Source organism: Mytilus edulis, chromosome 12, assembly GCF_963676685.1.
Source record: "Mytilus edulis chromosome 12, xbMytEdul2.2, whole genome shotgun sequence".
In the NCBI taxonomy this organism is placed as follows: Eukaryota; Metazoa; Mollusca; class Bivalvia; order Mytilida; family Mytilidae; genus Mytilus; species Mytilus edulis.
The window spans coordinates 19,711,801-19,855,979 of record NC_092355.1 but is presented as its reverse complement, the minus strand read 5'-3'; the positions used below and the strand labels follow the sequence as shown (position 1 = coordinate 19,855,979).

At 32.6% G+C, this 144,179-nt stretch overlaps 6 protein-coding genes across 13 annotated transcripts; 1 reads left to right on the top strand and 5 right to left on the bottom strand.

Moving 5' to 3' along the window:
* Positions 1–22,235: 22,235 nt before the first annotated feature.
* Positions 22,236–28,680, bottom strand: LOC139497933 (uncharacterized). The gene is made up of 2 exons (XM_071286183.1): positions 28,352–28,680; positions 22,236–24,530 (listed from the first exon to the last, which is right to left on the bottom strand). The coding sequence occupies exons 1-2, from the start codon at positions 28,677–28,679 to the stop codon at positions 22,546–22,548; spliced, it is 2,313 nt and encodes a 770-aa protein (XP_071142284.1). The 5' UTR covers position 28,680; the 3' UTR covers positions 22,236–22,545.
* Positions 28,681–58,419: 29,739 nt separating this feature from the next.
* LOC139497931 (uncharacterized) lies at positions 58,420–68,299 on the bottom strand. 3 transcript variants are annotated; one of them, XM_071286180.1, is made up of 3 exons: positions 68,149–68,299; positions 64,560–64,893; positions 58,420–60,474 (listed from the first exon to the last, which is right to left on the bottom strand). In XM_071286180.1, the coding sequence occupies exons 2-3, from the start codon at positions 64,885–64,887 to the stop codon at positions 58,490–58,492; spliced, it is 2,313 nt and encodes a 770-aa protein (XP_071142281.1). In that variant the 5' UTR covers positions 64,888–64,893; positions 68,149–68,299; the 3' UTR covers positions 58,420–58,489. The 3 variants fall into 3 exon arrangements, with proteins under 3 accessions (XP_071142281.1, XP_071142279.1, XP_071142282.1); XM_071286178.1 differs by lacking the exon at positions 68,149–68,299 and adding an exon at positions 67,140–67,299; XM_071286181.1 differs by lacking the exon at positions 68,149–68,299 and adding an exon at positions 66,197–66,270.
* A 10,286-nt stretch (positions 68,300–78,585) lies between these two features.
* Positions 78,586–91,486, bottom strand: LOC139497930 (uncharacterized protein PF3D7_1120000-like). 4 transcript variants are annotated; one of them, XM_071286177.1, is made up of 5 exons: positions 89,704–89,740; positions 86,251–86,310; positions 80,954–81,896; positions 80,090–80,185; positions 78,586–79,185 (listed from the first exon to the last, which is right to left on the bottom strand). In XM_071286177.1, the coding sequence occupies exons 3-5, from the start codon at positions 81,884–81,886 to the stop codon at positions 78,859–78,861; spliced, it is 1,356 nt and encodes a 451-aa protein (XP_071142278.1). In that variant the 5' UTR covers positions 81,887–81,896; positions 86,251–86,310; positions 89,704–89,740; the 3' UTR covers positions 78,586–78,858. The 4 variants fall into 4 exon arrangements, with proteins under 4 accessions (XP_071142278.1, XP_071142276.1, XP_071142277.1 ...); XM_071286175.1 differs by lacking the exons at positions 86,251–86,310; positions 89,704–89,740 and adding an exon at positions 91,419–91,486; XM_071286176.1 differs by lacking the exons at positions 86,251–86,310; positions 89,704–89,740 and adding an exon at positions 91,395–91,462.
* An 11,660-nt stretch (positions 91,487–103,146) lies between these two features.
* On the top strand, positions 103,147–106,234 carry LOC139497929 (uncharacterized). The gene is made up of 2 exons (XM_071286173.1): positions 103,147–103,256; positions 104,453–106,234. The coding sequence occupies exon 2, from the start codon at positions 104,456–104,458 to the stop codon at positions 106,121–106,123; it is 1,668 nt and encodes a 555-aa protein (XP_071142274.1). The 5' UTR covers positions 103,147–103,256; positions 104,453–104,455; the 3' UTR covers positions 106,124–106,234.
* A 4,361-nt stretch (positions 106,235–110,595) lies between these two features.
* Positions 110,596–120,335, bottom strand: LOC139497928 (uncharacterized). The gene is made up of 3 exons (XM_071286172.1): positions 120,200–120,335; positions 114,923–115,938; positions 110,596–114,616 (listed from the first exon to the last, which is right to left on the bottom strand). Exons 2-3 carry the CDS (start codon positions 115,870–115,872, stop codon positions 113,782–113,784), a joined length of 1,785 nt encoding a protein of 594 aa, XP_071142273.1. The 5' UTR covers positions 115,873–115,938; positions 120,200–120,335; the 3' UTR covers positions 110,596–113,781.
* Positions 120,336–123,504: 3,169 nt separating this feature from the next.
* Positions 123,505–136,028, bottom strand: LOC139497927 (calmodulin-4-like). 3 transcript variants are annotated; one of them, XM_071286168.1, is made up of 5 exons: positions 132,200–132,370; positions 129,722–129,733; positions 127,325–127,484; positions 126,104–126,198; positions 123,505–123,945 (listed from the first exon to the last, which is right to left on the bottom strand). In XM_071286168.1, exons 1-5 carry the CDS (start codon positions 132,217–132,219, stop codon positions 123,732–123,734), a joined length of 501 nt encoding a protein of 166 aa, XP_071142269.1. In that variant the 5' UTR covers positions 132,220–132,370; the 3' UTR covers positions 123,505–123,731. The 3 variants fall into 3 exon arrangements, with proteins under 3 accessions (XP_071142269.1, XP_071142272.1, XP_071142270.1); XM_071286171.1 differs by lacking the exons at positions 129,722–129,733; positions 132,200–132,370 and adding an exon at positions 135,899–136,028; XM_071286169.1 differs by lacking the exon at positions 129,722–129,733 and having other exon boundaries at positions 132,200–132,369.
* Between the last annotated feature and the right edge of the window lie 8,151 nt (positions 136,029–144,179).

Below are 144,179 nucleotides of genomic sequence, written 5' to 3'. Positions count from 1 at the left end.
AACTAATTAACATATTTGATATAACTATAGCGAAGGTCCAATGATATAAATATGGTGAAGGTCCAAAATTGTAAGGTTTAAAATAACTATGGTGAAGGTCCAACATTGTAAGGTTTTATATCGACATAACTATGGTGAAGGTCCAACATTGTAAGGTTTTATATCGACATAACTATGGTGAAGGTCCAACATTGTAAGGTTTTATATCGACATAACTATGGTGAAGGTCCAACATTGTAAGGTTTTATATCGACATAACTATGGTGAAGGTCCAACATTGTAAGGTTTTATATCGACATAACTATGGTGAAGGTCCAACATTGTAAGGTTTTATATCGACATAACTATGGTGAAGGTCCAACATTGTAAGGTTTTATATCAGTAAATGTGCTTGTGACAGTGGGTCCATTCAGACATTAAGCTGCCATATGTTCACTTAACTATTCATGCGTTTTGATTTTCCCGCTTTTCTATATTATAAATTATTTATGTTGCGACAGAACATGAGAATTGCAGCAGATGATTATTTACGCTGATACAGAACATGAGAAAAGCGGCAGATGATCATTTACACTTATACGTTGATGAAAAAAGTTGCATATCTGAACTGGTCTAGTGTCTTCGTTTATTTATAACATGCTCAGATTATCATAACCAGTTGACCTCAAAAGTACCAGGATTATAATTTAGTACGCCAGACGCGCGTTTCGTCTACATAAGACTCATCAGTGACGCTCAAATCGAAATATTGATAAAGCCAAACATGTACAAAGTTAAAGAGCATTGAGGATCCAAAATTCCAAAAAGTTGTGCCAAATACTGCTAAGGTAATCTATGCCTTGCCTGGAATAAGAAAATCCTTCGTTTTTCGAAAAATTCAAAGTTTTGTAAACAGGAAATTTATAAAAATTACCACATTATTGATATTCATGTCAACACCGAAATGCTGACTACTGGGCTGGTGATACCCTCGCGGACGAAACGTCCAACAGCAGTGGCATCGACCCAGTGGTTTAAATAGTTATCAAAAGTACCAGGATTATAATTTAGTACGCCAGACACGCATTTCGTCTACAGAAGACTCATCAGTGACGCTCAAATCGAAATATTGATAAAGCCAAACATGTACAAAGTTGAAGAGCATTGATGATCCAAAATTCCAAAAAGTTGTGCCAAATACTGATAAGGTAATCTATGCCTTGCCTGGAATAAGAAAATCCTTAGTTTTTTGAAAAATTCAAAGTTTTGTAAACAGGAAATTTATAAAAATGACCACATTATTGATATTCATGTCAACACCGAAATGTTGACTACTGGGCTGGTGATACCATCGGGGACGAAATTTCCACCAGCAATGGCATTCATACTTTCCATTTCAATAAAAAGTAAACGTTTTACCAAGGTATCCCACTATTATATTACACTATTTAAAACATTAACACAATATTGACATGATTAACATTTATTTGATGAAGATTGTTCACAAATGTAGAGATAAGACGTTAGGAAATCATTGTCATTCCATTTAATTGTCTATAAAAGAAAAACTGATCACAATATTTAAAACCATATATATCATTCAGTTCTTTTAGAATCAGTAGATGAGGAACGATTGATCACACTCTTATTTTCAAAACTTCTTCTTTTAGATGTGATTCACTCCATTCAATGGTTATAAACAAATGACAACAATGTGTGATTCGGTTTTAATACCATTATGTCTTATTATATCTAGACTCTACTTCAATAATACATTAGATTTGCCGATAAATAGAACTGACTCTTGTTTTGTTCATTTTATTATTATCATTTCAATAACTGTTTGATTAGGAGTAGGTCCGGTAATGGCTGAATTTGGCCTCAAATTTCATATTTATCGAACGGAAAATTTTGGAAACTTTTTAAACATTTAAGTGTCTATCTAAATTGATTCAATTAGTTTATGTAAAAGGTGTTCACTGATTGAGTCACTAAAAACGCTCCGATTCCAGCTACATTTGAAAAATCTATCAAATATGCCAAAAAACGTCACTTTTTAGGTAGTTTTTTTCAAAAGAGAAAGTGGCCGCATCCGTGTTCATCCTCAACCTTTATATATGTTATGTATTATCATCAAATACAACTTACATTTCAATATTATGAATGAACACGAATGCGTCCACTTTCATTTTAGACGGAAATTTAACTAAAATGCTCAAATTGTGAAGATTTCAGTAATTTAGCATGAGTTAATGATGCTAGTACCCGATATATGTGCATTGTATTGTCAAAAACAGCCCATAATTATGTAGCAGAAGCATTCTACTTTCCAGTAAATAGCTAAAAGATTACATTTTCATACTTTTGTAAAACTGCTATATTTTGGGGCCAAAAAGGGGTCTTACTGAACCTACTCCTTTATTGTACAACGCTATTTATTGATTATCAACCACTCAATATCTATACTATTAAACGAGAAGATCTCATTTTGTGTGTCGCTTCTCTTCCTTCCATTATAAATTAATCTTTATGCCGCTGTGTTCTATATGTACCATGCGAAGTCGCATTTGTCATCCATTCTTATGATTATTCAGTTTGTGTTATTTTGGGAGAAAAATGAGAAAAAGGTCGTCATCAGCCATCAGTCATGGACAAGACTTCCGATTTTAAACTTTTAAACATTATTTTCATAATTACTCGGGGACAGGACAATTATTTTCTCGTTTTTCTACATGTATACTATGATGATAACAAATAGAGACTCTCTATATTATTAAGGATTTATATAGTAAGAAATCCTTGATATAATTTAGCAGTGATCTCCGTGGAGAAGAAACTTGGAACTGATAATCTATAACAATATGCTTTATTTATAATATACGTATGTTCATAGTTTATGAACAGAAACGCAAAAATCATGGAACGTAACAGAACACAAAAGAAATATAACGGACTTTGGAGCATAGGGAGTGGGCTTAAAATAATTGTCCTGTCTCCTTGTACAAGACTTTTGATACCTTTTCTGAATTTCACTAAACATAAAATATTTTAAAAACGTTCATCCTACAACAGTTAACATACTTTCAAACAAGCTCAAAATGCCCGCGATTTAGCGGGTGTGTTATAGTATATTGTATATAAAGGTAACAGTATCATACCGTACAATTCAAGATGATGAAAGATCTACCTCCACTGAAATACTATAAAAATATATTACATCAGCAACAGTTTCGTAAGACACAACAGTCAAAATAGAACAAGCAACTGATCTTCTCCAATTCTACAACTGTTGATAAACCTTACATTCTAGAGTTTCTGTTAATAGTCATAATATATAATTGCGTGCATTAACTTTGCTTTTATCACGATATATGTATGAGGCATAAGTTTATACAAAGTGGCATGTTCTTGCGTCAAAATACAAAAATGCAATTGTCAGTAAGATTACAGGATATAGTAAATTAAAATAAAATTTGTTCTTAAAAAGTACCATAATGATTGTTACAGTAATGATGTAAGCGGCCGAAGTATATTTCAATGTTTCAAACGCATACCCCACAAGAATGAACTTGCTCATATGGTAATGTGCATAAGAATTTTATCTTACTAGGCAAACAGTGTTTTTTTCGAGTAACCCTGAAAATAAACTGACAATGCTCGAAATCTTACATTCACTTCCCCAAAGTTAGCTAGATGCAGAAGGTCAACACAAAACGGATATTTTTTATATCCTTTCAAAACGTTGAATAACAGAAATAACGAACTCCAAAGAAAATTCAAATATCAAAATTTTAAATACATAAACCCAATGTAAAACAAGTGTCATATTCCCGACTTTCGTACAGACTTTTCCTTATATAGAAAATGTTGGATGAAACCTGATTGAATAGCTAGCTGAACCTCTCACAGCAAATAAACCCAACCAAAATATAAAAAAACAACATAAGATTCACTTTCTTTCACGTGGTTATTTTCCAATCTGCATTTTATTTTTGGCAGCAGAAATATTCTTAAAATTGGTATTTATTTGCCGTATGAATGGATAACACTTTAACAAATATACTTTACGGTAGAATAGCGCTGTAGAGCAGTATCAATTACCTTACAATAGACATCTATAAGGTCGCCGAATGTTTTAGAATTTTTTGCTAATAATCAAAATTCCAGATGACATAGCTTGAAAACTAACACGGTGGATAAGACTTTATTTGCACCAATAGATTCATCGTTCATGTGTGAATCGCAATACTTTTTTTATTTAAATTCTCTTGAACATCGATTATGAAAATGATAATAAAGTAGAAATATCTGCCTTTATCATAATTTTCCTTATATATCTTTTGTATTTCTAGCGTACCATTCTGTTGGTTTCAACAATCTGTATCTGAAAAACCAAAACGGTTAACCTCTTTTTTATTTTATTTTGTGATGTTCTTTAACAAGCAGAATGGACATGTTAAATTTAAAATAAAAAAAAAAACCAACACTATTCACTTCACCTTAAATAGCTGTCCGTGTTTACTACCTTCAGTTATAACTATTTTAGTCTAGATGATGAGTGATGTTCATGGTAATGCCTGCACTCACCTTATAAATCCGAATGTTAAATGCTGAAGAAGAAACATAATATATAGGATTACCAGTATCATTATTGACTGATAATAAATAACATGCTCCACTTTCTGTTGATACCGACAAATTATATTAAAATTCTAAAAGTTTTGATTTCCTTGCTTCTACTGCAGGACAAATAACATCGCATTGCAAAGCTTCATCGTAACACTGATAGGCTGCATCCTTATCACCGCATATCTCATAGCATACACCAAGGATTGTTATTGAAATAGATAACGTATTTGAACGAATAACATTAACATCTTTCACTGTTAAGTATAAATCACATGAAGCCTGTTGTCTGTAGGAAATATTACCGATATGTTGATAACATAGAAATCTAAGAAAGTGACACATAACAGTAGGCGGTATGTCCATAGTGTGGTCTTCCACATCAAGCTAAAGTTTCATGGATATAAGTGATGATTGTTTTGAGAAATACACACAACTAACAGTTGCTAGTCTCATCCTCTTATTCAGTGTCATTGTACAGTTTATTTGCTTTCTATAGTTATTCATATCTTTTATATGTCAAACATAGCTTCCACAAAATATATTCTGTAAAAGAGAAAGTCTAGCTTAATAAACGGAGATTCACTATTTTTACTAAAAAAAAGACGACAACTTTCATTGGCGTTCGGAAATAAATATTTTGTTAAACCATCAATTCCATTGCATGTTATGCTATTTAATATATTTAGCAATATTGTATTATTATCTGAATTAACCTTTCCTAGGAACATGTTGTGCTCAGGTATATTTCGAACAGTAAAACTTCTTTACCCATAATTTCAATTTATCTAGGCAGTGAGAAAAACATACAAATAATTTCGATAACTGAAACGTGTCAATATCTACCTCCTCTGAGACCCAAAATATAGCCGTCTTGAGAAAGTAGGAGCACGTTTGTTTGTGTTGACAATATGTTTTAATGTTAGTTTTAGGAGACAGTAACATAACAGTTGAGTGAAATTAAACGAATGCACAAGTTGCTTTTCTGCCACAGAGAAAGATAATCTCCATAATATATTACAATCTGGCATAGTTCGTGGTCCAATAGGTACTAACAAACATCCGTATTGTTTAATCATGTCAATTGCAGAATTAGGTGGCCATTGCTGACGATAACGCGATGGCCATGGTATTACATTGTACGGTAAATATTTACTTCTAAGGCAGAATGCAAAATCCACGTTCTGACCTTGATCTGATAAACACGGGCGGTGAACTGATAACTTCTGCTCTGGAATCATCTCATTTATTATACCACCAAAAAAGTTCACTGTTAAATATGAACCTTGTCTAGTGTTTTCAATGTATGCATATCTTATATTGTCATGTTTGTCGTCCTCTCCTGCTATCCATCGAAGTTTAGAAAATCCAGGATGATCATTATCAGTCTCCATTACAAGTGTTGTATATTTTACTGGGTGTTTGATATTCCTTACATCCTGAATTATGTCTATGGCTTTGATGACGAACATGATGTCTATCTCTCTACCTTCTAAATCAATTCCTTCTGCTAAACTTCAACTCGATATTGTTGTAGAGTCAACCTCACTTATATTAGTGATCAAATCTTTTATGATAAATAGTTGTTGTCTTTTGCGGATGTCTATTGCAGTTCCAACTGTATTTACTAAGAGCTCGTATAAATATCTGTCCTTCGAATCATTTTCAGTCCAGGATAACCAATCTATAAAATACATACTAATTAAGAATTGTTATGATTTTGTGTGTAGGAAATATTTTTTATGTATATAACATCCCTTTTCTGATTCCATCACCAATAGTGTGTTTGATATTACAGAATAGGCGCCTATCAGTGTCGCTATTTAATTAAAAAGTCAGAAGTAGGGCATCGATTGTAAAATCATGAAAATGTATTCCTAAGATACAAATCAAAGGCGTAAACGAAATATCAGGATTTTCACGAACTTCAAACGGAGCAAAATATTGTTAATCGACAGAGTTTAGTCTCCTGCTATGCATGTGTCATCCGCAATGGGAAGCTGTATCAATAAAAGTGTCCAAATCGGAGAAAAAATTCTAAGATTTTTAACCTCGAAAACTCATTCGCTTGTTCATTGCCATGTATATACAGCTTACCTGTCCACCAGTTCAAGAACTTGTATTTATAAGAGGTCATTTTAACTTCCTCGTAAGTTTTCTGAAACAGGTTTTTTGTATATATCGCTAATGAAGATCATAAAGTACTTATCCACAGGAGCGTTACATATCATTTAAAATATGTAAAAGTCATAAGAAGGAGTTGTGAACAAGTGATTTTTGAGCAATGGGAAAGCGACAATAGAAAAGTTGATATCATCATGTTTGTCTTGATTCTGTTACTAAAGTCCTCAATCTTTACAAATATCAATTGAAAGTTAAAAATATGAAGCAAACATTCTTTTTTTTCTGTCCTGTCTTCAAAGCATGTAGTAGGCCTTCATTACTTGATACCAGATATCAGAGGGACAGTCAAACTGATAAATCGAAAATAAACTGACAACGCCTGGCAAAAAATAAAAAAGACAAACTGACAAATAATAGAACACATGACACAACATTGAAAACTAAAGAATAAGCAACACGAACCCCACGAAAACCAAGGGATGATCTCAGGTGCTCTGAAAGGGTAAGCAGATCCTGCTCCACATGTGGCACCCGTCGAAGTGCTTATGCTATAACAAATCCGGTAAATAGTCTAATTTTGTAGGTTACACTCATTGTAACTCATCAATATACCATGTATACTATATTCAAAATGGTTTACACAATTTGCTTATTTTTGACTTTTAATAGTTTTGATAATTTTTTAACATTGTTATAGATCAAATATGAGAATTTGATTAGAATTGGTGATAATGAATTTAAAACAAATGTTAATTCTACCAATTGTTTAGATAGATACTTTGTTCTCGCAAATCTAAATATAATTTTCAAGGCAACAAACAATATCAACATTATATAATAGATGAGGTAAGATACTTTAAAAAGTATAGAAATATAATGAAATACATGTTAAGTAACATGTATAATAAAAAAATGACTTAATAGAAAGAAATCATTCCTATACCTATGCATTTACTTAACATTAAGTGACTTACATTTTAATGAAAACGTTTCAAAAATTATTGCTTTTTACAAGACAGTACAAATGTTACACATACTAAAATGGAAGATTGGTGGTCTTATTCTTAATTTTCGATTTCACATTCAGTACGTATTTTCACGTTTTTAAAGTTGTTGTACAGAACTATTGTTTATATATCAATGTAACAATGTACAATTACCTGTTTTGCTATTTCTAATGTTTTCTAAATATTTCATGTATTCGACTGATGTTTTATCAGGATATCTTAAGTTTAGTATATACTGTTCGTGCGCATTCCTTCTCTCTGAACACGTTTTATACATGCGTTCAAATTGTCTGATTGTCAGCCATAAAACGTCAGTTGAGATAACAATCCCTCCGTCTTCAGATTGGTAAACACAAGGTGAGTATCTGCGTCTTCCTCGGTGAGAGAAACATTTGACGCCATATTTTTCCCAGTACGTTATTGTCCTTAATCCATGAACATTTTGTTCGTTGTCCTTTTCATCGTTTCTCCAGTTTCGGTTCATGGTTGGCTGTAAATCATAAATTAAATCTATAGAGGATGTCTATTGTGCATACAGTAAATGTCTACCATTTACCTTCAGAGTGAAGAACAAACACAGTATAAATATGATATGAATAATGTTTTGAAAGTTCAACATATCTGTTAAACACGTAAGTTATGTCGATTCCTTCAGAAATATTTTATAATAAAACAAACCAACTTACCTATGTACAACTATTGTTTTATTCTTATTAAACAAAAATATGACGCTTCGTTCAAACGAGATAGGAATTTCCTCCTGTGGTATCAACATACACAAAGTCAATATTTAAAGGTAACTGTAAATTTAAATTACCTATTCGTATCGCCACAGTTCACTTCAATATGGAGGTATTAAATTCAAATAGGGAAGTTGACAAATGCATCTAAACCGTTTGAATAAAGAATACTATTTGAAATATTTTCCGATCGTAAAATATGAATTTAGATTTAAAAAAAAAACCTCGTCAATAGTAAAACGTAGAGAGCATATCAAAATATAAACCTGGTGCCTTCTTGATTTGACGATTGTTTCTAGTCTACAGTCTCATGTTTGATTTTGATTTTATATACTTTCCTTTTTCAATTTCCTTATGGTCTCATATTTTTGTGAGACTTTTTTTTTAAATATCGTCTCTGTATAATGCATGGACACAGTCTCATATTTTTGTTATACTTTTTTTTAATATCGTTTCAGTATCATGCATGGAAAATTTAACATGATTCTCTAAAATATGAATTATGTATAAATTGGTAAGGAATTCTTTATGAACCTTACCTTTTAAACCAAATAGTTTAAAGTGTATTAAGACAAATGAATGAAAGCTTTGGTCGAATCTAACAGGTATTTACACGTTCGTTGTCCAAATTGACCCATTTGCTCAATCAGGTATTTGAATGTTCGTGGTAATAAAAAAAGATTCATATCATAATCCTTACACTTCTGCTTTAGTATTGTTTAGTATAGAATCAAAGCGATAAATTAAGATAGAAGAAAAAACAACTATCGAAATGAAATCGTTTATAAATGTTGTCCTGCAAAGTATTTTTTAGACTTTGCATAAATGCATTCGTAAAGATCAAACTCACCACGTTGATTGACAATTAACATAAACAAAATGAATAAATTCGAAAACGGAAACGAACACAATAGCCTTTTTTCATTTATAAACTGCAAATCTCTAAAACAATAGCTTGTATTCCACCAGAATTAGAACTGGATCTGTGTTTCTTATGTGAAGTAGCATTGTGCATCAGTTTCATAACATTTGGTGACAGCAAACTAAAGTCCATTTAAAAAAAATACATTATCTATGCTTTTAAACGAGAAGACCATATTTTGTGTGCCGCTTTTCTCCCTTCCACAATAAATTAATCACCATTGCAATCAGTTCTTAACACGGCGGTCGCTGTAGTGGTCGCTGGTTTATCATATAAAGAGTCTCTATATATAATAAATTATATCAGTGACTGCCATGGAGAGTAGACTAGGATTTGATCATGAACATGATAAATAGCAAATACACTTTTTTATACATGTATAGTATATGTATATTCATAGAATACAGCAAAACAAAAAACAAACAAAAACGGACTTAGGGAAAAAAGGGAGACTTAATCAATATTGTCCTGTCACCACAGCATCCGCAGGATTTTAATACCTTTCCTGAAATTATTCAATCAAATTTGTTTCAACGAAATATCATCCTACACCAGTTTACATACTTTCAACCAAGAACTAAATGCCCGCTGGTATGTTCTAGTAAATTTAGTTTTCAGGAAAATTGATGTTCAATTATGTACCTTAACGTAGTCAAGATTTTAGTTGTAAATATTTTTAAATAAAAGTGATTCTATTTGTACGGTTATACATGATTGATCATGATCTTGGTAATCAATAATCTACACTAGGTGTAAGACGGTAGAAATATCTGCGTATTAACCTCTCAATTAAATTTATAAAAAAATCAATATAAGGCTTGTAAATTTCGAGGATATCGATCTTTAATTCGACACTGGAACAGAACAGATATGCATTAATTATTTAAAACGAGAGTGGATATTTTAAACATTTCGTTCAACATCCTCTGTATCAGTCATATTCACTGGGAATTTCTTTGTTCGGAGTGCAGTATGGTCAAAATGCGGAAATGCGTTTAGTGTTTTTCAAAATTATTTTTCTACGTACCAATGAAGGATTGGGAAGCACTCTAGTAATTGATCTTAGTCTCTGCACTTTTCGTACGGTCAGAATAAATTTGTCACGTGGTAACGTTAAGTGAAAAAAGCGTTCCTCTTTGACGTTAGTTTATGCCATATCTCGACCTATCCTGTGCAGATGTAATTTGTCGATATATGTTTGTTAGTTTCTAAACTGTTAACTTATGCACATTAAATCGGGCCAAGATGTCGGCAACACTCATTCCGGCATCAACCATTCCAAGAGCTTTCTGACGGTCATTTTCAGGGAGAACTAGTTGGCGCCCCATGCATTTTTCTAACGTTGATGTGTGTTTCTTACCAATGGTGTGTCACTGAACGTAAGTGAACAATAAATTTAAATTGTGTTTTAAAAGTTCAGGTTCAGAAGGTAAAACATCATTTACACGTGTCAATGGCGCGAAATCAATCACCCGGAAAAATACGATTGTTTAGGATTACAGGCATATCTTAGGATTTTTCAATGATGCAGAAACAACAAAAAAAGAACGAAGAAAAACTTGTTTGGGAGGTCAATTTATTGGCTTGACCATTGCAAATCTACATAAACCAATACATAATCGATTGGTTGATTGGTTGATTGTTTTTTTTTAATTTCCTTTTTTGAACTGATTTTCTTTTTCGTTGCAGCGAAAAAAAACGGAATGCTCAGAGAGAAGCAACGACCTGCAGTAGGAAAACTCAATATCTTTATCAATTAAAAACAAGGCTTTACCCACCTCCTTTACATTACAATCTCAGCGTTGAAAGGCTTCTTACAATGTATACAGAAATTTGACTACTTAAAACACTCGGCAACAGAGATCCCATTTTCTTCAAAACGTACAAATATACGTTTATAATTTGGGACTTTACGTGTATATAATTGGGTGTAAAGTTTTTGATGTGTGTGAAATCTGACGGTTTTAAAAAATAAGTACCCGCAAGTATTTGACAGGTGAGCATTGAAACCAACTCAGCAATTTTTAATTTAGAATATTCAAAAAGTTTAATGTTCCAATTAAATGTACATCTCAATAACCCAAAGCTTCAAAGCTTTAAATTATCAACTCAAATTATTTCACTCTGTTCTTTTTTGGGCTTAAGCATATCAATTGTTAAATATATTTTACAGCCGCTAGTAGATCTACTATATTTTAAAGAAAATGTGTTCCTTCTTAGCAAATTTACGTAGGTTTTGTTGCTATCGAGCTCTTTATGGTAGTTTCACTTAATTATAAAACAAAAATCCTTCATGTATCACAATTCAAGTTTGAAACCTCCATACAATGTCGGTTTAAATGCGTCAAGTGTTATTTAAATCAGGTTTTCAAACTTTTCCCATTACTTCATGTTTAAATGTATGACTGTGTATCTGGCAAAAAGTATGTGACGAATCTGAATTATCTTTTCTCGATTAAGGTAGTAAAAATGTATACAAACAAATTTGAATTACTCATTAAATAGTCGTGATTGCGAAATGTATCACACTCTCTTCTTCGATAGAGCGAAAAGCCTGGAAATATCTCATAATCTGCTATTTAAGTTAATCATGTTAATGACTTAGGTCGATTTTTTTATGCTATTTTTTTACTGCAAAAAAATGGTTGAACATCTTACATGTATGAAAGTCACAGACAGTTCAATGAACTTCATACAACTTGTGTTGCTACCTGTTTATGATTACCTGTGCATTGATGCGAACGGATTAATCGAGGTAAAATCGATGCTGATTCCTGCATATGCAAGACACTTGAATATAATCTAAAACAATTTTCACTAAACAACATGGTTCTATCTTATTGAATCAAGCACATGTATTGCTTTTCTTATACCTTTTCATAGTGTTAGCAACCAATCATTGTCAACTCACTAAAATTAAAATTTAAAAAAAAAACCAAAATTTCTTAAAAATCTATTACACAAGAAGTCACTGGAAAGTAACATAGCTTATCTAAGTTATCTTGTGAGTATAGTGTATTGCAGTCATGCTACAATATTTGAGATCTAGAGCGTCTTAAAAACACCTTAGACATATCGGAAATGTCCCAAGACCTCGGTATCACTGACGCAGGTACAAATTATGCTAGCTTTTCACTCGCAAACAAAAGGTGTAAATGAAAAGGATCGTGTGGAAGTAAAAGTCACCCAAAGTTTACATGCAAGAATGTAATAAGCAATGAAAACTAACTATGGCATCAATATTTAATTTTTACGTGGTATTTGAATTATAAAAATACATTATCATGTAACCATCATTGTTTTCTTAGAAACAATTTTTGTATTATTGAAACTTTTATAATGTAATTTAAAAAAATATATATATATACTTATATGGTCCAAATACTCATAAGGTAAATACTGTTAATACATGTAATAGTGACACACTATTCTAAATTTCTAAAAGTCTGGATTTTCTCGCTGCTGCAGATTAACATATATAAAAGTCACATTTCAAAGCTTCGTCATAACACTGATAGGCTGCATCCTTATCACCGGATATTTCATAGCATACTCCTAGTACTGTTTTTGAATTAGATAAAGTATTTAATCGGTTATAATCTAAATCTTTCATTGTAAAGTATAAATCAAGTAAAGCCTGTTGTTTTTTGGACATATCACCAAGATGATAACATAGAAATCTCAGACAGTGAGAAATAACAGTAGGCGGTATTTCCATTTCGTACTTTTCCACCTCAAGCTGAAGTTCCTTTGGTATTAATGATGAATGTTTTGAGTACTTAACGTAACTTACAGTTGCTATTCTCATCTTTTCATTCATTGTCATTGTAGAATGTACATGCTTTCTGTAGTTATTCATATGTTCTTCACTATAGTTCTCACAGCATGTTAACACCATATCAACAGAACATCGCGAAAGAACATAATCTGTTAGTTTGAGTGTAACATAGTACTGTCCTGTCACATAATAAAACGACGCATATAACAACCAACCCGACACAACATCTGTCTTGATACCGTCTTGTAAATGTCTATGATAACGTTTGTGTATGTTGTATGTGTCAGTTGTTATGACTAATTTTGGTTGTAATTGAGCGTTATATTGACTTATTGTAGCCAAATGGTGTTTACATACATCAATCATAAATGAAGAATGTTTGGTCTTTAATAAAGATTCAGTAAAATTTAGTGCCTTTAAACATTTGGATATGTCCGATTCAACATGTATATACCATACTCTGTAAAAGAGAAAGTCAAGCTTAATGAATGAATACTCACTATTTGTTCTTAATAAACGACAAATTTCATTGTCGTTCAGAAATAAATATTTTGTTTGCTAATCCGTCAATACCATCGCATGTTATGTCATCCAATACAGTAAGCAGTATTGTATTATTATCTGAATTGACCTTTCCTAGGAACATGTTGTGCTCAGGTATAAAATAGTGTCGGACAGTTACATTTTTGTACCCACAATTTCAATTTATCTACGCAGTAAGAAAAACAAATAATTTCGATATTTGAAACGTGTCAATATCCACCTCCTCAGAGACCCAGAATGAAGCTGTCTTCAGAAAGTAAGAACACAACAAATCTTTAGCACATTTGATTGTGTTTATGATATTTTTTAATGTTAGTTTGAGCAGACAGTAACATAACAGTTGAGTGAAATTAAATGAATATACAAGTTGTTTTTCTGCTACAGAGGAAGATAATCCCATAAAATACCATAATCTGACATAGTTCTAGGTCAAATAGGTACTAACAAACATCCGTATTTTTTTATCTTGTCAATGGTGGAATTAGGTGGCCATTTTTGTCGATGACGCGATGCCCATGGTATTGTACTGTACGGTAAATATTTACTTCGAAAGCAGAAAGCAAAATCAAACATCCTGCGTGGATCTGATCAACACGGGCCGTGCGGTGACAGGTGCTTCCTTTGACTCATTTGAATTATTTTACAAACAAATTCGTTAACTGATAAATACTTACCTTTGCTAGTAGTTTTGAAGCATTTATATGTAATACATTTGTTTTCTCCGTCCTCTCCTGCTATTAATCGGAGTCTACTGAATCCCGGATGATCATTATCAGTCTCCATAAGCAGCGTTGAACATTTTACTGGGTGTTTGATATTTCTTAGATCCCGTATTATATCTACTTCTTTAATGACGAACATTTTATCTACGTCACTTCCTGGTAAATCAAGTCCTTCTGCTAAACTTCCACACGATATTGCTGTAACTTTCAAATCATTTGTATTATCTATTTGATCTTTTATGATAAACAGTTGTTGTCTTTTACACATGTCTATTTCAGTTCCAACTGTCTGCACTAAGTGTTCGTATAAGAATTTGTCCTTCAAATTATTTCTTCTCCATGACAAGTTATCTATAAGATATATATTTATACAATGATTTATGTGAAAACCGTGCTGATTTTTGAATCGACAGCTTTTTTCTTGATTGGTTCACACACATTGCGTTTGATGTGTACATAATAGGCGCCTAGCGTCGTGATTTGTATGAAAGCAACAGCTGTTTATCGATGTCTATATCTCGAAAATGAATTACGATGATACAAGAGAACACACAACAACAAACGACATTGCAGGAACTTCGAAATAAGCGTGAACAGGATGGTCGAAAGGGTAAAATATTTCTGCTATATATGCATACACGACCTGCTTGAAAAAGGTGAAATAAGAAAAATACTGAACTCTCAAGTCTATGACAGTGGCATCAAATTCCTATATAATAACAACGATGCTCGAACAAAACAAACAGACAAATAGGTAAAAAAATAGTTAAAAAATTACCTATTGAAATGTGCGTCCTTTTTTCCCTGTGTACAAGCTTACATAATTATGTATCCTCAAATTTAAAACATGTCATTGAAACACCAAATAAACAAAATGGTGCTTTGGAATAGCTTAGATATATGTTTATGACCTACAATGGGTTACTAAAATTAAGTATAGAACTATTTCCTACAACTGTCAAATTCTAGGGAATAATTTTGTCGATCCTTTTTCATTATGCAACCGGATGTGATGTACTATGATTTGATGATTTAAAAGGTGAAATAACATAAATAGCGAACTCTGAGGAAAAATTCAAAACAAAATATCGTAAAAAATGGCAAAATAAAAGTCTCAAACAGATCGAACGAAAGGATAAAAACAGTCAAATTAATCTTCTTTACTTGGTATAGGCATGTTCATATGTAGAACATGGATGAATTAAACCCGGTTGTATTGCTAGCTGAACATCTAATTTGTTTGACAGCCGCATTACATTTATATATTTGTAACGACGTGTGGACAAAACAAACAGACATAATGGGTGGAAATGTTTAAAATAGGGTTGCATCTGTCAACATTATGTTATAATCGTAATTACTATACAAAAAACAAATATGCATCAAAGAAACTCAAAAAGGCAAATAGACAAAGCATATTTCCAAAATTAAAGACAAACATTTACCATATCACAAAGCACAATGACCCAATGTATAAGTACAGAGCCACGTCATATGTAACAAAGAAACACCAAAAACATATAGACAAAGCACATATTTAAAATGAAAGACAATAAAACAAAACTTTACAACATCACAATAACACAATGACGGACTGTATAAGTACAGCCACGTCACATGTATCAAAGACATACAGACAAATCATCTTGAGCAAAAATACACATTTTGTTTACCATAGAACTATAACACATTGATAGGATTGATAAGTACAGAGTTACATTCAATGCATATCATTCAAAACAGAATGAACTGTAAAATAAGTATGCATAAAGAAAAATATGATAATACTATGCATAACACGTTATTAACACTCTATACTTCAAGACCACCGTGTATTATTTGTAAGTCGATTTCAACAAGATAACGTCCCTTCCCAAAACACTTTTTAGGAAAGGACAAAGCGGTCATTGACATAGCCCTGGTTTGGTAACTTTCTACCTAGACATTGGTGACGTATTACACCTTGCGCGACAATATATCATACTTTATCTAAAATCTGAAATGTGAAATGAAATTAATGACATGTACTCCTATTAATGGTGGTGTTTTTCCTGGTCGTTAGTTTATATGTTGTTTGATATGTTTTTGATATTGTGTACGATGTATACATTAATATGACTTCAAAAGCAAATCGGTAACTAATGGATTGCGTTTTGTACTTTTGAATTTCCGATAGACAAATAGTAAAGTTGAATTCGTTGTAATTTACATATCCGTTGTTTTGAGGAGGAGCTCTGTTAAATATTTAGAATTATGCGATGTAGTCGATCTGTCAAATGTACATAAGTAAAGTATCTTAACACAGACTAAAATCAAAGGACTTGGTTTTATTTCAAATTATAAAGATAGTGATATAAGATCTTCGAGCAGAACCTTGAGCTTAGACTTTGTAGGATTTGACATTTGAATGACATTGTTAGTTCAATATACCTCAACACAATATCGCTGTGGCTAAAAAAAAGGAAAACAGACAAGTAATAGTACACATAACATAGAAAACTAACGACTAAGCAACATGACCCCCTTCCCCCCAAAAAAAAATCCCAAAACAACCAACAAAACAAAAATACAAAAACAAACAAAAACAAACAAAAACAAACAAATTAAAAACAAAACAATCAAGTCGTTTGAAAGGCAATAGTAATTTGATAAAAGCAAAATCAAATTGAGGATTATAAAAACATGTATTACCTATGAGTATAAAATGACTTATCGAAGTAAAGTGAAGAGGCGGCAAAGTTTATAAATATACTTGAATCAAAATTAAAAATTTAAAATATGGTATTTAATAACATTAACACTTTAGTCAGCAAATATTTTAAAACATGAATGTAAATCTCTTGAATGATAAATACCAAATAAAAAAAATAGCTACATGGAGAGTAGTCAAGGATTTGATAATAAATAGCAAATACACTTTTTCATAATATATGTATATTCATAGAATACAGCAAAACAGAAAACAAAAACAATAACGGGAAAAAAGGGGAGGGCTAAATCAATATTGTCCTGTCACCACGGCACCCGCAGGCTTTTAATACCTTTCCTGAAATTGTTCAATCAAATTTGTTTTAACGAAAATTCATCCTGCACCAGTTTACATACTTTCAACCAAGAACTAAATGCCCGCTGGTATGTTCTAGTAAGTTTAGTTTCCAAGAAAATTCATGTTCAATTATGTACCTTAACGTAGTCAAGATTTTAGTTGTAAATATTTTTAAATATAAGTGATTCTATTTGTACGGTTATACATGATTGATCGTGATCTTGGTAATCAATAATCTACACTAGGTGTAAGACGGTAGAAATATCTGCGTATTAACCTCTCAATTAAATTTATAAAAAAACAATATAATATATATTCGACACTAGAACAGAACTGATATGCATTAATTATTTAAAACGAGAGTGGATATTTTAACCATGAAAATGACACAAGACACCCAAAAAAAGCGATTGCAACTCTTTTTCATTAACAATTATCCATTTTACTTAATGGTAATGATAATAAATCTGAAATAGATATCCTGACCATAGAATACATAGTTACAACTTCTTATCTACTATCTTTTGAACATTTCGTTTAACATCCTCTGTGTCAATCACATTCACTAGGAATTTCTTTGTACGGAGTGCAGTATGGTCAAAATGCGGAAATACGTGTATATAATTGAGTGTAAAGTATTTGATGTGTGTGAAATATGACGGTTTTAAAAAAGTACCCGCAAAGCATTAGAGCATTGAAACCAACTCCGCAATTTCCATTTAGAATACTTAAAAAGTTTAATGTTCAAATTAAATGTGCACCTCAATAACCCATAGCTTCAAAGGCTGGTTAAATTATTAAATCAAATTATTTCACACTGTACTTTTTTGGGCTTAAGCATATCAATTGTTCAATATATTTTACAGCCGCTAGTATGTCTACTATATTTTAAAGAAAAGTGTTCCTTCTTAGCAACTTTACGTAGGTTTTGTTGCTATCGAGCTCTTGTGTGTAGTTTCACTTAATCATAAAACAAAAATCCTTCATGCATAACAATTCAACTTTAAAACCTCCATATAATGTCCGTTTGAATGCATTAAGTGTTATTTAAATCAGGTTTTAAGATTTTTCCCATTATTGAATGTTTAAATGTATGACTGTGTATCTGGCAAAAGTATGTGATGAATCTGAATTATCTTTTCTCGATTAAGGTAGTGAAAATTTATACAAACAAATTTGAATTACTAATTAAATAGTCGTGATTGCGAAGTATATCACACTCTCTTCTTCAATAGAACGAAAAGTCTTGAAATATCTCACAATATGCTATTTAGATTAATCATGTTAATGACTTAGGTCGATTGTTTTATGCTTTTGTTTACTGCAAAAGATGGTTGAATGTCTCACATGTATGAAAGTCCCAGACAGTTCAATGAACTTCATACAACTTGTGTTGCTACCTGTTTATGATTACCTGTGCATTGATGCGAACGGATTAATTGACGTAAAATCGATGCTAATTCCTGCATATGCAAGACGCTTGAATGTAATCTAAAACAATTTCCACTAAATAATACGGTTTTATCTTATTGAATCAAGCACATGTATTTTTTTCTAAGACCTTTTCATAGTGTTAGCAACCAATCATTTTCAACTCACTAAAATTAAAATTAAAAAAAAAAAAAAATCCCAAAATTTCTTAATGAACTTTTACACAAGGAGTCACTGGAAAGTAACATAGCTTATCTTGCAGTATTGCTACAATATTTGAGATCTAGAGCGTCTTAAAAACACCGTAGACATTTCGGAAATGGCCCAAGAACTCGGTATCACTGTACGCAGGTACAAATTAGGCTAGCTTTTCATTCGAAAAAAAGGTGTAAATGAAAAGGATCGTGCGGAAGTAAATGTCACCCAAAGTCTACATGCAAGAATGTAATAAGCAATGAAAACTAACTATGGCATCAATATTTAATTTTTACGTAGTATTTGGATTATAAAAAAATACATTATCATGTTACCATCATTGTTTTCTTAGATACAGTTTTTGAATTATTGAAACTTTTATAATGTAATTTAAAAAAATACTCAAACGAGAATTATACTCGATGTTTTCGATGAATGCGTGTTCTTTCCACTAAACTATTACCGGTTTGTCTGATGTAAATTTCTATGCAGCCGCAGCATTCAAGGCACTAAATCAAATTTTCACTTTTACACGTCATGTTGGTATTGGCATATATCTTTTGTCCGCATTTGTCTTAAGTTCGCTTCGAATATATATGAATTCACATGTACCACAACGAGAATCTGTGCATTTCGACACCTTGCATTATGTTTTCCTTTCGGTCGGGTCGATAGACATTTTACGTTTTTAGGTTTCGTTTGCCTTGAACCAACGTTTCTTGGTTTTATAAGGTTACTTTTCTCCTCGCTACAGAAAATATATTCTGGTTACGAGGGTTGTGTGTAAGTACTAGTGAAAATTAAATGATAATAAAATTGAGAATGGAAATGGGGAATGTGTCAAAGAGACAACAACCCGACCAAATAAAAAACAACAGCAGAGGGTCACCAACAGGTCTTCAATTTAGCGAGAAATTCCCGCACCCGGAGGCGTCCCTCAGCTGGCCCCTAAACAGATATATACTAGTCCAGTGATAATGAACGCCATACTAATTTCCCCAAATTGTACACAAGAAACTAAAATTAAAATAATACAAGACTAACAAAGGCCAGAGGCTCCTGACTTGGGACAGGCGCAAAAATGCGGCGGGGTTAAACATGTTTGTGAGATCTCAACCCTCCCCCTATACCTCTAACCAATGTAGAAAAGATGCATGCATTATTTTGCAAAATTGGCCTTTTTTTAATTATATATATAATCAACATTTTTTTTCCAGAAAAGGAGAGGCCAAGGCCCCTGACTCCTTCTAACTCTGCCTCTGTTGTGTATTTTAAAATTTGTAGGTAACGAACTATGATCGGTATATTGTGTGGTGAACTTATTATTAGGAACTAATTATAGGATAATTCATATTTATGTGCCTGTTCCAAGTCAGATTCCTGTTCCCATGCGGTTGCCTTTTTTAATATGTTACATAATTATTTGTGTTTCGTTAAAGTTTTTGTACATAAATTAGGCCGTTAGTTTTCTCGTTATTCATTTGTCTTTTCATTGCTATTATAGCTGACTACGTAGTATTGGCTTTGCTCATTGCTAAAAGCCGCACAATGACCTAAAGTTATTTATTTCTGTGTCATTTTGTCACTTGTGGACAGTTGTCTCATTGGCAATCATACCACATCTTTCTTTATAAGTCTTGGTACGTTCTGTTACATTATATTCGTACATCCATATCATTACACCAGTACAGTTACAGCATATCACTAAACACCAAGCTTTGGAATACTTTACCATACGGCTATAGAATTACATTAAACACAATGCTAAGGCATAACACAGACATTGATGTGTAACGGGAAATCATATAGGACAAACTCATATCTGTTTTAATTTTTTTAAATTCATATGCGGGATCTTCGTTGGGAAGGTCTAAAAAAATGTAAACTAAGTTTATAATGTAATGCTGTAGGTCTTTACAAGTTTACCGTGTGTATACTGCCATTCATATTGGGTCTGTATCTAATGCAAATAGTTATTATATACATTAATACACTATAACAATAAGGAGATGTGGTATGCTTGCAAATGAGACAACTATCTGCAACAGTCAAGGTAGATCGGGTATTTATTGATAAGCTTCCTTTCTTGTCATGTGGCAAAAGTATATTTTGTATAAAAAAACTTCTACCAAGTATCATTCAATATACAATCAAAAAATATTTCAAGAAAGTAAGGCCCGTGACCCCTTATTGTAACTATTAAAAGAAAAAGTAATATTCTCATTGGATATAGCCAAGCATGTCATTTAATGTCTCCTCAATAAGGAAAACTTATGTTTTCCCTATACACACAAACTAAAATAGCTAAATGTCGTTTATTTAAAAATATTTAAATACAAAGTAAAAACACATACACACAGAAAAAAAATATATATTAATGCATCGTTATCAAAGAGGCATACTATTAATTATATTAATCATATTTGAAACCTACCTAGATAGAATATGATAGACAAATTTAAAAATAAGAACATCGGAAATTCACACGTGTTGCAGGTTTCTAATTATCCACTGTAAATAACAAACCGTAATTGGAGAAAACATGTATCCGCAAAATAAATGTAAAATGTTTACCAACAATGAAGAATATACGATTTGCCAAGTCAATCTCCTAGTTTATTTGACGATTAACACACAGGAATCAACCTATATATATTTATATAATTGTTGTACATTATAGGGCAATGTTTAACAACTAGATACTCTACTCGACCAACAGATATTTTTGTATCAATCGATTGCATTTATCATTTGCAATACTCAAGAAAATGTGTTACACACACTCACGATTTGTATTACGATACTAAATGGCAATAGATATCGATTATGTCGCCGAATTTTTTTTTTTTTTTAATTTTCTTCTTAAAATCCAACTTACAGAGGATATAGCTTGAACACTAACACTAACACGATTGCAAAGAACTTTTGCACCAATGGATTCGTCGTAAATCTGCAAATTATATTTCCTTTTTTAAACAATTATGTGGACCAACGAATAAGAAAATCATCATAAAGTAAAAATATCTGCCTTTATTATGATTGTCCAAATATATTCCTTTGTATTTCTGGCGTATCATGCTGTTGATTTCAACAGCTTGTATCTGAAATACGATAACGGTTACTCCCTTTTTAATATTATTTTCTGATGTTTTTTACAAGCAGAATCCACATGTAAAATATACAAAAAAATAGTATATGGAGTAGTTAATCACGTATACTTTGCTTTAAATAGATGTCTCTGTTTACTACCTTCAGTTATACTACTTTTACTACAACTGATGAGTGCAGAGTGTTTATTTAAATGCCTTTAATCACCCTATTAGTCGGAATTTTAAATGAATCGGAATAAACATATTATCTTGGATTACCAGTACCTTTATTTACTCTTGTAGAATAGCATGCTCCAATAACTTTTGAAACTGACAAACTATATTAGATTTCTAAGAGTTTGGTTTTTCTCGCTGCTGCAGAGGAACATGGTACATCATCACATTGTAAAGCATCATCATAACACTGAAAGGCTGTATCCTTGTCACCGAATATCTCAAAGCATACTCCAAGAATTGTTAATGAATTAGATAATGCATCTAAAGAAATAAAATTCTTATTTTTCACTGTTAAGTATAAATCATTTAAAGCTTGTTGCCTGTTTGATATGTTTCCAAGATGATGATAACATAGAAATCTAAGACAGTGAGACATAACAGTCGGTGGTATACTTGTAAAGTGGCCCCCTGTATCCACTTCCAGCTGTAGTTCCCTTGGTATTAATGATGAGTTCCGTAAGTAAGGAACATAATTTACTGTTGCCATTCGCATCCTGTCATTCAGTGTCGTTGTAGAACTTACACTATTTCTGTAATTAAGTGTATACTCTTCACTGTATATTTCAAAGCCCATTATCAACATACCAGGTGAACATCTTGACAAAACATAATCCGTTAGTCTTAGTGTTACATCAAACTGTCCCGTTACATAATAAAACGACGCATATAACAACCAACCAGACACAGCATCTGCCTTGATACCGTCTTGTAAATGTTTGTGATAACGTTTGTGTATGTTGTAAGTTGCACTCGTTATTGTAGGTGGCGGTAGTAGTTGTGCTGCATATTGACTTGAGACAGCATGATGATGTTTACATACATCAATAATAAATGTAGAAGAGTTGGACTTAATTAAAGATTCAATATACATAAGTACCTTTAAACATTGTGATATGTTTGTCATATACGTATAACTACATATCCTATAAAAGAGAAAGTCTAGCTTAATTAGAAAAGATTCACTCTGTGTTCTAAATAAACTACAACTACCATTGTCGTTCGGAAATAAACATTTTGTTAATTCGTCGATTCCATCGCAAGTTATGCCATCCAATACATTTATCAGTATTGTATTATTATCAGAATTTACTTTGCCTAAAAACATGTTGTGCTCAGGTATAAAATAGTTCGGACAGTGACACTTCTTTACCCATGATATCAATTTATTTAGACAGTGAGAAAAACAAACAAATAATTTCGATATTTGAAACGTGTCAATATCTACCTCCTCCGAGACCCAGAATAAAGCCGTCTTCAGAAAGTAAGAACACAATAAACCTTCGACATGTTTGTTTGTGTTAATAATTTGTTTTAACGTTAATTTGAGGAGACAGTAACATAACAGTTGAGTAAAATTAAACGAACGCACAAGTTGTTTTTCTGCTACAGAGAAAGATAATCTCCATAATGTATTACAATCTGGGATAGTTCTTGGTCCAATAGGTACTAGTAAACATCCGTATTTTTTAATTTTGTCAATTGTAGAATTAGGTGGCCATTGATGACGATAACGCGATGCCCATGATATTGTACTGTAAGGTAAATGTCTACTTCGAAGGCAAAATGCAAAATCCACGTTCTGACCTTGGTCTGATAAACACGGGCCGTGTGGTGATAGTGGTGATAGATGCGGCTGCTGAATAACCTCTTCTATATTTCTTACAAATTTTTTCACTGATAAACATAAACCTTTACTAGTATTTTCAAAGTCTTCATATGTTAAAAATATGTTTTCCCCATCCCCTCCGGCTATCAATCGGAGTCTGGTAAATCCAGGATGATCTGTATCTGTCTCCATAACCAATGTTGTACATTGTACTGGGTGTCTTATATTCCTTACATCCTGTATTACGTCTACGTTGTAGATGACGAACATGAGATCAATGTCACTACCTCGTAAATCGAATCCTTCTGCTAAACTGCCACTTGATATCTGCGTTAATGCTTTATCAGGTGATGCATTATATATTATATCTTGTATGATAAAAAGTTGTTGTCTTTTACGAATGTCTATTTCAGTGCCAACTGTTTTCACTAAGTTCTCATATAAGTATCTTACCTTCAAATCATCTGCTGTCCTGGACAAGTAATCTATAAAATACAATATATTTTTTTTAATTTGTTTTTAATTTGTTTTTGTTTTGTTTTGGAAGGAGCAAACCCTTGTTAAAAATATTCGGAGTGTGTGAACATTAACAAGAGTAACGTAATATCTGAGTTAAGTAAATGATAAAAACGCCTTAAGGTTTCATAGTTATACTTAATATGCTACTGATTAGGAATGGGAACTGGCAACCTATATCATTACTTAATGTTGAATGTCGTATGTCCTTACTCACCGTGTATTATCAGTACATCGGATATAGGTACTAACCAAGCGGGTATGATCGATTTTGACCTTGCACGGTAACGAAAATATTTGTTTTTCTTTATCAATATCAAATGTACATTTTTCAACATTTGAAATTCCTGCTCTCAAATACTTTCCGCAGCGATTTTTTCCTATTCATAAAACAACTTTGACATCTAATAAGAACAATTTACATGTACATGGGCAAATAGTTGTGAATGTCAACACCAACTTTTAATTCCGATACAGTTATTTAACCATTTACATGTTTCATTTGAAAAAAAACTAATACAGGGCAAAAGTAATAGTTACCAATCATAAACCTAACTGTAATTACTCATTCCTTTATATTCTTTGGGTAATACACTAGTATAAAAAAAAAGTTTTTGTGTACGGTGTACAACAACTTATCTATGCACCGTACACAACGCTTCTTTCGGGATAAAATATCGAAAAATAACATATGTATGAAAGATTTCAATGCCAATTGTTGAAACAGCTATATTTAATACACAGTGGCCTTCTAGCAGAAAACGAGTTTCAATGAATATAGAATCATATCGGACGAGACGAGGGCCAATTACTTTGACAAGTATTTGAACATGTTTTTAGTAATCGTTCTTGTTTTGGGAAATTTAAAACAGCAATTATGTTTAGATTGAAGTACACATCAATATTATGTGAACAAAACAAAGATTTTCGTTACCGTGTAAGATCAAAATCACTCACGCCCGCTTCGTTAGTACCTGCTGTACGATGATACACGGTGTTGCTGTTTGTTTTGATATCTAGGAAAGATTAAGATATGAAAAAGGATTTCTGCATTGTTGGTTCGTCGTGTCGTTTGGATAACTGATATTTAAGATGTTCAATGATTTTTTTTATTCGAGTCAAATATTATCATTGGGAAGCTTAAGTCATCTTTTTTGTCAAAAAAACGAAAGAGCGAAGATAAACATATTAAAGGGGTCGTCTCAGAAGACCTGTTTTGAATTTCTATTATTATAAAAATGCAATTTTTTAAGTGAAATGAAGCATAATGAAGTAATTTTTCCATTATTTTATCCAATCAAATTGTGTCCTCTTTCTACCAAACCAACGCAAGGTTTCACACTCTGATTTATCAAACATTTAAGTCTGCAAATAGCATGTTCGACATTGAATCGTCACTATTGTATAATGGTAAGCATATGTACTAGTAACATATTACGATATATTGGGTTCAAGCCAAACTCGAACCTCATTTAAGTCTGCAAATAGCATGTTCGACATTGAATCGTCACTATTGTATAATGGTAAGCATATATCTTATCCTCTATGATGTAAAAGTTAAGTCCGTATCATTGAGTTGAATTGTTGTGCATCATTTTGGTGGCACATGAAACCGCTGCGTACAAGTTGTATGTGTTTTTTTAGTTATCATTCGAAACTTGTTTTATATCGATCTGATGATTTAAGCCACTTTCAACTGATTTTTACGGTGTGTTCTTATGTTGTGTTGTTATACCACTGTTAGGACAGGGTTTTATCCTCACAAACACGTAAAACCCCGCAACATTTTTATTTGACTGTCCCAATTCGTGAGCCTGTAGTTCAGTATGTAGGTGTTCTTGTTTATGTCTATCATATTTGTTTTGTGATTTTTTGTTTACAGTTTAGTTATTAACTAGGCCGTTAGTTTTCTCACTTGAATTGTTTCATATTTTTCATGTCAAGCATTATAGACGATTATACGGTATATGTGTTTCTCATTGTTGAGAGCCGTATGGTTGCATATTATGTTTAAATTAAGTTTATTTTGTAAACTTTGGGAGATAGTTGTCTCATTTACAATTAAACCTCATGTCGGTTTTTTTTACTGGGTGTGAATATAGTGGATATGTCTGTGTATGGAATACAATTGTTGCTTTTGACTCATTTTGCGGGCGAAATTTTACGTGAGATGACCCTTATGCAACGGTGATTTCAATGACGAAAATATATTCTACAACAACGGTACTATACCATCAATTGTATGTGACATAGTGAATGGAAAAAAAAACATCTCACAATTAATAAAAAATCAAATAACACCAATTAAATAAATTTCATAGCCACAAAACTACCATCAAAACACAATTACTTTGAAATATCCTAGTATTATTATTCAATTATTTTTGTTAAAACATCGCGATTTCATAACCAAAAAAAATGAATGAATTGACGAGCCTATTCACAATAAGTAGTGAAACGTTGTTCTCTGAACTGCCAAAAAAGGTGGATCTAAAGGCGTGTTCCCCCTTATGTCTTACGTTTTTTTTTCTTTTAATTATGTGAACGTTTCGTGGTATTTCGGGTGTTGGACCCTCAGTCAAAATGACTTGATCCAGGCCTGTTAAGTAATATTAAAAAAATAATATTATACCGATTAAATCAATTATTTATTTTACACTGTTGATATGGTCCTCAATTTCAATGTCCAAATTGAAGACTCGCGACTATCAATAATCATTAATAATGATTTGTCTAACAGGTTTGATAGAACAATGTAGAAGTGGGATATTTAAAGACGTAACGAATCCGTATATAACACGTTGACGTATTTTAATACATATATAACAATCAGTTGATTTTCTTGTCAATCTTTATACTTGTATTTGTTTTAAAACTTGATATTTATATCATGAAAACTACCAAGGCGTGAAGTTATAAAATTAACGATAACAATATTATACAGTCACATACTTTAAATTTGCTAATAAAAGGGAAATGAATCATCCACATCATATGAGTCGAATTAATTACTGATACCGATAATAATAAGTTTAGAAATTTGCAGACAATCCTTTTTTTCAAATATGAAGCAAAGTTCACCTTCTAGGGTGCGCTCAATCTTAGTGAATTGATACGAGTTTTGTTTTTGAGCAGTTGTTAATGACTTTTTGTAAACGATAAACGTTAGGCTAGCACATCAAAGGGAGTAAACTATTTTTTTTAATAAAAATCTTTTATCATCAACTCTATAGATTAAAACTATATTTACCACAAAGTCCCGTTTTTCAGAACGAAGTTTCCCCTATATATATGCAATATATTGCAAATCTCTATTATATCTTTGCTGTTTCGATTTTACTGCACTTCGAAAATTTTGTGATGAACATGACTACAGAAGGACTAATCAATCTTTAATTCACAACTATCCGGTGTTTAAATATAAACGAGTATTCATCACTTAAAAACTATCATGCAAAATTAAACAATGACACATATATATCTTTAGATACGTCAACGTATCAGAATCGGATACGATACGTCTGTAACTGTCCGACTTCTGATAGTAACACAATGTACTAGTAACATATTACGATATATTGATTTCAAACCAAACTCGAACCTCATATAGAATTTACTGACCCCATACATATCGTATAAGTTCATTAGCACACTGTGTGACGAATTTATCTCACTGACATTCTTAACATGTGGCATTTTAACTTTTTTCTTGTTTCTTAATTTGTATGAAACAAAATTATTATAAACAACTACCGTTGTATATAAAGTCACAATTATAATATGTTATTACCTTGGCAATATTTACTGTTCTCTAAGTATTCCATATATTCGTTGGATGTTTTATCAGGATATCTTAGGTTCAGTATGTACTGTTCGTGTGCTTTCTTTCTTTCTAAACTCGCTTGATACCTTCGTTCAAACTGTCTGATTGTCAGCCCAAAAACGTCATTTGAGACCATGATCCCTCCGTCTTCAGATTGGTAAACACATGGTGAGTATCTGCGACTTCCTCGGTAAGGAAAACGTTTGACGCCATATTTTTCCCAGTACGTTATTTTACTCAATTCATGAACATTTTGTTCGTCATCCTTTCCATCTTTTCTCGAATTTCGGTTCATGATTGGCTGAAAAGTAGAAATTAAATCCATAGTACATACAGTGAATGTCTACCTTTTAGCTTCATAATGGAGTATAAATACAGTGTAAATGGGATATATGAATAATTGTGTGAAAGTTCAATATATCTGGTTAAGACGTAAGTTGTGTCCATTCCTTCATAAATGTTAAATGATAAAAAAACTTACCCTTTATACAAGTAATGTTTAACTCTTTTTAAAAACAAATAGATGCTTATATCAAATCAAACAGGAATTTCCATATTTGATATTAACATTGATATAGTCATGTGCCAAGATTACATGACTTAAAGGTCGATGTAGTTTTAATCTAATCTCAACGCTAGATTACACTTCTATTTGTAAATATCATATCAAATCAACTTATTTCGAGATAGTTATGACACATTGGTACAACATGGTCGATCTGACTAATGTTATCAAAATACAGATTAGCTGTTTGAATACAGAATATTATTAAAATATTATCCATTTGTTATCAAACATTTATATACAAAAATTCGGCAATAGGAAAACAGAACACAACATTCTTTCCTCATAATGATTTTCATTATGGTGTACGCTTCGTATGTATCAATAAGAAGGAATATAGAGGAGAGGTTAATGTTACTTTAACTGTTTAGTATTTTTTTTGTAGTATCCATTTGACGTATAAGTTTTTGAATTCTTGTCTTTTATATTTGCTCATGTACTTTGTCTTTATGCCCTTTTGTGTATCTTTGATACACATATACATATGACGTTGCTCTGTATTTATACATGCCGTCATTTTGAAAAAAACACGGTATTCCTGTCTTTCATTTTTGATATTGAGTTTTGTATATTATCCTTTTTGTGTTTCTTTTATACATATGACGTGGTTCTGAACTTATACATCCCGTCATTGTGGTGTGGTATATGTTTGTAATATTGTCTTAAATGTTAGCTGATGTGCTTCATCTATTAGTCTGTTTTCCGGCCGTTATTGAAATTCTTGACAATACCGTCCGGTATGGGCTAATTTTACTATTTGAAATGAACGATCTCGAGCATGCGCAGTTACGCATTGTTGGTCCTCTTTGCCGCTTCGAAGATGGTAGTGGTTACAGAAAGCCACGATACAGGTGAGTGGAGTAATTTCAAGTTGCCCAAATTAAAAGTAAGATAGCCAAAGCTCACCCGATTCGTGTGGTATAATTTTTTTGAACTATTATTAATCGCCCACTAATGGGCAAGCTTTTGAAGTGGCCGCTAGGCCCTTCTTTTTGTGTCAAACTCGCAACTTTAGCCAAAACATTTGTTAAAAACAACTTTGCAAGCTTTTTAAGTAAAATATAAACATGCTGCTCGTTTTTTTGTCGGCATTGACGAAGGAAAATCAGTAATTTCCTCTATTTTCACAAAGAAAGATTTGTACAAGTTGTGTTTTTTATGATGTGAAACCTGGGGCAGGGGGCTCAAAAAGGCGTACACAGAAGCAATTTTAGAAGCAGTGATCACTGGTGAACCTCAAAACATGTCTACAACTCAAAGACTTGGGTTTATAGTGGACTCGGATTCGTTATGTTATGGTAGACCCCCCCCCCTCCAAAAAAAGGGGGTGTCATATTTATATAGAGGCATACACAGCTACATCAAGTGAAATTTTGGAAAGAAGTACAAATATACAAGCCTAAGATAAAAAAAACATATTGATAAATTTCGTAAAGGTTCTCAGGCTGTCTGTATCTGATGACGCTTGTTGTTAGTTCAAATAATTTTGAGGTATTGAAAGGCTTTTATATTTTTTTTTGCTTTGAAGCCTTTCAGCAATGTATCACAAACTTTGTGTGACCCTCAACATGTCAGACAAGAAATCATTTGGTCATACAAACCCTAAAATAGTTGGGCACATATTAATGCTTTCAGCACGGCCACCAGAAATTTCCACATTTTTCCTTCATAAGACCCTCAAAAATTATTTTACCAAATTTGTATCTATTTTTAATTTACATGTACCAGACTCAGACATTGGGCATGTGACTCAAGACAGACTTTTGCAAGGCAAAATATGTATACCTTGCGAACATGTACATTGTTTGTAATTGTTTACATTTTTCTGTGAAGTTAAATTTTTGGCCTTTTTAATTCAATGTAATTTATCTTTGAATAACAACATGTGGTATGACAGCCAATGAGACATATATCATTAAAGGGTACAATCATAGGCGGTTCCAGGGGGGCGGTCCTGAGAAAAAAATTGGTTGATTATATAGGGAATCACTGAAGCATGACTGGAGTGCCCCCCCCCCCCCCCCCCCCTTATGAAAAGTTCTGGATCTGCCACTGACAATAATACATGTATATATACAGAAATAGACCTCAACTTTCACATTAATATGATTTAAAACATAGAAAATATCATGCATTTAAAGCTTGTTAAAATCAGAGGTGGAGTTGGAGGGTTTTTCAGGTGGCCGGGTCATTCCTTATTTCCTTATGCTTGGAAAAATATAGGGAAGCACTGAAGCATGACTTGAACAGTCCCTCTTGGGCAGTCAGTGCCCCCCTCCCCCCTCCTCTTTTCTGGATTTTTTTGGAAATGCCACTGAAAATTATATAAAACAAACACTGAAACAGTATTTAGAAAAATTGTCAGTGTCTGTTTACATGTAGATGTGCACATTGGTTTTCTACCCTAAAAATTAGTTGAAAAGGCTCAACTCATCAGATGATCATCATGTATGTTTCAGTAATATTCATACATCATGTGCATTGTACTTGCAAACTTTTCAAAATTTTTAGTGAGCTTGCATATGTTAATTGTATCAAGAAAATTTCATCTTTTCACTGCTTGACCCGCCATGTAAAAAAAAAAAATCTGTAGTGAGAATCCTGATAATGGTCATCCTCCTCTAACAATGTATATTGTCACACGTGTTTTAATCTAATAATACTAACTATATTGTTTAAGCTAATTAAACATCCTTTTAAATCATTTGAATATCTGTTTTAAATATCATTGTTTATATAATAGAGTATGAAAATTCAGGTCATCAAATCTCATGAGGGAATTTGAAAGAAAGCAGGTCTTGAAATTTGTTTATATTCCATAGATCTAAAACTTGCTTTGATTAAAAGACTATTTATTGATCTCACTTTGAATTTGTGTTATCTGTATTTTTGAAATCAATGTTTATAGTTGAATTGTCTTTCAGAAATGGTCTACCAGTATTTGAGGGCCTAGGTACAGTAGGACTAGCTTTCTTACATGTATGTCAGAGGGATGACCCTAGTAAAAAGGTCTGACATTCCATGCCTGATAATGAAAGAAAACACCAGAAACTATTTACTGAGGTGATTTTAAATAAACTGAATGGGATTTTATATATGAACTTAATTAGTCCCTGGTTCATAAATATTGTACAGTATATCTAAAGTACAATAAAATTAAATCACTTAGTCTAGTGTTCTATTTATACTACTAGTACTTTTAAAATTAGTGATTATTAAAGACAGACAACTCTTACGTCCAACATTTCTGAACAAAATGTTACTTGAATCAGTGATTTAAGATCACCCATTTCAGTCTAACTGATATATATATATATATATATATATATATGTTACAGGCATTTTCTAAATTTAGGCATTTTATAAAATGACTGAATTTTTAGGCAATTTCAAAAATGCCTAAAGTTGTCGGGCAGTTAACAAAATGCCTAAAAAAACCTAGTCATTTTGTAAAATGCCTGAAATTTTTAATGAAAATTTCACAAATTGCCTGGTCTGTTTCAGGCAAATTGTGTAAATATGAAATACATAAAATAGATGATAAAAATATATTGTAAAGCTACACAAAAGGGTTAAGTAAAATAAATTAAAGATTATTCTTTAAAAATGTAGCCATAATTGTCAACCATTTTCCAAAGTGTACAAAACATACACTTTGTCCGACCCCCCTCCCTCAAAATGTGTACATCAACCATTTGCAGATTTCAAGACAAGAATCAATCATTCCCAGGCGCGTAGCTACGTTTACGTCAAAACGCCCGGGCGTACACTTAAATTTTGGTAAAAAAAAATAATCTAAATAAATAAAAAAAAAAATGGTTCTTGTAAATCTTTCTTCAGACAGTTACTGAATCAAATGGTAGCGTGTAATATTTTTGTTCATTTTCTGTCAAGGTCTGAATCTACTGTGCACTTATTTTCCCTTGGTTTAAAGCAGTTCATTATCTGCTGAGGTTCGATATGTGGTTTGCATTTTTATCGCGCCTGCAACATTATTTTGCGAAAGCGAGACATAGCGATCATAGATTTCGTTGGCGTCGTCACCGTATAGGTTTAGCGTGTGTTTCACGATGGTTTTTTTTAAATATCGTTGACTTTGTCAAACATTCATGAAATTCTCCAAAGTTGGACAGGAGCTTTTTGTGATCAAAAGACATAGAATATCCAGAGCATAAGGATGAAATAAAATTTTTAATTTTCCCGTATTTTACTGATAAAAACTAATTTCTTTTGAAGTTAACAAGTAGATACAGTCTATGGTAAAAGTTTGTTACACATCAATTACTTTGTCAAAACTTCACAGAATTTTATGAGTATTTGGAAGAAGCTTTTTTATGATTAATGTTTGAAGTAAAATTTTGAAATTATTTTTTTTTTCATTTTCAGTTGACAGACGGACTTATCTTTTCGCAATTAACAGATGGTCTGGGAATATTATTTTTTACATGATAAATTTGAAAACCTTCAGAGATTTTCATAAAACATGGATAGAAGTCAATATTACGGGTCAGAAAAAAAATATCTAAAGAAAATGTTTGATTTTTGAAAAAAAATAATTTCTGTAATCCTTTTATACACATTTTAAAGTAACTGGTTTGGACATTTTCTTTTAACCCAATGACCATTAGATTCCAAATCAACACACTATGAATAAATTAGACTTAAGAGATAAATAAATTAGACTCTAAATAATGTGGCTATATTGATGAGGTTTTAATGACAGAAATGGTTTTTATTTCTCCATAACTCGTTTGCTTCAGGGGGCTTCACCCCCTCGAACCCGCTACCAGTGGATGCTTTAACCTGGACCCGATTGGGGACTTAGACCCCTCGCTAAGCTTTTAGGCGTACACTTGAAAATAGCCTAGCTACGCCACTGATTCCTAATAAAAAGAAGATCCTGTCTATTATTGTTCAGATTCATATCAAAATTTGCATTGAAAATAGATTGAAAAATATCTGGCTGTTTTACTTTTATTTTTTTTTAAAAGGCGTACGGTAAAATTTTAATTGTTTAACTCCCTCCACCCAAGTGTACGTTTTGTACACTTTGGAAAAGGGTTGACAATTATGGATGACCCCTAACCTTATGGCTGTTGTGACTGGAAAGGAAGAGCATCGTTATCAACTGGGAATTAAAAAAGGAATACTACGTGGACTTTACACCAGGAATCAGTTTGAACTGTCTGACAGTAACTTTATTGCTATTCAATCTGTGAATTATGATAATGAAATATCCTTTAGAAAAGCTGTCAGTAAAGTTTCTTTATGTAATGGTCAGGGTTACATAAAATGTGGCTGTAGTGCTAGTGGTAAGACTAGATGTAACACTAAACGTTGTGTTTGCAAAAAGTCGGGACAAATGTGTAACAGTCGCTGTCATCCAAACCTTACATGTAGCAACAAATAATTGTCAACTTCACTGTTTATGTAAATAATTCAATTAAAATTAAAAATCTGTAACTGTTTAAATTGCATGCTTTATTTAATGATAGAATAAAAGTATCTATTTGATATTTCAAGTCGTTTAATTTTGAGTACATGATATTCAGTTTTAGTCTTTTAGGCATTTTGTAAAATGCCTTACAATTTTTTCAGGCATTTTATAAAATGCCTGAAAAAAATAGTCAATTTGTAAAATGCCTAAATCATGCAGGCATTTTAGAAAATGCCTAAAAATTTCAGTCATTTTACAAAATGTCTAAATTTAGAAAATGCCTGTAACATATATATATATATATATATATATATATATATATATATATATATAAGTACGTCTGAGTCAGTGACAACCCTACAACAGATGTATCCATCGGATCGCCATCAATGATTGTGATACATGGCTGTGTACATAATGTATATACAACTCGTCTAAACATCAACCCAACAATGTTAGATCTGTAAATTTGCTTTCGCAAATTTTTGGTTCTTCCCTCGCCGGGATTCGAACCCATGCTACTGTGATATCGTGACACCAAATCGCCTGCACTGCAGCCGTCCCGCTAGACCACACGACCACCTTGGCTCTCAAAAAAAGAGCTTTCGCTGGCCATGTGTTACCTTTCCACGTCAGTTTTAATCTAGCGGCGTACTACAGTACATGATATATAAGGCATGAAGATGTTATTGTTACAGATCAGCTAAATTATCTATAGTAAAGGATCCTACAAATTAATGTAAGATACAGTCAAATTTGCGAAAGCAAATTTACAGATCTAACATTGTTGGGTTGATGTTTAGACGAGTTGTATATACATTATGTACACAGCCATGTATCACAATCATTGATGGCGATCCGATGGATACATCTGTTGTAGGGTTGTCACTGACTCAGACGTACTTATGAATATAATTATTTTCTGTGACTGTATCTTACATTAATTTGTAGGATCCTTTACTATAGATAATTTAGCTGATCTGTAACAATAACATCTTCATGCCTTATATATCATGTACTGTAGTACGCCGCTAGATTAAAACTGACGTGGAAAGGTAACACATGGCCAGCGAAAGCTCTTTTTTTGAGAGCCCAGGTGGTCGTGTGGTCTAGCGGGACGGCTGCAGTGCAGGCGATTTGGTGTCACGATATCACAGTAGCATGGGTTCGAATCCCGGCGAGGGAAGAACCAAAAATTTGCAAAAGCAAATTTACAGATCTAACATTGTTGGGTTGATGTTTAGACGAGTTGTATATATATATATATATATATATATATATATATATATATATATATATATATATATATATATATATATATATATAATATATATATATATATATACAAGTATGTACAAGTATTTATATACATGTATAAACTTGTAAGGTTAAAAAAATAAGCTAGTTTTCGATTTTACCTGTATAATAAATATTTTTAGCTCACCTGGCCCGAAGGGCCAAGTCAGCTTTTCTCATCACTTGGCGTCCGTCGTCCGTCGTCCGTCGTCGTTAACTTTTACAAAAATCTTCTCCTCTGAAACTACTGCGTCAAATTTAACCAAACTTGGTCACAATCATCATTGGGGTATCTAGTTTAAAAAATGTGTTCGGTGACCCAGCCAACCAACCAAGATGGCCGCCATGGCTAAAAATAGAACATGGGGGTAAAATACAGTTTTTTTTGGCTTATAACTCAAAAACCAAAGCATTTAGAGCAAATCTGACAGGGTGAAATTGTTTATCACGTCAAGATCTATCTGCCCTGAAATTTTCAGATGAATCAGACAACCCGTTGTTAGGTTGCTGCCCCTGAATTGGTAATTTTATGGAAATTTTGCTGTTTTTGGTTATCTTGAATACTATTATAGATAGAGATAAATTGTAAACAGCAATATTGTTCAGCAAAGTAAGATTTACAAATAGGTCAACTTGACCGAAATGGTCAGTTGACCCCTTTAGGAGTTATTGCCCTTTATATTCAATTTTTAACCATTTTTCGTAAATCTTAGTTATCTTTTACAAAAATCTTCTCCTCTGAAACTACTGGGACAAATTAAACCAAACTTGGCCACACTCATCTTTTGGGTATCTAGTTTAAAAAATGTGACCGGTGACCCGGCCATCAAATCAAGATGGCCATCACAGCTAAAAATAGAACATAGAGGTAAAATGCAGTTTTTGGCTTATAACTCAAAAACCAAAGCATTTAGAGCAAATCTGACAAGAGGTAAAATTGTTTATAAGGTCAACATCTATCTGCCCTGAAATTTTCAGATGAATCAGGCAACCTGTTGTTGTGTTGCTGCCTCTGAATCGGTAATTTTGCTTATTTTGGTTATTATCTTGAATATTATTATAGATAGAGATAAACTGTAAACAGCAATAATGTAAGATTTACAAATAAGTCAAATGACCGAAATAGTCAATTTTTAACAATTTTCATAAAATTTGTAAATTTTTATTAACATTTTCCACTGAAACTACTGGGCCAAGTTCATTATAGATACAGATAATTGTAAGCAACAAGACTGTTTAGTAAAGTAAGATGTACAAACACATCACCATTACAAAAACACAATTTTGTCATAAATCCATCTGCTTTCTTTGTTTAATATTCACATAGACCAAGGTGAGCGACACAGGCTCTTTAGAGCCTCTAGTTTTGTGGATCGAATCAGTCAATCTAATGATTTACCTTTATTTCACTTATAATGTTGACATTCTTTTTTAATAACTGATTAAGTGCATAGCACACATCAACCATGCATTTGGAAATGGAAAAATACTAAATACTAAACTTGTTCAAAGGGTATCTACACGTCTCAATCTTCAAAATCGTTTATCTAAAAATACTACCATCGCTAACATTTTTAACAATAAAAATCGTGGTTACCCTTCTATCGATAAGTGTCATGCCAAAAAATGACTTACATGTCCCCGTCTTTCCACCAACAATACGGTTAGGTCCACGTTTAATGGTCGCACATTTTCTTTGAATTTTGAAACTGATATAACTTGAAAAACAAACAGTATTATTTATTTACTCACACGAAACAAACCGGGATGTGGTATTCAATACGTAGGAGAAACTGGACGTTATTTATCTAAACGCACTCAAGAACATCTGTATCGTTTTAAAAGACCCAATAAATTCAAAAGTATCATTTACCAACACCTTAAGAAACACAACCATCCTTTTAAATATTTAGCAGTTCAACCTTTAGAATAAGTAAATAAGCAGCCTGGTGAATCTCATTCAAAGTTTGTACCATCACGGAAAATAATTGAATTAAATTGGATTAAAAAATTAGACAGTCTACCCTCTCGGTCTTAATGATAATATCATGGGAATTGGTAATATATCTAGAACCGATTCCGTTAACATTTTGGATATAGTTTCTAAAACTGTTCGTAAAAACCGTTCTCACGGTCGTAGGACAAATCGCAATCATAGAAAATTTCGGACCAATATTTGGGACTTAATTTCTATTTCAAAAAACAACGGCAGACATTATCTGTTAACAAAACTCATTACCGGTTAATAAGTTAAATAAAATTTTGGAGGATTGCAACACAATTTCATATAGCAGTCCTAAGTATGAAATTGTTCAAATTATTATGGCATATTGTTATTATAAACTATTTCCCAAAATTGATCGCCCTGAAGATCATAAAAAACATTTTATTAAAATAAAGTATGTCAATAAAGGTTTTGATTTTGTAAATATTGCCGGTATATTTAACGACCATTCTGTTAAAGAACAAATTCCTGGATATTTTGACAATACTGAGCTACCTCTTATTTGTTATATTTACAAGAAATCTACACGGAAATTTGTGTTTAATTATAGTCAACTGTGTAAAGATGTTAATATCAGTGAAAATACACCTACTTCATGTAATTGTAGTACCTCCGAATATATTTATGGACCCATTTCCCATGTTATAATAGGAGATCTTAACATCGTTCAAGACCGAGAGTTAAAATCATTCCTCAGTATCGTCCCCCGTCAATTATTAATTGGAATGAGTGTCGTAATATCATCCACGACTCACTCCATACTTACTGTATGAAATGGATAAAACGGGAAAAAGCTGACAAAAAATCTTTGGACTCTTTTTTTAATTCAGTAATGAAGATAGTTGATATACGTATTCAACATTTTAAAGAACATTTTACTATTAACAATAACCACAAAAAACCTATTTCTCGTATCAAACATAAACTAAAAGAACTAGCCAAGAAATTTGTTTTTGTCCCGGCCGATAAAGCTGCTAATAATATTATTATTGTTTGACGTAACTTTTACATTGAGGTTCTGAAAAAAGAAATCACCAATTCACCAACATTCCAACTGACTCCATTTTCAGAACACGACATCTGTAACAAACATAAACTTTTAGCTACCGCTTTACAAGCAGAGCCAAATACAATGAAAGTCCCAACTATGTACTCGCTTCCAAAGCTACACAAAACACCTTACAAATATAGATTTATTTCGTCTTCAAGCCATTGTTCCACTACTAAATTGTCTATTCTTCTTACCAGCACACTTGGTACAATTAAAAACCTGATAATAAATTGTTCAAATAAGGCCTTCGAAAATAGTGGAATTAATTTCTTTTGGAGTGTCAAGAACTCGTTGGAAGTACTTGATAAATTGCATGCTTATATTGGTGATTTTAAATCTGTTCAAAGTTTTGATTTTTCTACCCTGTATACCACATTGCCTCACATTCTCATTAAGAAAAAATTCACACACCTAATTAAATGGGCATTTAAAAAGTCAGAATGTGAATATATATGTTCAAACTCTTTTAGGTCATTTTTTAGTAGCAATAAACAAAAAAACTATGTCAATTGGACATGCTTTGATACTATATATGCCCTTGAATTTTTACTAGATAACATTTTTGTTCGCTTTGGGGATTCCGCATATCGTCAGATTATCGGAATTCCAATGGGGACTAACTGTGCACCACTTATTGCGGATCTGTTTTTGTATTGCTATGAGTTACAATTTATGACAAAAATAAGCAAAGACCCATCGAAACAACATCTGATAAACAAATTTAATAATACTTTTAGATATTTGGATGATATTTTGGCTCTCAATAATGAAGACTTCAGTATGTATATTAAAGAAATTTATCCTGTTGAACTTACTTTAAATAAAGCTAATACTAACAATGACCACTGCCCTTTCCTCGATCTTGATATCTATATCACTAACGGAAAGCTGAATACTGAAATTTATGATAAAAGAGATGATTTTTCATTCCCTATCGTTAATTATCCATTTTTAGATGGTGACGTTCCCTTGTCACCATCTTACGGTGTTTATATATCTCAACTTGTACAATTCGCTCGTGTATGTAACAATGTTTTAGATTTTAACGAGAGAAATTTATGTATTACTGAAAAATTATTACACCAGGGTTTTCGATATTACAAACTAGTCAAAACATTTACTAAATTTTATCATCGGTATAAGGACATCATTCATAAATATAGCTCAACATGCAGACTTCTTATACGTTCAGGTATTTCACATCCAATTTTTTATGGAAATATTCTTTATAAAGCACAAAGGTGTCAGTATTCACCTCAAAAACTAACAAAACCTTTGAATAGACTTATTAAGAAGGGATATAGTTACGATACTGTTGTCAGGTCATTAAAGATTGCATATTTTGGCGTTAATATTGATTCAATTATAGGGTCTTTGCATCGGAACTAAACACATTTATTCAAAAACCAGTTGTTGACATGACACGGGTTATGTTCTTCTCATATATGTTATGATGGTATGATACTAAACCCCTAACGGGAAGGATTGTGCATGATGTTCATATGAAGAAATCATAATCTTTCAGTCAGTTTAATTGAAGTCTGGAGCTGGCATGTCAGTTAACTGCTAGTAGTCTGTTGTTATTTATATATTATTGTCATTTTGTTTATTTTCTTTGGTTACATCTTCTGACATCAGACTCGGACTTCTCTTGAACTGAATTTTAATGTGCGTATTGGTATGCGTTTACTTTTCTACATTGGTTAGAGGTATAGGGGGACGGTTGAGATCTCACAAACATGTTTAACCCCGCCGCATTTTTGCGCCTGTCCCAAGTCAGGAGCCTCTGGCCTTTGTTAGTCTTGTATTATTTTAATTTTAGTTTCTTGTGTACAATTTGGAAATTAGTACGGCGTTTATTATCACTGAACTAGTATATATTTGTTTAGGGGCCAGTTGAAGGACGCCTCCGGGTGCGGGAATTTCTGGCTACATTGAAGACCTGTTGGTGACCTTCTGCTGTTGTTTTTTTCTATGATCGGGTTGTTGTCTCTTTGGCACATTCCCCATTTCCATTCTCAATTTTATAATCCATTTCTAGCTAAGGGTTTTATTGAAGATCACATGAATATGGATTCAATAAGGTTGAATTATTCACTTGCAAGTGTCTCAATTCATCATCAGTGTTTCAGAAATATGAAATTTTACCTCTGCCAAATGATAATTAAATCACAAGTCAGCATTTTTTTTAATTGATGCATTAAAAGAGATATATACAAAATGTATAAAAACTAGAAGGGGATTTTTTTCCATGCCACATTAATGGACATGATGTATGCATATTTTTTTGTTTTACATACATTGTACATTGTACATCAACATTTATTATATACATGTACAATAATATGTACTTTTTTCTTCCAGGAACAATGATAAACAAGTGAACTGATGGTTTAAATCTACCGAGGTGTGAAGTAATGAACACAAGAGTAACGTGAAGTCAGACAATACAACTTGCTTGAGGTGTCAGAATTTGTGCAAAATTTTGTTATTTGCAGATATATAGCTGGATTTTGTCAAAATATGATCTTAAACACTGGGATAAAATTATGTTATTTTTTTCGTAGAAAAGATCCAGTTGTGTTCCATAAATGTATTTCTAAAAAATAATGAATTTAAGAATTAAAATCTATATTTATTTACTGCTGCCCAAAAAGAGGTTATTGTCTCTACTTTTTTTTACAACTTATTATTTCATAAATTGATTGTATATCTTCTATAATGATTGTGTGACAGAAAATATTGATTTATAGTGCCCTGTTGTTGACATTAGTCCAATACAGTAGTCTCTTGTTTGTTTGGGCAAAAGTGGAATGTATTTTAAGAATTAAGCAATTTATACAAACAGTATGGTTTCAATGGGGTATAATTCAAAGTCTTAAAATTGTGGGGTCCTTTTATATGCTGAATCAAACTATATTGCTATTTTGGATTTTTGGGTCCCGTTTTTACATTGGTCAACATTGAGGTCTTAAGGGTCCAAAATAAAAATAAACTTTCTTTGAATTCATTAAAAAAAATATTATTTAGTCTCTTTGATTAGCCAAAACTAACAGTGTACACACTATTTCTAATTTTTATGCCCCACCTACGATAGTAGAGGGGCATTATGTTTTCTGGTCTGTGCGTTCGTTTGTTTGTTCGTCTGTCCAGTTTCATGTTGAAGTTTTTGGTCGAGGTAGTTTTTGATGAAGTTGAAGTCCAATCAACCTGAAACTTAGTATATAAGTTCCATATATAATGATATTTCTAATTTTAATGTCAAATTAAGAGTTCTGACCCCAATTTCACGGTCCACTGAACATGGAAAATGATAGTGCGAGTACTGGGGACACATTCTTGTTTAGTCCTTTTTGGAATTTGGTCCATATTAAGCTAATTTGAGATCCTAATTTTAATTTTGTTTGATTACAACAAATATTGAATTTGTTAGTTTGAGTGATATGCTGGATATAACTGTGTATTATCATATGCTATATATGCCCTTGAATTTTTACTAGATAACATTTTTGTTCGCTTTGGGGATTCCGCATATCGTCAGATTATCGGAATTCCAATGGGGACTAACTGTGCACCACTTATTGCGGATCTGTTTTTGTATTGCTATGAGTTACAATTTATGACAAAAATAAGCAAAGACCCATCGAAACAACATCTGATAAACAAATTTAATAATACTTTTAGATATTTGGATGATATTTTGGCTCTCAATAATGAAGACTTCAGTATGTATATTAAAGAAATTTATCCTGTTGAACTTACTTTAAATAAAGCTAATACTAACAATGACCACTGCCCTTTCCTCGATCTTGATATCTATATCACTAACGGAAAGCTGAATACTGAAATTTATGATAAAAGAGATGATTTTTCATTCCCTATCGTTAATTATCCATTTTTAGATGGTGACGTTCCCTTGTCACCATCTTACGGTGTTTATATATCTCAACTTGTACAATTCGCTCGTGTATGTAACAATGTTTTAGATTTTAACGAGAGAAATTTATGTATTACTGAAAAATTATTACACCAGGGTTTTCGATATTACAAACTAGTCAAAACATTTACTAAATTTTATCATCGGTATAAGGACATCATTCATAAATATAGCTCAACATGCAGACTTCTTATACGTTCAGGTATTTCACATCCAATTTTTTATGGAAATATTCTTTATAAAGCACAAAGGTGTCAGTATTCACCTCAAAAACTAACAAAACCTTTGAATAGACTTATTAAGAAGGGATATAGTTACGATACTGTTGTCAGGTCATTAAAGATTGCATATTTTGGCGTTAATATTGATTCAATTATAGGGTCTTTGCATCGGAACTAAACACATTTATTCAAAAACCAGTTGTTGACATGACACGGGTTATGTTCTTCTCATATATGTTATGATGGTATGATACTAAACCCCTAACGGGAAGGATTGTGCATGATGTTCATATGAAGAAATCATAATCTTTCAGTCAGTTTAATTGAAGTCTGGAGCTGGCATGTCAGTTAACTGCTAGTAGTCTGTTGTTATTTATATATTATTGTCATTTTGTTTATTTTCTTTGGTTACATCTTCTGACATCAGACTCGGACTTCTCTTGAACTGAATTTTAATGTGCGTATTGGTATGCGTTTACTTTTCTACATTGGTTAGAGGTATAGGGGGACGGTTGAGATCTCACAAACATGTTTAACCCCGCCGCATTTTTGCGCCTGTCCCAAGTCAGGAGCCTCTGGCCTTTGTTAGTCTTGTATTATTTTAATTTTAGTTTCTTGTGTACAATTTGGAAATTAGTACGGCGTTTATTATCACTGAACTAGTATATATTTGTTTAGGGGCCAGTTGAAGGACGCCTCCGGGTGCGGGAATTTCTGGCTACATTGAAGACCTGTTGGTGACCTTCTGCTGTTGTTTTTTTCTATGATCGGGTTGTTGTCTCTTTGGCACATTCCCCATTTCCATTCTCAATTTTATAATCCATTTCTAGCTAAGGGTTTTATTGAAGATCACATGAATATGGATTCAATAAGGTTGAATTATTCACTTGCAAGTGTCTCAATTCATCATCAGTGTTTCAGAAATATGAAATTTTACCTCTGCCAAATGATAATTAAATCACAAGTCAGCATTTTTTTTAATTGATGCATTAAAAGAGATATATACAAAATGTATAAAAACTAGAAGGGGATTTTTTTCCATGCCACATTAATGGACATGATGTATGCATATTTTTTTGTTTTACATACATTGTACATTGTACATCAACATTTATTATATACATGTACAATAATATGTACTTTTTTCTTCCAGGAACAATGATAAACAAGTGAACTGATGGTTTAAATCTACCGAGGTGTGAAGTAATGAACACAAGAGTAACGTGAAGTCAGACAATACAACTTGCTTGAGGTGTCAGAATTTGTGCAAAATTTTGTTATTTGCAGATATATAGCTGGATTTTGTCAAAATATGATCTTAAACACTGGGATAAAATTATGTTATTTTTTTCGTAGAAAAGATCCAGTTGTGTTCCATAAATGTATTTCTAAAAAATAATGAATTTAAGAATTAAAATCTATATTTATTTACTGCTGCCCAAAAAGAGGTTATTGTCTCTACTTTTTTTTACAACTTATTATTTCATAAATTGATTGTATATCTTCTATAATGATTGTGTGACAGAAAATATTGATTTATAGTGCCCTGTTGTTGACATTAGTCCAATACAGTAGTCTCTTGTTTGTTTGGGCAAAAGTGGAATGTATTTTAAGAATTAAGCAATTTATACAAACAGTATGGTTTCAATGGGGTATAATTCAAAGTCTTAAAATTGTGGGGTCCTTTTATATGCTGAATCAAACTATATTGCTATTTTGGATTTTTGGGTCCCGTTTTTACATTGGTCAACATTGAGGTCTTAAGGGTCCAAAATAAAAATAAACTTTCTTTGAATTCATTAAAAAAAATATTATTTAGTCTCTTTGATTAGCCAAAACTAACAGTGTACACACTATTTCTAATTTTTATGCCCCACCTACGATAGTAGAGGGGCATTATGTTTTCTGGTCTGTGCGTTCGTTTGTTTGTTCGTCTGTCCAGTTTCATGTTGAAGTTTTTGGTCGAGGTAGTTTTTGATGAAGTTGAAGTCCAATCAACCTGAAACTTAGTATATAAGTTCCATATATAATGATATTTCTAATTTTAATGTCAAATTAAGAGTTCTGACCCCAATTTCACGGTCCACTGAACATGGAAAATGATAGTGCGAGTACTGGGGACACATTCTTGTTTAGTCCTTTTTGGAATTTGGTCCATATTAAGCTAATTTGATATCCTAATTTTAATTTTGTTTGATTACAACAAATATTGAATTTGTTAGTTTGAGTGATATGCTGGATATAACTGTGTATTCAGAATTTTCATTTTGTGTCTAATTTTTAAAATTGGTCCATAAAAGGTTCAAAACGTCCAAAATGAAACTTTTTGAGTCCTTTTGGAATTTTGTCCACATTTAATGTAAAAAAGATGATGTGGTATAATTGCCATAGAAACAACTCTCCACAAGAGAAATCACAGAAATCAACAACTATTGGTTACTGTACAGCCTTCAACAATGAATAATGCCCATACTGCATTGTCAGTTATAAAAGGCCCCGAAAATGCAAAAGTCATTTTTGGTCCAAAATATAGTTTTGTTTGGTTTCAAAATAAATTGAATTTTGTTAGTTTCTTTGATATGCTGGATCTAACAGTGTACTTGGAATTTAGATTTTTGGTCTGTTATGGTTTTCAAATTGGCTCATATTAAGGTCCGAAGGGTAAAAAATTAGTTAAAAAAATATGTTTTGTTGGTGGTTTAAAATGCTGAATCTACCCAAACATTTAGATTTTGGATACTGGACCCTAATGCAAATGTAGGTATATGTCTAATTTTAATTTTTATATGACCGTAAAAATTGAAAACTTTTGGGTAGTATATTGGTATCACGTTGGCGTCGTCGTCCGAAGACATTTGGTTTTCGCACTATAACTTTAGTATAAGTAAATAGAAATCTATGAAATTTTAACACAAGGTTCATGACCACAAGAGGAAGGTTGGGATTGATTTTGGGAGTTTTGGTCCCAGCAGTTTAGGAATTGGGGCCCAAATAAGCATTTTCTTAGTTTTCACACTATAACTTTAGTTTAAGTAAATAGAAATCTATGAAATTTTGACACAAGGTTTATGATCACAAAAGGAAGGTTGGAATTGATTTTGGGAGTTGAGGTCCCAACAGTTTAGGAATTAGGGCCCAAATAAGCATTTTTCTTGGTTTTCACACCATACACATGTAACTTTAGTATAAGTAAATAGAAATCTATGAAATTTAAACACAAGGTTCATGACCATAAAAGGAAGGTTGGGATTGATTTTGGGAGTTTTGGTCCCAACAGTTTTGGAATAAAGGGCACAAAGGGACCAAAATTAAACTTTGTTTGATTTCATCAAAAATTGAATAATTGGGGTTCTTTGATATGCCGAATATAACTGTATGTAGATTCTTAATTTTTGGTCCCGTTATCAAATTGGTCTAGATCTACATTAAGGTCCAAAGGGTCCAAAATTAAACTTAGTTTGATTTTAACAAAAATTGAATTGTTGGGGTTCTTTGATATGCTGAATCTAAAAATGTACTTAGATTTTTTATTATTGGTCCCGTTTTCAAATTAGTCTACATTAAAGTCCAAAGGGTCCAAAATTAAACTTAGTTTGATTTTAACTAAAAATCGTTGTGGTTCTTTGATATGCCGAATCTAAAAATGTACTTAGATTTTTTAATATTGGCCTAGTTTTCAAGCTGGTCCAAATCGGGGTCCAAAATTAAACTTTGTTTGATTTCATCAAAAATTGAATAATTGGGATTTTTTATGCCAAATCTAACTGTGTATGTATATTCTTAATTTTTGGTCCCGTTTTCAAATTAGTCTACATTAAAGTCCAAAGGGTCCAAAATTAAACTAAGTTTGATTTTAACAAAAATTGAATTCTTGGGGTTCATTGATATGCTGAATCTAAACATGTACTTAGATTTTTGATTATGGGCCCAGTTTTCAAGTTGGTCCAAATCAGGAACCAAAACTATTATATTAAGTATTGTGCAATAGCAAGAAATTTTCAATTGCACAGTATTCAGTAAAAGCAAGAAATCTTCATTTGCACAGTATTTTGCAATAGCAAGAAATTTTCAATTGCACAGTATTGCGCAATAGCAAGAAATTTTCAATTGCACAGTATTGTGCAATGGCAAGTATTTTCAATTGCACAGTATTGCGCAATAGCAAGAAATATCTAATTGCACAATATTGCGCAATAGCCTGAACTTTTCAATTGGAGTTATCTTTCTTTGTCCAGAATAGTAGTTGAATCAACTTAAATCATTGTTTTATACAATATCAATGTATATTCACTTTTACTACCAACTGATAAATTAAAACAATCTTTACCATTCAGTGATAACAAGCACTTTTTTTACATTTTAATATTTTATGGTGTATTTAAATGAGTAGTTATTGCTAGGGGCCATTAGAAATTTGAATTGAGATCAGTTTTGGAATAAGGGAAAGGGGAATGTGAAAAAAAATTGGGGAGGGGGGGTAAATTTTTTTCATTTCAGATTTCATATATAAAAAGAAAATTTCTTCAATTTTTTTGAGAGGATTAATATTCAACAGCATAGTGAATTGCTCAAAGGCAAAACAAAAATTTTAAGTTCATTAGACCACATTCATTCTGTGTCAGAAACCTATGCTGTGTCAACTATTTAGTCACAGTCCAAATTTAGAGCTGAATCCAGCTTGGATGTTGTGTCCATACTTGCCCCAACCGTTCAGTGTTCAACCTCTGCTGTCGTATAAAGCTGCGCCCTGCGGAGCATCTGGTTGTAGTTTCCAGACAGTAACTTGTGTTTAAGAATATCTATCTAAAATTGTACTACATGTACAAAGAGAAGGCTGGGATGGAGTTTGAGGGTATTTGTTCTAAGGCGGGTACTATATATAGTATTTTATTTCCTGTATTAAGATATAGCTTCACCTGTATATCTTTTCAACTAGTTAAGATGGCCACAGAAAAGACATTAAGAATCAAGATAATTTGTATATGCCCGTTTACGGAACATATTGTGGTATTCAGTTGACTGTCTGTCCGTCCGTCGTCAACATGTTGTACATTAACTCTAAAACCCATTTACCAATTTTCATAAAACTTTGTTTATATCTATTGACGTGAGCTCCCTTTTGCTTTATTTGATAAATAGATTTTACGTTTCCAAGTTGAGTTTTTTTTTTTTCAGTAAAAAGAATGCTTTCACCAACTTGCGAGATTTTGGTTAACTGTTTATCATGTTTATATCTATTGACAAGAACTCTCTTTTGATTTTTATAAATTTTAGATTTCACGTTTAGTTTCTGAGTTACAGAGTCATATATTTGTCAGAAAAAGGGATTTCTCTAGATTCGGACAAAAACTAAAAAATGCTTTCAGAAGTTCTCATGAAACTTTGTAGTCCGAGATTACTCTGCAAGACGTGATCCCACGACCCAAGCTTGTCTGGCAAAACAACCGTTGGACGTCAGAGTAATCTCGGACTAGAAACTTCGGTGAATAGTTTATATCTGTTGATGTTTATAATTCTATAAATTTTAGATTTTACATTTCTGAGTTATGGGGTTTCATTCACTTAAAAAAAGGTGGGATTTTCCAGTTTTCGGACAATAACTAAACAATGCGTCAACAAATGTTATGAAATTTTGGTGAATTGTTTATATCTATTAATGTAATCTCCTGTTTGATTTTTATAAATTTCAACATTGAGAAGTAATTAAATTTATTCTGTGAAAATGTGACGGGCGTATCTTGCGCTCATGTCATTACTATACATGTTTATTGATTTATAGCATACAAAAAAATATAGCACTGTAAAAAAGTTTTGAAGTTGAAAGAATGGCATGTACTTTATAATTGTCCAGGTGGGATGCTTCAAAACAAGAATAGGCTTCATAATTTAAAAATTTTGGGACAAAAAAACCTGCAATACACCAGTTACAAGGAGGGCATAGATGTTTTATTTATCTTAATACTAGGAACATACATGGTCTCTTTTGACATTTCCCTTCTGTAAAAATATTAATAAAAAAAATTCCCTAAAAGGCTTAATCAAATCAGTCATGGTCAGTGCATAACTATAGCAAAACTGTTTTTATGTTTACCGGACAGGGATAGATTAAAAAAAATGGAAGGGAGGGGGCTTGGTATGTGTCATTCAAGAAATGAAAGCTTAAAGCCCCCCCCCCCCCCCCCCACATTCAAGAAATGAAAGCTTAAAGGCCCCCCCCCCCCCCACTCATGTATATCAAACAAAACCCTAGTTGTGTACCACCAATAAAGTTTTTTTTCAGCCTTTATGAGATTTAAGAGGAATAGATAGGAGGCCTTATATCGGGATCGGTTTTTTAAGCTCAGAATTTCGGGATCCAGGATTTCTTTTTCCGAATTTCGGGATGTCAGGATTTTAATTTATTTATTCTATAGAAATGGCTATTTTACCGGCACCATTAATTTAGTGTCATTTTGCCGGCGCTGGAAAAATAGAATATAAGTTAGCAGAAGGACATTTTATCATTATGTATACATGATAATAAATTAATAAAAATTAATTAAAACTAATCATAAAAGCTGAAGGAAATTACTTCAGTAGACTGACGTTTAACGCCATTTCAACTGGTACCGTATGTGGACGTCGTCAAACCGGGAACCCAAACGTTCAAGTTCAAGGCCATCATTAGCTCATACCGACCGTTAACATTTGTATATATTCCGAAGGCATACTGAATGTTTTACGGAGGGGACCAACCTATTCATCTATATGCCTTTTGGTGCTTGCTTGTTACCAATTTGTTTGTTTTTGTAGATTTTAATATAATAACACAATGTTGACTGGTATACTCCTGTTATTGATATCCTTACCTTTTATGTCTGTTTGTCTTGTTCACAGATCGTTGTCAATATAATGGAATTTGATGCGACTGTTATACAAATCAGAGTTTGTAGCTTGCTAACAAAACATATTTTATCCACCATTTTCTGCAGAAGAAAATGCCAGTATCAAGTCAGGACTATGACAGTTGTTATCCATTCGTTTAATGTGTTTGAACTTGTGATTTTGCCATTTGATTAAGGACTTTCCGCTTTAAATTTCCCTTGTAGTTCAATTTGTTTGTTATTTAATTTTATATAGGCGTTGACTTTGCGTGATCTATGACCTTTCCGACACTAAAAAACAAATGAGTCATGAATAGTTATTTGAATGGTTTTTAACATCACTTTCAACACTATTTTCGTGGCGACGATTTTTTGTTGCTTGGGAAGGATGGAGTGCACAGAGAGAACAACCAACTTCGGAAAGGAAAACTAACAATCCAGGTCTATTCAGATCAGAGACGAAAACAACTGCTAAATGTAGAGCTTGAATTCCTATCCTTATTGTTGAGTCGTCTAGTAAAACAACTGCTAAATGTAGAGCTTGAACTCACATCCTTATTATTGAGTTGTCTAGTAAAACAACTGCTAAATGTAGAGCTTGAACTCACATCCTTATTGTTGAGTTGTCTAGTAAAACAACTGCTAAATGTAGAGCTTGAACTCACATCCTTACTGTTGGGTTGTCTAGTAAAACAACTGCTAAATGTAGAGCTTGAACTCACATCCTTATTGATGAGTTGTCTAGTAAAACAACTGCTAAATGTAGACCTTGAACTCACATCCTTATTGTTGGGTTGTCTGGTAAAACAACTGCTAAATGTAGAGCTTGAACTCACATCCTTATTGTTGGGTTGTCTAGTAAAACAACTGCTAAATGTAGAGCTTGAACTCACATCCTTATTGTTGAGTTGTCTAGTAAAACAACTGCTAAATGTAGAGCTTGCACTCACATCCTTATTGTTGGGTTGTCTAGTAAAACAACTGCTAAATGTAGAGCTTGAACTCACATCATTATTGTTGAGTTGTCTAGTAAAAGAACTGCTAAATGTAGAGCTTGAACTCACATCCTTATTGAGTTGTCTAGTAAAACAACTACTAGATATAGAGCTTGAACTCACATCCTTATTGAGTTGTCTAGTAAAACAACTGCTACATGTAGAGCTTGAACTAACATCCTTATTGTTGAATTGTCTAGTAAAACAACTGCTAAATGTAGAGCTTGAACTCACATGCTTATTGATGAGTTGTCTAGTAAAACAACTGCTAAATGTAGAGCTTGAACTCACATCCTTATTGTTGGGTTGTCTGGTAAAACAACTGCTAAATATAGAGCTTGAACTCACATCCTTATTGTTGGGTTGTCTAGTAAAACAACTGCTAAATGTAGAGCTTGAACTCACATCCTTATTGTTGAGTTGTCTAGTAAAACAACTGCTAAATGTTGAGCTTGAACTCACATCATTATTGTTGAGTTGTCTAGTAAAACAACTGCTAAATGTAGAGCTTGAACTCACATCCTTATTGAGTTGTCTAGTAAAACAACTGCTAAATGTAGAGCTTGAACTCACATCCTTATTGAGTTGTCTAGTAAAACAACTGCTACATGTAGAGCTTGAACTAACATCCTTATTGTTGAGTTGTCTAGTAAAACAACTGCTAAATGTAGACCTTGAACTCACATCCTTATTGTTGGGTTGTCTGGTAAAACAACTGCTAAATGTAGAGCTTGAACTCACATCCTTATTGTTGGGTTGTCTAGTAAAACAACTGCTAAATGTAGAGCTTGAACTCACATCCTTATTGTTGAGTTGTCTAGTAAAACAACTGCTAAATGTAGAGCTTGCACTCACATCCTTATTGTTGGGTTGTCTAGTAAAACAACTGCTAAATGTAGAGCTTGAACTCACATCCTTATTGAGTTGTCTAGTAAAACAACTACTAGATATAGAGCTTGAACTCACATCCTTATTGAGTTGTCTAGTAAAACAACTGCTACATGTAGAGCTTGAACTAACATCCTTATTGTTGAATTGTCTAGTAAAACAACTGCTAAATGTAGAGCTTGAACTCACATGCTTATTGATGAGTTGTCTAGTAAAACAACTGCTAAATGTAGAGCTTGAACTCACATCCTTATTGTTGGGTTGTCTGGTAAAACAACTGCTAAATATAGAGCTTGAACTCACATCCTTATTGTTGGGTTGTCTAGTAAAACAACTGCTAAATGTAGAGCTTGAACTCACATCCTTATTGTTGAGTTGTCTAGTAAAACAACTGCTAAATGTTGAGCTTGAACTCACATCATTATTGTTGAGTTGTCTAGTAAAACAACTGCTAAATGTAGAGCTTGAACTCACATCCTTATTGAGTTGTCTAGTAAAACAACTGCTAAATGTAGAGCTTGAACTCACATCCTTATTGAGTTGTCTAGTAAAACAACTGCTACATGTAGAGCTTGAACTAACATCCTTATTGTTGAGTTGTCTAGTAAAACAACTGCTAAATGTAGAGCTTAAACTCACATCCGTATTGTTGAGTTGTCTAGTAAAACAACTGCTAAATGTAGAGCTTGAACTCACATCCTTATTATTGAGTTGTCTAGTAAAACAACTGCTAAATGTAGAGCTTGAACTCACATCCTTATTGTTGGGTTGTCTAGTAAAACAACTGCTAAATGTAGAGCTTGAACTCACATCCTTATTGTTGAGTTGTCTAGTAAAACAACTGCTAAATGTAGAGCTTGAACTCACATCCTTATTGTTGGGTTGTCTGGTAAAACAACTGCTAAATGTAGAGCTTGAACTCACATCCTTATTGTTGGGTTGTCTAGTAAAACAACTGCTTAATGTAGAGCTTGAACTCACATCCTTATTGTTGAGTTGTCTAGTAAAACAACTGATAAATGTAGAGCTTGAACTCACATCCTTATTGTTGAGTTGTCTAGTAAAACAACTGCTAAATGTAGAGCTTGAACTCACATCATTATTGTTGAGTTGTCTAGTAAAACAACTGCTAAATGTAGAGCTTGAACTCACATCCTTATTGAGTTGTCTAGTAAAACAACTGCTAAATGTAGAGCTTGAACTCACATCCTTATTGAGTTGTCTAGTAAAACAACTGCTAAATGTAGAGCTTGAAGTCACATCCTTATTGTTGTGTTGTCTAGTAAAACAACTGCTAAATGTAGAGCTTGAACTCACAGCCTTATTGTTGAGTTGTCTAGTAAAACAACTGCTAAATGTAGAGCTTGAACTCACATCCTTATTGAGTTGTCTAGTAAAACAACTGCTAAATGTAGAGCTTGAACTCACATCATTATTGTTGAGTTGTCTAGTAAAACAACTGCTAAATGTAGAGCTTGAACTCACATCCTTATTGAGTTGTCTAGTAAAACCACTGCTCAATCTAGAGCTTGAACTCACATCCTTATTGAGTTGTCTAGTAAAACAACTGCTCAATGTAGAGCTTGAACTCACATCCTTATTGTTGAGTTGTCTAGTAAAACAACTGCTAAATGTAGAGCTTGAACTCACATCCTTATTGAGTTGTCTAGTAAAATAACTGTTCAATGTAGAGCTTGAACTCACATCCTTATTGTTGAGTTGTCTAGTAAAACAACTGCTAAATGTAGAGCTTGAACTCACATCCTTTTTGTGAGTTGTCCAGTAAAACAACTGCTCAATCTAGAGCTTGAACTCACATCCTTATTGAGTTGTCTAGTAAAACAACTGCTCAATGTAGAGCTTGAACTCACATCCTTATTGTTGGGTTGTGTAGTAAAACAACTGCTTAATGTAGAGCTTGAACTCACATCCTTATTGTTGAGTTGTTTAGTAAAACAACTGCTAAATGTAGAGCTTGAACTCACATCCTTATTGTTGAGTTGTCTAGTAAAACAACTGCTAAATGTAGAGCTTGAACTCACATCCTTATTGTTGAGTTGTCTAGTAAAACAACTGCTAAATGTAGAGCTTGAACTCACATTCTTATTGAGTTGTCTAGTAAAACAACTGCTAAATGTAGAGCTTGAACTCACATCCCTATTGAGTTGTCTAGTAAAACAACTGCTAAATGTAGAGCTTGAACTCACATCCTTATTGTTGTGTTGTCTAGTAAAACAACTGCTAAATGTAGAGCTTGAACTCACAGCCTTATTGTTGAGTTGTCTAGTAAAACAACTGCTAAATGTAGAGCTTGAACTCACATCCTTATTGAGTTGTCTAGTAAAACAACTGCTAAATGTAGAGCTTGAACTCACATCCTTATTGAGTTGTCTAGTAAAACAACTGCTAAATGTAGAGCTTGAACTCACATCCTTATTGTTGTGCTGTCTAGTAAAACAACTGCTAAATGTAGAGCTTGAACTCACATTCTTATTGAGTTGTCTAGTAAAACAACTGCTAAATGTAGAGCTTGAACTCACATCCTTATTGTTGAGTTGTATAGTAAAACAACTGCTAAATGTAGAGCTTGAACTCACATCCTTATTGTTGAGTTGTCTAGTAAATCAACTGCTAAATGTAGAGCTTCAACTCACATCATTATTGTTGAGTTGTCTAGTAAAACAACTGCTAAATGTAGAGCTTGAACTCACATCCTTATTGAGTTGTCTAGTAAAACAACTGCTAAATGTAGAGCTTGAACTCACATCCTTATTGTTGAGTTGTATAGTAAAACAACTGCTAAATGTAGAGCTTGAACTCACATCGTTATTGTTGAGTTGTCTAGTAAATCAACTGCTAAATGTAGAGCTTGAACTCACATCCTTATTGTTGTGTTGTCTAGTAAAACAAAAAAAGTTGAACTACTTATATCACACGGCCACAAAAACCATGAAATGCTTACATTTTTACAAATACGTAAACATTTACGTTTATAATTGTGGAGTATTTGCTTTGGGGGTTTATTTAAATCATGCTTTTTATCTACTTTCTCGGGATAATTATTAACATGTGAAAATTGTACATCTTGCAAAAACAAAGGAAGTGTTCCATTTTGTTCTCCCCTCGAACGGGTATGTTAAACCACAAAAAACTTCATCACTCAGTAAACATACATATCGGATATCGTTACAATAAATTACTTAAAACCTTTACTAAATGTTTGCCTAGATATTAAGATTTGGTTTTGAAGTTTGGTTGTACCAGTAGAAAACTTATTTCAAACGGGATAGCACATCCTCATTTGTACGGAAATGTTGTGAACCGTGCCTGGAAATTTAGAAATGATTCATGTAAACTTGTCGCTCCTTAAAATAAACTTATTTTTAAAAGGTTACCTATTCAACACTGTAATAAGATCATTGAATATTGTTTTTATTGGTATAAATATTGATTTTGTTATCAGTAAATTAAAAGCTAACTAAATATTACTAGTATGTTATATGCATATACATATTCATGGATCTACAATCTGTCGATACATGTAACATGGCATTGCACAAGGTCATGTTTTTCTCTAGCTGTTTATATCGTCTTTACACTAAATCCAATGGATGTTAGATGTGTACGGATTGATAATTTAGTCTTATATGCATGATTTTTTATTAGTTGTTAGTGGCTTTTAACTAGCTGTCAGATAACTCCGAGTACTCTCAGCTCTGTTTATTGTGTCGTTTTGTGTTGGGATGTATAAGTACCCGGCCACGTCCACTTGTATGTTTGTCCATCTAATGAGTTAAGCCTTTTTCAACTGATTTGTATAGTTCGTTCTTATGTTGTACTGTTATACCACTGTCCCAGGCTAGGGGAGGGTTGGGATCTAATATGTTTAACCCCGCCACATTATTTATGTATGTGTCTGTCCCAAGTCAGGAGCCTGTAATTCAGTGGTTGTCGTTTGTTAATGTGTTACATATTTGTTTTTCGTTCATTTTTTTATATAAATAAGGCCGTTAGTTTTCTCGTTTGGATTGTTTTACATTGTCTTATCGGGGTCTTTTATAGCTGACTATGCGATATTGGCTTTGCTCATTTTTGAAGGCCGTACGGTGACCTATATTTCTGTGTCATTTTGATTTTTTGTGGATAGTTGTCTCATTTGCAATCATACCACATCTTCTTTTATATATAGTCCTGGTATAAGGAATTGATCACTTTTGTCTGATGCTTGGTCCGTTTCTGTGTGTGTTAGTTACATTGTAGTGTTGTGTCGTTGTTCTCCTCTTATATTTATGCGTTTCCCTCAGTTTTAGTTTGTTACCCCGATTTTGTTTTTTATCCATGGATTTATGAGTTTGAACAGCGGTATACTACTGTTGCCTTTACTTTTTATCGTTTTGTTAAAGGCCTTAAAATAAATTGCACTTCTATTTTAAAATTCTGCTCATTCAATAAAACATGTTGATGACAAAAACAGAATATTCTATTATGTTTCACAATACAAGATGGTGGGAGATTTAACTAATTCATATTACTATCATGATACATCACATCCAGTTTGAAAAACAAAACAGTTGAAATAGAGCAAAAATTGATCCTGAATCCTACAGTTTTGATACACCTTACATTCCAGAGTTTCTGGGTTTTTTTTCTGATTTAAATACTTTATTGTGTTGCATTAACGTTTTTGTGTTAAATCCGATATTTTTTATAAGATATCTTTAGCAATAAAATAGGAAATAGTAAATTACAATTTAACTTGTTAAATAAGAAAAAAATCTAAACCAGTGACAATGCTTCTTCTAGTTGTATCAAACTTCTTAAAATAAAACAAGAAAATTATTAAAAAATTATAGTTTAAAATGAAATTCACATCACTGTCATAACTGTGTAAAAAGGCGGATCCAGAAATTTTCAAATATAGGGGCACAACTGTATCCTTATATAGCAACCAATTTTTTTTCCGTTAGTGGTTACCAGGGCCTAATGCCATTTACCACCCAACCAGCCTCTGCTTTGTATCGTAATATGGTAGGTAACGAATTAGTACCAGTATATTGTTTGTTGACCTGGAAAGACGACGAAATGTCTCGTTTTAATGCAATTGAAAAGTGTAGGATAATTCATATTGATGTGCCTGTCCCAAGTCAGAAGCATGTTACCCAGTGGTTCCTTTTTGTTGATGTGTTACTAATTTTTCGTTATTAGTTTTGTACATAAATTAGGCCATTAGTTTTCTCGTTTGAATGGCTTTACATTTGTCATTTTGGGGCATTGTATTGCTGACTTATCGGTTTGGGATTTGTTTATTTTTTGATGGCCGTACGGTGACCTAAACTTTTTAAGTTTGTTACATTCAATAGCATTACATTCGTACATTTATATCATTACACCAAAACAATTACAGCATATCACTATACACCGAGCTTTGAAATACTTTTCAATACGTATATAGTATTACAGAATACACAATGCTAAGGCATAACACAGACAATGATGTGTGACGGGAAGTTATATAAGAAAAACTCCAATCTGTTTTAGTTTTCTGAAATTCATATACGGGATCTTCGTTGGGAAGGTCTAAAAGCATAAGGGTAAACTAAGTGTATAATGTAATGCAATAGGTTTTTACAAGTTCTAATGCAAATATTTGCTTTATATATTGATACACTATGGAAATAAGAAGATGTGGTATGCTTGCAAATGAGACAACTATCTGCAACAGTTAAGGTAGATCGGGTATTTATTTAAAAGCTTCCTTTCTTGTCATGTGGCAAAAATGTATTTTGTATTAAAAAAACTTTTACCAAATATCATTCAATATACAGTTAATAAACTTTTTTATTTATTTTTTTTCAAGAAAGTAAGGCCCGTGACCCATTACATGCCTTATTGTAACTATTTGTAAAAAGTAATATCCTCATCGGATATAGCCAAAAAATGTCATTTAATGTTTCCTCTATAAGGAAAACTTAAATTTTACCGATATACACAAAAATACAGCCCAAATGTCGTTTATTGGAGATATTTTAAATGCAAAGCAGATATAAATACACACAGACAAAAATATATACGAATTCATTGTAATCAAAGTGGCATACCATTAATTACATTAATCGTATTTGAAACCTACCTAGATAGAATATGCGAGGAAAAATAACAAAAAAAACATCAGAAATTCGCATGTGTTCAGATTTATAAATAAATCATTGTAAATAACAAACCTCAAATAGAGAAAATATGTATCAGCAAAATAAATGTAGAATGTTTACAAACTATATTAATTTTTTTCTTAAAATCCAACTAACAGAGGATATAGCTTGAACTACCACGATTGCAAAGGACTTTTGCACCAATGGATTCGTCGTTAATTTGCAAATTACATTATCTGTTTAAACAATTATGTGGACAAACGAATAAGAAAGTCATGATAAAGTAAAAATATGTGCCTTTATTATGATTGTCCAAATACATTCCTTTGTATTTCTGGCGTATCATGCTTTTGATTTCAACAGCTTGTACCTGAAAAACGATAACGGTCACCCCCTTACAATTTTATTTTCTGATGTTTTTTACAGCAGAATCCACATGTAAAATATAAAAAAAAAAGTATATGGAGTAGTTAATCACGTATACTTCGCTTTAAATAGATGTCTCTGTTTACTACCTTCAGTTATACTATTTTTATTATAACTGATGAGTGCAGAGTGTTTATTAAAATGCCTTCAATCACCGTATCAGTTGGAATTTTAAATTAATCGGAATAAACATATTATCTTCGATTACCAGTACCTTTATTTACTCATATGAAATAGCATGCTCCAAAAACTGTTGAAACTGACAAACTATATTAAATTTCTAAACGTTTGGATTTCCTCGCTGCTGCAGAGGAACATATCATATGATCACATTGTAAAGCCAAATCATAACACGGATAGGCTTTATCCTTGTCACCGGATATCTCAAAGCATACTCCAAGAATTGTTAATGAAACAGATAACGTACCTGAATAGACAAAATTCTTATTTTTCACAGTTAAGTATAAATCATTTAAAGCTTGTTGCCTGCTTGGTATGTTTCCAAGATGATAATAACATAGAAATCTAAGACAGTGAGACATAACAGTTGGCGATAAATATTGTGCATCATCATTCACTTCCAGCTGTAGTTCCCTTGGTATTAATGATGAGTGTTGACTGTAAAGAACATTACGTACAGTAGCTGTTCGCATCTTTTCATTCAGTGTCATTTTAGAATGTACCTTATTTCTATAATCAAGTTTATCCTCTTCACTGTAGGTTGAACATCCAATGAACAACATACCAGGTGAACATCTTGACAAAACATATTCCGTTATTCTGAGTGTTACATTATACTGTCCTGTTACATAATAAAACGAGGCGTATAACAACCAACCCGAAACAGCATCTCTTTTTGTACCTTCTATTAAAAGTCTATGATAACGTTTGTGTATGTTGTAAGTTTTGACTGTCCCTTTGGTATCTTTCGTCCCTCTTTCACTCGTTATTGTAGGTGGTGGTAGTAATTGTGCTGCAAATTGACTTTTGACAGCGTGATGATGTTTACATACTTCAATAATAAATGTAGCATATTTGGACTTGATTAAAGATTCAATAGACATGAGTGTCTTTAAACATTGTGATATGTCTAACATATTACTCGTGGAACATATTCTGTAAAAGAAAAAGTCTAACTTAATGAACGAAAATTCACTATTTGATCCTAATAAACTTCCATTGTCGTTCGGAAATAAATGTTTTGTTAATCCGTCAGTTCCATCGCATTTTATGCCATACAAAACATTTAGCAGTATTGTATTATTATCTGAATTGACTTTTCCTAGGAACATGTTGTGCTCAGGTATAAAATAATTCGGACAATAACACTTCTTTACCCATGATATCAATTTATTTAGACAGTGAGAAAAACAAACAAATAATTTCGATATTTGAAACGTGTCAATATCTACCTCCTCTGAGACCCAGAATAAAGCCGTCTTCAGAAAGTAAGAACACAATAAACCTTCGACATGTTTGTTTGTGTTAATAATTAGTTTTAACGTTAATTTGAGGAGACAGTAACATAACAGTTGAGTGAAATTAAACGAATGAACAAGTTGTTTTTCTGCTACAGAGAAAGATAATCTCCATAATATATTACAGTCTGGGATAGTTCTTGGTCCAATAGGTACTAGTAAACATCCGTATTGTTCAATTTTGTCAATTGTAGAATTAGGTGGCCATTGATGTCGATAACGCGATGCCCATGCTATTGTACTGTAAGGTAAATATCTACTTCGAAGGCAGAATGCATAATCCACGTACTGACCTTGATCTGATAAACACGGGCCGTGTGTTGATAGATGCTGCAGTTGAATAATCTCTTTTATATTACTAACAAATTTTTTCACTGATAAACATAAACCTTTACTAGTACTTTCAAAGTATTCATATGTTTCCCCATCCGCTCCTGCTATCAATCGGAGTCTGGTAAATCCAGGATGATCTGTATCTGTCTCCATAACCAATGTTGTACATTGTACTGGGTGTCTCATATTCCTTAAATCCTGTATTACATCTACGTTGTTGAGGACGAACATGATATCCATATCACTACCTTGTAAATCGAGTCTTTCTGCTAAACTGCCACTTGAGATTATTGTGTCTGCTTTTGGAGCTTCTGCATTACATATCATATCTTGTATGATAAATAGTTGTTGTCTTTTACGTATGTCTATTTCAGTACCAACTGTATTAACTAAGTTCTGGTATAAGTATCTTTCCTTCAAATCGTCTTCCGTACAGGACAAGTAATCTATAAAATATTGTTCAATTGTGTTGATTTTATTTTGGTTTTTGGTTGTGTTGTAAGAAACAAAACCTTGTAAAAAAAAAAGATCGGAGAGTGTAAACATTGACAAGAGAAACGTAGTATCTAAGGTAAATAAATAAAAGAATCGCCTACAAATGTGGTAGTAATTATGCTACTGTTATGAATTGTGAACTCGCGACTAATGCCATTACTTCATGTTGAATGTCGTATGTCCATGTTGTCTGTGTTGATATCTAGGAAAGATCACGATATGAAAAAGGATTTCTACATTGTTGTTTCGTCGTTTCTCTTAGATCACTGGGATTTTAAGATGTTCACCCTTACTGAAGTTAGTTATTTTTTCGAGTGATAGTATATCATCAATATCGGTGTATGTCTTTTTTCACAAAGCAAGCTTGAGATTTCAAATCACGTAACATATAATTGTAGTATAAGGTGTGTAAAAAGCATATATTTAAATAGTATTGCCAAATTGTAAATGAAGTATTACAAGATGTAAGTGTTGATCACTATATTGTTTTTTAAGAGTTCATCTTACTAAAACCGAAAGCTGAATATCACAATATTTCTGTAGAAGGGAAATATAACTAGACGTGTTTGATAAATGATTACTCTTGACAAAGCAAAAAGGGGCAACACATACAAGAGAACCAGTCAATATTATAGATCGAAACTATATTGACAACGCTATTGATGACAAAAAAAAAGACCGATAAACAAATAATTGTACACGCTACGCAAGACACAACATAGAAAAACTCAAGATTAAGCAACACAAAACCAAGGGTGATCTTATGTGTTCCAGATTGGTTAGAATATCCTGTTTCATATGTGGCACCAGCCGTGTTGCTCGTGTTATTTCAAAGCCGATAAATAGTCTAATTTGGTAGGTCACATTCGTGAAAAGAAAAGGGGATTTATCCAATCAATTTATGACCTCTTTCTACCAAAACGAACGCAAGGTTTAACACTCTGATTTATCATACATTTTAAGTCTGAAAAAGCATGTTCGACATTAATTCGTCATTATTGTAAAATTGTTCGAATATATCTTATCCTCAGATATAAAAAAAAAAAGGTTCTCTATGAAGTCATGTTTAAGTCCGTATCATTGAGTTGAATTGTTGTGCATCCGTTTGGTGGCACAGAAAACCGCTGCGTAAGTTGTATGTGTTTTCGGTTGTCGGGCGAAACTTGTTTTTATCGATCTTACGATTTAAGCCATTTTCAACTGATTTTTACAGTGTGCTCTTATGTTGTATTCTTATACCACTGTTAGGAGAGGGTTGTTTGCTCACCAACCTGTAAAACCTCGCAACATTCTTCGTGTGACTGTCATTACTCAGGAGGCTGTAGTTAAGAAGTTGTCGTTTGGTCATATCTGTCATATTTGTTTTTGGTTGATAGTTTGATAATAAACTAGGTCGTTAGTTTTCACACTTGAGAAGCCTTATTGACGAATATAGAGTAAAGGTTTTTTTCATTGTTAAGGGCACACGGTTGCGTATTATGCTTAAATTAACTTTTTGTTTTAAATTTTGGCTGATAGTTGTTTCGTTTGTCATTAAACTTCATGTGGTTTTCTTTAAATGGTTGTAAATATAGAGTATATGTCTGTGTATGGAATAAAACTGTTCCTGTGGCTCAATTTTCGTGCGATATATTGCATCAGATGAACCGTCTAATGGCATAATTGCAATTGACAGTAATGGCCATCAACCTTACAAGGACAAAAGCTCGTTATGCAAAGGTGATTTTAGTACGAAAATATCTCCTACAACAACGGTACTATACCATCAATTGTATGTGACATAGTGCATGAAAAATCACTAGCAACCAAGACAAAGTCAAATAACACCAATATAATTAAATTCAAAGTCACAAAATTACAATCAATGGTGATTACTTGGAGATCAGTTGCATATGACAAATTGATAAGAAGGCAAGTTCCAAAATAGTGAAAGGCTTTTGATATTGACTCAGCATCTGATTTTAATTCTCATTAAAACAGAAAAAATATCCTAATATATATCTCGATTTCATAATAACAAACTGCAAATCAAACAAAACCAGATGCTCCGCAGGGTGCAGCTTTATACGACCGCAGAGGTTGAACCGTGAACAGTTGGGGCAAGTATTGGACACAACATTCAAGCTGGATTCAGTTCTAAATTTGGATTGTGATTAAATAGTTGACACAGCATAGGTTTTTGACACAGAATGATTGTGGTCTAATGAACTTAAAATATATTTTTTGCCTTTGAGCAATGCACTATGCTGTTGAATATTAATCCTCTCAAAAAAATGTTTGAAGAAATTTTCTTTATATTTATGAAATATGAAATGAGAAAAATTACCCCCCCCCCCCCCCCGCCCCCAATTTTCAGATCCCCCTTTCCCTTTTTCCAAAACTGATCTCAATTCAAATTTCAAATGGAGTTTGCAACACTACTCATTTAAATACATCATAAAATATCAAAATGTAAAATAAAGTGCTTGTTATCACTGAATGGTAAAGATTGTTTTAATTTATCAGTTGGTAATAAAAGTGAATATACATTGTATATTGTTTAAAACAATGATTCAAGTTGATTCAACTACTATTCTGGACAAAGAAAGATAACTCCAATTGAAAATTTCTTGCTATTGCACAATATTGTGCAATTAGATATTTCTTGCTATTGCGCAATACTGTGCAATTGAAAATATTTGCTATTGCACAATACTGTGCAATTGAAGATTTCTTGCTATTGCGCAATACTGTGCAATTGAAAATTTCTTGCTATTGCACAATACTGTGCAATTGAAGATTTCTTGCTATTGCTGAATACTGTGCAATTGAAAATTTCTTACTATTGCACAATACTTAATATAATAATTTTGGATCCTGATTTGAACCAACTAGAAAACTGGGCCCCTAATCAAAAAACTAAGTACATGTTCAGATTCATCATATCAAAAAAGCCCAAGAATTTATTTTTTGTTAAAATCAAACTTAGTTTAATTTTGGACCCTTTGGACTTTAATGTAGACCAATTTGAAAACGGGACCAAAAGTTAAGAATCTACATACATAGTTCAATTTAGCATATCAAAGAACCTCAATTATTCAATTTTTGATAAAATCAAACAAAGTTTAATTTTGGACCCCGATTTGGACCAACTTGAAAACTGGGTCAATAATCAAAAATCTAAGTACATTTTTAAATTCAGCATATCAAAGAACCCCAAGGATTCAATTTTTGTTAAAATCAAACTAAGTTTAATTTTGGACCCTTTGGACCTTTGTGTAGACCAATTTGAAAACGGGACCAAAAATTAAGAATCTATATACACAGTTAGATTTGGCATATCAAAGAACCACAATTATTCAATTTTTTATGAAATCAAACAAAGTTCAATTTTTGACCCTTTTTGGCCCCTTATTCCTAAACTGTTGGGACAAAAACTCCCAAAATCAAACCCAACCTTCCTTTTATGGTCATAAACCTTGTGTTTAAATTTCTTTGATTTCTATTTACTTATACTAAAGTTATTGTGTTAAAACCAAGAATAATGCTTATTTGGGCCCTTTTTTGGCCCCTAATTCCTAAACTGTTGGAACCAAAACTCCCAAAATCAATCCCCACCTTCCTTTTATTGTCATAAACCTTCTGTCAAAATTTCATAGATTTCTTTTTACTTAAACTAAAGTTAGAGTGCGAAAACCATGAAAATGTTTATTTGGGCCCTTTTCGGCTCCTAATTCCTAAAATGTGGGGACCGAAACTCCCAAAATCAATCCCAACCTTCCTTTTGTGGTCATAAACCTTGTGTTAAACTTTCATAGATTTTATTCACTTTTACTAAAGTTAGAGTGCGAAAACTAAAAGTATTCGGACGACGACGACGATGACGACGACGACGATGACGACGACGACGACGACGACGACGATGCCAACTCGATACCAATATACGACCAAAAATTTTTCAATTTTTGCGGTCGTATAAAATGCGGACCTAAAGGCGTGTTCCACGTTTTTTCTTTGATCGTTGAATATTAAGTCACAGTTATAACAATGTAGTTACCTTGGCAATATCTACTGTTCTCTAAGTATTCCATATATTCGGTTGATGTTTTGTCAGGATATCTTATATTAAGTATGTACTGCTCGTGTGCTTTTCTTCTGTCTAAACATTCTTTATACGTTCGTTCAAACTGTTTAATTGTCAATCCGAGAACGTCATTTGAGATAATGATCCCTCCGTCTTCTGATTGGTAAACACAAGGTGAGTATTTGCGTCTTCCAGAATAAGGAAAACGTTTGACGCCGTATTTTTCCCAGTACGTTATTTTTGTAAATCCACGTACAATTTGATCGTTATCGTTTTCATCGTTTCTCGAGTTTCGGTTCATGCTTAGCTGTAAAGTATAAATTGAATATATAGTGCATACTGTGAATGTCTAATTTTTACTTTAATAATGAAGTAAAAATTCAGTATAATATTAAAGTGTTCTTTTATTTGTCTTTGTAAACTATTTATGTTGACTGTTTGTTCAATTTGTGGTAATATCCTTTAGGCGTGGCTTAGTACTTTTATCACAAGCCCAGTAGTCAACATTTCGATGTTGACATGAATATCAATAATTTGGTCATTTTTAAATATTTCCTGTTTACAAAACATTGATTTTTTCGAAAAACTAAGGATTTTCTTATCCCAGGCATAGATTACCTTACCCGTATTTGGCACAACTTTTTGGAATATTGGATCCTCAATGCTCTTCAACTTTGTACTTGTTTGGCTTCATTAATATTTTGATATGAACGTCACTGATGAGCCTTAAGTAGACGAAACGCGTGTCTGGCGTACTAAATTATAATCCTGGTACCTTTGATAACTATTTACACCACTGGGTCGATGCCACTGCTGGTGGACAATTCGTCCCCGAGGGTATCACCAGCCCATTAGTCAACATTTCGGTGTTCCCATGAAGATAAAAAAGGTGGTCATTTTTATAAATTTTCTGTTAACAAAACTTTGAATTTTTCGAAAAACTAAGGATTTTCTTATCCCAGGCATAGATTACCTTAGCCGTATTTAGCACAACTTTTTGAAATTTGGATCCTCAATGCTCTTCAACTTTGTACTTGTTTGGCTGTATAAATATTTTGACTGGGTCGATGCCACTGCTGGTGGACGTTTCGTCCCCGAGGGTATCACCAGCCCATTAGTCAACATTTCGGTGTTTAAATGGATATGATGAGTCTTAAGTAGACGAAACGCGCGTCTGGCGTACTAAATTATAATCCTGGTACCTTTGATAACTATTTACATTTTGAGTGATTTGTGGAACGGTCAATTTTGTATTATTGACTTTCATTTTGAGAATCAGCTTTGTCTTTAAACATTTTTGTTTTTCGTTGTTGATCGTTGTTGGCATATTTGTTTTTCATACTGACCAAGAGTGCATCATATGTTACAATTTTCCCGATTATGTCTGTTTGTAATGTGCACGTACACATTGATGTAAATATAATTGAATGTTATGCACTGTCATACAAAAGACATGTAAAGCTAGAACCAGGTTTAATCCACCATTTTTAACATAATGAAATATTATGTGTATACTTTTTGAAAACATTAATATATCTGTTTGACAATGTTTGAGATATACATTACAGAAATTTTAGACATATCAAAAAGATAAATGTAAAAGAATTTACCCTAGCCTTTTACCTCTTTTATAAATATAAATAAATGTACGGTTAGATCAAATTAAACAGGAATTTCCACTTTCGATATCAAAATTAGCACAGTCGTATTTTTATGTATTTAAAATATCGATGTAATTTAAATCTTCTATTTTTATCGTTATAGTACACCTCTATTTTTAGAAATTTGAACAAAAACAAATGTTTATATGACATTGACATATAGATATATTCACAATGCATATTAACTGTTTAAATAAAGAATAGTGTTGACATATTTTTCGATTAAAAAAAAGTTTAATGATCAGAAATACTCGGCTATAGGATCACATCTATAGAAAGCATTCTTTCGTCAAAATGTTGACTCGATTGTTAATACGGCGTACACTTTGTATAAAGAACAAGTAAGACATGTAAGAATAGGGAGGAAAGTTTTCAGCTAACACAAAAACACGACGAACAACAGACAGCAGCAGAGCAAAAGGGAAATGACGGAATTAGATATAACATGTCATTTATGATAACAAAGTAACATTAATGTATTCGATAATGCTTACGAACGAACTTTTCTGATTCATTCATTTGTGTGTGTATCTTGATATCTGAATATAATCTTATATGAAACTTATGTTTTTCTTCTTTCTGTTAAATTTAACGCTCTGTCATGGTGCGACTTAAAGAGCTGACAGTACTACGGATGGATTTCGTCAACATTGTCATGTATATTTGAGGCGCTCAGGTTTGTGACGATTATTTTCATTCGTTTCGCTGGATCAAAGTCAAACGTTTGATTTGAGAGTTTTTATAAACCTCTTTAAGTTACCTTGGGATTCGGTATTTTTGTTATACATATTTTTATATCATTTCAGTAATATATATTAAAGGTTAGAAGTAATTGTATACAATATAAATCATGTACATTTTGTGGAGAATATTTAATCAAATTTAACCTTACCTTTGCTACAATATAAGCTTACAGGTATTTAAAAGATGTACGCTTGGATCGCATCCAACAGGAAGTTCCACTTTCGTTATCGAAATTGAGAGGCATTCAAAAATCAATTGTAATTTAGAGTTTATATCATGGTTGTTATGTTACATTTCTATTTTTAGATATTGAATCATACTTATAAATATAGAAAGAAAAAAACCACACTCAAAAAATAAATTGTTGAAACAAAGTGCTCTTTTGTCCTAAAGAAGACTTGTTCTGTTTAGCCTTGTATGTATGCACTCGTTAAGATGAAAAACACCACGATGGCGAAATAAATAGAAAGAGAAACAATAGTCAATATATGATCATTATAATAACATTTACATATTTAGAAAGAAAATCTAGGCGATAGAAAAACAAACAACATTATGTCGTCAAAATGTTGACTATATTGTTTATACGGTGTCACTTTGAATAAGTAAAATTAGGAGAAGTTGATACGAAACGACAAAAGTTGACTTATTAATAACGGACAGAAGCAAGAACAGATAGAATGATGGAAGGAATAATACCAGTTCATCTTTAATAACATGAATAATGAAATACAATTTAATATTATCATGATTATGATTTAGATTTATGTTTAAAAAAAAATTCTTCTAACCATGCTAACAAATGATTATTAAAAAAACAAAGAAATGCTCTTTCTTGTTGCAAGAGTCTTATTGTTGTAAAGATTGATTTTCTCAACATTATCATATAAATTTGAAGCAGTCAGGATTACTACAATGTTTTTTCAATCGTTTTGTTGGATCATAAAGTCTAACGTTTGGTTTTGTAAGTTTTTATAGACCTCTCTTATTTAAGTTACCTAGGGATGTGATGTTTTGTATTTTGTTTGTTTTTTTTTTCAGTATTAACATGATGAACATGATGAAGTAGTGAAATAAATTAAAATTTAAACCTAATTGTTAACGATATAAATTAAGTCCATTTTGTGAAGAATATTTAATAAAAAAAATAAACTTACCTTTGCTACAATATAATCCTAATAAAATTTAAAAATAAATGGACGCTTGCATCGAATCCAACAGGAATTTCCACTTTCGTTTATATCGAAATTGACCAAATCATTTCCTGAGGCATTCAAAAATTAATTGTAATTTAAAGTTTATATCATTATTGCAATGTAACACTTCTATTAATATGCTCCTGTTACGCAGTCTTTTGCGGCTGAGTTTTCTTTAATAAACTATGAAACTATGAAACTATTTTTAGATATTGAATCATACTAAAAGTCTTATAAATTTAGAAGGAAAACTAGTATCTCAATTGTTTGTAAAACAATTGAAAGGTCTTTCCTGTAAAAGTGATGTTTTCGTAATGTAGCTTGTACGACCTTTCGTTTGATATACGACAAGCATACCTTCTGAAACTTTCCACTTTTAACACTTAATGACCTCATCCGCCTACATTTTTGAGATCGGAATTATGATATATATAACACTGAGTAGATGAGATTTCATTTGATATGCGACAACGCCATGTTCTAGAAAGTTTGATTTTTGCACTTAATAACCCAATCCAAGTAATTTTTGGAGGTCGGGAATTTGATATTTCAAATATACACATCATGACCTTTCATTTGATATACAACAACCCTATCTTAAAAGAAAATTTATGTTTTGCACTCAATGACCCCATCCAACCCATTTTTGGGAGACGTCAATTTGAAATTTGAAATGTACACTTTATGTTCTTTCATTTGATATGCGACAACCTTACCATCTGAGAAATTTGATTGTTTGCACTAAATGACCCCACCCGTCCTCCTAATATGAAAAGGGGGTTTAAAATTTTCATTTTTAAGTAGAGTACATTTAGACCTTCAATTTGATATATCAGATGATCCCAATTGATAAAGTGCAAATAATGATGCAATATCAACTATATAAATAGAAGTTATGAAACTTACAAAGTCAATGCAAAACTTGAAAATTTCAAATTGAATTTTTGGCGTTTTTTTCCATGGAATGTTTTTGGTATTTGGTCAAACATAGAACTATGGTAACCTCTTCAATTTCTTAAACATTTTAAGAGGTACGCTCTTGTTGATTCTGAAATACATGCCTCCGCTCAAAAAACTTCAAACTGCATTATTTCTACAGCAACAATAGATATCTCAAATCTGTTAAATGATAAATGATCTACAGTTGAAGGACAACATTATAGAAAAAGAATTGGGACAATTTCAAAGTTCACCAAGGTCAAAATTAATCATCAAATATATGATGCAATACCAAACTTAAGAACCGGAAGTCGTAGAGACACGGGACTAGCACCATTCAACTCAGGACCACTTGACCATTCACATATCACAAGGTCAAAGTCATAGTATACTGTGAAGGTCAAGGTGAAATTTCATCATGACCTGACATTGACCTTAAATTGAAGGTCTTGAATTACTGATCATCTTTGCAGTTTATAGTATGTTGATATATGTTACCTTTAAAAAGATATACACAAAATACTATACTTTTAAGAATCATCCCGTTGTAACTTTTGAATAGACGGTCGGACCTTTATGGGTTTATAATATAAAATGTAGAGCTCGTCGAGAGGAACATTTTATACGCTGTATGTATGCAGCAAAGTCTTACCGTTTTCCTAATATGTAAGCTTGAAATTGCAGCGTAATTTTATTTTGCACTCGGTGACCTTTGACCTTGGGTGCATATTGAAGGTCACATAAATTAAAGATTATTGGTGAAGGTTCAAGGTCTCTATGACTTCCGGTTCTGGAATTACAATTTTTCTAAAATTATGTACATTTTTTCAAGAGAAATAACTCCCTATAAGGGTTGATAACAAAATAATTGTATATGTTCATTAACATTGCCATCTGTTCCTGTACATGTTGCCGTTTTCAAATCAATTCTATCTCTAATACTTTTTGAGAAAAATGCAAAGGAAAGAAATTGCTTCAAGGGGATATAACTCTCATAGGGGACGATGCAATCCTATTCAACCTCATATGGTAATACATCATGATGAGATATACCTATTGTCCAAATAAGGTAATGATATCTTGAAAAACAACGAAAGGGGGCCCTGTTGAAAAAAACTAATAAAAGGGAGATAACTTATAAAGGGGATGATGAAATCCTTAACAGGGTCATCTGGTTATACATCTTGATGAGGTTTATCGATGGTCTATGTTTGGTCTTGATAACTTCAAAAGAAACATGGGGAGGCCATGCCAAAAAAATGTTGGAAGAAAAAAAAGAAAAAAAAGAAAAAACATTAGAAAAACAATAAGGTCTTTCCTCACGAAGGGGAAAGACCTTAAAAACCCGCACTCACAAATAAATTGTTGAAACAAAGTACGCTTTTGTCCTAAAGCTGAATCGCTCTGTTTAGTCTTGTATTTATGCATTCTTTTAACATCAAACACACCAAGATGACGAACATCGAAGATCAACATGTCAACAACAAAAACGGAAAGAGAAACAACAGTCCATTTATAATCATAATAATAACATTTACATATTTCGATAGAAAAACTGGGAGATAGAAAAACAAAAACAGAAGTCGTCGTAATGTTTACTATATCATATTGTTCAATTGTTCAAACGGTTTACGCTTTAAATAAGTAGAATTTAAGAGAAGTCGATATAAAACGGCAAAAGACGACAAATACCGGACAGAAGCAAGAAAGGAGAGAATGACGGAAGGCATAATACCAGCTAATCTTTAATAATAAGAAATAATAAGTTACCTTAGGGTTTTGTATTTTTGTTTTACCTTGATTTTAATTTCGTATCAGTATGACGCAGTGAAATATATTATAATTTAAAATTAATTGTTTTACGATATCAATTATGTTCATTTTGTGAAGAATATTGTATACAACTTTTATTAATGCATTTATATAGATCGAATACACCAAAATGACAGACATCGAACATCACATTTCAACAGAAGAAAACGGGGAAAAAACATAAGTGAACATTATTTTCTAAATTCTCTTCGTTCAAACGAACATAAATTATTTATGTACTAGACTATATAATTTCTATATACCTCGGCCCAATCTGTTTCTTATCTCATTCATAATATAAATAACTAAAACACTAGTTTTAGAACTTGTCAGGCACGATGACCATTCTTTTTTATATAATATAAAATAATTTCAATACATGTTTATCAAATGATAACAAATTACAAATGTTTGTAATTGTGTAAATACAGTCCACATCTCGGAATAGGTCCTCTGTTTGAATAAACTAAAAAGGTTGCCTCAACAATCTACAAAAAACAATCAAAAAATGTTGCAAAAAGTATTTAATACTGTTTTCGAATATATATGTGCTTAAGTAAAACTAACCATATGCAACTATTCCAGTCATAATTAGGTTCGATAACTCTGTATGTGACTGGTTTAATTAGGATTATGTAAAATGTACTGGTTACCCGTGTAATGATTTAAAAAAAATATATAATATATAGATATTTCATCTTTGTTACCATCCATCCGTGGTTTCCTTTTGTTAACATAGAATATTATAATAAAATGATTTCATAAACAATCGTATAATACTAATATATATATTAGGTCTAATCAAAACGTACATCGTGATTAGGCCACGTTGCCATGTTTGTTTTCTTTGATCACGTTGATGACTTTAATTAATTAATATCTCCACAATTTAGCTTTATCCTTAATTATCATACGAGTTACAATAAGTTAACGTGTCATATTTAATTGCAATACAAACAGTTAAACTTATTGAATTATTTGCATGTGCAAAATAAGTGTCGAACATCGTCTACCGGTTTGAAAATTATTTGGTCGCCATTTTGTTATATGTAACTTCGAAATTTTATCAAAACAAATAGCATATATCCACTTTAACAGAGGGAAACAATGTTTAATTATATGCTGCATTAAGGTAAGACAGTTATTGAAAAGACATGCATCTAACAATTTTTCGATTTTCATCGTACAAATCTTCAAAAATATATATTTCCATGTCGCCCCAAGCTATCAATGTACATGTAAACTGCATGGTCGGTGCATGTAAATCTTTATTTTTAGTGTGAGAGACTGTTTCTAATAAATATGTTAAAGAACATGTGAAAAAAGAAATTTACTAAAGATAGAAATAGATAAGGGAAACCCCAAATATATAAAGGAATAGAAATTAATTGATATTTTGTAAACAAAAATAATGGATCGAATCCAACAGGAATTTCCTTTTCGTTATCGAGATCAACCTATTTAGTCTTTTAGGTATTTAAAAGTTAATTGTTAGTTAAATTTCATAGCATCAGTACAATGTTACGCTTCTATTTTTAAATATTGAATCGTGCAAATAAATATATATAAAAAGTGAACTTTTCAAGCAAAGTACTTTTTCGTGCTCAGGATGACTGGTACTTTTAAGCCTTTGTATTAATGCATTCGTACAGATCAAACATAATAAGATGACGAACAACACACATCAACATGTCAACAGAAAATGGCGGAGAAAAACAGCAGTCAATATTTAATATCAGTATTACCTTTACTGTTTAAGAATACTGCAGTATTCAAAAACGAAATGTTTTTTTTTATTATTACAGGCGCCTTTATGTTAGAAAGATTACAACTAAATTTTTCAAATAAAGATGATTCTGTTTGTAAGATTATACATTATTATCTCTATCGGGGTAATGCCTCATTTGAAAAAAAAACCTACATGACCTATCTGCGAATTAAACTCAAAATGATATTTCTGATACAAAAAAAGTGAGGCGTGAAAAGTTCGGGGATATCTTAACACGATCCTTAATTCCACCAAAGTGTACATGAATTGGATGTAAGCAATCATATTTTATAATCCTTTAAAGCTTCAACAATTAGAAAACTCATACTGTATAGTTGCCTATAAAAGGATTGAAATATATTATATGCAAGTGAGAAAAATAACAGCCTTATCTAGAACAAAACAATTATTTTACGAAAAACAATAATTGACAGACATGTATCAACGAAAACCATGTCAACCACATTTGCAAACAAACGACAAACACTTGTTAACACTCAATGCTCAATATTAAACTTATGACTTTGGACCTAGCTTTGGAAAGGCAAATATAATATCATATAGATTGTGCTGGGGTTAAAATGTTTGAAGGCGCTAACCTCCACTAACTTGGGACAATGATGTTACAGTACAACATAAGAATGTAAGCATGTTTTACGACCGTTTTATCAAACGCACAGATGACTTTTAATATCATGTTTTCCTGGAATTCTTATAAACTCTCAAAAAATCAAATGCGGTGACTTCGAAAAAGTCGATAGGACGAAACACGCGTCTGGCGCAAACATAAAAATGCAATCCTGGTATCTATGATGAGTTTATTAGAAATAGTCGATAAATAAGAGTATTATATTTACTCGCAATCGTAAGTGTATACTAAGATAGCTGTGAAATTGTAGAGAGTACTCCACAAAGGGGATTAAAGATAGGCTCTTAGAACCATCGTAACTTTCTCGTTAACCGTTCGTGAGTCTTCTCTTAAATGAAACTAAAGATATGTTTGCATGATACTACCCCTGCCGAGTCCTATTGCGATCTTGGTACAGATGCGGTATTAATTATAGGTAGTGGACGCCTTTTCCTCAATTTCTCTGTTCATATTGTAAACTTTGCGGTACGAAGTGAGATTCGTTTTCTATATTTCAGCAAACCCAAAATAAGTCTTATGTGATGCGATTCTCGAGGTAAATCTTTTTTTCACTCAATAACATTATTGCGTATTTAGTTCTATGCATACATTTAATAACCATAATTATATAGTTTCCGCTAAATAATTCAAAATTTGGTGACTATGTTGAACGCATCTATCCCATCGAACTGGAGATAAAGGATACAACAGATACAGTTAAATCGGCCTTTTATCTTGACTTACATCTAGAAATTGACAATAAGGGTACTTTGAAAACAAAACTTTACGACAAAGGAGATGAGTTCAGCTTTGCAATTGTGAACTTTCTATTTCTAAGTACCAAAAAGTAAAATCACAAAAATACTGAACTAAGAGGAAAATCAATTCGGAAAGTCCATAAGGCCACACCAAATTAATTAATAGTTCTTTGAGATTTTACCCAAAAAAAATGGGGCGAGCGAGCGAAATTTAAATTTATATTTTTAAATTCTTCGCCTCAAATTTTGAAGAAATATGGAGCGAGCGATATTTTTTTTTCTCTCAATTTTTATATCTTTTACCTAAAAGAAGCAACTGAATTTTCAACTCACTTAATTGAAAGGGGACATAATTTGATATAATTAAATTATCTCCCTTTTTATATGTATTTCAACTTTCTGCATTCTTTTTCATTTTGTTTTGTTGTTTGTATAATTAACACTGCACAAATATACACTTTTGAACATATTTTTTTATGCATGAACTTTATATGGCTATCTGCTTTTAATATGCACTGCTTTCATCTGTAGTATATGCACCTTCTGGTCCTTAGACACCCTCTGTAGTATGCTAGCTAGCTTCTTGTAACATAACTGCATGGTGTGTGTTTTGTGTTTATGCATATGGATCACTAACCAGTCAATCCAAGCACAGTGGAAACTGGGGGTTCTAGCTAGTGCTACTTTACAATTAAATCTCAGAAAATAAATTACACCAAAACATACCAACATGGAAATACCTACATAACCTACATTTATAAGCCTATGTTATAACTAAGATTTCAACCAGATGCATCATGGAGTCTATAATCCTGCAATAGAAATGCATTTTTTTTCATTTACAAAACATCCTGAGTGTGTTAAACAAGTTAACTTTCAATTTCACCCATCTTTAAAAATGGTATAAAATATCAAATTTTATCATTTTGTCAGTACCTTGTATTATTATAAAAAGGTACATATAAAAATGAAACAATATGGGGTATTTTAAAGTTTGAGAACTGCACAACATCCACCAGGAAAAATCGTTCAATGGCTTCTTGATATAGTTCCCTGAATGTCCGACATTTTGTTTGTGTTGCCGTATTTTTTAATATGTATACCTTGTTGTTATTTTTGTCTGAATGTTTCACCACAGAAACAATCAGCACGTTTTCCAACTTTTTTTATCAGAATCAAAAATATGCTTGACAAATGACAAACACTGCATATTTTCAAACGTTTAATTGATAAAGATTTTTTTTTATACCGGAATGGAGTTCGTCGAAAATGCGGATTTATTTTCGACGTGCGGGAATTTTATTTTTATTTTTTGGTTTTGGCAGGTGAGGTGCGGGAAATTTATTTTTATTTTTTTATTTTAATTTCGGCAATTTAGGTGCGGGTTTTCCAAAGAACTACTAATTAATTTGGTGTGGCCTAATCACATGGCAAAATCAAATTATTATAACAAAACGCATCAAAAACGAATGGACAAGAACTGTCATATTCCTGACTTGGTACAGGCATTTTCAAATGTAGAAAATGGTGGATTTAATCTGGTTTTATAGCGCTAACCCTCTCTCTTTAATGACAGTCTCATCAAATTCCGTTATATTTACATTGATGCGTTAACTAGTCAAAATAGTCAAAATATGGGTACATCAGTCATCATCGTATAACAATTTTAAAAGGAACAATTTGACAGAACACAAAAACATCTACTATCTACAAACACATTCATTGATGTGTGTGTCTGACGTCAGAATATTTTATACGTCACATAGATTTGTCGTTCAATGTGCATACTAACAATTTTAAAATTTACATAGGCAATGTTAGCATACAGGGTTAAAAAATCAAAAATATGAAAGAATAAATTTCAGAAATAGACCGAGATTTAAACTAGTCCAAAAGTTGTATATATAGAATTTATAAAAATCCACAAATAGCTAGTTCCACTACTTGATTGAATGATTTTGACGTTTGTGGTTCAACGTATATTGTTATTCATAATAGAATCATAATGACATATAATAGAACAATATCATACTGACGTGATCTTTTAAAGTACATTCCAGCAGCACCTGCATACGGGGTATATATCTCCCAATTGATACGATCTTCCCATGCTTGCATTCCCTATCATGATGTTCTTGGTAGAGGGTTGCTGCTCACAAGGAAGCTTTTAAACAAAGAATTCCAAATAGTGAAGTTGAAATCATCCCTTCGTAAATTTTACGGACGCCATCACGTTTTGGTTGACCGTTACGGAAAACCCGTTTCACAAATGATATCGAATATGTTCCTTGCGTCACAACTACAATCCCCTTCCCTTTCATGAATGTGACCTACCGAATAAGACTATTTACCGGATGTGTTATAACATAAGCAACACGTGTGGAGCAGGATCTGCTTACCTTTCCGGAGCATCTGAGATCACCCTTAGTTTTTTGTTGGGGTTCGGCTTGCTTATTCTTTAGTTTTCTATGTTGTGGCATGTGTTCTATGGTTTGTCTGTTTGTCTTCTTTAATTTTTAGCCAGGCATTGTCAGTTTGTTTTCGATTTATGAGTTTGACTGTCCCTCTGGTATCTTACGTCCCTCTTTTATATAGCCATCTACCCTATAAATCATCACAAATAATTAAGTTCAGTCCCTTGTTAATAATCCATTATCAGTACAACGATATTTTTTGTTTTACGCACAACTTCTGTGTCCCTCATTTTGGGATGTATTAGAGATATTGACCAATCTGAAATAAGAGGATGTACGATCATTTGATATTGACACTCATATAAGATTAACTCCACATTTATAACATTTGCCTCTTACCATGCCAACACAAATGTAAAACACTATGATTTTCAAAATTCAAATAGTTTTTTTTCGACTAGAGACTTAAAATGTAAACTAGTTGATCAGTATACAGAGTTTCTTAAATTTTCTTTCTATCGTAAAATAATACTTGAACCATTTTGAAGAAAACATTACATTTTCATCAATTGAGGGATTCACGGCTGTCCTCATGTCAGTTGTGCTAATGAATCTACTCTCCCTCTAGTTCATGTATACTCAATAACATTCTTCGTTATGACAACAATATAGCAAGACAAAATCGGATGTGTATCTATTGATAAAGGTTACATGCACACTGAAGCATAATCAATCATTCCCTTTAAAGCAACACCATGCACCCTTACGAGAATGTTCCTTTTGCAGTGACTGTTGTATCATTTCTATTTCTTCGCAAAGAATTTGAAAATAATCAAAATGCAGACTAAATATTAACCTTCTAGAAGTATTGAAAATTTACCAATTATTATTTTCTTGGTAACTGATTTTTGTCAATTATGAACTATCGGCACATTCACAAGTGGAGAAACGCCGGATGTGAAGTACTTTACTCCCTATAACAATGCGTGTTCAAGCTGCAGATCAAATGGTTAATTAATTACCTCATAAAAGCCAAGAAATAATGATTTTCTATGTTTAATGAGTATAGTAAAATCTCAAACTGTCGGCCAACAGGAAGCTTCCGGCTGATTCAAACCAATTGTTTATTTATTACAACTGAACATTATCATCATGCATAACAAATATAAAGTCTTTCCCTTTTATAAAAAAAAGAAAGTTTAACAAAAGATTACTATCATTGGTCTTTTGTACGGACCAGAGTGTCGAACGTTAACTATACATCCTTTTCAGATTCGGTGATGCAGGCAAAAGCTTTGTGTTAACAATGTTTGGTAGCTTACAATTAGTTTATTATAAGTTCAGTTAAAATAATGATCCACTTTCAAGAGAAACAGCATCAATCAAGTGATACCCGAAATGAATTTGACCATGCAAGTCCTTAGGGTAGACGATTTATGCTATACTTTCATCAGCTGCTGTGCGCCGCAAACGTATATCCATAAGAAGGTGGCATAGTCCGAAATATGACAACATCATAAAAGATGTGATTAGGACTTTCTGTAAACTTGGGGCTTTATGAATCAGTCACGTTGTCTTTCAAATCATTTGGTTTGTGCGTTCCTGATGGTAGTAATCTACGAACGCATTACATTTTTTTATTTAACAATCCACAGGTAAGTTGGAGGAGAGAAACGCTGTTATCAACTATCATATCCCAATTCATGATAGCGGCTGTTTTATATTTGGAATTGTAATGAATATTTCCGCGGACAGGTAAAACCAAAGTTTGGGTAAATGTTATTTAACATGTTTAATATCCTTCTGTCAAGCTTGAGCTTTGTTGGAGGAACAACGATTGGTCGGCCTGAAGTCAGAATATTGTATGAGTATTGTGACATGTCTTTTGTGGAATGTTACCAATTACAGGGAAAAAAGGAACATCAACGTGCCGAGTCATGTACGAATAAGGGCTTATTTTTTCACATGTTTTAGACATGATTTTTTTATAAGTGTGTTTTAATTGCAATTTAACACATATCCACCATCATCATCCTTCATTTATCTTCACCACACAATCTTCATATTACAACACAAACATACTTCAGATTTATTTATTTCACTAGATAAAATAAAATATTCAAAATAGTTCAAAAGATATACTTTAAAATATCTATTTATGTATGTATTGTTGATGCATTGTACAGTTTTTTTTTAATTTATTCTTTAGTCAAATTATAAGCTCCTATTTGATTTCACAGGTGTACTATTCATGATTTATCCATAAAATCATCAATAGAAAGACACAGTTTTTTCAAGAGTACCGATCACATGCTAACTAACGTAGAGTATATCTGCTCCCAACTGAAAATGCTAAATTGATGAATTTTTGTGTTTCCTTTTCGAAACTATACTGTCTGCTATTTTCTTTTTCTGTACATCAGTGAAGTTTAAAATCCTTATCATTGCTCTTAAATGAAAGTCACAATCTTTGGTGTCTGTGGCATAATGAAAGAACGCGTCCTTGAGAAATCTGAGCGTGACAGCTGCTTCCGTTTCCGGTTTAGGAGCTTCGTCATATGATTCCTGTCGGCGTATCGATTGCCATTTTCCAAGTTCTGTTTCCGTAAGTAAAAGTTTTTGTAACAGTTCTTTTATTGTTATCCTTGATCCATCACATGATACAGCAATCCTTTCCAACTAAAAAATATCGAAAAATAAGTAAACAAAATTTGACTCTATACAATATGAAACACTATTTTCTACAGACATAAGGTTTGAAAATGTCCCCACTTTCTACATCATGAAACGCAATAAGATATATAAGGACTTATTTGAGAACAGATTTTTGATTGCTAAATTCCTAATACCTGTAAATGGATTACGTAATGGTTTATTGCATAGCAACGTAATATTCAAAAAGAACTATGTTCCCCGACATGCATCGTACGAGAAAGGGGCTAACCGGTGAATATTGCTAGTAACTTTTATTACTTATAGATTATCGTTGATCATCTCAACGAGATTGATTTACTCGATCGCTTGAGCCGTTTCAGTATCAACGACACATGCCCCCTTAAATTCTAGCGATAATTTTCATATCTCTCAACTCCGCTGAGAAAGGAAACAGCAACATCAAAAGAAAATTTCGTAAAATAGTGATAAAACTAGTTATCGAAAATATACCGTTTTAGATCTCGTGTGTCTGATGCCCTGTACTTAATTGTCATTCTTTCATAAAAAACAAATTTTGAGTGGAAACAAAGGATAAAGTATATGAATTTACAGATCAATACAACATGCTAATATGAGAAACAAATACAAAGGAACAAGCATTTTTTCTGTATTCTTCCTATCAAGGAAGCAGTAGTCAATCCTTTAAAATTTGGTGAAAACTCTTAAATCACTTGATGACTGTCTTCACCTTTTAAAACTTTTGATAGAAGTCGGTCGTGCTACAGTTAGGCTCGAGTGTAACTGAAAAGCTTATGCTAGTATACTTTACCGTCTTGGAGTGAATTGCTTAAAAGAATGTGTCTATTCAGTTTTCATGAATATATCTGTACTCTATCCTTACATCTAAAGATATATTTAATAATTTTACCTCTTCATTTCTCTCAAACAATGCTGACATCTGACCTTTTTTATAAGTTTCCAAAAATACTTTCTCATTATTCCTTTCTTTCTCAGCCATTGCCTCCTGAAATAAAACGGTTTCATAAAAATTTAAAATGTCAGGTATATTAAACCATACAAAAAAGGTTACTTTGCCTCCACTAAAATATTTTAGAAATCACAATATAACAATATACGGTACGATTTTCCATTGGTTTTTCATTCGATTTGATACTGTCGCCAATGTAAATCGTACAGCGTTTTGTTCACCCGATACGATATTGCTTTCAGTTACCAAATACTATACGATTTTGGTGTTTACACGGTGCGATTTGAGTCGAAAGCAGGTGCACAGGTAAAATTCGAACGAATGACGGATCGTGTAAAAACTAGCTAAAATTTATCTTAAACCGTTAAAAATCAACAATTCACTTATGTAAAATAACATTTGTATGCAGCAGAAAAGGGTTGGTTTCATCCGTGAAATTAGACACCCTCACTCCGTAATTCAGTTGAAATAAATGCTCTACTATACACACGATTCTTTGCAATCCGTCAGAACTGTGATTGACAAGCTAATTACTACTACGTTGTTCCCATGGTTACTCATTGTTTGTGTCGTGTTGGGTGTCACATGCGAATCAGGGCCTCTTACTCTTCAGGGTACATATGAGATTAAATTAAGATTGTTATGGGGTTAAGTTTGCTGGGACTTAAGTTTTCCAAAAATTGGTTGTAGACTTGTTTGACTTAAAACCGTTTCCTGTGTCTCCCCCCCCCCCCTTTTCCCATGGCCTTCAAAACATGCATTAACAACCTGATGTTTAATAAAAAATAAAAAAAGTATACGTACTTTAAGTTCTCTTATAGTATCTTCCAGTATATTAATTGTGTTGACTGAGACTTGGTATGACTTCACCAAGTCTTCGTTGTTTTTTTGTAGTGTCTCTATATCACTCTTTAATATGACTATCTCAGTTCCCTTTTCTGCCATCATTATTTCTATTTTCTTCTCAAATTTGTTTCTGTCTGACTCTTGTTCTCTTGTTTTATCACTTAGTAACTTTTTTAGTTCTTTCACTTCATTTTTCAAGTCTCTAATCAAATTGTCTTTCTTTTGTGTTGGGGTTAAGTAATCATTTCCCTCGCATTCGATACCGTCATGTGTCACATGACATCTTTCAAATCGCGATCGACTCAATCTGGTCTCGCGGATACCATGGCTTTCTAACGAGGTCTGTAAAATACAGGACGCAGACAATCTTCTGTCTGATGGTGATATTGGTTTGTTTATGTCCCTAAATTTATGGAAATTTGAATTTGTTCTAGATTTCACATGACTGAAGTCAAAGGTTTTGTTCTTGAACAATTTCTTTCCTGTCGTTGGTCCTTTCATATTTCCCGTTTTGCTTTTGTTTAAAGAAGAATTATGCAATGGTGAGTCATCGTTTGAAATAGAGGAACCATTCGAAAAACTTGATCCAGATGTGTTTTTCAAATTTTTAAGGACATCAAGTGATTCGTCTTCAACCTTTCCATTTGATAATATTACTTCCGGTTCAATACTTCCGTTTTTCATTACTTCCGGTAGTATTGATGATGTTACTGAAAGACTTTCTAAACTGTCAGTGTCTACATCTGACTTTTCAAAACTAGACAAAGTCAGGTTTTCTAATGTATTTTGTGTATTTGTTGTGTTGTCCAAATCACCATTATCTTCAAATACCACTGCCTGCTCTACCATACCACACGAACAATCTATTGCAGGTTCTTTATGTTCCTCCATCTGTTACATTCTGAAATAATAGCAAGCATGTGTAATCGCCATATTACATGTTAATTGGCTTCATTAGTTTTAACCACTGTGTCCGCACTTGGTTTTCTGAAAGATTTATTTTTCTTTTTTTCTTTTTTCAATCTTTATCTGAAGTATTGCTATTATCATGTAACTGATATGTTAAAAGTCTCATTAGAAAATTTAAATCAATTTGTTGATAAACACTTCAAATACATATCGAAAAGTTGCTGAGGACATTATTTATTTCAAACATACCTAGTTATTGAAATTGATAAAAGGCGGGATGTACACCTGTTACCACTACATATAATAACATGATAAACAACAATACAATACAATATGATTAGTGTTACTCTCGAACTTTATAAGCTCAGTAGCTACTATACATGGCCTCAAATATTGACCTTTATTTGAAAAATGTTGAATTATAGATTATAACCGATTTTTCACTGAGTGTTAGGGCAAAGAGAATATCTTGAATTTGTTTTTAAAATGAACAGTGAAGTCATTATTATGTCAGGTGTATTACCCTTCTTACGAAGTAGCCTAGTCCAACCGACAGATATATTGGTTGACTGATTAGTCTACTCTCAAAGGAGGGAAATTTACCTATAGTCCGGCCGATCGGTGAAAAAAATTGCTCAAATAATGAGGAAAGCACCATTTTTTGCATGATTGTACATTTTTGTGTACTTAGCAATATTAGCTATGGACCCACCCTCAAAATTCAATATTGCGACTTATTTCAAGATGGCTGCCGTACGTTTTAAAATATTTTCCAGTTTTGCACAAACCACAGTGGATTTGATGCTGGAAGCACAAAATCAACATTTTTAAATGACTTGGTGTACTTAGCAAGATTTTGTTTTGATCTATCTTTAAAATGCAAAATGGCGGCTATTTTCAAAATGGCCGCCTTGAAAAATAAGCAAATATTCATTATTGAGAATTGACCTGAATATTAGCATTTTATTGATGTATAGTGTCATTAAGTATCTGTCCCACTTCTGCCCTTTCTGATTTTGCCTTGCTTGTTATTTTATACACAAAGGAGTAGCTTTCATAAAAAGCTGCAGTAGTAGCTTTCATTAATAGCTGCACTATTTGTTGTCTTGGGTCACAAATAAAAGCTGTGGTTTGGGATTCATCTGCCTTAAGATGTTATTCAGTGCCTATCCTATTTCTCGGGTCGCAATATTTTGCAATTTGAGATATTATACTGTGAATTGAGAATCATTTAAACACATATCAGTAAAATTGCAGGAATTGGAGACAACAAGGACAAGAACATTGAAATGACAGAAACCTAATCACTTGGAGATATGGAGAAACCCACAGCTGAAGACTCTTTAATAGAGGACAGCTCAGAAATGACTATTAAACAATTGTACCGAGAATTTTTAGCAGATAGAAAATCTAATGCTCAAAGAACAGCTGAGATTGCTTGGTGGAATTGATGGTCAGACCAATAAAATATTCAATGTTGTGTTGAGACGGATGGACAAGCTGACAACAACTGTGAAAGGAGACACAGTTCAATTTAAAATTGCATTTAAACAGCAGGGTACCTTCCAAAAACTGGCATCTGTTGTAAATGAATTAGTGGACAATCGAAATAAAGAAGTTAAAACTCTTGCAATGGACACATCATCTAAGCGAACATTTTACCTTTGCCAGTACAACGCAAGTTTACCAAAAGTACACAACAAAATCCATGCCTTGGGTTTCCCCACTTGTAGTTCGCATGAACCATCAACCGCGCCAACTCTGTTGAAGGTATCTTCACCTTAAGTCAAAAGTCCTATGTCATGGCCCTTGGCCCTGCACGAGACAGTTCAAATTATTTAACAACAATCTCCATTTAAGAACATACTATAAACCTCTAGTACTATTATCAAGGATATCAACTAAAGGCTTATGTGTCTTCTTACGCACACTTACCATTAACTATGAGTCAATAATATTTGGTTCAGGGCAGCACACCATTACAGAAACAATTGGCTGCAAGTGTATTCTATCAAGTTTTTCCAATGCTAAATACAGTGCCTACTTAGGGTATCATCCCCGTCGAGTCAATGGCAAATCCCACATTTATCACTCCAATTATGACAACCCCGTCAGCTCCTGTAGCTCTAACAGGCTTCCCATAACAGCAAGCTGACAACTGACCGATCCAGGAAAGGGCAGAGGAAACAAAAAGAGTGTGACAACAGCTCTTCTTCAGACTCCTTATTGGAGAAAAATTATACCTGATGGCAAGAAAATCTTGGTGCAAGGGACCGAAGCCGAAGCCCACAGCTCCCAAAAATGCAAAAACTCAATTGAAGAGGATCCTTGAATTCGGAGGCGTTCATTTACCAATTTGAACGAACTGTCGGTAGATGACAATGGGAAAACAGGAAAAATGTGTGTAGGCCCCAGATTGCCAGACCGATGTCGGCTTTGAGTACGCTTGCAAGGTAAACACAGATGATGATTCCAAGGCCTTAAAAAAAACATTCATTTAGAGCAGCGCTTCAGCAAGAAAGACGATCAAACCAGATTGAAACCGAAGCATTCCTCCTAGGGTGTAAAGACAAAGATTTGTCAAGGCATGTAATAGAGAGGAACCCAGAAACATTCAACAAGGCGTTAAAACAATTGAAAACCTCAATAGCAAACCAGATGGCGATATATGGATCAAAACGTGCCAATTATGACCATCGACAAGTCTACTTTGCTGATGGCGCAGTATCACCGACCGATAAAGGAAATATAAGCAGTCCTTTGGATAATGAGGTGCATAACCTCATACAAATTGTCACAAAACTAGCTGATGTTATGCTTTCAACTGAGCATAACCGTGGATTGGCCGATCAATATAACCTCGGTTCTTCTGATCAAATAATCATGGAAGATTACCAGTTCAATGGAAGATCAACAGTTCAATGGAAGATCCCCTGATCAATATACACGTGGAAGATCTCCTGAGCAATACAAACGCGGTAGATCGCCAGATGGAAATAAACCCAATCTTAATGCCTATCGATCATCAACACCCCCATTTAGCTCGAGATCATAGGTCCCTAAAGAAAACGGTTAGCCTCTTCACGGATTAACTCCAGAAATCACGGTTGTTTCAGACAACGGTCACCTTCACCAGGATACGGAGCAAATCAAAGTGCAACCCATCCAATGGAGTCTTTAAACAGCAAAAGGTCGGGCCAGTAGGCCAACGCACGATTACAAAGTCTATTGGCCATGAAACATCACCTCATCACAAAATCAAACAGTCTATTGGCCATGAAACATCACATCATCACAAAACCAAACAGAGGCCCACGGCCTAGTCCGATATTGTCATCAGACGAACTATTTGAAAGAGCTTAGCAGTACGAGGTACTATACATGACCAGAATGTGAGCATGATTGTGGACACTGCTGCAATGATAACATTAGTAAATGAGAAATTAATTTGGGTTTGGGTTAACAGCTTGTTATTGGGAAGATTATAAAGAACGACTTTCGACACTAATAGAGTAAACATACAATGGTATGTGTGCAAAGAGCCATACACAGATGATGTTATACTTACGCTAGATATTTTGGACACACTGAGCGCAGTGATAAACCTGAGAACTGCCACAATTACCATCAACAATAAAGGGATAAATGCGGCATTTGTTAACAGTGGAAACAAGATTTCAACTCAGCAAGTTTGCATAAAACGAACCATCACAGTTCCGCCAAACTCAAAAATGACTGTTACCTTTAAAACAAATAAAAGTGCTGACCAGGAGTGCATTTTAGGACCATGCTCGCTGAATAGTTGCGAATTGGTTTGGTTTCGCACGTAGTTGGAAAAGGAAATAGTTGCCCCTTAACTATTTTAAATTATGGCAATCGTCTAATCCGCCTGAAGAAAGGTACACCTATTGATTACATAGAATAATTTGACGATGTAGTGTAAACGGCAGATGAAAACGCGATAAGTGACGTAAGACGTGGCATTGAAGAGACACGAGACAAGGTGCCCTCGGCACTGCCTCAAAGTTTAGATAGGTTACCTACTATTCCACCACATTTAACCGACCTATATTAACGTTCAATCGACTCGTTTCAACCTATTTCATTCCAACCATTAAAACTGAAAGCGTCTAAAGAACAATTACAATAACATGTAACATATTGATTAACATTTTGAATTTCAGTTTTTGTATATGCAGTCATATTTGCCAATGTACATGTGTATGTGTTATAGAAAGAATCAAATTATTTTTTTTATATTTTAAAACTAATTGATAACAAATTCAAGAACATGAAGTCCATTTTTAAAGAATCATTACTTTAATTTCCGAAATTATATAGAATACCTTGAGGACTATCTTGATATTTATACCGTTTTTCCGCCATCTTGAAAATAGGCCAGACTACTAACCTAATAATGACTTCACGTTTCATCTAACAAGCAAGTTAACCAAAGATATTTCATTTGCCTACACACTCAATGAAATCGGCTGAACAGTAATACGTGCTCAAACGACTTTGTGTCCCTCGTCACACTTTAACAATGTCACGTCTATTTTCCTTTAAAAGCGAAATATGTGTTAAACGAAACATGTTTGCCATGAAATATGTTTATGGGTCAGGATTTCTCAAAACTACAATATATGAATGGGGGATGTTTTTTAAATACCAGCTGTTTATCTATTTTCTTGTGTACTATTATTTGTCTCTTTGTCTTTACTTTTTCATTTTTAGCCGTTGTCAGTAAATTTTCGATTTATGAATTTGACTGTTCCTCTGGTATCTCCTCCCACTCACCCCCCCCCCCCCCCTCTTAAACACTTAACCTGGTATGTTTCTACATTTATGTAATTTGTACATATTAATTTCATGTTAAAACTTACATGAGTCATATATATATCTATCTACGTATAGATTAACATGTCCCTTGGTAAATAACAAACACAGCAGCTGTTGTCTATTTATTGTTTATACCATGTATATGCAATCGTGTATTTTGTTATCAATTTCATTTGTATCAAATTGTAAATTTATAGATTTGAAAGGATCGGTATAATTCAATCATAATTCCAATAGTTAATTAATGTTAATAAAAGTAGTTCTAAACGCATATGCTTTATACAAATATAGTCCTTTTTTATTTTCTTATAAAAAAGAAGATGTGGTATGATTCCCAATGAGACAACTCTCCACAAGAGACCAAAATGTCACAGCAATTAACAACTATAGTTCAATGTACGGCCTTCAACAATGAGCAAAGTCAATAATGCGTAGTCATCTATAAAAGGCATCGAAATGACAATGTAAAACAATTCAAAAATATGTAACACATAAGCAAACGACAACCACTGAATTACAGGCTCCTGACTTTGGACAGGCACATACATAGCTTGAATGATGTGTATTTTCGTTTTCATGCAAGACTGATTGCGAAAGATTGATTGATATTTGGATAATTAGAGTCCAGTGACAAATATTTCATGCATGTTCAGGACAAGACTGCGAAAGAAGTGTGCACAACATGTATATATGTCAGCCTCAGTTTAAATTGAAACTACATCTACAGTTTTAAAGGTCATTGCTACTTGGTCATTGAACAGGTGAAGGAGGTTAAAGTTAAAAACAAATCAAGCTTACAGCCGATTTCTTTGAATTGTAGCTAAAGGTAATTTCTTTGGTTAGCTTGCTTGTTAGCTGATCTTTGAAGTTATTATTAGGTTAGGTAATCTGCCCTCCTCTAAGAATAGACTAGTCCTACAGATAACCAAGCTATCTGTCTGTAGGACAAGGCTACTTCTAAAGGAGGGTAGTATAAATTACCTAATAATAACTTCTCGGTTCAGCTAGCAAGCAAACTAACAAAAGAAATTACCTTTAGCTACACACTCAAAGAAATCGGCTGTAAAATTCAATGTCCATCTCTACTAGAAATTTAAAAATGCGGTCGACATTAATCGTGTGAACCCGCTAACTTTTACGATGAGGAACCGAATCTGCCAATTTGAGACGAGTGTTGAAGAATGATTTCTATTTCGCCGTTGACTCGCATCCTTTATAATAACTCATAAGCAAATATAAAATGAGAAAACGTACGATTTCTATATGTGTAAATGAAAGCCTCCTACATTTTAGCATTGCACAAGGTCATGTATTTTTCTCAGACTGTTTATGACATCTTTCTCCTAAATCCATTGGATGTACTGATTGATATCTTAGCCTTAGATACATGATTTTAGTAATTGTAATTGGGTTTGAACTAGCTGTCAGTAATCCTTAACAACAAAAAAGAAACTAAGTGCAGAGTCCTCTAAGATCTGCACTTAGTTTCTTTTTTGTTGTTTAGGATGAGGGAATAATATACCCTGCCACGTTCATTTAGCTGATGTTTTCTAGAAAGGATAACAGGATTACCCAAAACAAATAAGACATTACAACAGACTGCACTTACATTCAGCAACCTATTCCTTCAAGGAAACAGACAACACAGATTATTACCCGATTCATATAGCCTTATATCGTCCAGACACCAGAAGTGTTAAACCAGTTTCACATGCGAACACATCTCACATTACATATCTACACTTGTAACTTTTGGGGACCTTTATAGCTTGCTGTTCGGTGTGAGTCAATGCTACGTGTTGAAGACCGTACTTTGACTTATGATGGTTTACTTTTATAAATTGTGACTTGAATGGAGAGTTGTCTCATTAGCACTCATACCCCATCTTCTTATATCTAGTAATTAAAACAAACAATTAAAATTCTACAGTCAAGCTACCAAGAATTGAATCTTACTTAATTAAACGTATGTGACTGTCTTGTGGTTCAAAGAGGTTTTCTGGGTTCACAGTCAACAAAAGTAATCAGATTTAATCAAGAACTGGTATTTGTGAAAAGGTCATGAGTGCCGAAAGTGGTGTTAAGGTGGTACCTAACACTACAGGGAGATAACTCTGTAAAATCAGCTAAACGTTTTAATTACATTGTGTTGTAAATGGAATATTAAGCTTCTCAATGATCAAAATAAGTGTTTGTCAAACTGCTATATAACCAGTGTAATTTTTCTGATAAAACGGTTGGTTCAAATTTTTTGAAATTTTTATATTTTTGTAAAAGGGTCAAAGTAAATACTTTGTCAAAATTTTAAGAAAATTAAACGACCCAAATTAATTTTAGCTAAAGTGTTGGGTACCACCTTAAACACCAACAATCAACCAATAAACCGGATTCAAAACTGATGTCTGGATGGTGAAAGAAAGAGGCTACAAAGCTAAATAAAAAAGTATGAAAAAGGAATAGTGAAGCGGCGTGCTCGGTTATATTTTGCTGTACAAAAATACAAATTCTCGGAAATAATTTTCCCTAAAAAGAAACCGGTCGTGGGGGCCGTCTTATACTTGCAGTGAGGTTGTTTTGGGTGGTTTTTGTTGTTTTTTTTATCCGTGTTGAAGGACTCACTTATGACTTAAAGTAAAGAACAAGTATAAAAGCGTTAATCATTTGCGTTTGTACTGATTCTGTGTCATGGATGGTTCCCCAATATCCTTTGTTTTTCGATTAAATACAATTTTCTTAAGGACATTATAGGTTTTGACCGTTTAATAACAAATTCAATCATCATATGACAAATGTTTTTAAATGAATAAAAAGTTAAAAAGTAATGCATATTTTTTTAGTGTATATTAAATTAACCTCATCAGTATTAGCGATCATTGACATGGCTTCAATTCAGTTATGGCGATCACAAGCTAACAATGTTATAATGTACATTAATGATAAAGAATAAAGAAAATAATAACGAAGTCTACTTACCGTCTTAAACCATCGATATTTATAGATCTGTCAACGTGTTGCAGATTTTGTGCGCATGTTTTTACAAATTGATTTTTTTGAATGAAATAGTTTATAAATATTTTTATGAATTGATTACTAGAATGTCATCAACATGATACAGATTTTATGCCTAGACAGCGAAAGTAAAGAATGTTGTCATTTCTGGTATGGGACTGCATGGGGACTTTACTGCATCCGTCCATCCGTCCGTAAAGTTATAGGTAAAAGTGTTGGTTTATGCATTATTAGTTGAGGGGCGTAAAGGGGGGGTATCTGCACGGAAGAACGCGGAATAAAATTGCCATTTCACGATGAACGAACAATTAAAAATTTCTTGCACGTTGATCTTTTTACCGATTTCACGAAACACGGTGAATAACGAACCCTTTTCACGGCTGCACGTGAAATAAAAATGGCAAAACACGTTGCACGAAAATAACCCTTTACCACCCTCTTAGTTTTATACCATGAAGTAATGGGCATATCACTTGCAATGAAATACAGATGATCATTATGATGTGAACTTTTCATAACTTATTTCAATTTTTTACCCAGATGTTGATGTTCAATGAATATGGTAGTGCGAATAAAGCGTGAATAATTCACATATTCTTATTTTGTTAATATTTTGATATTTTCGCACGAGTTTCGAAAAGTCAGTAGTTTTAGTTTCTTTGCTTTTACTAATATAAATGTATCATCGCTTATTCGGTTTAATATATGATATGACATATTAAAGTGTAAAATTTAAGCTGAATGATTGGTTCAATTGCATATAATACAGAAGTTTGATTAAACGGGGGGGGGGGGGGGGGGATATTCCCAGTTACCACAAGCAACCGTTAAACGATATTTCGATTATAAAGTTAGCAAAGTTTAGAAATTGTCCTTTGGATCTTATTAATTGGGTTACCAGACCTTTTGAAAAAAAGTTTACAATCATAGTTTTGTTGTTCAATTATTGAAGTTGATATTTACGGAGCTGAGAATCAATTCAGCATATTCTTCTTTTTATGATTGAACTTCTATACTTTTTTGGTCGGGAAATTTTACAATATCATGTGTTCCTTTATACTTATTATGACGTGCTGTTGTTGATGTGTGAAATCTACCCTGAAGTACAGCAGCCGATTTCAGATTATAAGACGGCATTAAATTATACCATCAGGTTAAGTATTTCAAGTATTTTTATAGTCCGTTGAACTTGACTTCAGTAATTGCATGGATTATTCGATACGGTATCATGTATCGTTTTTAATGTGTACAGTGAGCTACTCGATTTTATTTATATAACGTATTGTAGAGTATCGTATATGTATTGTAGAGTATCGTATATTTCCTGCACAGATTTTTGCTCCAGTTTAAAAACTTAATTGATAGGTGCCGCTTGGGTTCTGTTTTGTTGAAATTTGTTGATAGATCCATTCCAAACAACTTTTGCAGGTGCATAGGTTTGTCTGTACTAGGAGTAAAATGTGTGGTGTAAATACGGCCGTATTCGTCAAAAGGTTATGACGAACCGTCTCATTTCAAAGGACTGGTAAAAATGTTACAAACCGAGAACTGATCAATTTAGAACTGTATATTTTGCTTCTTGGAAAAAGTAGCCTGGTGAGGTTATTTTAAACGTAACCTTGTAGTAATCTAGGGGTCGTACCTTACTAGAGCTAACAAATATTACCTTCCATCTTTTCATAAGTTGAGGTTGTGAGTTCGAACCCCGTTCGTGCGGGTGCACTCGAATCCAATCTTAATTGACTAGGATTGCAAGTTTTCCTTTCGAAGGTCAGTGGTTTTCTACGGGAATTCCGGTTTGCTTCATCAATAAAAACTGACCGCCACGAAACAGGCCAAAAGTGGCGCTTAAAAGGGCCAATCAATTAATCGTTCTAATTATTTGATACACTAACTATGAAGAAAAAAAATGGATATCTTATAAATTCAATGGATTTTGTGGAACGTTTAAATTTCGAAGTTTCCAAACTGGCTGCATGTCGATATTTATTACTGATGGATTTATTTTTTTAAGGTGTTTCTGACAAAACTTTAGTTCATTGTTTTTACTTATTTTTCTTTTATATAACAGAGAAATGAGGTTTAGATATTTGGTGTGTTAATATAAAAAAAAAAATGTGGTATGATTGCCAATGAGACAACTCTCCACAATATCCAAAAATGACAAAAAAATTAACAACTATAATCCTGCAACAATGAGCAAAGCCCCATACCGCATAGTACTGTAAGCTATAAAAGTCCCAAATGATAAACATGCTTCATTGAAAAGTACGTGTTAGTTAAAACATATCTTTTTATAGAGGATTGGGAAACAAGTTATTACAACTTATATTAATCTATTTTCACTTTGTGGATGCGAGTGCTGTCTTGTAGTGGCATTAGCCTGCTCTTTTTTCCTAAATCTACAAGGTTGTCTTTCCCGTGCAAGAGATATTGCTCTCTCTTAACACGGGTCAGCCATTTATCGTCCCTGAAATTTTCTCCACAGGAGGGGGATCGAACCAGGAACCTTTGTGTGTGTAGTCCTATGCGCAAACCACTACACCACAGCTCTAGTTCGTTCTGAATATACTTGAAATATTCGCAACTGAACGTTAGGCAAACAATTATGAATTAGTCTTCTGTACATGATTGACGGTTCGTTTTCAAAAGAAAAGAAAAATGTGTAAATGTTAAATAATAAAGAACGTTTTCCAACTGGACAGTCATCAGATGAAAGCCTTAATCAAACCACTGTCATTTTTAAATAATTGATTCATTATTAATCTTTAATTACAATATAGACCTCTGATTTCGTTATCCTTATATGCAAGCACGCGAGTTATAAACCAAATTCTTCTATCCCTATACTGCATATTATGTATTTGCTTATTTTTATTTTCAAGTGCCTTACAATGACCAACGACCATTCTGAGTCTAGCTAATGAACTGTTTTAACATTTATAACATTCTACTTTCATTCTCGGCAAGCTCAAAAGTATTGATTTTCAAGACTCAGCAAGATCATTGTTCATAGTTAGACACATGAAAATATATTGCACATTTTTTTTTAAATAGCAAAATCAATAAAAAGCAATGAAAATTAGAAAATACATGCATTATAGGGACAGAAGAATTCGGTCTAGCGAGTTAATAAAGATTTAAATTTTGATCAGATTGTCACTTCCTCTTTGTTACATGTAGTACCTAAATGTTTACAAAATATATTATGATGGCATTGCTTAATCTGTATTCAAATGCACCCTTTTAAGCAGAATACCAATGTAACATCTAAAAATTTGTAAGGGTACCGCGGAACCCAGTGCCTCGCCTACTTTTACTGTTAATCATAGGCTCAACAAAAATGAGGATAAAAATCAATAAAATTATTCCTCTTGATACTATCTTTTGATTGTAAGAAGCTTCTGTCCAAGTTTGGTAAAAATCCATAAAAGTTTATAAATCTAATAAATTTTTTTTAAATCTTTAACTGCAGACTGTATGTAAAGCTAACTAGAATAAAAAGTCCATTTATAAGATACATAAGGTAAAATAAAGATACACAGGTACAAATTTTCCCAAAATTTCCTTCTAGATACTAGCTATTGATCATAAACAAGCTTCTGTCCAAGTTTGGTACAAATCCAAAATAGTATAAGAAAGTTATTAAAATTTCAAAAACTTTAACCACCGAGTAAATGTAATGTTTCCCAGCAGAAAAAAACTAATTAGGTATAAGAAGATGTGGTATGAGTGCCAATGAGACAACTTTCCATCCAAATAACAATTTATAAAAGTAAACCATTATAGGTCAAGGTACGGCCTTCAACACGGAGTCTTGGCTCACACCGAAAAACAAGCTATAAAGGGCCCCAAAATTACAAGTGTAAAACCATTCAAGTCCATTTATAAGTAGAATACGGAAAAAATGGAATTTTATTCTTACAAAATTTACTTCTGGATACTATCTTCTGAACATAAACAAGCGTCCAAGTTTGGTAGAAATCCAGTATAGTTTAAGAAAGTTATTAAAATTTCAAAAACTTTAACCGCAGAGTGAATGTAATGTTTCCCAAACAAACTAAGTCCCTTTATAAGTAAAATACGTAAAAAATGGAATTTTATTTTTACAAAATTTACTTCTGGATACTATCTTCTGAATATAAACAAGCTTCTATCCAAGTTATTAAAATTTCAAAAACTTTAACCACAGAGTGAATATTTGTGGACGCCGACGGGATGTAGGATCGCTATGTCTCGCTTTTTCGACTAAGTCGAAGGCTCGACAAAACGCTGCTCAGATATATTATATTGATAATTCAAATATGTTTCTCATTCTATATATTGTTGTATATATTGTTATGGACATAGAAGATAAAAAAAGAGAATAAGGATAACATTGGAAGTTCGATATTGAATTAAAGATCACAAGATTTTGTGGTTGGGGAAACATGAATTAATTATGTTTTTTCTCGATATTTTCATAAATGTGTCAAATATGCCTTTTCAACACTCCTTTGCCAATTATTATAGTGTGCAGAAAATGTTTTTAACAATTGTCTTTCATAATTGTAATTTTTACTACAAAAAGTAATATTTTTACATATTCGACAAAACGTTTAAGAACTTTCTCTGGATCTCTTATGCTTATTAGTTATGATTTCCTGGAGATAAATAAGGAAAATATTACACCGTATTTGCAAAACAGTACTACAATTGCAAGTTTGTGATAAGGGTAATATTCATACTTTAAATATAAAGTATATTTTGCAAATTTTTGCTATCTATAGTAGCTACTGCAAACTATTGCAATGGGTAAAAGTCGTTTTGGACAAATAATGAATTCATCTAAAATTTGGCCCTGTTGACTTATTCGTAGATATTTTTCTATCTGGTCATAATTTCTGTTAAAGCCATTCCTCTATTTATTATAGTTTTCAAAATAGCAGCTAGCTAAAAATACAAAATGTGGTCAATTCTTATGCTGCACTGTTATACTACTGTTCATAGTAAGTTGCCTTCAAACATGTTGAATCCCGCCTTATTCTTTATGAGCCTGTCCAATTCAGAAGATTGTATTTGAATGGTAGTTGCTGGTTCGTGTTAGTCCTATTTGTTTTTGTATATTATTTTGTAATAATTTAATTTTGGATGTAACGCGTCTTCTGATTGGCTGACGTTATTTTGTTATCAGCCCATAGACATAATTTAGTCATGTGACCGTGACGTCATCAACGTTTTTTCATGGTTTTCTCCGCAGATGCTCCGCAGGGCGCAGCTTTATACGACCGCAGAGGTCGAACCCTGGACAGTTTGGGCAAGTATGGACACAACATTTAAGCTTGATACAGCTCTGAATTTGGATTGTGATTAAATAGTTGACACAACATATGTTTCTGACACAGATTGAATGTGGTCTAAGAAATTAAACTTAAAAACTTAAAAATTTTAAATTGGACATTTACCTAGTATGGTCCAATATCCATAATCTAAATGCATGGTTAGAATCAGCATATCATGGAACCCCAAGAATTCAATTTTTGATGAAATCAAATAATGTTCAATTTTAGACCCTTTAGACCTCAATGTGGACCAATTTGATAACCGGGCCCAAATATTAAAAATCTAAATACATGGTTAGATTCGGCATATCGATGAACCCAATATATTTAATTTTTGTTTAAATCAAACAAAGTTTAATTTTTGACCCTTTGGACCTTATTGTAGACAAATTTGAAAACGGAACAATACTGTGCAATTGAATATTTCTTGGAATTGCGCAAAACTGTGCAATTGAAAATACCTGCTATTGCGCAATATTGTGCAATTCGATATTTCTTACTATTGCGCAATACTGTGCAATTGAAGATTTCTTGCTATTGCACAATACTGTGCAATTGAAGATTTCTTGCTATTGCGCAATACTGTGCAATTGAAAATTTCTTGCTATTGCACAATACTGTGCAATTGAAGATTTCTTGCTATTGCGCATTACTGTGCAATGGAAAATTTCTTGCTATTGCACACTACTTAATATAATAATTTGGACCCCGATTTGGACCAACTTGAAAACCAGGCCCATAATCAAAAATCTAAGTACATGTTTAGATTCAGCATATCAAAGAACCCCAAGAATTCAATTTTTGGTAAAATTAAGCTAAGTTTAATTTTGGACCCTTTGGACCTTAATGTAAACCAATTTGAAAACAGGCCCAACCAGATGCTCCGCAGTGCGCAGCTTTATACGACCGCAGAGCTTGAACCCTGAACGGATGGGGCAAGTATGGACACAACATTCAAGCTGGATTCAGCTCTAAATTTGGATTGTGATTAAATAGTTGTGACAGCATAGGTTTCTGACACAGAATGAATGTGGTCTAATGAACTTATTTTTTTTTTTTTGCCTTTGAGCAATTCACTATGCTGTTGAATATTAATCCTCTCAAAAAAAATGTTTGAAGAAATTTTCTTTTTAGTTATGAAATCTGAAATGAGAAAAATTGCTCCCCCTCCCCACCCCCCCCCCAAATTTTTTTTTCACATGTCCCTTACCCTTATTCCAAAACTAGTCTCAATTCAAATTTCTAATGGAGTTGAATTTTCTGTAAATGTTTGAATGTTCCAAAACAAATGTCCAAATTAAAGGTAATCCCTCAAAGAGTTGCTATGGTTGCTATAACAACACTTACCTGTTCCTGCATCTGAACCCGCTGTAGCTGCGGTAACAGCACTCCTCTGTACACTAACATTATCCTGGTTGATATGACTACTTTCACTGTCACTCTCAGATTTTGCCAGCAAATCCAAATCCATGTCACTTTCAGCAGCACCTAAAAGGGATGTCAGGAAAAAAAAATTAAATAATATATTTCTAAATCGCAAAATGAGAATCGACCAGACCAAAGACAATGCAGAAAACAGCTGAAGGCAACCAATAGGTCAACACAGCAAGAAAATCTTCAGCACCCAGGTGGGGTGCTTTAGCTAGACCCTAAAAATTGGCATGTTTAATTACCCTTTTATGCAAATTTGTCCGCCATTACTTAAAATCACAAATTTCCTGCAAAATATAATATACTGATTCAAAACATTTGATATTGTAATTAAAAAGTAATGCTAAAAGATTTTTTCAGTTATTGTGTAACTAACTTCTGTTGAAAATCATGCCAATATAAAACCAGATGCTCCGCAGGGCGCAGCTTTATACGACCGCAGAGGTTGAACTCTCAACGGTTGAGGCACCACATTCAGATTCAGCTCTAAATTTGGATTTTCTTTTTATTTATGAATCTGAAATAAGAAAATTGAACACCCCCCCCCCCCCCCCCCCCCCACAATTATTCAATTTTTGATGAAATCAAACAAACTTTAATTTTGGACCCCGATTTGGACCAACTTGAAAAACTGGGCCAATAATAGAAAATCTAAGTACATGTTTAGATTCAGGATATCAAAGAACCCCAAGGATTCAATTTTTGTTAAAATCAAAATAAGGTTAATTTTGGACCCTTTGGACCTTAATGTAGACCAATTTGAAAACCGGACCAAAAATTAAGAATCTACACACACAGTTACATTCGGCATATCAAAGAACCCCAATTATTCGATTTTTGATGAAATCAAACAAAGTTTAATTTTTGACCCTTTGGGCCCCTTTTTTCCTAAACTGTTGGGACCAAAACTCCCACAATCAATCCAAACCTTCCTTTTATGGTCATAAACCTTGTGTTTAAATTTCATTGATTTCTATTAACTTATACTAAAGTTATGGTGCAAAAAACAAGAATAATGCTTAGGCCTAAAAAAAAATAATGTTGTGTTTCCGATCACCCCCTTGAAATTTTGAAGGGACGGTAGGTAGGGATTTTTTTTTTTTTTTTTTTTTTTTAGAATATTAATTTATAAAACTCAATTTCCAGTTACCAGACAAAAGTTTGGGATTTAATAGAAAGAGATTGATTACCCACTTTAAAAATCTCCCTGAGATAATTTTTAGTTTACCCCTTTTAAAATCCCCCTGAAATAACTTTTAGTTTACCCCCTTTTAAAATACCCCTGAAAAAAACTTAAGTCCAAACCTTAAAAAAAATTTGGGCAGCACTTCCCCTAGGAAATTAGCTTTTTAAACCCAATTCCCCCATTTCAGGACCATGCAAAAGTTTGGGATTGTCAGAGAAAGAAATTGAGAAGATGTGGGGCAGATTCATTTATAGGAACATGAACCAAACATCATCCCAAACCTACAGATAGACAAATATATTATATACACTGTACTTGGCAGGACACTTTCTTTTGGCAAAGCATCTGGTTTTTCATCAGAATGTCTAAAGCGTTGATTGGCTGACCAGTTTCAGATGGATTAATATCAGGTTCATTTTGAAGAAGGGTCTGGCATGAAAATTTGATAAATTTAATTCCAAAAGATTGCATTGTTCAAACAGTTGTGTAATTGTCATCAATCTCGGTCCAGTCATTTTTGCCGGTGGCCGAGCACAAAATTTGTGTTGTGTATTTTTTTTCATCGATGTTAGACATTGGATGAATTTCATTGCTAATGTCAAAAAAGGTGTTACTTTCTGTAAAATTTAGAAATATTTTTTTCTCCACGAAATGGTCACACTTTCTGCGTTAAACATTGAATAGGACGCGTTGTGTTGCCATGTTCAAACACTGACAAATGAAAATAACTACTGCGCATGCTCCCGCATATATAATTAGCCAAGACGATTCCACTTTCCAGTACATTCTAAAAATGAGCCTCGAGTTTAAAATTAGCGTTGTTTTCTTTTGGGGCGATAAAAAGATCGAGGGACTTAGAATTTTTTATTTTCTTTCAGAAAAAACGGTCGGTAGGTATACAAATTATTTTTTTTCCCACATCAGCTTTAAAAACTTTTGAGTCGGGGGGTCTGAAGGACGGTCGGTCGGGTGACCGGAAACACAACATTTTTTTTTTAGGCCTTATTTGGGCCCTTTTTGGCCCCTAATTCCTAGACTGTTGGGACCAAAACTCCCAAAATCGATCCTAACCTTCGTTTTGTGGTCATAAACCTTGTGTTATTTAATTTCATTGATTTCTATTTACTTATACTAAAGTTATTGTGCGAAAAACCAAGAATAATGCTTATTTGGACCCTTTTTAGCCCCTAATTTCCTATACTGTTGGGACCAAAACTCCCAAAATCAATCCCAACCTTCCTTTTATAGTCATAAACCTTGTGTTAAAATTTCATAGATTTCTATTTACTTATACATGTTATACTAAAGTTGTAGTGCGAAAACCAAATGTCTTCTGACGACAACGACGACACAGACGACGACGCCTACGTGATACTAATATACGACCAAAAAATTTTCTATTTTTGCGGTCGTATAAAAATTATCAGAATTGGTAAATAGAAATAGCAAATAATGCCTCCCCCCCCTCTTTCTGTATGTAGAATCAATTTTAAACAAGAATAACAATTTTCCTTAATAGAAAATTTAAATCCCACTGATGTCCCGATGATTAAAATCTATTTTTAGCTTTTATTATTTGGATCAGTTATTTTCCATGTCATTTAAATATTTACTGATAACACTGTGTATCATCGCCACCGGAAATTGGGTACTAACGAAGCGGAGATAAATAGAAAAAAAAGTAAACAAGTTAGGAATTCAGTCAATTTAAAGCATTTCCACTCATTTGATGAGGGTGCCGCTTAAGAAATGATTTTCTGATATATAATTATTTAAATTATTAGGCAGATAAGTACAAAATTGATACAAGATTTTGTGTAATACTCCAAAACTTGCCACTTAGTACCGGAAAATTTCGAGGTCGATCGTCCTCTATCCCCCCATTCTCAAGATATTGAACTGTTTTTCATTATTTTTCCAGACACGTTTTTAGATTATTATAGTGTGGCATCATATCTACTGAAATTTGTTGTCAAAAAGATGTATTTTAAAGAATATAGACCATGAAAAATAAAGTCTAGTGTACGGCAACTTGCTCGTGTTGACAAATTTACTGTATGGCAACTTGTTTTTAACTGTATGGCAACTTGCTAATTTTAGAATAGTTATTTACCGTCCTTTCAAAGAAAATATTGTATTAAAAGTTCAAATATCTAAGGGGTGGGGGAGGGGGGGTTCCCTTTTAAATTAAACTGTTTTTGTCTTTTTCAAGGTTTTAATTTGTTTAAAACTGTTATTTGACTGATAAATTTAAAAACCCTTAACTGCTCGATCCACTGTCTGTAATCTGTTTTGTTAAAATTTGCAATGTTGTTAACTGTTTATTTGAAATTGAGATTCCAGTTATCTGTTACTTAATACTTAAGTGTTCACTGTTTTTTTTACATTATTTTCTCTGTTAACTAATCTTAACTGTAATTTACAAGAATCACATGCAAATTTGGTGTCCATTCCTTTTTTTACGTTGCTTCCGCAAAGTAAAAAATCTTTGAGTATGGTAAATCCTTAATAAAATTGAGAATGGAAATGAGAATGTCGAAGAAACAGAAGCCCGATATGACCAAATAGAAGAAACTACCCAACGCAATGAGAAGATTATTCACTAGGATGGGTGTCAATTCACAGATAGGAAAAAACTTAGAATTGACACTCATAATTTTTAAACACCCTCTTTCCCTTCCTTCCTAATAAATAAGGCTTACTATTTGAGTTATGCATGTGTATATTTATGGAAAGAGAATCGTCCATAGATTTGATTTCCAATAGTAATAATTGTGAAATATAATTTTTTTTTGTGTAACCATGGCAACAATCAGCATTTATTTGGCACCAAATATTGCAAGATAGGGTTGAACATGTCACAAAGATCTCAAAAATTTGGTCCAAAGGAAAATGTCAATCAATAAGAGTGAAACCTTTCCTGAAACCATAGACATATATCTATCAAAAGGTAAAAAAAAATATATGCATTTCTGCGTTTTTTTCCATAAAATTGAATTGAAAAGATCGAGCGTCAAATCTTTGTTGAAAAACAATACAATTTTTTTTAAATCTATGGCGGTACGGATAGGAACGTATGGACGTTCAAACTGTAAAATGGCTTCTAAAACATGTTAAAAACAATCTAAATGTTCATATAAACCCACTAGGAAGGCTATATTATTATTCAACTATCTAAAAATCAATTCAATTGTACAAAAACTTTCATATTTAGAAAATTCACCATGGCTATAATGCGAAACTAAACTTGTAACTGTGTATTGATACACCCGAAGCTGTCTCCTAAGTGATCATGATCAATCATTTAACTACAAAAAGCAGGCGCGGATCCAGCCATTTAAAAAAAGGGGGGTTCCCAACCCAGAGTTAAAATGGGGGGGGGGGGGGTTCCAACTATATGCTCCCATTCAAATGCATTGATCGGCCAAAAAAAAGGGGGGGGGTTCCAACCCCCGGAACCCTATCTCCTCTGGGTCCGCCACTGAAAAGGGGGTAGAAGTTCAATGTTTGTTTCTTGAAACATATAAATGAACCAAAATTTAAAAAATGAAATAAATACAAGACTATATAAAAATGTAGCAAAGGTTACAGACTCAAGGGTCATGCAGGTGCAACAAATGAGGCAGTGTTAAACATGTTTAGAGATATCTCGTACCCCTCTTTATACGTCTAACCAATGTAGTTATATCTGCCTTCTATTTGTTATATATCAAAAATGTTAAAAGGAAAGGCCACTTCTTATCCAGCTAAAACCCTGGTCAGTCCTATGATGAAAATAATTCAGAAGTATGTGGAATGTTTGATAAGTTATATTGACCCTGAGTACCTGGACGGAATCGTGAAATATATAAAGTACCTTTACATTTTGCAATTCGTAAAATAACTGAACCGTGTGGCCTGGTAGAAGAGACCGAACAATGATGACTTGGTTCTCAAATTGATGTCAAATTTGCTAGTCTAAGACTTCAGAAATGTAAAGATGGACCAAGGCTTTTTTATATCAGCTCAGAGTTCTTAATTGGGACTTGGAGATGAAAGAGCGCTTCAACTTGTGACACCTTACATGTTACTTTCTGATTTATACACTGGTTTTGATGATTTAAAATAAAAATGAGTAAACCTTCGTAATTCCTTTTAATAAAATCATGTAAGCAATGAGTCGTATGAATACCCTGACTGAGATGTAACCATAATTTAAAAGAGCTACCGCCATAAAAAAAAATAATGTTCACGCCCTATAGTATTCACTCATTCTAACTGTTTGTTACACTTTCCTACGTCATGACGATAACCCAAGTTTACTACGACTGATTGACATAAAACATTTACTCAACAATATACATAACCAGAAGAAGCCTCCCTTTTGCTGTTTGAAGCATTTTCGATTATTCATGACATAGTCCTTTTTCTTGGAGTCGATCACTCCGTCTGCTTTTCCATCCGTTCAATTGTCTGTCCATGTGTCAATAAAAAAAATATGGTACTTGCCACAGGCACTTGTCTCAGAAAAAAAATTTCCTATATACCTTAATATAGGAAATTTTTTTTCTGAGACAAGTGCCTGTGGTACTTGCGTGTGATGGATAGTTATCTTATTTGCTATCATACCTCATCTCCACTGTTTTTATCTAAAAAAAAAAAAAAGAAGCTAGCACCAACAAAAGAGGAATGGACGGTTTATTTTATTGAACTTATACAATTCAACCTAACAACAAATAAGAAAACAGTCGTTAGTAGTATAACGATATATAAATGTATTTAGGATAATATGGTTGAAAAAAACCTTTTTGTACAAAATCGAAAAGCGGTACGCAACGAGACCTTCTGAACCACGACACTGAATTAACGGCATATATTTAATAATATTTGATAAGTAAGACATTTTGTATATTTGTAAGCCTGTAAAGCTTTGATATCAACAAAATATCGTCACTTGATATTATTTAAACAGTGATTAATTTACTCTTAAAATTATAATATATTGCAAGACGCCGTACAGACAAAAGTTGTTATTTTGCAATTCGCCGTACAACGTTCTGCAATTCGCCGTACAACAAACAAACAATGTTTTTGTTCATATTCTTTAAAAAACATGTTTTTGACAACAAATTTCAGTAAATATGATGCCACACTATAATAATCTAAAAACGTGTCTGGAAAAATAATGAAAAACAGTTCAATATCTTGAGAATGGGGCGACAGAGGTCGATCGACCTCGAAATTTTCCGGTACTAAGTGGCAAGTTTTGGAGTATTACACACAATCTTGTATTAATTTTGTACTTATCTGCCTAATAATTTAAAGAATTATATATCAGAAAATCATTTCTTAAGCGGCACCCTCATCCAATGAGTGGAAATGCTCTAAATTGAATGAATTCTTAACTTGTTTACTTTTTTTTTCTATTTCTCTCCGCTTCATTAGTACCCAATTTCCGGTGGCGATGATACACAGTGGATAAGTTAACTTGAATCAAGGATAGGCGTGTCCTAAATAACTTCCTTGTTGGTTGACATTGAACAAACGGTGAAAGAGAACTAAACTTTTGTCATAACAAAATCAACAGGTATCTGGTTAAATTAATAGTTATTTTATTTAATGACTAGCTATAGGTATAAAATACAGGGTAATGTGTATGTAACCTATGTGCATACATTGTAAAAAATATGTCTTTTTGTTAAAAGGAGTAGGTTCAGTAAGGTTCTAAAATGTCCCCCTTTTTAAGCGTAAATTTCAAGTTAGGATTTATTGAGCAATATCACAATAAATTAAAGCTAATACAAATAAGCCATTTTGTTGAAAATTTACGTTTCTGTGTTTTATAATGATGTACTAATATTGATTTTCCACAAAAAAATAAATGAAAATGGCAAAATTTCCATAGATTATTGGACAGGAAACATAGAGGGCATAAATGGACAACAAAGATCTTTTAAAATAATGTGTGTAAGGATATTTCATGTCTTTTTTTAAGATTTAGTTTGTCGACGATCATTGACAAAAATAGTTCTATTTAACTTTCTTACACGTCTCCAAGTCAACTTAAAACATTTTTTTGTCTTGTAACATTAAACTTTATAATCAGGGCCAAATATTGCCCTTACCGTACTAACTCCTTTATAATCTACAATGTAATCTATCATTTTTACCTGTGTGATTGAGAATTATATATTCAAATTAATTTTGTTGTATGTAATTAACAAGAAAGCACAGCTAGTGGCCAATACAACAGGGTGAATCAATGCAAGATAAACAAATAAAATATACAGCAACAAACGACAAACATTGAATCATTCAACAAGTCCCGGTCCCTAGTCAGGAGCCTGTAATTAAGTGACTGGAGTTTGTTGTACATTAGGCCAAATAAAAAAGTATGTGTGGTTCCAGTTACATCTGAAAAGAAGTTAGGGTAGGTAGGTAGGGATTTTTTATTTTATTTTATGTTTTTTTTTACATCGAGTCTATGGGAGCAACATTCTGACTTTAACAGTGCTTAATGAAAAATGACCAAAAAAATCTTTAGGGTAGGCTATTTTGAAGCTGAAAAAGTAGGGACGGTAGGGTTACTGGAACCACACATATATTTTTATTTGGCCTTATATTTGCTTTCGTTCATTTTTTGTCCATAAATCAGTTTGTTAAGTTTTCTCCTTTGAATTTTTTTACATTGGTCATTTCTGGCCAAATATCATTATCCATTCACCATTAACTATTTGGACGTCGACAAGAATGCAAAATAATTTCTATCTTGGAAATTTTCAGGTCATGGCATCCAGTAAACCTATTCCATGTGGACCTTGTATAGAAGGAAAAGTTACCACTAAAGCTGACATCTGGTGTTACAACTGTGATGAAGGATTGTGTTCAACATGTTCTGGTCATCACAAAAGATATAGATTGTCACGTGATCATACGACTGTTGATATTAAAAGTTATAACCCTTCTGTCCGAGCTATCAAAACAGAATGTGACAAACATGGTCAACAGCTCAACTTATATTGCCCGAGTCATTTAATGCCTTGCTGTGATGAATGTATTTCCAATAGTCATTCAAAGTGTATGGGAATAAAAAGTTTAGCTAGCATTGTGGAAATAACCAAGATTGAAAAAAAGAAAAAATCAGTAGAGAAAGATGTCAATTCCATCTTACATATCTTAGATAAAATTGTAAATAACAAATCACAAAACATTAAAAGAGGAGAACAAGAACATAAAAGCATTAAGGAATTCATTGTAAAAATACGCAATGAAATAGATGAACATTTAACCCACCTAGAGAAGAAGATCTACCAAGAAGCAGATACCATCTTGAATCAGGAAAAATCAAAAGCCACAGATTTAATAGCTGAAATTGAAGGAAAACAGAAAAACTTAAAGAAAATGCAAGACCAACTACATACAGTCATACCCCATGCCTCAAAACTCAAATCATTTCTAGTTGTACATCAGATTGAACAACAAGTACATCAATGCCAACGGTACATAGATGATCTGGACAAAGACGACAGGGCAAAAGAATTTAACATCAAAATGGAGAAAAACAATGAAACTGAAAAGATAATAAAAAAGTTAGGATCCTTAGGAGAATTAACTGTTGTGAAATCAGATATGGATTTGAATACAGAAACAAGTGTGAGAAGGGAAGCACAAGTAGAATCACAAGAACAATCAAACATAAACAACATGACCATGAACATTGAGAGAAATATAAAGATCAACATGGAGATGAATATAAATGACATGATTTGTCTGATGGATGGTAGACTTATAATAGTGGATTTGTATGACAAAGTTAACCTACTTACTCCTGATGGCAAACTACTGAAACATTTACCTATACCTGGTGGAGCCTTCAGTGTTACACAGATCAATGAGGACACTATTGCCGTAACTTATCCCTGGGAGAAAGCCATTAAGTTCTTCAATATGGAGAATGAAACAGTAACCAAAGTTATCACATTAGACACAGATTGCTGGGGATTATCATCATCAGATGATTCTCTTGTTGTTGGTTTGAATGGTGATGAAATCCGTATTATAGACTTAGAAGGAAATACACTAAAGTCCATACAAGTTAAGTGTAAATCAAACCTAAATTACTTTGTTTACTGTAATGACAGAGTAATCTATAGTGACTATTATGGTAAAGCAGTATACTGTGTTGATGGATCAGGTAAACAGATCTGGCAATATAAACAGGATTTATCAGGACCAGAAGGACTTTGTACAGATACTAATGGTAACATTATTGTAGCAGATAAAGATTCTCATAGAATAATAGTTATATCAAAAGATGGAAAGGAGAGTAAAGTACTGCTTAGTGATGGACTGGAGTATCCTACATTTATTTGTTTGAAACATTGTGAATCTTCAGGTTTTATATGTGATCGCTCCAACAAAAACTTGACAAAGTTCAATTTCTCATCTAAATGAAATATACACTGGGAGTCCAATGATTTTACCTGACTTTGATAAATGTACTACAACTAACAACTTGTTATTTCTTTTTATTTAAAATCATTATATACAGAATCAGTAAACTTATTTGTTTGTTCAATTTTTACATAAATTAGGCCCTGGTTTTCTAGTTTGAATTGTTTTACATTGTCATTTAGGGGCCTTTTATAGCTGACTATGAGGTATGGGCTTTTCTCATTATTGAAGGTCGTACGGTGACCTATAGTTGTTAATTTCTGTGTTATTTTGGTCTCTTGTTGAGATTTGTCTTATTGGCAATCATCTAATTTTTTATATAAGTTGAGTCTGTTATCAGTTATTTTGGAATATATCCTGTGTTAGATCTCTCCATCATGTTTATAATTTTAAACATCTATACTTCTAAAATATTGATATCCAATTTGACAGCTGTCACGATGTTAAAACAGAGATTCAAAGGATACAATGTTAAATAAGAATAATGTAGGACAGATTAAAAACAACACCACTCTGGTCCTATTGTTTTCCACATTTGACCCCTGGTTGGAAAATTGACCCAAGTTCAAATTTTATGGAGTTCAATTTTCTATATGTCACCAATAGTTTACATGGTATTTGTCACATGAAGTTTTCAGTTGTAGTTAGAAAACCAGGATGGATTCAAATATAAATAGTTTGAAAGCATAGAAAACTGTACCTTACAATTGCATTCATGACTGAATCAGATGACAATACATATACATTGACAAAAAATCTGGGCTAAAACACCCTAGTACTTTTCTGATCCTCAAGGTTTAAACAAGTTTGCACACCCTGAAATGTCTTATTAAAGTTAGGAGATGTGATATGATTTCCAATGAGATAATTATCAATCAAAGTTGCATGCTTTTTCTTGAACCATAATCAAGTACTAATTAGGGGGTGAAGGTCAAGTGAACCCTGCCATACAGACATACCTTACAAACATTTCATTCATCAAATGTAGTTGACCTACTGATTAATGTACCTGGAAACATAAGAAAACCAAAAAAATAACGATTGAACATTGAAAATGAGATCAAGGTCATAAGTTCTCTGCCAGACAGACATGTATAACTCTTAATAGTCTATATATCAAATATAGTTCAACCAATTGTCTAATCTACCTGATACATTGAAACCAGATGCTTCGCAGGGTCAGCTTTAAACGACCGCAGAGGTTGAACCCTGAACAGTTGGGACAAGTATGGACACAACATTCAAGCTGGATTCAGCTCTAAATTTGGATTGTGATTAAATAGTTGACACAGCATAGGTTTCTGACCCAGAATGAATGTGGTCTAATGAACTTAAAATTTTTTTTTTGCCTTTGAGCAATTCACTATGCTGTTTAATATTATTTCCCTAAAAAAATATTTGAAGAAATTTTCTTTTTATTTATGAAATCTGAAATGAGAAAAAAATGAACCTCCCCCACCCAATTTTTTTTTCACATGTCCCTTACCCTTATTCCAAAACTAGTCTCAATTCAAATTTCTAATGGAGTTTGCAATAATAACTACTCATTTAAATACAGCATAAAATATTAAAATGTAAAAAAAGTGCTTGTTATCAATGAATTGTAAAGATTGTTGTAATTTATCAGTTGGTAGTAAAAGTGAATATACATTGTATATTGTATAAAACAATGATTTAAGTTGATTCAACTACTATTCTGGACAAAAAAGATAACTCCAATTGAAAATTTCTTGCTATTGCGCAATATTGTGCAATTAGATATTTCTTGCTATTGCGCAATACTGTGCAATTGAAAATACTTGCTATTGCACAATACTGTGCAATTGAAGATTTCTTGCTATTGCGCAATACTGTGCAATTGAAAATTTCTTGCTATTGCACAATACTGTGCAATTGAAGATTTCTTGCTATTGCTGAATACTGTGCAATTGAAAATTTCTTGATATTGCACAATACTTAATATAATAATATTGGATTCTGATTTGAACCAACTTGAAAACTGGGCCCATAATCAAAAATCTAAGTACATGTTTCGATTCAGCATATCAAAGAAGCCCAAGAATTCAATTTTTGTGAAAAATCAAACTTAGTTTAATTTTGGACCCTTTGGATTTTAATGTAGACCAATTTAAAAACGGGACCAAAAATTAAGAATCTACATACACAGTTAGATTTGGCATATCAGAGAACCCCAATTATTCAATTTTTGATGAAATGAAACAAAGTTTAATTTTGGACCCCGATTTGGACCAACTTGAAAACTGGGCAAATAATCAAAAATCTAAGTACATTTTTAGATTCAACATATCAAAGAACCCGAAGGACCCTTTGGACCTTAATGTAGATCTAGACCAATTTGAAAACGGGACCAAAAATTAGGAATCTACATATACAGTTAGATTTGGCATATCAAAGAACCCCAATTATTCAATTTTTGATGAAATCAAACAAAGTTTAATTTTGGACCCCTTATTCCTAAACTGTTGGGACCAAAACTCCCAAAATCAATCCCAACCTTCCTTTTATGGTCACAATAACTTAAGTATAAGTTAATAGAAATCTATGAAATTTTAACACAAGGTTTATGACCACAAAAGGAAGGTTTGGATTGATTTGGGGAGTTTTGGTCCCAACGAATTGGTGACCAAAAGGGACAAAAATGAAACTTCGTTTGATTTCATAAAAAAATGAATTATTGCGGTTCTTTGATATGCCAAATCTAACTGTGTATTCAGATTCTTAAGTTTTATACGACCGCAAAAGTTGAAATTTTTTTGGTCGTATATTGGTATCACGTTGGCGTCGTCGTCTGCGTCGTCTTCCGAAGACATTTGGTTTTCGCACTATAACTTTAGTATAAGTCAATAGAAATCTATGACATTTTAACACAAGGTTTATGACCACAAAAGGAAGGTTGGGATTGATTTTGGGAGTTTTGGTCCCAACAGTTTAGGAATTAGGGGCCATGAAGGGCCCATGTAAGCATTTTCTTGGTTTTCGCACTATAACTTTAGTTTAAGTATATAGAAATCTATGAAATTTTGACACAAGGATTATGACCACAAAAGGAAGGTTGGGATTGATTTTGGGAGTTTTGGTTCCAACAGTTTAGGAAATCTTTATAAACATTGTTATTCAATGACAACTAAGCTTATAATGTGTACACTGAAGATTTCAACCATATTCAATTATTTTTAGATTGTTCTTTGCTGATCATTTGTGCTATTTAGAGTTTCTCTATGGGAGATAACTCTTATAATGGTCAATTAAAGATTTCATAATGTTGATCTAGTTGTAAATCCTATCTTGCTTATAATAATAGTAATTCAGAGTTTTCTGCTATTCATTACAGCTTCGGAAAAACACAAAAATTGTCTTTCATATTTGCTGTAAAAAAATAGTGTTCTCAACTCCTCCTACATTATTGGCTAGGTTTACAATTTGGTGTGTTTTTTTAAACAAGACTGATCACTCTGAACTGTCTCAACTGCTGATCACTTTGCTTATCGTGGTTGAACTTTTGTTGAAAGTGTAATTTAAAGGTTTCACTACTAGTATCATTTAAACTTAACATTATCAGTGATCCATGTAAATGAGGTCAAGGTATGAGAAACCCTACCAGACACCTTATAATCATACCATACATCAATTATAGTCAGTATATTGTTTTCCATGTACATGTACAATAAGAAAAACGGGCATAATATAGAAACTTAACTTTGACAAATGAACAATATAAAATGGGGTCAGGGTAATATGAACCATGCCAGACAACACAGACTTCACTTACACGTAACAATCATTCCATACACCAAATAGAGTTGAAATATTACTTGTCTGAGAAACAGATATACATGTAACTTTGAAAAATGAACAAAGACCAATCAACCATAAAAATAAGGTCAAACTCTACCAAACAGACATGTACACCTTACAATAATTACATACACCCAATACAGTTGACCTTTTGCTGATAATATATGAGATGGGGACTTGACCATTCAAACTTAACCTTGAAAGTGGATTCATAAAATGAGTTGGAGGTGAGATAAATGCTGTCTGACAGACATGTAGACCTTGCAAGGATCCCATATACCAAATATTATTATAATATTACTCACAGGGTAATCATGACAATATCCCTATGATTTTGTTTCAAGCAGTCATTTTACGTTTGGTCCCAGTATAGTTTCAGAGATTTTTATAATTAGCATCAAGGAATAGTGGTGGTTATAGCTCATTTAAACCTCTAAACCTTATGAGCTAAAAAGTGGTGAAAAAGCATGAAACTTCAAGTTCTTTGCAATGTCTCTGAAGTATATAGACCGCATGCCAAAACATCAGCAAACATATTAACTCATATGAAAGAATCCTTCCCTTTCAGACCAAATGTTTTGTCATGATGTACTACATGTACCTGTTATTGGATACATTTTTGTAATTACAGTTTAATATGAAAAATCAAAATAAAATAAAACTACATAATATTGCAATTTATTTTTGAAAAAGAAAATAGATAAAGCCAAAAAAGCAGCACTCTAAAGTCAATTTCCTATACAAGTATAAAATACAACAACAGCCTGGTTGCTCCTTTATATTCCTGTCCTTAAAACATCAAACAAGGACATTTGATTCAACAACAATTATAAAATTATTAACATATTTATATTATAAAATAAAGCTGCAATTTTTTATGCATTCTTATCAAAGGAGACAAGAAAGTAAAATATTAAGTTAGAGTTATCTCTCCTTGTATAGCAGAGATCCTACAATTTTTCCCAGTTCTTACATGCCCATCTTTTATCAAATTTGGATGAAAGTACCATGTAAAAATAAATAAAAGTGACATTTTTATATCTTTAATGGGTAGTGATGGAAAGAATTACTTATAGACAGACAATCAATTTAACTTCAAATTATCAATGATTATCAATAAAAGTCTGGAAAGGAGGGTCCATCATTTTTTCATTGATCAGTCTTTTAATTATTTTCTTCTTTCTCTATCAATTTTGCCCATTATTCTCTATTCTTTATATATAATTTAAAATTTTATATTTATAAAGTATCCCAAAATTTTCTGTTCTTCATTTTTTAAGTCTAGTTTTTCTCTATTCTTTTTAACAGATCTTATTATTTTACTTGTATATATATATATATATATATATTGAACAATCTGAACCAACATTACTTTAATAGTGCTCTCAAGTAAAAAAAAATTGGATTCAAAATTGTACATTACTTTTTTGTCTAATTAGTTAGCTCAGCGATAATTTAAGCATTTCAAACGGATCTGCCTTTGAATATATTAACATTGTAAGTTTTTGACAATTTTTAGCATTGGAAATAAGATGTTGTTTGATTGCCAATGAGACAAATCTCTACCAGATACCATATACATGTATTAGCATGGTCTTATCAAAGAAAAGTAACATTGCTAATTTTAAATTCCAATTGGAAGAGAAGTTTCCCTCTTTTTATTTATCAAAGGGAGATAATTCCTGATTCATAAGTTTAATTTTCCAACACCACATGTTTTGATACATTGAACAACATTTTCTCAATTAAAATATTTAAGTTCTTGTGCTGTTCTTCTACATAAAAAAACTGATCAACATTTCTTTACATCACAATGTCCAATTATCACAAAACAGTTTGAGTAACTATGGAAATATGTATTGACAAAATTACAGTTACTATGCTTATTTATGTACATTAAAACAACAATAACTGTTATGACCTGCATGTAAAAAAATTCTAAACAACAAAGAAAGAAGTATTTTTTTCTTTAAAGTTTAAAGTATAGTGTTTATAAATTGTTATTCATATTTTCCTCTTTGAAATCTCAAAAATTGTCTTATACCAAGTTTAAAGATAGCAGCAAGTCACCAGAATCTGCAAAATTTACCACAGACAATTGGTTTTTTAACAGTGCAGATGTTTTCAAATTATATAAAATCTATTGGGAATCACCTTTAGGTTCTTCCAACTTTTCCATGCTTATTTGAAGAATCAATAAAACCAAACAATCAATAGCTGTTGTACAAAGAAATTAAATTCTCTGTAAAATTGTAAAGTTTCAAATCTTATAAAAAATTGCAGTGATAAATAACAGTTACTTCACAATATGTCCAACAAAATTTACATATATATCCCATTTTAACAACAAAAATGTTTATTAAAATTTACCATTGTATTCTGTTTTAACAATCAACATGATCAATACATTAAGCCAACAATATATATATATATGTAATTTAAAGTCAACAAGTAGCATATAAAATCTGTGACCTATTAAATAATTGTTTTTTAAGTAGGTCCATGTACAGTAGCTGTGGAACTGTAGCTTTAAGGTCCTTATGATTTTTTTGAAAATTTGCAGACCATATGTTATGGTTTGTTTAGGGTCCTCAGATGTCAAAAGATATCACATCTACAGAACATACAAAGTGATTTAGTTTAAAATTCAATGTTGCCCATTTTTTAAAAGCACATGTAGTAATAATAAATAATGCAATGACCCTATCTACTATCCCCACTCTTTCTTTCCTTTTTTTTGGGGGGGGGGGGGGGGGGGGGGGAGAGACGGTCCCTTGAAAAACTTTTTTCAACTTTCATAAAAAAAAATCTTGTTCAAAAAAATGCATTTACTGCAGAAAAAAACTTGGGTTTGTCTTATAAAAGTTAAGAGTCAAAGCAATTTATTTGTATAAAAACAAAATTCCTCGATAAAAGATGACTGTTCAATGCATAAAGCTTCAATCAGAGTTTCCCCAATTTTAATTAATTTGTATATTCAAATTAAACATATAACCTGTAGATGTACTACACAATGTTTTCATGATTTTGTTCTTTGGAAAACTTCAATGTTAAAGGAAAACCCATTTGAGAGTCTCTTGTAAAAAAATTACAGCTTGAAGTAATTGTCTAAGGTGGTACCCAACACTACAGGGAGATAACTCTGTAAAATCAGCTAAATATTTTAATCATGTTCATTAATTAAGGAAAGATTAATATAAGCTTCTAAATGATCTAAATTAGTCATGTTAGTGTTTGTCAAACTGCTCTATATCCAATGAAAAGTGATTGGTTCAAGTTTTTTGAAAATCTTATATTTTTTTCAAACGGTCAAAGTAAATATTTTGTCAAATTTTTATGAAAATTAAACGAGCCAAATTAATTTAGTCAAGGTGTTGGGTACCACCTTTAAATAATTCGACCATGATATTTTGTGCAGATACTTGCTTAATATTTAAGAACATATGTTGACCTTTTGACCTAGGCTATTATTCGATTCCTTAACAATTCAATTAAGAGGGTAAAAAAATGACAATATATGTATAAATAATTTCATTCAAAAGTTCTGTACAAATATTGAATTAACCAAATTAAACTAGATTAGTATTACACATGTACTAGACATACATGTAATACCTCTGATTAAATTACATACAGGATCATATACTAGAACAAAAGTACATGATAAATATACAAATATATCATTTTGAATAAAACAGCGAACATATACAATATAAATCAATGTTTTTGTATTTAAATGCTTTTGGCTGATTTAGCTTAAAATGCTACATTTTCAACTGTCAATGTCTGGCTAACGATGCCACATTTTTAACTGTCCATTTGTGGTTAAAGATGTCACGCTTTTAACTGTCCATATCTGGTTCAAGATGCCATACTAGATGTGCAGTGAATTCTAAACGGTTGCCAAGTTTTTTCATACATTTTCTGCATGTGAATGGGTCGGTGTCGTCAGCAGAGTGGAGCGAGTTGTGTAACAAACACATGGTATAATCCTCAAACCAAATACAACAATGCTCGCATTTACTTAATTTCTTCTCCTTCTCTTTAGAGATTGTTTCTTGGACAGGAGACACAGTTTGGCCTGGTCCAAGGCTGGCTGTTCCAACTATGTAAGGAGAAAAGTTTTTGGCTTCTAGATTACTATTGATGTTGTCTGTTTTTGAAGCCATGGTGGCACTCCGTATCATAGGATTCTGCATTTGTCTCAGCCGAGGAGTCGGTATTTTCATGGCTATTTTGTTTCTCATTGCAGCTTTATAACTAGCAGGACCGAAAAGTTTCATTTTAATACCTTTGTTTTCCGCTGGAGGCCCTGTTAACAAATTCTGAACTGCATTTTCACCAAGATTCCCTGTTTTTGAGTCATCTTGGTCCTCATCATACTCATCCTCATCCTCCTCCTCTTGATTTTCTCCTGCGATATCATCAACGTAAGATGAATTAGTATCGTCTGCCTTGTATGAGTAATCCATACTGTATTCCGGACTTTCTGGTTCCTTTTTAATATGAGATGGGAGTATAAACATGTTCATTCCATCTGACAAGGTATCTGCCTGGTAATTCTCTTCCTGCATCTCCTGTGGCGGAGGAGATCGGGCATATTTTATGGGATAGCTGTATGTGGCCACTTGGGGCTTCTCCAACTGCGCTCCTTGTTTTGGAAGAGCTACTGCCAACCTGAAAAAATAAAAGAAACATGACATAATGTAATGAAAAGTATTATCAATGTTGTCTTTCAATGTCTTAAAATTTTAAGCTATTTTTGTATTAAAACCATCATACATTTTGTACTTTTTCTTTTAATATGTCAGTAGGTTGCTGTATCACTTTCGTATAATATAAAATTATTTTGTTTTCAATGTTCATGATGTTAGAAAAAAAAAATAATTTGGAGGTAAATACTGGTCCAACAGATTTAAGCCATATTCCATTAAAAAAAATATTGTGTCATAAATATATTAGACAGTATTATCTATTATTAACCTGTGTGTTTCATCCGACACTGAGAATCCATCCATTTTATTAGTGTAGCCATTGTTTCCACCTTGGGCTGCATTCACTACTTTGAGTAAGTCATCCGGTGCAGGTTGTGGACCAAGACTGAATTTAGCCAAACCAATCATGGGTGTAGTTTGGTCACCATTCTCTCCCGGTTCTTGTTTAATAACCATTCCACCTTCTACAGCGGGCCCTTCATTTTTCCCGTAGATCGAGATGTGTAGATTTTTATGAGCATGAAGTTTGGTTATTTCGTCAAATGCTTCACCGCATCTGTGACATGTATAGACAGTAGACACACCATGTGACTGTTGAAGATGAGAATGCAGAGTTTGTCTACGGAGAAACTTCTGACTACAAAGACGACACTGGTTTCTCTGCTTCTGTGGCATGTGAACTTTTAAATGTTGTTTGACATGATCAGAGCGTGTGAAACGTCTACCACAAATGTTACAAGCATACGGACGTTCACCACTATGAACACGCACATGGCGCTGAAGTTTTGATGGAGTTGAGTAGGTCTTTGAACAAACATAACAGGAGTGACATTGGTTTGATTTTCCACGTGCATGTGAAGCAATGTGTTCCTGCATTTCATCGGGAGAATCGAACTGCCTCGCACAATATCGACACATGTATTTTGTGACGACTTTGACAGAGTACTTGCTAGAATTTGGCCCTGTTTTAGTTCTCTGCTCAGTTTGTATACTTATTCCATCTAAATTATCTTCATCCTCATCCATTTTCTCAATTTTAATTCCGTGACTATTTGGGTCTACCCCAATCTCATCTTCATCTAGAGGTTCCTGTTTAATTTTAGGCTGGTTATTTCTGACAGTACTAGTACTTTTTACAGTGGACATAGCATTTTTTGCCAACATTCGAGTAATTTCACTTTCGACGGCCGATTTAATGTAATCGTCTGAGTTATCCATCTTGTATACTAGTTAAGTGATCGACTCCAGCATATAATGGTTACTTCATACCATGACAATTGTTATCTAAAACGAAAAAAAAATATTGATTATTTACTTGTACAGTGTAGTTTAGGTGAAACAAAAAGATGTGAGAATTTTTTCATCCTAGCCCCCCTCCCTAAAATTCAAATAGATGTAATGATACCACCCTTAATAATGTATATATTATTAACATATGAACATAAGGAGGAGGGGTATGATTGCCAATTAGACAACCAGTTCCCATGCCCCAGCATTCAAATTATAGGAAACCATAAAAAGCCATAAACAATTGATAAAAAAGACACCATATAAACATGATAAATGATATAGTTGGTTATAAAAGGACCTGACATGTAAAATATAAAACCAGAGGCAAATTAAGGAAAGGGGGCAGGGGGATTTGGCCCTCCTTTCCAAGGAAAAATTTGGTTGATTATATACATTTTTTGTAGGGAATCACTGGAGCATGACTGGAGTGGGCCCCCCTCTTAGGCAGTCAGTGGGCCCCCACTTATAAAACTTTCTGGATCTGCCACTGAAAACAATTCAATTGAGAAAACTCACAGCCTAATTTATAACATACATATATACCAAGGATTTGTAAAGTCTTACTATACAAATTCTTGTATGTACCAATAAAACGACAAAAAAACAAATAAAACAGACAAGAACAAATGACAAGTTACATGTATAATGAAGGGGGTCTCATGAGGGTCCAATCCCAGATCCCGCTTACTGTTTTGTCAGATTCCCGTATCCCGCTTACACTATGTACTTAAGAAATTCTCATTTTTTTGTCATTTCCCAGGTCCTGCTAAAACCTCATTTCCTGTTTTCACAACAAAATAATTTGACTTTCACAAGTCACGCTTACAAAAAATTGGCAATCCTGCTTCATGCTTAGACCCCAACGAGACCCACAATGGACTACAGACTCCTGTCTTAGGACAGGAACATAAAGAATGGGTCAATTATGTATGAACCCCAGGGGTGGCTCCACCTATTTTTAGAAGGGGGTTCTAAACCTAGTAGAAAGGGTGAATTCCAACCATGTCTCCATTCAAATGCATTGATTGTAAAAAAAAAATTAAAATGCATAAAAATTCTAAATAATTTCATTTGTTTTGTTTTAAGTTTATCCAGCACAGTCATGACAGAAGCTATACATTATACGTATATATTTTTTTGTTTTTATTTTATACTTTTAGTGGTTTGACTTATATAAACAAATTATGTACATGTATGTATTTCATTTTAAACATGACTTTTTTTCTGTCTTTAACTTTTATTTTAAATTGATATCATTTTGACAAACATCTTTTAAATTACAATTTGAATATAAAATTATTGGTATATTATTTATTATTACAGAAAAAAAAATTACCCTTTCTATAAGGCCAATTAAAATTAATTGATAGATTTTCATCCCCGCCCGCCTCTCTGAAATCGTCCCGCCCCGAATTTTTTTATTTTATAAAATTTACGATTTCCGGATTTCGTTCATTCCCGTTACCAGTAACCGTTAAAATTTCGTTTCATCCTCAAAGCTACCTGTTTCAAATTTCGGTTTTGTACCTCAAGTTAATCTAACAAAAATGATTAAGTCGACCTTTCCGCTGCTCTATGATGACAGCATCATCTTCCGAGAGTACAGATTGATAACGAGAATGACATGAAATATTGGTGTTAAGGTAGATCATAAGTAAATCTTTTTTGAGACAGAATTTTCTCATACTTAGCCAGAATGAAGATTTTTATATGCTCTTTTCAAAAATATAATAAGAAGTAGGGGTCACCGTGCTATTTTTCAAGCTATGAGTCGTTGAAAATTGCCTAAATTTGGTTAGATTGTTAATGGAAAAACACAATTGTGTGCATAAAAAATAATCTATGAGATAGAATTTTGAAATAAATTGTGAAAAGATAGGTTTTGTAATATGTTTTAAGAAAATAAAAAGAAAAAATGGTGTCACCGAACTTGTTTTCTTGCTACAAGTAAAAAGAAAAAAATTCCCTATCTGTCCAGTATAATTTTTTTACTAAAAGAGTTATCTTCCCTTAAATGGCTCATTTGAAAAAAATGATTCAAAAAGCAAAATAAAATGATATTTGTTTAATTATTTTGAATTATACAATAAATTGCCAAGTTTTCTTTATATTATTAAACAGTCTAACCATCAAATTGCAAATCTGTCTCAAAATTTGCAGATTTAGGCAAATAACTAGACCGATTTTTTACTGTGATTGTTCAATCCAAGATGGCGGTATACCATGAATCTACCTTAAGAGAAACACGCTGTTTCCAAGACTGCAAATCGCGGTATGTCACAAATTTCTGTGATTAGCTAAATTGCGGATTTTTTATTTATGCAATGTCTTTGTCTCAGGAAATTTAAACTGTAAATGATACACAAAGCGCAAGATTCGTGGAAACCATTGATACAGAAAACATGACTGGATTATAGATATTGAAATACAAGCACGAACTTGTCAGATTTATGACCGTTTATTGAAATTAAAAAGTCGACTAACATATGCATTTTATTTATGCAAGCCCTTTGATTTTACCCATGGCTGTTTTTTTATGTTGACAAACAGCAAATGTCCCAGTACACCCAAAAAGAGTCATTAAACAACAACTTTTTTTTATTATTAAGTTCATGTTTTACATGATAATTATATTGTCATCTTGCATATAAAGTACCAACCCTATTATTTTCAACACTCTCTGAGTTTTCATTTTATTCTGTACTCATAATAATTGTGTTGCATACCAATGCATTTGCTTCATTTTATGGGAATACAAACCATTGTTTAGAAACCCAAATACATTTGGTGTAGGTAGTCTAACTGAAGAGAGTATTTCTCACACGTTTTTGTTATTAAGTTTTTAAAGTCGTAATTAGATATATTTATTTAAGGATTTGAAAAATTATGTAAGATTCCTCATACTTGTGTATATAAAAAAGAAGATGTGGTATGATTGCCAATGAGACAACTATCCACAAAAGACCAAAATGACACAGACATTAACAAATATAGGTCACTGTACAGCCTTAACAATACATGATATAAGCTTATTATCATGATTATTACACTTGCATATATGAAGAACTCGTCACAAAACATGCAAAAGGGTTTCATATGAAATAAAATTTAAAAAATAAAATCCTCCCACCCGCCCCATTTTTTTCAAAAATTTGGATGAAAATCTACTAATTAATTTTAGTTGGCCTAATAAGTTATACTAAAATGGTATTAAGACATTTTAAAATAATTCTAAAAAAATTTCCAAGATTGATCTAATAAAAACTGTTTTTGTTTACAGGAATATATTTTGTTTGTTATTTTCAGGTGGGATATCAAACAGTTATATTAGTCAATATGTCAGTCCTGTAGCCATGAATTTTCAAGGGGGGTATTTGGACTCACAAACTCGACTTTAACAGTCACAATTCGAATGGAACGTTGACTTAAACAGTGCTTATTTGTTCCCAACCCCCTGGCTAGCGGTATGCATGTACCACCTTAAACTATGGCACTTTAAAATATCAATTAAAAATAGATTATAGAAATCTATTTAAAAGCCATAACTGGGTAATTTCCTATTATGAGAAAAAATCAGAGGAGCCTTTAATATCAGAGACATGTGTATGTATGTCTCTGTTAATATGAAATGTATGATACATGTATATTTCAAACTGTAGAAAATGTGGAAAATACATTTAAACCCAAATATGCAATTCCTATATATGTTAATTTTTAACTTTCATTAAGACCACAAAACAAATGGCAGTGTTACATAATCAAACAATAAAAATATTGTAAATTATTACTTTAATTAGAATTGAATAACAAATAATTGCGTCTATTTTTATCTAACCACGTGTAGTATTTACCTTTGTCCTTAAATCTGATTCGCTGCGCCACCTATCGTAGGTCACGGTACTAATTTATTCCTATAATACCCACTGCCCTTAACGAGGTCACAGACCGTACACAAAAGGAAATTTCCAAAAATTAGGGAAATTAAAACAATATACGATTATTTTATTACTTCAGCTTACATTTAATTTTTAAATCTGCACAGGCATTGCGTTAAATATGGTTTTCAAGATCAAAAATAGGTATTGAACCCTTGTTTTCCTTATCGAACATTAATGGCTGACAAGGGGCGAGACGACCCTCTTTGTCGGAGCATATTTTACCTTAATTACACATACAATCTTATTCATAACTACTTAATAAATATATAAATCAAATATCTGAATTGTTAAGTAGCGGAATACGCATGTGTGCTTACCAGAGAAGCGAATTTAACTTGACTCCCATGTAATTTCTGAGATCCTTTATTATCACCATTCCTCGCCGACAAGTGCCCTGGGAAGTGTTTCTAAATAAAGAACAAGTGCTCCAGTTGGGATTAGCAGGGCAAGGGAGACAAACGCTTCTGACTTAAATGATGGAAAGAGGGATAGGGGGCTATTATTTATAAATCCTTAATTTGTGAAATATGGGATACGGATTTTATATCTGACAGTCTATAATATTTATCTGACCCCTTTTAATCTCTTGCTGATCAACATAGTAATTAAAAGTTGACAATGACATTCAACGTAATTCTATTTATTTCAAAACATAACATTGTAATAAAAGTAAACAAAGTCATAAATTTGTAGACTAATGTCATGTTTTAGTCAGTAAATGTGTGCACTATTTATACATTCGTCAGATTTTATTAATAATTATAAAGGTAAGCCGAGTTAAGGCCCTTCTTATATTTTTAAATTAAATATTTTCTTATTTTGATTAAAATATCATGGTATCAAGGATTTGTAAAGTGTTACTATACAAATCCTTGATGGTGTGCACATTTTAATTTACAGAGCCCTATGTATATAGCTTTTCTTAGATATATCATTTCCTAAATATAATATCATTCTATTTTTATAAGCAACTTAAACAAACATGCACGAAAAATATGCCATTTCAACATTTTGTATATCATGTATATCTATAATTATTTTTTTTATTTATTTTTTTGGGGGGAGGGGGGTATTTAGTGGGTCCAAATGTGTGTATGAATTATTTAAGGGTGCAGCCATTAAACCTCACTGAAGGGGTTATGGGATGTTTTTAGTCTGAGTAAATTTTTGATTATAACTGGTTGTTCCCTAAATGTACTCCTATTTTTGTGTTTGAATATTTCTGACGATAATAAGAGCAAAGCGCTCAGTCTGAAGCACGAATTCATTTTTATTAATATTCTTTAACTTCAAATAATGCCTGAAGATAAAGTAGAACAATAATGCTTCGGTCGATGGAAATATACGAAACCGACCCGGCTACACATTTTCTTTATTCTGAGTATTTTTTGGCCTGTGGCTTGTTATTTGGGTTTTTTTTGTGTTTTTTTTTTGTAGGGAAGGGGGCATTTTTTATTTCTTTGGATAAACTGTTTGTGTCTTAAATGTCCTAAAGACAAAAGAAGTTGTTTAAGAAGTCTGTGTTAAAGCCATGAATAAATTATCAATGAAATGGAACAATATTGTTTGCCCCCCCTTTCCAAAACCCGTCATGAATTGTTTAAGATTGACAATTTGCCATCTCCCTTTGAGGAAAAATGCGTAACATTTTTGTTTCCTTTCAATTTCGGATAAAACTTTTAGGTCCTTTGACATGTTTAAGGTTTAGCTATTCTACGCATTCGGTCCTTATACATCCTTGGTTTCAAATATTCGGCTTTGAGAGTTCCTGACGAAGGCAAATCTAGAAAAGCGCTTCGAACGCATGAAATTTATAACGTATTGTTTTTAATTTTTATAGTACTGAATCGAAATCTCTGCCGCGGTCGACTACCAGTACCAAGGGTATCATCCGCTCAGGATATTCAGTACTTCAGTACTGGCTCGATTTATAACAGACCAATTTTGAAATAATAAAGTTTAAACTCCCTCAGGCAAAGTTGGCCTTAGAAGGATTTTGGCTATTTGTTTATGTTCTTTTTGGTTTAGGGCTCTTCAACTTTTCCGCGGTCCTTATACATCTTTGGCTTTCAAATACTCGGTTTTGAGCGTACCTGATGAAGGAAATTCCAGGAAAGCGCTCGATCAGATGCATAAAATTGATAAACTGTTGGTTGTTTTCATCTGCACTGAGTCCCTTTATCAAATTGGTCCACATTGAGTTCTAAAGGGTCCAAAATTGAATTTTATTTGATTTCATCAAAAAATGAATTCTTGGGGTTCTTTGATATGCTGAATCTTACCATGTATTTATATTTTGGATATGAGACCATAATAGGTAAATGTCCAATTTACTTTTTTTAAGTTCTTAGACCGCACTTATTTTGTGTCAGAAACCTATTCGGTGTCAACTATTTAATCACAATCCAAATTTAGAGCTGTGTCAAGCTTGAATGTTGTGTCCATACTTGCCCCAACTGTTCAGGTTTCGAGCTGCGCCCTGCGGACCATCTTGTTTATGTTATGTTTTGTTTGTCTTTTCATCGTCTACCGAATACAAATTTAAATCCAATCAAAGGATCCGTTTCCTATATTATAAATATTTAGTTGTAATTCTCGTGTTTTGCAATGACGTTGTCAGCTCTCTTCAAATCATGAGTTTTTGCTTGGAATCTTCTACTTTTTTATGGGACGTATAATTCTAACGTTAAGCTAGTTCCAGAGGGGTTGGACGCTTCTCTAAAATACTGATTGCATTACTTTAATTTGCAATGACTACATTTGAACATGTTATATGTGATGCTAGGTGGAAATATAGTATCGTATTCATGACAATAACAGACATGGTATGAACTTTGTTGCGTTATGTTTTTTTCTTTTTTTTCTTGAAAAAATGCATGTATCTTCCAATACCAATACAAAGAATGAAACAAAGAAAACAAGCTGTATAATTCATGGCTTGGTTAATGTCCATAATAATGTTTGGTATGCAAGACAAAACATTTTTGTTGACGTCTTTATGAATTTATTTCAATTTGTTTGAATATTTTAGCCAGTTGTGTTGTGTGGCTTTGATGTATATATACAAAGTTTTGGTTGCTGTGTCCAAATTATCGTCATATTAACCTTAGTATGTCCTTTTTGCTTGTTCACCCAATTTTGTTAGTGCAACGAAACTAAACAACTGTCATACAAGTGAGAGGTTTTCTAGCTATAAAACCTAGTTTTACCCAACATTTCCTTCGGTAAATGCATGCCTGTATACCTAGACAGGAATATGACAGATGTTATAACTCGTTCTTTTGGTTGGTAACGTTTGAATTTGACAATTTTTATGAACTTCCCATGCTTGAATTTACACGGACGTTCGGTGATTTGTTATACATATATATTTTATTCACATTGCGATTTCAAACTATCATTTTTACATGTACCAAGAAGTAGTGCCAAACGCTGCCTTTATCATATTACACAAATGAAAAATTAATCACCTAAAGATGCTCCTATATACCAATACTTAAACACATTTTACTCTTTTGTCCGCTTCATTTTTTTGTTGTTGTTTTTTTTCTCTCTCTCACTTTTAATGATTTTTATCGGATATTTTTTTTTATAAAAGAGTGAAAAAGTAAAAACAATGGGATTTTGTTTACATTTTTGCTTATATTTTTAATGATATAAGTATATATTTTTATAACATGATTTTTTAAACCAGAATCAACGACAAGTAGAATAATTGTATCTTTTTCAGATACATGTAAAAAAGTTAATATGCAGTGTGAAGCTACTTTAATGTACAAAACGTGAATGTCCTTGTCTTTGTATGATATATATATATAAATAAATAATTCACTCCTTTATGAAAACATTTCAAATATATTGTTTCTCCTTCAAACTAGTATACATATATTCTTGGTATGAAATCTTTCCGTCTTTATTAACGTCCATATTATCTACTTTGGTGAGTATTTCTTTGTCAATGTCTACACCCATCTTACGAATTTCCTCTACAACGTCCTTTTTTGGCGCGAAACCGTCGTTACTATGGTCAAACTTCAAGAACAGTGCTCGTAGTCTGTTGGTCCTTAAAAATGAAATAAAGAAATACATCAAGAATTAGGCAAAACAATATATAATTAAAGTTTTTGCAAGCCATCAAGTTAAGGTCAATCTAATAGCTAAAAAAAACAAGTTTGCCAAGAAAGCCTTAATCTTTCTTTTAATAAATATTAAGTCATGCACCTAGCAAAATCTCCTGATAAAAGGATGTATCTAAAACATTAACACATATTCAGTTCCATCTTAAATCACATATGTTTTTATATAAAAGGGCCTGAATGGGGTTAGCAGGGCAGGTTAGGATGAGAGTTGAGCGCTCACAGACATGTTTAACCAGTCAGTAGCCTGTAATTCATTGGTTATCGATTCGTTGGGTCTATCTTTTTTTTTTTGTATTTATATAAATATATAAACGGTGCAATTTTGGGGGAATGTTTACTATTTTCTGATAATTTAGTTATGTATAGAAAGCAATAGACAGTAAACTTTCCCTCAAAATTGTACCGATTAAAATCTTGAATGTATTTAATTGAGTTGTTCTTGCTTGACCGAGTACCAGGATGTCGAACCTCAGAGATGGTAACTTGATGAAAAAATATAAATTCCGCAGTCAAAATCGAAAATATGAAAATCTCATATAGTATACAATAAATTGTTAAACTTTGTGTTTTTGAACCTCACCAGTGACAAACTTCCTCAACTTAGAAGATCAAATATTTTACCTTGAAAAATGATGGGTCGATAACGTGTGTCATTCGATTCATACAAAAAAAAATCCGGTTTTCTATCTTTTTGTTTGTACTTACATGTATGGTGCATGGCTGACATTTTTTGTGTCACATATTCAATAAATATCATAAATAAACTACCTCCTTTAGATCCCAAGTGAAATATGTGTCCATCTTATGTCTTACATACATTTTTGTATACGTGTGGTGAGACTGATATAATAAGAATTATTGTTAAATTTAGTAGCGACATGTACATTTCTAGAAATGCTTTATTAAGTACTAAATAACTTTGTGCTACCACCGCCTCATATATACAATGTTTATGAATTTGGTATGATATATATGTTTATATATATATATATGTTTGTGTATAACCAATGGGTATAGTCTTGGGTATCAATCCTGTAATTTTAGATTTCTTCAATAAAAATTACTTACTTACTTTGTCTATCCTTTATAAATATATATGATACAAACTATTTTCATCGAAAAGGAAATAAATTAGTATGCTTGCTATAGAATGGCAAATGCATGATACATTTGTATCAAAAATATTTCCTTACACCCCAATTATTTCCTTCTTAAATATCTAGAAAAAAAATAACAATTATCAGCAGATAACATAACAACTACTACTCGATAGGGGATACATCATGTACATGTGGCAAACATTTCAAGAATTATTTGTTTTAACACCAACTGCTATAATAATCTATTAACCTCAATTGCAGAGATTGAATAGATCATATATTCACTATTAAATTATTCGACAATAGATTAAGTCCAGATATACTATATATAAAAAAGAAGATGTGGTATGATTGCCAATGAGACAACTATCCACAAACGACAAAACTGACACAGACATCAACAACTATAGGTCACCGTACGGCCTTCAACAATGAGCAAAGCCCATACCGCATAGTCAGCTATAATAGGCCCCGATAAGACAATGTAAAACAATTCAAACGAGAAAACTAACGGCCTTATTTATGTAAAAAAAATAACGAAAAACGAATATGTAACACATAAACAAACGACAACCACTGAATTACAGGCTCCTGACTTGGGACAGGCACATACATAAATAATGTGGCGGGGTTAAACATGTTAGCGGGATCCCAACCCTCCCCCTAACCTGGGACAGTACATAAGAACGAACTATAAAAATCAGTTGAAAAGGGCTTAACTCATCAGATGGACAAAAATATATAACCTCTTTCCAACAACATAGATTGTTTCTATTGTTTGTGTGTAGCTCTCTTCTATAAAAAAAAAAACAGGTCTAAGCCAACATTTTCGAAAAAAGGAAATGCCTGTACCAAGATAGGGATATGACGATTGATTCCTATTCGTGTAATTTGTTTGAGCTTTTGATTTTTCCATTTTGATAACGGACTTTTCCTTAGAGTTCTGTGCGTCGTTTTTTTCTCTAATAAATTTAACTCTTACCTATTTTTAACATCCGGAAACTTGCTCATTGTTTTACAGTATTCTTCAACTGTTATGCCTTCTTTTAAGTCAACGTTTCCTTTTTCAAATATTGTCTAAAATAAAATAAAGAATCATTAAAACTCAAAACCCATGGTGTAGCCATGGTGCAGTGGTTATAGCGCATCGGACTACAAACACAAGGATCCTGGTTCGGTCCCCGTTCTGGGAAGACAATATCCGGGACTGAATTCTCTGAATGTTCGGCTCTCCCTCGACACCATTTGTGAATACTCCCTTGGCACCATTTGCGAATATGGTCTTGCGAAACGACGATAGTCCGTCGGAATTGGACGATAAGTAGCTGACCCGTGTTAAGAAAGAGCAATATATCTTGCACGTAAAAGACCCCCTCGTAGATTTCGAAAAAAAGCAGGCTAATACCACAACAAGGCAGCACTCGCACCAGTCAAGAGGAAAGCGATCAATATAAGTTGTATTAACTTGTTTCTCAATCCACTATAAATAATTATGTTTAAACTAAAATCCAGTGGGCTCCGAAAATCTAACACAAAAGTTGGCCAACATTGAGGAAAATGCTGGACCTTGACTTCGTTCGGATACATCGATACTAGCTGCTTTGTTGAACTATAGAACCAAACACAGATGTAATGCATAACTCGACGAACAAACTGATTGTAACAGATTAAAACAGCTTGGTTTTTGAAGCGTTTACTGGAATAGTATATTGTCACATTGCGTGTTACATGATAAATGCATCATTTTTTTCTTCATCATTCAAAATTGATTTTAGGGAATAAAATATCGTTATTTGTATGGTTTCGGTTACGCAACAGAATACCAACTGAGTTGCAGGAACCAATATCTAACGACCAATGAATTTCACAAACGTTTTTTTTTTTCATTTTTTTTTCCAACGTTAAAATCATGCAACGTACTCCGCAATAACTGGAAACCACTAATGAGGGTGTGGATTGGGGTCTGCAGAATAAAAAATGATGGGCATAAAATATAAAGAATAGCAAACAAAGTTTTAAAACAAGAATAGATAATAATTGGCATTACATATAAAGAAAAGAGAACACAATTTTACAATAAGAATAGAGAATAATGGGCAGAAAGTATTAAAAACGGAGTAAAATGGCCTGAAAAAATAAATCTTAAAGCAATAAAGGAACCCCCTCACCCCGTCCTGACCCTCACTAATATGAGACGTCCTACCTCTGGTTTCATTTCTCCGTCATAGCCTAGGAAGGTCAATAATTTCTCAAACTGAAGAAGTGACAACGTTCCATGCTTTGCTGTATCCATGGCAGCAAATTCTCCCTTAAGATATCGTATAAATCCATCTTCAGAAGCAGACACATCATTTAATTTTGCACTGAAAATTAAAAGAAAAACCTCTTATTTTATAAAAATCCCACAATGGAAATCCAAAATCCATTCCTGTCATGATGAATAAGGCAAATCTGAGGCCGGTTTAATTGGGGATATTCATTAGAATTCATACAATGGGGGGGGGGGGGGGGGTCCAAGACTACTGGGGTAAGCTGCTCACACGTGTCTGCCTGATTTGTCATGTTTATTAAGTTATTTTAATTGACGCATCATTTTTTTATATGCCATGAAGTGTAGAACTAACTTTATTTGTGTCTTTTTTTCAGCAATAAAGAACTAAATGTGCTTAAGAAGGGATAAAGTTACGATAGGTTGTCAGGTCATTAAAGATGGCATATTTTGGCTTTAATATTGATTCACTTTAGGGTCCTTGCATCGGAAATAAACACATTTATTCTAAAACCAGTTGTTTCCATGATACGGGTAATGTATTTATTTCATGATGGTATTATACTAAATTCCTAACGGGAGGGATTGTACAAGATACTTATATGATGAAGACATAATCTTTCAATCAGTTTATTTGGGGTCTGGAGCAGGCATTTCAGTAACTGCTAGTAGTCATTTGTTAATTTATGTATCATTGTCATTTTGTTTATTTTCTTTTGTTACCTATTCTGACATCGGACTCTAACTTCTTTTTAATTGACTTTTACTGTGCATGTTGTTGTGTGTTTGTTTTTTTCTACATTGGCCATTTATAGCTAGAGCCTGGTATAAAGGGGGGATATCAAAATCATGTTTAACCCCGCCTGTCCCAAGTCACGAGCCTCTATGGCCTTTGTTAGTCTTGTATGATTTATAATTTTAGTTTCTTGTGTATATTTCGGAGTTTAGTATGACGACCATTATCACTGAACTAGTATATATTTTTGTTTCGGGGCCACCTGAAGCACGACTCCGGGTGCGGGAGTTTCTCGCTGCATTGAAGACCCATTGGTGGCCTGCGGCTGTTGTCTGCTCTTTGGTCGGGATGTTGTCTTTTTGACATATTCCCCATTTCCATTTTCAATTTTATTCGTTAGTGTTCCTCGTTTCTAGTTTTTTCGTTTTTTTAAATTGATAAGACCGTTGGTTTTCCTGTTTACACCAGTCATTTTGGGGGCCTTTATAGCTTGCTATACTGTGTAAGCCAAAGCTCCGTGTTGAAGACCGTTCTTTGACCTGTACTTATTAACTTTTTAAACATTGTAACTTGGATGGAGAGTTGTCTCGCAGGCAATTATTACACATCTTCTTATTTATATTTTGCAAACTTCAACAGATTCATGATATGGTCAAAGATACAGCAGACAATCCCGGTTATACAATCGGCAATCCTCGTTACTTTCCTTGAAGGTATGGAATCGGCCGAGTTGTAACGAATGACCGGTTATCAAGACCCGAAACGAAATCCGAGGAGGATAATAATAACGAGGAGCAGTTACAAACAATCTACAAATGGTGGTTATCAAAATAATTCACACGGAGAATAATCACACGTACTAACGCATTCAGTACAGATTGTGCCGCGATAAACTATTTGCCACTGGACATTAAGGTGGTACATAACACTAAAGAGAAATAACTCTGTAAAATCAGCTGAACGTTTTAGTTACGTTCTATTGTTCAGGAAATATTATGCTTCTCAATGATCAAAATTGTTGTAAGTCAAACTGCATGCAACATGTGCAATTTGTCCAACCAAAATTTTCTAATAAAGTGTGGTTTAAGTTTTCTGATTTTTTTTTATATTTTCGTTATAGGTTCAGGGTCACTATTCAGTCAAAATTTTATGAAAATTAAACGAGCCAAATTAATTTTTGTGAAGGTGTTTGGTACTACATTATTTAAGTAATCGGTAATTAATTAGATTATCAGAAGAACAATAGAAGCAAAGAAAATCTCATTAGACAAGCACAAAAAGCATTATGAGTATACAGCTTGTATAGAAATATAAGAAACAAAGTCATTCCATTAGACATATAGCTCAAACTTGTTGATGACATGGTAAAGCCTATTCTATTGGTTAATATTAGAGAAAAATGTATTCTGAGTTATTAAAAGAAATATCCAAGCAAACAGAAGTGAGCAGTCATGTAATCTTATTTCAATGTTACATTATATAGACAGGTGGTATCGTTTATAAATACCTAAATAACTGATTATGATATACATGTATAATGGTTTGTAAAAGTATATATTTTTATTGTATTATTATGTTACCTATTGTATATTTACCTCGTGTTATGGCTTTGTAATAAATAGACAAAAACATATATCCATGCAGTATCTAATCATATTCAATATTTACAGATATTTTGATAATTATTGATAATTTTTAAAACAGTGATTATGCCATCCTCTTTTTTTTTCGTGGAAATTTTCCTCGTCATTAGAAATGAAACATTCACCATAAATAAATAGTGTCAACATTGGGATTGTGAGCCAGCATTTTTCAATAGTGATAAAAGTGACGTTAAACACCAAAAAAAAAATCAATCAACCCAGGGTCAATTACTCTTTAAAGAAATGGATGTGAATTTCAGCCAATGAAAAACAACAGAAAAGACAAGAAAGATAATCCAGTTATAATATAAATAAAATCTGGGTTTCACGAGATGTCTACGGAAGCAGTTGTTGTAATGTTTGTTATGAACTACCATGTATTGTAACTTCCTCACAGTGACGTCATACCATACAATTATTTTCATTTTATGGATATTGCACGAATATGTATATATATGCATTCAGGCACCAGTCTTGTAAATCAATTGCAAAATCATATACGTTTATCTAACTTTTAGAGAAAAAAAACTATCTGTTTCGAATTCAATCCATTTTGACAAGCATTCTTTTTCTTATATGATGACATCGATTCCTATTTCAACCCCGTTTTGTCTGATCCAGTTAATTTAAATCAGAATAACTTTAGTCATCTTCTTTATGCAGATGATTTAATCTTAATTTCAGAAACACCTAATGGCTTGCAGCACTGTGTGGATGCCTTACAATCTTTTTGTATTGATTGGGGCCTAAATGTGAACACCAAGAAAACCCAAACTATGATTTTATCAAATAGTAAAAATAGATCTTTATTAGATAAACATTATTTTTATTTTGGTCCCCAACCATTAGAATCTGCTAAAGAATATAAATACTTAGGTATAGTCTTCAACAATAGAGGTAAACTTAATATAGCAGCTGAAAATCTTGCTGATAAAGCACGTAAGGCATATTTCGCCTTGGAAATCAAAATTACCATATTCTAATTGTATTGCAGTGGAAAAATGGGTAAGACTTTTCAACTCATTAATTTCACCAATTATGACTTATGGATCTGAAATTTGGATCTCAGATTTTAATATAAATCTTGACACTGCTGATAAACTGCCATTTGAAAAGGTTCAGAATATGATTATGAAAAATATTCTTGGTGTTCATGGTAAGGCTTCCAATTTAGCTTTACGTACAGAACTTGAGCTATATCCAGTGTGTTTTATATCATATAAACTAATGTTTAAATACTATGCTAGATTAACTGACATTGAAGTTGGAAACAACCCAAAATTTGATTTATTAAAATCTGCATTCATTGAAGATAAAAAATTGTATACACAAAAGAGCTCTTGCTGGGTACAATCATTACATAAACTAAAAAAGTTAATCAACTTTGATTCACTTCAAATATCACATAATGTGTTTGAGGACTCACTAAAAAACTTTTATAAATGCAAGATTTTGGGTCAACTTGAGCATATCAAATCTAATAACACAGGTAAACTAAGATTTTATAGTAAAATGTGCTCATCTTTTGACTTAAAAGCTTACTTAAGATTTGATATTAAGAAATATGATAGATCACTGCTTACAAAAATTAGAATAAGTGCACATTCACTTGCAATTGAAACTGGGAGATATAGCAAACCAAAAATTTTAGCAAGTGAAAGATACTGCAAACTTTGTAAAGATAAAGTGGAAGATGAAGTTCATTTTCTTTTATATTGTCCTCTATATAAAGACCTTCGAGAGAAGTTTGATATTTTCAATAACCTTAATAATGATGATGATATTAAATCAACGATTTATTTACTTAACCCAGTAAATCTGGTTGATACCAGACAAATATGTAATTATTTAAGTCAAGCTTTTGAACTTCGTAATAAAAATCTAATGTCAGTTGGTCTACCATAAGTATAATACTGTGTAATACTGTGATATTATATATATAATTAGTACTTGAAATGTTTCTTTATGTTGTATTTGCATAAATTGTCATGTTTAATGTGTTTGTATCTTGGAATACGCATTGTATCATATGTGCTTTGTCCAATAAAACATTTGAATTTGAATATATTTGCAGTACTCAATAATCAGGATCGATATACTTGTCGTGTCTGGCTAAAAAGTTTTATCTGTAAATACAGATGAGGATCTTGATTCTCAAAAGGGGAAGCACCTACATGGCAGTATTAAGATTTGGGCTGTTAGATTGAAAATACTAGATGTAACACCTTGAGGAAGCACCTCCCTTAAAACTGCCTCTGAAGATTGAACTTAACTTGTATTTTATCACTTGGATTGCCTATATTCAGTTTGAAAACAATATTTGGTCAACCGAAAACGACGAGGGTCAATTCACTCCATCCATACACACATTTTAATCAAATTGTGACTATCATTTTTTTTCTAATCAAATTATAACTTTTAAATTCCTACCTTAGTCTATGTACATCCATTTTAGATTGTATCACTTTTAAAAATACTTGGTATAATATCTGGTTTCGAGAAATATGGGACGTATTTACGAGGGTATAAATGAGAGTCTCGTATCACATTTTACTATTTTTTTTTCATTTAGACACCCTTTTCTATATCATTACGCCATTTTCTCTTATTTATCTTCAACCCTAATCATTCTTTAAATAAATGATTAGATTTCAAAGTCATTGTTATTATATAATTCATGTATTTTTCAACTAACTTTTATTCTTTATCTTTTAAGGTCATTATACTCTATTTACTATTCTTAGTTTAGTTGAAACTGATTTTATTTCCTAGAATAGAAGTAAAAGAGAAGGACACAAGTTATAACACAATTAGAGACTCACCCGGTTTTACAAGGATCTAAACGAGCGTCTCAAATTTCAAATTTTTTTTTTTTTATCTACCTTTTTCTATTTTTTACGCACCATTTAATTTTTTTAATACTTATCATTTATATATGTTGATTTCTCAAGGTCATTATAATATTCTTAAGGTAAATACTTTGAGCATCGATATTTCTATTTATAAAACATCATTCTTTTCTTCTATTTGTTTATTCAGTAATAGTATATTCATTGGCTTTATTCTTGTCTCCCGGTGTCTACTGATATAGATATTAGGAAGAAATTTAAAAAAAAGAATTACGAAAAAATTGTAAAAATGTATGAACTATAAAATAAAAAAAACAATATACAAAGAGCACAGTACAATAGTATATAATTATTGAGGTCATCTTTTATCCATCATTGCGTCTTAAGAAATGTATAAAATAATCTTGATCACAAAACGTATTATAAGTAATTTGAGAAGAAGAGGAAATATTAAAAAAATATGTCACTGTACTATTATGGGCTCACTACGGTGTAACTTTCAGTGGTGAATATTTCAGGCATGTAGTCTTCGCGAAAGCAAATTAACAGTTATAATAAAAAAAAATATAAGTTCTCCTAGATGGTCGAAAGAGATGATGGACGGAAAATTGGGCGGCTGGTTCCTGCTCTTTGTTGGGGTTGTATTTGACATTGTGTTGTCTTTGACATAATCCACTCCTCCTCCTTTAATACTAGTGAAAACATAATATCCAATCTCTTTTTCATATGAATATAAGGGGAGATAACTTTTTTTTATGAAGGAATGTTAAAAAAAGAATTGTTGCAAGGAGAACATGACCAGTGACATAATTTTCTATTTTGATTTTATTAAAACATATATAATATGGAACCTATTTTCTAACATTCTATTTCAAAATTCTATTTGACATTTCTTTCCTTTAACAAAATTGTTATTATTTCATTGATGGAAAATAGCACGGGGATCGATGGGTCTATATGTTTTATTAGGGACGACATCAAAAGTTCAATGAAGGATAAAAAACTTAATTCACATACTTTTTTCACTGACCCCCACCCCCCTCTTAACTTAATTTTGGAAAAATTGATTGACCCATATAGATATATGTAAAAATCAATGTCGGATAACCACATCTTGCAGCAGTTCAACCCCCCACCCCCACACTATTTGAATTAAGTTTTTTTCATCTTACATTGATCTTTTGATGTCGTCCCTTAGATTTTAGAGAGAGAAAACATTGTAAAATCTACATTTTGGTAAAGTATACGAAAAGTCTATCTGAGGAAATATTTAGTGATAATTCAACTGTAAAAATGTCTCATTCGACGTTTTAAAATGTCAGTTCAGCCCTCAGTTCAGCCTTACTTTCCGAAAAGAAAATGGTTGGTGCTTGATTGATAATTTCCGTAGTATACAACATATTTTTAAAGTGTTTCGAATAGATATAATGATGAACAACGTTCCATAGATCACAATGTTGAGACATTAAGTACTTTGTCACATTTCCATACACTTCATATTAATTGACTATATCAAACCTAGAACGGAAATTGTTGAAGAGGGCATACACAGATTTTTGGATAGAATGAATGACTTTTGACACCACATTTGTTGTTTTGTTTTGAAGGAATGTGTAAAATAAAATTAACGATATAGATATAATTTAACTATTGACTCTCTTTAAGGGTATTTCATATACAAGCCATTATATATTTTTTTAAAGCTTTACTAGCAGCATCGAGGTACAAATTAAATATTTGTCATGCACTTGGTATAAGGTTAACCATCTACAGCAAAGTACGATGAAGGATTGAAGTCATATGAGCTAATAACTGGTAATTTGAATTGCATTTAAAATCATATATAGATATCGTTACAATATGTACATTTTCTGTCTGTCAATTATGTAATTTTATATTGATACTGATGAAATTTAATGTTAAATATAATAATGAATTCAAATTATTTATTGATATTTTTTATCTTTCTTTTGACTAAATTTTCTTGTTTTTCTACTTCAATCGCGTGTTTTTCATTCCAACCAAGTCAATATACATTCATATATGAATCATAAAGTTTTTATATATAAAAAACAGTGATTTTTTTTTTGCAGCTTAACTTTATGAATGAAGGTATGAATCGGGTTTACAGAATCGAGAAAACGAGTTTATACCACAGAAGCATTTGGCCTACAAAAAAGACCAATGAAAAGAGATCAATAAGGTGCTAAGATATAGGGAAGAGTGAAATGGCTTAAATTTAAAAATAAAATCTACATTTCAAGGACCATTCATCCAGACCCTTCTACATTTTTAGAAGAACGAAAAGAGCATATAATTATCAGTCACAAAGTAAGGACTTGGCGATAGACACCACTGTACTATTTGCCGCGGGCAACCAGCAGTTATCCTGAAAACAATCAACTTCCATAATAAAATGGGGAAATTCATATTTTTCTTAATCACCTTAGGGCATGCTCCATCCGTCACCTCCTAGACCTAACAATGAAACAATGTAATATTTGCCACGGACATTGAACCTCCTAGACCTAACAATGAATCAATGTAATATTTGCCATGGACATTGCCTCGTAGACCTAACAATGAATCAATGTAATATTTGCCTCGGGCATTGCCTCGTAGACCTAACAATGAATCAATGTAATATTTGCCTCGGGCATTGCCTCGTAGACCTAACAATGAATCAATGTAATATTTGCCACGGACATTGAACCTCCTAGACCTAACAATGAATCAATGTAATATTTGCCATGGACATTGCCTCTTAGACCTAACAATGAATCAATGTAGTATTTGCCTCGGGCATTGCCTCGTAGACCTAACAATGAATCAATGTAATATTTGCCTCGGGCATTGCCTCGTAGACCTAACAATGAATCAATGTAATATTTGCCACGAACATTGAAGCTCGTAGCCCTAACAATGAATCAATGTAATATTTGCCACGGACATTGCCTCGTAGACCTAACAATGAATCAATGTAATATTTGCCATGGACATTGCCTCCTAGACCTAACAATGAATCAATGTAGTATTTGCCTCGGGCATTGCCTCGTAGACCTAACAATGAATCAATGTAATATTTGCCTCGGGCATTGCCTCGTAGACCTAACAATGAATCAATGTAATATTTGCCACGAACATTGAACCTCGTAGCCCTAACAATGAATCAATGTAATATTTGCCACGAACATTAAACAAGCAGCTGAACAATTAATCCATCGTCTTACACGAGAAAACGTATTATATATGTACATATTAATTGGTATTTTTAACATACCTGTGTCTCTGTCCCATATTTACATCCAAGTTACAAATAAATAAATATTCAATAAAGATATGTCACATTTCTGACGACTTTTTAATTAATGCTTGCAACACCTGACACACAATGTATAGCGTAGTATTGGTTCTATTTATATGGCTAGGTAAATTTCTGAGAAATTATTTATATATTTATAGAACTGAATTAAATTCATATCTATGCCCAAAATATGTATGTTTAGTAGTTGTCGTTTGTTAATGTGGTTCATAAGTGTTTCTCATTTCTCATTTTGTATATAGATAACAATGTTTGTTTTTCCGTTGAATGGTTTAACAGTAGTCAATTTGGGGATTTTTCATATCTTACTTGTCGGTTTGAGTCAAGGCTCCGTGTTGACCTGTAATGATTTTTCTTATACAAATTGTGACTTGGATGGAGGATTGTCTCATTGGCTCTCATACCACATCTTCTTTTAGATATAAGAAAATATATCTATCATGTAGTATAAAATATCACTATGATTACAAAAAAGAGGGGCGAAAGATACCAGAGGAAGAGTCAAATTCATAAATCGAAATAAACATGATAAACTGACAACGTTAACGCCATGCCTAAAAATGAAAAAGACAAACAGACAAATAATAGTATTGTTATGTTTTTACTTTTCTACATTGGCTAGAGGTATAGGGGAGGGTTGAGACCTCATAAACATGTTTAACCCAGCCGCATTGTTGAACCTGTACCAAATCAGGAGCCTCTGGCCTTTGTTAGTCTTGTATTATTTTTAATTTTAGTTTCTTGTGTACAATTTGGAGTTTAGTATGGCGTTCATTATCAGTCAGGAATCTACTTCGTCAAAATTATCTCCCCATTACGCCAGTTAATTTTCACAATCGTAGAAATGGAAGCCATTGTAGGGATGACGGGTGTCTTCCCGATTGTCCCACTTTTTGAAATTACAGGTAAAAAGGTAATGAACTTTTGTGGGACAATTGGGAATATGTTTGTGGGACAATTGGGAAGTTTAAATGTGGGACAATTGGGAACTGTTTTTATAATGATTAATTTGTTTTTATAGCGTGTTGCAGTAAATCAAAGGTTACTAATCAATGTAACTTGTAAAATATGAACAAAAATTAAATTTTTTAGTCTAAAATGCATATTTTTTTTTAATTTTTTTTTCCGCTTTGAACTAGAAGTCAGTACTGCGAGTACTCTCAGATCTGTACTTAGTGTCTTTGTTGTGGTGATGTCCCAAGCCATGAGCCTGTAAGTTAGTGGTTGTCGTCTGTTGCCGTGTAACATATTTGTTTTTCGTTCATTAATTTGTACATGAATTATGCCATTAGTTTTCTCGTTTTACATTAGTCATTTTGGGGCCTTTTGTAGCTATGTGGTATTGGATTTGCTCATTGTTGAAGGCCGTATCGTGACCTATAGTTGTTAATTTCAGTGTCATTTGGCCTCTTAGGGAGAGTTGTCTCATTGACAATCATACCACATCTTCTTATTTCTTATGGAAGTCTGGCGCTTCTTTATAATTGGTGAAGAGTCCTGTTGACTGCAAAAACAATGGGAAAATTTGAAAAACAACCTTTAATAGTGATTCTTGGAAAGGCTGATCTGGAAAAATTCTAGACAGCAGCAAATTTAGAGAAAATATGAGGGGGTACAAGAAATGATTGTACAAAAAGCATGTGCATCCCATATAAAAAAAAATTCTTGCAAATTTCGCAAATATGTATTTTTTCAATCCATGTGCATCCCATATAAAGAAAAATTCTTGCAAATTTCTCAAATATGTACTTTTTCAATCAATTATAACAAAGAAGTTGAAATAATAAGATTTGTGTTCTAAAAAAAGAGAAAATTCCAAAATTGACAAATTGACAGAATGGTCAATTTGACACAAAAAGCAATACAATTTTATAAAACTTTCTTATATTAACACCTACTTCTAGTTTTTTTTTAAGTTAGATCTATTCAGATTGGTCCACTCTATCTTTATTGAAAGTATGAAAAAAAAATGAAGTTTAATTGTGAAACTGTGATATTTTTTTTTAATGATAATAGCCCAAAAATCGATAACATTTGATGAAAACTGAGAAAATCGTCAGAATTGGGTACTTTCAAAAGGCTGTAGCAAAAATAAGTGCACCACCATATGTTTTTCGTCACCAATTATTTTTCTAGAGTCATATATAAACCCAAAAATCTCGTTCCGAAAAAAAGTTTAATTCAAGACCTTAAAAGATTTATTTCATAAATCAGAAATATCATATTTTTTTAATCAAAAAAACCGATAAATTTATCCGCATAGCACCATTACGATCCTTTTATGTCAGTTGTATTATAAAAGACAAATATATCTACTTGCTAATGGGCATCAGTTAATTATCTCTTCTGCATTGATTCAACTTAAAACTATGTCTAATCGTTTGTCAGGTGGAATTTTTAAAATTTCATAAACATTTAAAAAAAATCTAATTAAATATTTCGTGGAAGGGCAGACTAGATTTTTCTAGTGGTTGAAGACTATAAACCTTAGTTATAACACACACAAAAAATATTTTTTTTCTCGAAGATATGCATTTTCATCATCCAACTTGAAAGACTGTCGTCAAGTACTTTTAGTAAAAAAATAGCTATTCGAACACACCTACTCTGTTTTTATGATTCATTAGATAGGTATTTCACTTGACCCATATATTTCATCTTTTAGTACTGTGATTTTTTTATGTTATAAAGTCAATCTGTAGCTTTTATATATAAAACTATTAGAATCTGAAGCGAGATGATGTATCAATATTCTTGCTTTACACGTTTTCAAGACAAAATATTCAACTCAAACACACCCTTACATAAAAAGGTGCACTCGATTTTCTCTTTTCGATACAATTGTTACCCATTTTTCAGAATTTTTTCTTGAGTCACATAATGGAAGGGCAGAAACGAAAATTACTGAACTAATAGATTAATATGTTCTCCGTCCGTGGTATTTTTTTCAAAAAAATCAGAGGTTATGCATTTTCTACATCCAACTTGATAGATACCCATGTCGTTGACTTGATAACTTATTGGTCTGCTTAACTATGTAATAGATAAATTGATACCTTATGCAAATGGTGTTTTAAAATAGAACACATCGTAATTGAGAAGAAAATTGCAATTTTATTTGTTTCAATTAACTTTTAAATTTTTTGTTACTATAGTAAACATTACAGTAAGCATTTATCGCCTTCTCTAACAAAGAGCTTCGATTCTTTTGTTCTGTTGCAACCGGGTTTCCGCCTGTTATCACTGAACTAGTGTATATATTTGTTTAGGGGCCAGTCTTTGGGTGCGGGAATTTCTCGCTGCATTGAAGACCTGTTGGTGACCTTCTGCTGTTGTCTGTTTTTAATGTCGGGTTTTTGTCTCTTTGAAACATTCCCCATTTCCATTCTCAATTTTAAATAATAGTACACAAGAAAAAACATAGAAAAATAAAGACGGAGCAACACGAACCCGTACAAAACTTGGTGTGATCTCAGGTGCTCATGAAGGGTAAGCAGATCCTGCTCCACATGAGGCACTCGTCGTGTAGTTCATGTTTTTACAAATCCGGTAAATAGTCTAATTCGTTAGGTCACATTCATTAAAAGGGAAGGAGGTTGTAGTTACCATATCCGATATCATCTGTGAAGCAGTTATTTCATTACGGTCAACCAATTCGTACATTTATAAATACCGTAAGCCGATATTCTGGTAACAATTCGTTTGTCTCCTACGTGGTAAGCTAAGGGTTTTAGTAACTGATTTATAGTCTGTACAATCAAATGTGGACGTACTGGTAGTGCGTGTAATGGGTCAGAAAATAGCTCTATTTTTATTTTAAAGAGTAAGAAGAGATATTCAAATAAAGTCAATACACAAAACCCTGATCCTGTCTACTTTTTTCTAAAATGTTACATTTTCTCCAAAAGCGTCTCATTTTTGTATAATGTCCATTTAGGGAACGACCATTTAACTTCAAGGGGGTGGGGTTAGGGTTTTTCGTTTAAAAATAATTCCGATCCTTACACATATAATGAAAAAAATATTGTGGTCATGCAGAGATAAAAAAAAAAATTCTGAATCCAGATTTTCCCCATAATTATAGTTAAAGATTTTGAATAAAAAGTTTGATTCACAACTAAAAAAGATGGTCAAAAATTTTATGTATCAGAAAAAAAACCATACCCCCCTTTGAAATTAAATTGTTGCTCCCTTTAATGAAACAGGGGCCGGTAACAAGAAATTATATTAAGAGAGGTCGTAAGTATTGAATTGAGGGGAAGATAAGATCATTCTAAGATCATTAAAAGAGTGTAAATCAAAGCTCCCTCAGGTTGCTCGTGGATCGGTCTTATTTCCCCCTTAAGTTGCATCGTAATAGTTTTCAAGTTACGAGTTCTTAATAATTTTCTGACGTTTCCGTTTTTTGTTCCTCGCAAAGAAATTAGAATCACCTTAAATGAATCATCAAAACGTTTTCATGAACGATAAAATGCGCATAGCAATCCACTACCCATTTAATCTAAGGAAAACAATTCTGGTCAGACCATCATTATCCTCCCCCTTTGCCACAATGCTCTTTTGATAATTAAAAAAATGCACCGCTTCAAACATGAAATAAATTTAACTGCTTATAGACCCTTATTTTTTTAATAAAATATGCTTGTCTCAGGACAATCAATCAGTGCTTTGCGTTTTTGGGTGTCCTATTATTCCAGGCCAATGGTAGGATTTGAATCTTGTATAAATGATGTAGGCTTATTTTTCTATCCTACTTTCATTTCGATCAAATCACTACTATAATGGTTTACTTTTATAAATTGTTATTTGGATGGAGAGTTGTCTTATTGGCATTCATACCACATCATCCTATATCTTTTCACTTAAAACAATATTTTTTGTCACATTTTGAAAGCCTTCTAGAACAAAAAATAAAATCACAAAAATACTGAACTCCGAGAAAAATTCAAAACGGAAAGTCCCGAACCAAAGGCAAAATAACCAAAGGCAAAATCAAATGATAAAACACATCAGACGAATGGATGACACTTGTCATATTCTTGACTTGTTACAGGCATTTTCAAATGGAAAAAATGGTGGATTGAACCTGGTTGAAAGCGCTAAACCTCTCACTTTTATTACAGTCTTATCAAATTCCATTATATTGATAACAATGCGTGAACAAAACGGACACAATAGGCAAAAATGTCACAAATAGGTGTATAACAGCAACACGAAACCCACTAACAACTGGGGATGGTTTCAGATGAACCTGAAGGGTAAGCAGATCCTGTTCCACGTGTGGCGCCCATCGCGTTGCTCATTATATTACGAAACCGGTAAATAGTCTTATTCATTTTGTAAAAGTGTTATTAAAACCTTTTAATACATGTGCTTAATCATGTTATTATATTTTGTACTTCCTGTCAAATATCTGTATTAATTATATATACTATTATTGCACCTTTGTTAACCATGTTCTAATGTAAATATGTAAATATGTTCATACTTTTATAGTTTGTTAAAAAACGTTGTACTAACATACCCCATGTGGGGGCTTTAGTGAAATAAAATGTCTTATGTCTTATGTCTTATGTCTTATGTCGTTAGGTCACATTCGTGAAAAGGGAATGGGACTATAGTTACGACATAATGAACATATCCGATATCATCTGTATTTATGGATATTCCATAAACGGTCAACCAACTCATGATGGCTTCGAATCCGTAAAATTAAAAAAGTGATGCACCATCTGGAACTCTTGGTTTAAAAAGGAAAAAAAGTCACAAATTACTCCATGCTTTAAATTTAACACTTCTCTCAACAAGCCAAAATTGTAATGATTTACAATAAAGAGAAACTACCACCATCCACACACATGGCCGAGAAAACACTGATATATAATTTCTTATAAAGATGAATTAATAATTTAGAATAAAAAAGTTTTAAGGTTCACGTATTAACTTTTTTTAAGCAACTTAATCTATTATAAACAAGTGAATGTACGACTAAGAGTAGTCGGGACCACTCTTAAAAAATATATCAAGTGAAGCTATCGCGAATTGTTCTTGGCACACCCCTAAGTTGCTAAGTTTGTTTTAAGAGCACTTAATAACTGACCAAAATTTAAGAATGATTTTGTGTTACCGGAATTAGTAAGATCGCTTTAAGGTAGACGTAAGAATCGTTCTTAAATCATGCGCTTTTTCAAAACATTAAGGGCTGTCAATCCTTCTAAGATAGGTCTGAGGTTGGGTCTTGTTACATTCTTAAATCTTAAGACGCCCTTTAGACGTTCGTAAGACATAAGAATGCTTCTTGTTACCGGCCCCTGGCTTGTCATGTTTTGGATTTTTTGTCAGAATATCGGAATCCTCTGGTTTTATCTATTTGAATGCCTTGAAAAAATTTATGTATAATGATAAGCCATGTGTAAAAGTCTTATTGAATTTTAATTATTTTTTAATAGTTTTTTAGAACTTAAAACTTGTCAATAATAAAGCTATGAAAAGTCAAGAGAGAATAGTTTCCCGCCAAAATTTCAATGGCTAATATCGCGAAAACAAGTACGATGACCTATATATTTTGTTTGCTCTTTGGATTCCTTTATTTATCCCCTATCATAATAAACTAATGTTTTGAAAAGTTAATTATTTTGAAACTGAGAAGCTAACTCCTTTAAGAACTCGGAATCTCCTTTTATAATTATATACACTAGTGTAAAATTGAAAGCCTGGTTATTAGACAATATTTTTTTTCGGATCGCATTGAATGCATTTTCAAAATAACATTTACTTATTGTGGAACATATTTTTCTTACAAATTCTAAAGTGAATTAAAAACATATAGCTTTATAAAGACTGCAAATGTAGTTCATGTTGCTTTAGCTAACGAGTTGATATCACAGAAATCTTTTTGAAGTCTATATATAAGTCAAATGACAAAATCGTCAGATGACTCCTTATACGAGTTATATCCTTTTAAAGGTTTTTAACAGTTTTTTGGCATTATTTGCCTAATATCTTAAAAACTATGATAGACCCGTAGAATCTTTAAAAGCAAAAATTATCAGCAAGAAACGATCTACAAATAAGTTTACATGAAAAAATTCTTCAGTCGGTTCCTTATTTTAGCTATTGCAATTAATGACGATTTTCACCTATTTTTCCGGTTTTTAGTCACCTGGCCCAAAGCACCAAGTGAGCATTTCGTCCGTTAACTTTACACAAATCTTCTCCTCTGAAACTACTGGGCAATGTAAAACAAGACTTGGCCTAAATCCCCCTTCTGGTATTTAGTTTGAAAATGGTATCCGATGACCCCGCTCATCAACCAAGATGGCCGCATTGGCGGAAATAGAACATGGGGGTAAACGCAGTTTTTGACTTATTTCTCTGAAACTAAAGCATTTAAAGCAAATCTGAAATGGAGTGAATTTGTTCATTAGGTCAAGATCTATATCTACCCCTTGTTGGGTTGCTGCTCATGAATTGGCAATTTTAAAGAAATTTTGAAGTTTTTTGGTTACTATCTTGAATATTATAATAGATATAGTCCAGCAGATAGGTGCAATATATGAAGGAATTGTGCACTTCGTGTTAAAAGCACTCGCAATGTTGTGTTACCCCCCCCCCCCAACCCCCACCCCCAAAAAAATCGCTTTTATTAAAGTTGCAAATAGTGAGAAGAAGGAAGTTATAGAAAAATCAATTAAGTTCTTTTATTTTGTCCTTAAATACATTTTTTTGTGATATTTTTGACCGGAAATGACAAAATTAAAAAAAAAAAACAAATATACTAAGTTCTTCACTGAAATGATACTTTATGTAAAACCATGTATACACAATTATATTAAGGTTTATCAAGCAGACTTTGGTTACCTATAGTGACAAATACATAACAATATTCAGTTATAAAATGCATGTCCGCCATTTTGATGATAAAAACCGGAAGTTGATAAGATTAAGCTTGCCCCCATATCTAATTTTGTTCAGAATGGTCCTAGTTAGGTTTCTACCAAATTTCATGCTTTTAAAACAAAGTGCACAATTATTCACCTATCTTCTGGACTAATAGAGATAAACTGTAAACAGCTGAATTGTTAGCACAGTAAGATCTACAAATAAATCAACATGACCAAAATTGTCAATTGACTCCATACAGAATTATTGCTCTTTAATGTACATTTTTCACAATTTTTCTTAAATGTTCTTAATCTTTATAAAAGTCTTCTTCTCTGAAACTACTGGGCAAAATAAA

Excerpts from the sequence above, each read along its gene's own strand:
- LOC139497933 (XM_071286183.1), bottom strand. The coding sequence starts at position 28,679 with ATGAACCGAAATTCGAGAAAAGATGGAAAGGATGACGAACAAAATGTT. Across the intron at positions 24,531-28,351 it reads GAACAGTAAATATTGCCAAG|ATTACTTGTCCAGGACAGCA; the intron begins GTAATAACATAT and ends TGTATTTTATAG.
- LOC139497931 (XM_071286180.1), bottom strand. The coding sequence starts at position 64,887 with ATGAACCGAAACTCGAGAAACGATGAAAACGATAACGATCAAATTGTA. Across the intron at positions 60,475-64,559 it reads GAACAGTAGATATTGCCAAG|ATTACTTGTCCTGTACGGAA; the intron begins GTAACTACATTG and ends AATATTTTATAG.
- LOC139497930 (XM_071286175.1), bottom strand. The coding sequence starts at position 81,886 with ATGGAGGAACATAAAGAACCTGCAATAGATTGTTCGTGTGGTATGGTA. Across the intron at positions 80,186-80,953 it reads ATACTATAAGAGAACTTAAA|GAGGCAATGGCTGAGAAAGA; the intron begins GTACGTATACTT and ends GTTTTATTTCAG. Across the intron at positions 79,186-80,089 it reads TGTTTGAGAGAAATGAAGAG|TTGGAAAGGATTGCTGTATC; the intron begins GTAAAATTATTA and ends GATATTTTTTAG.
- LOC139497929 (XM_071286173.1), top strand. The coding sequence starts at position 104,456 with ATGGCATCCAGTAAACCTATTCCATGTGGACCTTGTATAGAAGGAAAA.
- LOC139497928 (XM_071286172.1), bottom strand. The coding sequence starts at position 115,872 with ATGGATAACTCAGACGATTACATTAAATCGGCCGTCGAAAGTGAAATT. Across the intron at positions 114,617-114,922 it reads GTGTCGGATGAAACACACAG|GTTGGCAGTAGCTCTTCCAA; the intron begins GTTAATAATAGA and ends TTATTTTTTCAG.
- LOC139497927 (XM_071286168.1), bottom strand. The coding sequence starts at position 132,219 with ATGGATGTACATAGACTAAG. Across the intron at positions 126,199-127,324 it reads ACGGAGAAATGAAACCAGAG|ACAATATTTGAAAAAGGAAA; the intron begins GTAGGACGTCTC and ends ATTTTATTTTAG. Across the intron at positions 123,946-126,103 it reads TTTCCGGATGTTAAAAATAG|GACCAACAGACTACGAGCAC; the intron begins GTAAGAGTTAAA and ends TTCATTTTTAAG.